At 44.1% G+C, this 143,266-nt stretch overlaps 6 protein-coding genes, 1 long non-coding RNA gene, 8 other non-coding genes and 1 pseudogene across 20 annotated transcripts; all 16 read left to right on the plus strand.

The window, feature by feature from the left end:
• Window positions 1-58,900: 58,900 nt before the first annotated feature.
• Window positions 58,901-61,693, plus strand: LOC123447417 (probable anion transporter 7). 4 transcript variants are annotated; one of them, XM_045124023.1, is made up of 2 exons: window positions 58,901-59,108; window positions 59,932-61,693. In XM_045124023.1, the coding sequence occupies exon 2, from the start codon at window positions 60,213-60,215 to the stop codon at window positions 61,521-61,523; it is 1,311 nt and encodes a 436-aa protein (XP_044979958.1). In that variant the 5' UTR covers window positions 58,901-59,108; window positions 59,932-60,212; the 3' UTR covers window positions 61,524-61,693. The 4 variants fall into 4 exon arrangements, with proteins under 4 accessions (XP_044979958.1, XP_044979974.1, XP_044979951.1 ...); XM_045124039.1 differs by having other exon boundaries at window positions 59,065-59,108; window positions 60,080-61,693; XM_045124016.1 differs by lacking the exon at window positions 58,901-59,108 and adding an exon at window positions 59,187-59,377.
• Window positions 61,694-68,240: 6,547 nt separating this feature from the next.
• On the plus strand, window positions 68,241-73,614 carry LOC123447445 (protein PAT1 homolog 1-like). The gene is made up of 5 exons (XM_045124050.1): window positions 68,241-68,500; window positions 68,752-68,918; window positions 70,051-70,107; window positions 70,780-70,849; window positions 71,087-73,614. Exons 1-5 carry the CDS (start codon window positions 68,449-68,451, stop codon window positions 73,171-73,173), a joined length of 2,433 nt encoding a protein of 810 aa, XP_044979985.1. The 5' UTR covers window positions 68,241-68,448; the 3' UTR covers window positions 73,174-73,614.
• Window positions 73,615-73,785: 171 nt separating this feature from the next.
• On the plus strand, window positions 73,786-76,687 carry LOC123401300 (lipoyl synthase 1, chloroplastic-like). Its single transcript, XM_045095078.1, has 8 exons — window positions 73,786-73,938; window positions 74,043-74,579; window positions 74,677-74,858; window positions 74,941-75,031; window positions 75,108-75,265; window positions 75,564-75,735; window positions 75,860-75,970; window positions 76,276-76,687. The coding sequence occupies exons 1-8, from the start codon at window positions 73,786-73,788 to the stop codon at window positions 76,360-76,362; spliced, it is 1,491 nt and encodes a 496-aa protein (XP_044951013.1). The 3' UTR covers window positions 76,363-76,687.
• A 1,486-nt stretch (window positions 76,688-78,173) lies between these two features.
• On the plus strand, window positions 78,174-83,375 carry LOC123447454. Of its 2 annotated transcripts, XM_045124061.1 has the most exons (7): window positions 78,660-80,168; window positions 80,236-80,932; window positions 81,012-81,124; window positions 81,223-81,528; window positions 81,609-81,681; window positions 81,781-82,366; window positions 83,161-83,375. In XM_045124061.1, the coding sequence occupies exons 1-2, from the start codon at window positions 79,824-79,826 to the stop codon at window positions 80,914-80,916; spliced, it is 1,026 nt and encodes a 341-aa protein (XP_044979996.1). In that variant the 5' UTR covers window positions 78,660-79,823; the 3' UTR covers window positions 80,917-80,932; window positions 81,012-81,124; window positions 81,223-81,528; window positions 81,609-81,681; window positions 81,781-82,366; window positions 83,161-83,375. The 2 variants fall into 2 exon arrangements, 1 of the variants encoding a protein (XP_044979996.1); XR_006631505.1 differs by lacking the exons at window positions 78,660-80,168; window positions 80,236-80,932; window positions 83,161-83,375 and adding exons at window positions 78,174-78,338; window positions 78,424-78,573.
• Window positions 83,376-86,020: 2,645 nt separating this feature from the next.
• LOC123447468 (thioredoxin-like protein YLS8) lies at window positions 86,021-87,269 on the plus strand. Its single transcript, XM_045124076.1, has 2 exons — window positions 86,021-86,240; window positions 86,746-87,269. The coding sequence occupies exons 1-2, from the start codon at window positions 86,121-86,123 to the stop codon at window positions 87,052-87,054; spliced, it is 429 nt and encodes a 142-aa protein (XP_044980011.1). The 5' UTR covers window positions 86,021-86,120; the 3' UTR covers window positions 87,055-87,269.
• A 71-nt stretch (window positions 87,270-87,340) lies between these two features.
• LOC123401311 (thioredoxin-like protein YLS8) lies at window positions 87,341-91,437 on the plus strand. Its single transcript, XM_045095088.1, has 2 exons — window positions 87,341-87,486; window positions 91,228-91,437. The coding sequence occupies exons 1-2, from the start codon at window positions 87,436-87,438 to the stop codon at window positions 91,435-91,437; spliced, it is 261 nt and encodes an 86-aa protein (XP_044951023.1). The 5' UTR covers window positions 87,341-87,435.
• Window positions 87,493-90,759, plus strand: LOC123447477. 2 transcript variants are annotated; one of them, XR_006631507.1, is made up of 2 exons: window positions 87,493-87,706; window positions 90,450-90,759. It is a non-coding gene; the product is annotated as an uncharacterized LOC123447477 (long non-coding RNA). The 2 variants fall into 2 exon arrangements; XR_006631508.1 differs by lacking the exon at window positions 87,493-87,706 and adding an exon at window positions 87,713-88,174.
• Window positions 88,043-88,137, plus strand: LOC123422986. The gene has a single exon (XR_006620852.1). It is a non-coding gene; the product is annotated as a small nucleolar RNA Z223 (small nucleolar RNA).
• On the plus strand, window positions 88,284-88,398 carry LOC123423330. Its single transcript, XR_006621029.1, has one exon. It is a non-coding gene; the product is annotated as a small nucleolar RNA Z278 (small nucleolar RNA).
• Window positions 88,798-88,890, plus strand: LOC123423972 (annotated as a pseudogene).
• On the plus strand, window positions 89,262-89,345 carry LOC123424028. The gene has a single exon (XR_006621519.1). It is a non-coding gene; the product is annotated as a small nucleolar RNA snoR8a (small nucleolar RNA).
• On the plus strand, window positions 89,591-89,687 carry LOC123423934. Its single transcript, XR_006621450.1, has one exon. It is a non-coding gene; the product is annotated as a small nucleolar RNA Z43 (small nucleolar RNA).
• On the plus strand, window positions 89,998-90,094 carry LOC123423457. The gene has a single exon (XR_006621086.1). It is a non-coding gene; the product is annotated as a small nucleolar RNA snR60/Z15/Z230/Z193/J17 (small nucleolar RNA).
• LOC123423912 lies at window positions 90,189-90,285 on the plus strand. The gene has a single exon (XR_006621429.1). It is a non-coding gene; the product is annotated as a small nucleolar RNA Z43 (small nucleolar RNA).
• A 932-nt stretch (window positions 91,438-92,369) lies between the features above and the next one.
• On the plus strand, window positions 92,370-92,463 carry TRNAM-CAU. The gene is made up of 2 exons: window positions 92,370-92,407; window positions 92,428-92,463. It is a non-coding gene; the product is annotated as a tRNA-Met (tRNA).
• Window positions 92,464-97,520: 5,057 nt separating this feature from the next.
• TRNAM-CAU lies at window positions 97,521-97,614 on the plus strand. The gene is made up of 2 exons: window positions 97,521-97,558; window positions 97,579-97,614. It is a non-coding gene; the product is annotated as a tRNA-Met (tRNA).
• Window positions 97,615-143,266: the final 45,652 nt, after the last annotated feature.

A 143,266-nucleotide genomic window follows, 5' to 3' on the forward strand; every position in this document is an offset into this window, starting at 1 on the left:
CAATAATAAATATAGTTATTATTATAATTCCTGTATCAAGATAATCGTTTATTATCCATGCTATAATTGTATTGAATGAAGACTCATTTACATGTGTGGATACATAGACAAAACACTGTCCCTAGCAAGCTTCTAGTTGGCTAGCCAGTTGATCAAAGATAGTCAGTGTCTTCTCATTATGAACAAGGTGTTGTTTCTTGATAACTGGATCACGTCATTAGGACAATCACGTGATGGACTAGACCCAAACAAATAGACGTAGCATGTTGATCGTGTCATTTTGTTGCTACTGTTTTCTGCGTGTCAAGTATTTGTTCCTATGACCATGAGATCATATAACTCACTAACACCGGAGGAATACTTTGTGTGTATCAAACGTCGCAACGTAACTGGGTGACTATAAAGATGCTCTACAGGTATCTCCGAAGGTGTTCGTTGAGTTAGTATGGATCAAGACTGGGATTTGTCACTCCGTGTGACGGAGAGGTATCTCGGGGCCCACTCGGTAATACAACATCACACACAAGCCTTGCAAGCAATGTAACTTAGTGTAAGTTGCGGGATCTTGTATTACGGAACGAGTAAAGAGACTTGCCGGTAAACGAGATTGAAATAGGTATGCGGATACTGACGATCGAATCTCGGGCAAGTAACATACCGAAGGACAAAGGGAATGACATACGGGATTATATGAATCCTTGGCACTGAGGTTCAAACGATAAGATCTTCGTAGAATATGTAGGATCCAATATGGGCATCCAGGTCCCGCTATTGGATATTGACCGAGGAGTCTCTCGGGCCATGTCTACATAGTTCTCGAACCCGCAGGGTCTGCACACTTAAGGTTCGACGTTGTTTTATGCGTATTTGAGTTATATGGTTGGTTACCGAATGTTGTTCGGAGTCCCGGATGAGATCACGGACGTCACGAGGGTTTCCGGAATGGTCTGGAACGAAGATTGATATATAGGATGACCTCATTTGATTACCGGAAGGTTTTCGGAGTTACCGGGAATGTACCGGGAATGACGAATGGGTTCCGGGAGTTCACCGGGGGGCAACCCACCCCGGGGAAGCCCATAGGCCTTGAGGGTGGCGCACCAGCCCTTAGTGGGCTAGTGGGACAGCTCAAAAAGGGCCCTATGCGCATTGGAAGAAAAATCAAAGAGAAAAGAAAAAAAAGGTGGAGGTGGGAAAGGAAAGAAGGACTCCACCCACCAAACCAAGTAGTACTCGGTTTGGGGGGGAGTCCTTCCCCCCTTTGGCTCGGCCGACCCCCTTAGGGCTCCTTGAGCCCCAAGGCAAGGTCCCCCCTCTCCCACCTATATATACGGAGATTTTAGGGCTGATTTGAGACGACTTTTCCACGGCAGCCCGACCACATACCTCCACGGTTTTTCCTCTAGATCGCGTTTCTACGGAGCTCGGGCGGAGCCCTACTGAGACGAGATCATCACCAACCTCCGGAGCACCATCACGCTGCCGGAGAACTCTTCTACCTCTCCGTCTCTCTTGCTGGATCAAGAAGGCCGAGATCATCGTCGAGCTGTACGTGTGCTGAACGCGGAGGTGCCGTCCGTTCGGCACTAGATCGTGGGACTGATCGCGGGATAGTTCGCGGGGCGGATCGAGGGACGTGAGGACGTTCCACTACATCAACCGCGTTCACTAACGCTTCTGCTGTACGGTCTACAAGGGTACGTAGATCACTCATCCCCTCTCGTAGATGGACATCACCATGATAGGTCTTCGTGCGCGTAGGAAAATTTTTGTTTCCCATGCGACGTTCCCCAACAGATGGCAACAACACGATGCGTGCCTTGCTGACCCTTTTGTCACTAGGAAAGGTCACCGCACGGTATGAACCCAAAACCAAGCACTTCTCCCATTGCAAGAATCATAGATCTAGTTGGGCAAACAAAACCCAAGACTCGGAGAGACTTACAAGGATACCAAATCATGCATATAAGAAATCAGCAAAGACTCAAATATAATTCATAGATAATCTGATCACAAATCCACAATTCATCGGATCTCGACAAACACACCGCCAAAGAGGATTACATCGGATAGATCTCCATGAAGATCATGGAGAACTTTGTATTGAAGATCCAAGAGAGAGAAGAAGCCATCTAGCTACTAACTACGGGCCCATAGGTCTGAAGGAGACTACTCATGAGTCATTGGAGAGGCAATGATGTTGATGTAGAAGCCCTCCAGCTCCAAAGTCCCCTCCGCAGGGCACCGAGAAGGGTCTCCAGATGAGATCTCACGGAAACGGAAGCTTGAGGCGGCGGAAAAGTGGTTTCGTGGACGCCCTTATTTTTTCTGGGATTTTAGGGAATATATAGGCCAAAGAGCTAGGGCGCGGGAGCTCCAGGGAGGCCACAAGCCTGGTAGTCGCGGGCCCCCCAGGCCGCGGCTATAGGGCTTGTGGGCCTCCTACCTTGGCCCTCAAGTCCCCTGATCTTCTTCTGTTATGGAAAAATTCATTTCGGGGATTTTATTCCGTTTGGACTCCGTTCCAAAATCAGATCTGAAAAGAGTCAAAAACACAGAAAAAACAGGAACTGGCACTTGGCACTGAATTAATAAGTTAGTCCCAAAAAAGATATAAAAGGTATATAAAACATCCAAAGTTGACAAGATAACAGCATGAAACCATCAAAAATTATAGATACGTTTGAGACGTATCAACAGGTGACAAAAGCTTCAACATGCGAGCTATTATAGCAAGGAGGCTAAATAAGAATGTTATTGAAGGGGACTTCTTTGGTGGGATCTATGCCACCCGCATAGCAAATTTCCTCAGAGTACCCATCCGCGAAGGAGATCCCCCGCTACATACAGCTTTCCTTGACTGCGCGCTATGACACGCTACCAGTTCCTTGAGAGGGATGATGAATCCCTCCTATACTGATTGATATTTAACCGGCAGCGTGTTTTCCATATTACCCTTCCTGCTCCTACTTTCTTTGACTTTCAGGTAAAACAAAGATATTACATAACCAGGGGAGAGGCAGAGGAGTATGAGAGGGAGGCAACGGCTGCTCGTCTCCATGAGGAACCTATTCAGGCAGTGGCTGCAGCGCTCCCGTATAACCCCGATTATGATTTTGGGTTTCGCCAGGACCGTCCTTGGGAGTAGACCAAGTTAGGCCAAAAGCCTAATCTTGGGGGAGTATGTGTTCTCACCGACTATACATTCTTGCTAGTTTATTTTGGGTTTCTCGTTTGCTAGTTTATTCTATTTTTCTCGTTTGCTAGTTTATCATCCATGCTAGTTTATTTTATTTTTCTCGTTTTCTTTTCGTGTGTCTGTCTAGTTTGAGAAAACCCAAAAAGATTTTCTTTTCTTCTTTTGCTTGTTGGAAGCTTTCCCGTGTAGATAGTTTTCTTTTTCTTTGGGTCAAGGTAGAAGATATTGGTTACAATGTTTAGTGGCTCTTGCATGCATACATGTTTAGCTTTCAAAGAGCCATATTACTTTGTCTTCTCCTTTGTGTCTGCCTGCAGATTCCAGCGTAGTCCAATGCACGAGCACGTTATTATTGTTCACATCGTTCGGTCGTGCAAGTGAAAGGCAATAATGACGATATATGATGAAGTGACTGAGCCTGGAAAAGCTGGTATGAACTCGATCTATTTTGTTTTTGTAAATATGACTAGCTCATCATGACATTCAGCTTTGTTGTGAGAGAAACATGTTTGCAATGACAACTTAGAGATCATAGTTGTTTATGCCAGCTTACTTAGCTAGGAGCTTATAATGGTTTGTCTTGGTTGCCCACATGAATGTTGAGATGACTATGATGTAGTATGATAGGACGGTGTCCTCCTTTGAATGTTTCAAGTGGCTTGACTTGGCGCATGTTCACGCATGTAGTTGAAACAAAATCAACATAGCCTTTATGATGTTCATGTTCATGGTGATTTATGTCCTACTCATGCTTGCACTCAATGTTAGTTAATCTCAATGCATTTTGATGGCTGTTGTCGCTCTCTAGTTGGTCGCTTCCCAGTCTTTTGCCAGCCTTCACTTGTACTAAGCGGGAATACTGCTTGTGCATCCACTTCCATAAACCCAAAGTTGTGCCATATGAGTCCACCATACCTACCTATGTGCGGTATCTACCTGCCGTTCCAAGTAAATTTGCATGTGCCACTCTCTAAACCTTCAAGAAATAACCTGTTTTGCATGCCCGAACCGCTCATGTGGTGACAGGGGGCTATTGGTATCTTCCATGCTAGGCGTGTTATCCTCGATATGTGTTTATTCACTATCATTCACGAGAAAGGGGCCGGTAATTGGAATTCCCAGTTCGATGCTCAAATCGAAAAGATAATTGCAAACAAAACTCCCGCAGGATTGATGTTGGTTTGGACGGTACCCGAGGATTCGGCTAGCCGTGGAGTGTGATTGATTGGTGGTGGGGGAGTCAAAACTTTACTTTTTTGTTTGGGAACCGCCTATAGCATGTGTAGCGTGGAAGATATTGAGAACTCTTAGTCATTGCGTTGACAATGACAGCATGTCACCCAAAATTATTATCTCTCTTTTAAAAGCTTGAGCTCTGGCACCTCTGCAAATCAATGCTTCCCTCTACGAAGGTCCTGTCTATTTATGTTCATGTTGAGTCATCCTCCTCTTAAAAAGCACCAATTAGAGAGCACCTCTGTCATTTTTATGCTTTGCTTTTAACTGTGTTGAGTGTGACTATGACTGGATCTTCATTGCCTTGAATTATAATGTTGAGTCAGCCCTTGGTCTTTTAAGGTGCTCTGCATTTATGTTTTGCGGTCTCAGAAAGAGCTAGCGAGATACCATCTATTCGTACTGCTTCATGTTGTTTTGATTGAAGTGTTGACATTTGAGGCTTAGTATTATTTGCTCGCTAGCTGATTATGCCATTGATATAAGTTTACCGTGAGACCTCGATGTCATTTGCTTTTGTGGTTTGCTTGTAATGTTGTTGAAATTCTGGTTATGAGTTAGACATGGTTGCAACAACAAGATTAAACAGAGTTCATCAAAGCTTTTCTTTTGTCTCTCTCAGTTTGTCAACTGAGTTGCTTGAGGACAAGCAAGGCTTTAAGCTTGGGGGAATTGATACGTCTCCGTCGTATCTACTTTTCCGAACTCTTTTGCCCTTGTTTTGGACTCTAATTTGCATGATTTGAATGGAACTAACCCGGACTGACGCTGTTTTCAGCAAAATTGCCATGGTGTTGTTTTTGTGCATAAATAAAAGTTCTCGGAACATCCTGAAAATTTACGGATATTTTTTCTAGAATAAAAGAAAAATACGTGCGCAAAGATCCACTGGAGGGGGCGTGCCAATGGGCCACAAGCCCACAGGCCGCGGCCACCCCCTATGGCCGCGCCATGCAGGATTGTGGGGCCCACGTGGCACCACCGCCCCCAATCTCAGCTCTATATCTTCCGTTTCGCCTGGGAAAAAATCAGAGAGAAGGTTTCATCGCGTTTTGCGATACGGAGGCGCCGCCACATCCTGTTCTTCATCTGGAGGGCAGATCTGGAGTCCGTTTCGGGCTCCGGAGAGGGGAAACCGTTGCCATCGTCATCATCAACCTTTCTCCATTGACAATTCCATGATGCTATTCATCATTCGTGAGTAATCTCATAGTAGCTTTCTGGACGGTGATGAGTTGGATGAGATCTATCATGTAATCGAGTTAGTTCTTGACGGGGATTGATCCCTAGTATCCACTACGTTCTAGATTGATGTTGCTACTACTTGGCAATGCTTAATGCTTGTCACTAGGGCCTGAGTGCCATGATTTCAGATCTGAACCTATTATGTTGTCGCCAATATATGTGTGTTTTAGATCCTATCTTGCAAGTTGTAGTCACCTACTATGTGTTTTGACCCGACAACCCCGGAGTGACAATAGTCGGAACCACTCTCGGAGATGACCATAGTATGAGGAGTTCATGTATTCACCGCGTGTTAATGCGTTGGTCCGGTTCTTTATTAAAAGGAGAACCTTAATATCCCGTAGTTTCCATTAGGACCCCGCTGCCACGGGAGGGATGGACAATAGATGTCATGCAAGTTCTTTTCCCTAAGCACGTATGACTACATACGGAATACATGCCCACATTAGATTGACGAACGGGAGCTAGCCACATATCTCTCCGTGTTATAGCTTTTACATGATGAATCACATCCGTCATACTCATCCTTCACCGATCCACTGCCTACGAGTCTTTTACTACTGGTTCTCGCTATGTTACTTTGCCTAGGCTTGTCCCTTGCTACAAAAGGGATTAGGCCACTTTGCTGGTGCTGTTGATACTGCTGTTACTTGTTAATTTGCTGCTGCTACTACTACTATTCCTTACTACTCCATTGTTACTTGTTGCAAGACTTTGTTGGCACCGTTGTCGAGGCTAGGTAAGCGGTACTAACATCCCGTCAACCAAGGCTTCTTTCTGGCACCGTTGTTATCGTACTACCTTGCTAGTGATACTTTGCTTGCACACACTAATCTTTCAGGTTTGGTTGAATTGACAACTCAACTGCTAATGCTTGAGAATATTCTTTCGCTTCCCCTTGAGTCGACTCAATAAATTTGGGTTCAATACACTACCCTCGAAAATTGCTGCGATCCCATACGCTTGTGGGACATCAACCTCCTCCTCACTAATATCTTCGTACAAAGCTTTAACTTCTATCCGAGGAAGAATCCTCCTATGGTTGAGTTCAAACTTTACGATATCCCCCAGTGCATGTCACTCCAGGATTTTTGCAATGTTTGCAAATTACCTTACGTTGGGGATATTCATGAACCTCGTCCACGGGACTTTGAAGCTTTCATCGACACTATTGTTGTAGGAGAGGAGAGAGGAGTGTCTTGCGCTAGAGCTGCTAGCATACATTTTCCCGTGCTTCGGTACTTCTCACTATTTGTGGGAAAATGTTTGATTGGCCGTGGGAAAGCTGGGTCACTTAGTTCCCCAGATCTTGCGGTCTTGCGCGAAGCCCTTTATAATGATAAAACTTATAGCTTGGGCGCTATAGTAGCTCAACGGTTGAACACGAACCGTTCTAAAGGCATTGTCTATGGAGGTATCTATGCTACTCGTCTTGCTAGACACTTTGAGATACCTATTAGACTGGAAGAGGAAGAAGAGATTCTTCTTCCCGAGCGATATCTAGATTACGATAGCATGCTTCGCCATGACTTTCTTGATAGAGATATAAATAGAAGGATGATTTATAACCTAGTGTTTAGTCAGGGTACTCGTGAGACCATTACTTTGCCTGCTCCTTCTTTGTTCAACCTTCATACAGGCAGGTACATTATTATGCCGTCGGACATCTACGCATATTGGGGCCTAGCCCAACCACAGGTGCCCGTGCCTGAGCCACCAGTCGAGTACCAGACGCCAGTTTATCAGTGGGAGCCAGAGGAGCTCACACAGCAGTGGCATCCTCAGTCCACTCCGGAGTACCCCGGACATGGTTATTTCCCTCCATGGGAGTAGACCAACTTAGGCCAAAAGCCTCAGCTTGGGGGAGTACGTGTTTCTCACCGACTTTACATTCTTGCTTATGCTTTCACTTTGTTCGTCGGTGTTCACACTTTGCCACTGTATCATCCATGCTAGTTTATTTCTTTTTCTCATTTTCTTTTCATGTGTCTGTCTAGTTTTAGAAAACCCAAAAAGATTTTCTTGTTCTTATTTTGCTTGTTGGGAGATGATACGTCCATTTTGCATCATGTTTTCATGTTGATACTTATCACTTCTTGGGTTGTTATTTCACTTCACGGTACAATACTTATGCCTTTTCTCTCTTATTTTGCAAGGTTTACATGAAGAGGGAGAATGCCGGCAGCTGGAATTCTGGCCTGAAAAAGGAGCAAAGTTGAGATACCTATTCTGTGCAACTCCAAACACCGTAAAAATCAACGAGGATTTTTTTTCCGGATTTATCAAAAATACTGGGCCGAAGAAGCGCCATAGGGGCGCCAACAGGTCACCACAAGCCTGCTTGGCGCGGCCATCCCCCCTGGTCGCGCCCAGGGGGCTTGTGGGAAGCCTGCTGGCCCACTGGCCCCCCTCTTCTGCTATATGAAGAGTTTCGTCCAGAAAAAAAATCAACAAGGAGCTTTTTCTTGGATTCGTCGCCGCCACGAGGCGGAACTTGAACAGAACCAATCTAGAGCTCCAGCAGAACGATTCTGCTGGGGAAACTTCCCTCTCGGAGGGGGAAATCGTCGCCATCATCATCACCAACACGCCTCTCATCGGAGGGGACTCGTCACCATCAACATCTTCATCAGCACCATCTCATCTCCAAACCCTAGTTCATCACTTGTAACCAATCTCCGTCTCGCGACTCCGATTGGTACTTGTAAGGTTGCTAGTAGTGTTGATTACTCTTTGTAGTTGATGCTAGTTGGATTACTTGGTGGAAGAGTTTATGTTCAGATCCTTGATGCTACTCATTACCTCTCTGGTCATGAATATGATTATGCTTTGTGAGTAGTTACTTTTGCTCCTCAGGACATGGGATAACTCATGCTAATAGTAGTCATGTGAATTTGGTATTCGTTTGGTATTTTGATATGTTGTATGTTGTTTTTCCTCTAGTGGTGTCATGTGAATGTCGACTACATAACACTTCACCATTATTTGGGCCTAGAGCAAGGCATTGGGAAGTAGTAAGTAGATGATGGGTTGCTAGAGTGACAGAAGCTTAAACCCTAGTTTATGCGTTACTTTGTAAGGGGCTGATTTGGATCCACTAATTAAATGCCATGGTTAGACTTTGTCTTAATTCTTCTTTCGTAGTTGCGGATGCTTGCGAGAGGGGTTAATCATAAGTGGGATGCTTTTTCAAGTAAGGGCAGTACCCAAGCACCGGTCCACCCACTTATCAAACTATCAAAGTAACGAACGCGGATTATATGAACATGATGAAAACTAGCATGACAGAAATTCCCGTGTGTCCTCGGGAGCGTTTTTCCTCCTATAAGACTTTGTCCAGGCTTGTCCCTTGCTACAAAAGGGATTGGGCCACCTTGCTGCACAGTTCCTACTTTTGTTACTTGTTGCTTTCTATGAATCATCTCACCACACAATCACTTGTTACTGACAATTTCAGTGCTTGCAGATTTTACCTTGCTGAAAACCACTTGTCAGATCCTTCTGCTCCTCGTTTGGTTTGACACTCTTACTTATCGAAAGGACTACGATTGATCCCCTATACTTGTGGGTCATCAATACTCTTTTCTGGCGCCGTTGTCGGGGAGTGAAGGGCCTTTGGTAAGTGGAACTTGGTAAGGAAACATTCATATAGTGTGCTGAAATTTGTTGTCACTTGTCACTATGGATACTAATCCTTTGAGGGGCTTGTTCGGTGTATCTTCAGCTCGAACGGAAGCACAAAGAGTTGCTCCTCAACCCGCTGCACCTAATGAAAATATTTTCTTTGAATTTCCTTCGGGTATGCTTGAGAAATTGTCGGCTAATCCTTTTCGAGGAGATGGAACATCACATCCAGACTTGCATCTGATCTATGTAGATGAAGTTTGTGGTTTATTTAAGCTTGTAGGTTTGCCCGAGGATGAGGTCAAGAAGAAGGTATTTCCTTTATCTTTGAAGGATAAGGCGTTGACATGGTATAGGCTATGTGATGATACTGGATCATGGGACTACAATCGGTTGAAATTGGAATTTCATCAAAAGTTTTATCCTATGCATTTAGTACAGTGTGATCGGAATTATATTTATAATTTTTGGCCTCGTGACAGTGAAAGCATCGCTCAAGCTTGGGGGAGGCTTAAATCAATGTTATATTCATGCCCCAATCATGAGCTCTCGAGAGAAATTATCATTCAGAACTTCTATGCTCGGCTTTCTCATGATGATCGCACCATGCTTGACACTTCTTGTATCGGTTCTTTTACGAAGAGAGATATTGACTTCAAATGGAATTTATTGGAGAGAATTAAACACAACTCTGAAGATTGGGAGCTTGAAGAAGGTAAGTGATACGTCCATTTTGCATCATGTTTTCACGTTGTTATTTATCGCTTCTTGGGCTGTTATTTCACTTCACGGTACAACACTTATGCCTTTTCTCTCTTATTTTGCAAGGTTCACATGAAGAGGGAGAATGTCGGCAACTGGAATTCTGGCCTGAAAGTGGAGCAAAGTTGAGATACCTATTCTGCGCAACTCCATACGCCGTAAAAATCAACGAGGATTTTTTCCCGGATTTATAAAAAAATACTTGGCCGAAGAAGTGCCAGAGGGGCGCGAGGGGGTGGCCACAAGCCTGCACGGTGCGGCCACCCCCAGGTCGCTCTATGAGGGCTTGTGGGCACCCTGTTGGCCCACTGGCCCCCCTCTTCTGCTATATGAAGGGTTTCTTCCAGGAAAAAAAATCAAGGAGGAGCTTTTTCGTGGATTCGCCGCCGCCACGAGGCGGAACTTGAGCTGAACCAATCTAGAGCTCCGGCAGGATGTCCTACCGGGAAACTTCCCTCCCGAAGGGGGAAATCAGCGCCATCGTCATCACCAACACTCCTCTCATCGGAGGAGACTCGTCACCATCAACATCTTCACCAGCGCCATCTCATCTCCAAACCCTAGTTCATCACTTGTAACCAACCTCCGTCTCGCGACTACGATTGGTACTTGTAAGGTTGCTAGTAGTGCTGATTACTCTTTGTAGTTGATGCTAGTTAGATTATTTGGTGGAAGAGTTTATGTTGAGATCCTTGATGCTACTCATTACCTCTCTGGTCATGAATATGATTATGCTTTGTAAGTAGTTAGTTTTGTTCCTGAGGACATGGGATAAGTCATGCTAATAGTAGTCATGTGAGTTTGGTATTCGTTCGGTAATTTGATGTGTTGTATGTTGTTTTTCTCTAGTGGTGTTATGTGAACGTCGACTACATAACACTTCACCATTATTTGGGCCTAGAGGAAGGCATTGGGAAGTAGTAAGTATATGATGGGTTGCTAGAGTGACAGAAGCTTAAACCCTAGTTTATGCGTTGCTTCGTAAGGGGCTGATTTGGATCCACTAGTTTAATGCTATGGTTAGACTTTGTCTTAATTCTTCTTTCGTAGTTGCGGATGCTTGCGAGAGGGGTTAATCATAAATGGGATGCTTGTCCAAGTAAGGGCAGTACCCAAGCGCCGGTCCACCCACATATCAAACTATCAAAGTAACGAACGCGAATCATATGAGCATGATGAAAACTAGCACGACAGAAATTCCCGTGTGTCCTCGGGAGCGTTTTTCCTCCTATAAGACTTTGTCCAGGCTTGCCCCTTGCTACAAAAGGGATTGGGCCTCTTTGTTGCACCATTGCTACTTTTGTTACTTGTTGCTTGCTACGAATCATCTCACCACACAATCACTTGTTACCGACTATTTCACTGCGTGCAGATTTTACCTTGCTGAAAACCACTTGTCACATCCTTCTGCTCCTCGTTGGGTTCAACACTCTTACTTATCGAAAGGACTACGATTGATACCCTATACTTGCGGGTCATCAAGACTCTTTTCTGGCGCCGTTGCCGAGGAGTGAAGCGCCTTTGGTAAGTGGAACTTGGTAAGGAAACATTCATATAGTGTGCTGAAATTTGTTGTCACTTGTCACTATGGATACTAATCCTTTGAGGGGCTTGTTCGGGGTATCTTCACCTCGAACGGAAGCACAAAGAGTTGCTCCTCAACCTTGTCATGCCCAAGATGCGACCCTATCCTCAATTTGGCACGAGGGCCTCGTCAGGGATAGAAGCGCATCTCGCCGTGTCCCAAGAATGGATATCGTCACAAGTACATGTACTGAAGAGAAGAGATATATATAGAGTTGGCTTACACTCGCAACAAGTTACATCAGAGTCACATCAGTACATTACATAATCATCAAGAGTAAGAGCAGGGTCCGACTACGGACGAAAACAAACGAGAAAAATAAAAACGACGTCCATCCTTGCTATCCCAGGCTGCCGGCCTGGAACCCATCCTAGATCGATGAAGAAGAAGAAGAAGAAGCAACTCCAAATGTACAACCAACGCGCTCGAGTCAAGTAACATTTACATGTACCTGCAACTGGTGTTGTAGTAATGGGTGATGTATGGTTAAGTGGTGAGGTTGCAGCAGGGGCTAAGCATATATTTGGTGGCTAAACTTACGAGTACAAGAAATAAGAGGGGGGAGATCTACGCATAACAGACGTGAACTACTGATGATCAAATGAATGATTCTGAACACCTACCTACGTCGGACATAACCCCACCGTGTCCTTGATCGGAGAAAGAACTCACGAAAGAGACAGTCACGGTTACGCACACAGTTGGCAAGTTTTAATTAAGTTAACTTCAAGTTATCTAGAACCAGTGTTAAACAAAGTTTCCACATTGCCACATAACCGCGAGCACGGCTTTCCGAAAGGATTTAACCCTGCAGGGGTGCTCCAACTAGTCCATCACAAATTACTACAAGCCGCATAGAAATCCTCAATCACGAAGCTCGGGATCTCGTCGGATTCCCTAGTGGAAAACCTCAACTCTGAGATTACCCAAAGCATCACCGGAATCCCGATGCACAAGATATCTCGTCAAAGGTAAAACTAATCCAGCAAGGCCGCACGACGTGTCGACGATCCCGATAGGAGTCGCGTACCTCGTTCTCAGGACACGACGGATGAGCGATGGTTACCACGCCAAACGCCGAGTTGCCCCGGGTAGCGTTAATAAGCTGCTCTGTTTTGGGCCAACACTCATGTGGAGCACTGGCCCGGGGGTTGATTAAATTATCCTCGGGGTCCGGAAAGTCCCTATGCAATTTTATTAGGTGATTAGGCAAATGTAGTACCAATGTTGGGCCTTGCGAGACCATCTTTAATCTAAAACGAATTATCAAGGGGGTCCCCATAACAACCCCGATCGTGTTAGGAGCGCTCAATTATGGAACATAACACCGGTAGCCGAAACTAAGGGGGCAAAGGTGGAACAAAACACCAGGCTAGAAAGGCCGAGCCTTCCACCTTTTACCAAGTATATAGGTGCATTAAATTAAATAGCATTTAATACGGTGATATAACAAGGAACCCATGTTATCACATGGAAGCAACTGCACCTGCAACTAGCAACGCTAACACAGGGTTAAGCAAGCGGTAACATAGCCAATCAGTGGTTTGCTAGGTTGAACAGGTTGAGGGTTTCATGGCATTGTTGAGAAGCTGATATTTAACATGTGGTAGGCAACGATACATAAGCGAGAGAAGCAATAAAACTAGCATGGCAATGATAGTAATGGTATCTGGGGAAATGGTCATCTTGCCTGAGATCCCGCTTGGAAGAAGAACGACTCCGTGAAGCAGACGAACCGATGTAGTCGAACGGGTCCTCACTTTCCGACACGCTTGCGGAACTCTATCGAGACAAAGGAAACCGGAAACAAGAATCAACACACGATATACACCACACGATGCAAGACACACATGATGCACGAACGGTCTAATGCAAGGCATGACAATCACAACAATCAAACACTACACATTAAGTGAAGCTTGGTATGCAACGGGTTGCATATCGACGAAACTCCACGTTTAATTATTTAGTTCACTTCCGTTCAGGTATACGGCTATATTAAATGTTGTTAAACATAGCACGAGGGTGAAGCACAAATTAATCTACCTAGCTAGGCATTTTAAATGAGACCGGAAACGACATATAGCATCTCCGAAATGACCCCACGTGTTAGATCTTAATTCTGTCCAGATTTGTCCTAATCATATTTTAGGTTTGTTAAACGGAAAATTAAAGTGGTTCACGTGATTCTACTCGTCGTTCTGGACCATTTGCATATATGGCTCATCTCCAATGGAGCTACGATTAATTAACCACGACCCAAACCGTTTGTAACACGATGACATGCAAACCGATGCAAACAGCTCACTAAACAGCTTTAAATATGCATGAGAGTTGGAAAATATTAATCTACGCCAAATTCTAGCCAAGTTACATAAATAGCTTGCTGCGATCCGACTCACGGATTAAAATTCACGGACGTTTCAAAACAATGCAAATTTCTGAAATATGCATGTGTTAGAAAATGCCCAAAATCTACACAAGGCGGAAAAAATAAAATAAAATAATATAAGGGCAGCTCTCGTCTCAAACTTGAGACCTCCTGCGTGATAACCAGCCGGGCTAGCCAACTCGGCTACTAGCGGAGTGTGATAAGCAGAGGTATAAAACTACATGGATAAAAGCTACCGCAAACTGACACAATATAAACAGAAAAGAGATGGCAAAATAAAAGTGGGGAGGCTGGGATTCGAACCCGAGTCCACTTGCTACAAAATTGGCTGCGCTAGGCTAGCGGCCTTCGCGTTGACAGAACTAGCACACAATCTAAACAGCATGTACTTACAGAACGGATCTAGAACAAAAGACTGAATTTTAGATCGGGATGGAGGTTCTTACAGAGGGGAAAACAACAGGCCGACGGCCATGGCTGTATTGTGAATGGTCGAGAGAGATGGGGGCCCTCCAGACCCGGTGCCTGGGGACGAGGAGAAGGTCGACGTCGAGCTACGAACGCGAACCAACAGCGACGGGGCGAGCAGCTGGACGCGTTGTTGGCTCTGCTCATTTCCCTGAAGAACAGAGACACCAGCAGGGGTGCTCCAGGGTGGGCGACGGGGCGACATGGATGGGGCAGGGAGGCGATCTCGAGTTGGATCCAGACAGCCTTGGCGTTGCGGTTCCATTCCCGATGGTGGAGGCGGCTGTTGTCGCGAGATCGACCGAGGGCGAGCTCCTTGGTACAGCGGTCATGGAGGTTTGCACAGAAGAAAAGAGAGAGAGAGATGAGAGTCACGGAGAGAACCAGAGAGAGGAATAGAAGGAAGAGAGCAGGGAGGCGGAGAAGGAAGGGTCTTGGGTCTGACCTGCGGAGCTCCGTCTGCCAGCAGCTTGCCGGAACGACGGCGGTCATGGAGGATGCGAGCACGAGGCAGTTGCCTCAATCCAGAAGGAATCGAGATCTGCGGGAGGAGGAGCTGCGGGACTGGGAGGCCCTGGAACGTTGGATCTCGGATCTGGCGGTCCAGATCGGGTGGGGGTTGACTCCAGGTTGGTGGGATGGAGCTGGCTGGTTGGAGGCTGCAGCTGGGATCCCAAGGGGCAGGAGCTGGCGGCGGGGCACGGAAATGGAGGAGTTGGTCTAGCTAGGGTCTAGGGTTTTGAGCAAAATGGGCTAATGGGGGACTATATATCAAGGGGGTTTGGATAAGGCTAATTCGGACCCTCCGATTTGATCGGGCGGTCGAGAAAATATAGGTTAGGGCATCTAATTATAAAACCAATGACGGTTTAGGGTATTACGGGGTTGATCCGGACCCAACGGTCACGACCGCCCGGCTCGGGTCCGGAGAAGTTTTGGGCTAGGCTGCGCGTAGGGTCGGTGCATTGTGCAGAGGGGCTAGGCGGGGATGAGAGGGAAAACGGGCAACCCAGCGACAGAGTTTAAAATATCAAAACGCCCGACAAATAACCAGACGACGGTGCCGCTACGAACGACCGTTCGGGTACCAGACGGACTCCGATCACGACGAAATTTGACAGACGGCCTACCTATATTAAAATAAGACCGCACGTCAAATCTCAACCCAATCAGAGAAAGTTTTACGCACACTTTCCAAAACAAGGATTTGACGAAGCCGTGGGCGTGTGCGTGTGTGAATGGGCTCAGATCGAACAACGACGAGAACCGGCAACTAACAACGGATGCAAGTTTTGAAAACGGGCGGCAACGGAGATGCCGATGCAATGCTGATGATGTGCATGATGCGATGATGATGCGACAAAAGAAAATACCCACACGACGAAAACGGAATAAAGGGGGAATCTTCTGGAACGTCGGCATCGGGCTGTCAAAACTCTCCTACACTACAAGAGGATCTCGCCCCGAGATCCAAGAATGAAAGGGGGAGAGGATGAGAAGAACAAGAGGTAAAAATTTAGTCGCTTCTTTGACAAACGAGTGAAACCAATGATCCTTGAAAGTTGCAAGGTGATGAGGAATGATATGAGAAAGAAGCGAGAATTCACGGAAAATTTCGGCAGCACTTCGATAGGAAAATAGGACAAAAAATTCGAAAAGATGGGAGAAATAGACAATATACATAACAAACAACTAAATAGAACAAAGGAACACCATGATCTTGATAGAACAACATAATAGACCCAAAAGAGCAACATCACAAGGCCTCCGGAACAAAAGAATAGGAACTAGCTCATACGGAAGAAGAGAATGAAGAGAGAATGACAACTACTAACTCAAATGAACTAGGCAAGCATCCTTGCGAGAAGAATTGAACGGAGTTGTTGGAAAGACAACAACGAAAAGAACAAGCCAGTAGTGGGCTTATGGAAACCTTTTCAAACTAATGAAGTGACAACCATCCACTAACAGAAACAAGGATTGATTGGGAGAAACAAGATATGGACAATCTCTTACACCAACAGGATACATTGAGAACTTGGATTAATGACAATCACCATGATAGCAACAATCCATAGGAAGAGCTTTGGTGAAATCCAATCAAGATAGCTCAATGAAGAAATCATGGGTGGAAATTATCTCATGATCATAGAATTGGTGGGTTTAATTATCTTATTCTTGAAAGGAAATCTCTTCGAGACTCCTACACTAACAACAATGCTATAATACCACCTCAATGGAGGAAGGAAGAACAAATGCACTGGAGATGCAAGAGAAAGAATACTTGAGGTATTCCAACAGAATCTTGAAGAACACTTTGAGAAAAAAGAACACATCCTTGAAGAACCAGCATGACAAGCCTCCGTATCAAAAGGATGATGTAAGATATGAAGGATGAAAGAATAAGATTGAAGCCTTGCAATGATTTAGATGAAGCTTCACAAAGAGATACTGGTAGACTTGGAACTCCGGGAAAATAAAGATAAGAACACTTGAGAAAAAGGAATTGATATCAAGAGCCACTCCGGAAGAAGAATTCAGATTACTATGATCAAGAATAAGAATTATGTTATGCTTATCCTTCATCAAATTTAATTGATGACAAGCAACGGATTAAGCATGCAACTTATTCTTCTGAAAAGATTGAGGAGAGATATGAGCACAAACTAGAAGAATTGTTGCAAGACACACCGATGAGAATTGAAATGAACGAGGCAACCATGAATGAATGGAGATACATGAGAATGAAGAGATCATGGTCCACCTGGAGAAAAAACTTAAACTAGACACTGGATAATCGAGAGACGAACGAAGAGACAACAATGGAGAAGAATTAGAGAACGAAAGCTGCAAGCTGAGAACGAAGAAGTCTTCTGAAATGATGGCCTTCGGAGGATCAAGAATGAAAAACAAATCAGAAAAGCACCGGATAGCAAGAAAGGGATTGCTCATGACTGACAACAATTAAGAAGATGGCACCAAGCTGAAATGATGAATATCCAAGAGAATGAACCAAGATTGAGAGAAACACTCCTTCGAATCTTCAACGGAGAAAATGACGAGAAGAACCTCACCAAGAATAATTGAGACACTCCGGAATAAAGAATATGCAAGGTTGAGCCAAATGAGAATTAATTCAACTAGATATTGAAGAAGTAATATGACTGATGGAATTCATACTTACGTGATAGTTGAAATAATTAGAGATCTCCGAGAAAAGATTAAAGAGCCAGGAAAGATCCTGGGAACGAACCTGTGGGTTATGGGCCCACTCAAAGACACCACCGTTAGAAAAGATTGCATAGAAGAGAGATATTGCACCGGTAGAAATGAAAACTTGATGAGGTGAGCACCTCAAAATAATTAAAGAATTGAAAACAAGAAACTCTGAGACATCTTCAATGCTCCGGATAGAACAGAGATAACTGAATAAACAAGATAGACTGATAAGAATCTCCAACATAGGAGAGAATTACAAGGATGAATGGACAAGATGAAACAGACAACTAAATTGAATTCACCAGAAAATAACAAGACTGAATAAGGATGAACATGAAGCTCCTGAGAATCTTCACAATGAATCACCGGGTAAGAGAGAAAAGAACAGACAGCGGAAGCACAATGAAAAGAAAACTCTGGGATGAAAATTGAATCACTTAGAAAAAGGGCGGGAGGGTGGGGAAAAACAAAGAGAATTTGGGACACATGAGATGAACCCCGGAATAAAATGAGAGGATTGAATCCACTTGGAGAGAACCACATTGGTTGGAAAAGAATTAACATGACGACTCCGGTTGACAAGAATTGATATGACAATTGATTGAGCAAAGAATTTGCATTCACATAAAAATCATGAGAACACCTCTTGGAAAGATCTGAAATCACCACTTGACATCGAAGCAACTTGAATTACCATATTCCAACAAAACAAAGGGTGAGGCTTATGAAACAAGCCAGAACAAACTCATGAGAAAGATTCCGTCCGATATTTTCGTGGACAGGATCGCACGGGCTCGATTTTACAGTAGCCATCAAGTGCAAGGTAGTGCACCCGACATACAAAGCGTCCCCAAGTCATAGCAAGCTACAAGTACTCTTTAAGACACAACGTGTACCGCTGTAAGTCGACCGTGAACAAACGAATCCACTAGACAACGAACCCCAACCTAACATCATGCATTTGTTGGAAGAATGTCCTATAAGTAGCTACTTGAATTCCCACCTATGAATTCCCGAAATATCTGGTCATGCAATCTGGTACACGGATACAAGGAGTAATAATCACACAACTCCTATACTAACACGTCACCTGTATCACATCTGTCAACACACAACCAGAATCTCGGACCTTCATCTACAACAGACCCTCGTGATCACAACGATACAAAGTATGGCAGTACTCCCGAACAATATGCACCAGAACTGGGGACATCGGGGTTATCTCGCCACTACTAGTATTGAAGCAATTACGAACATCCTTCGTTCTGGGATACTAAGAAATCTGAATGATAACGATGTGCTCGAGAATCCCGTGGAGCTCAACTCCCCTGAGACTTAGAGCAGATAGGAGGCACCAAGACAGAACTCCGTCACATCAGCATCATATAGATCTCAAAAATATCCGCGTGATCCTAAAAAAAATTTGAGTGAGAAAAGGAGTAGAATTAAATTATTACGTCAAGATTCCTCACCAGAGCATAGAAGAGGAGAAAAAAAGAATCCTACTCTCCGACATATAACTAGACTCAAAGTAGTTTTTCACTAGACTCGACTCGGCCAAGTTCGATCAATCAAGGGGGCTCCTAGGTCGGTACGGCTCTGATACCAACTTGTCACGCCCAAGATGCGACCCTATCCTCAATTTGGCACGAGGGCCTCGTCAGGGATAGAAGCGCATCTCGTCGTGTCGCAAGAATGGATATCGTCACAAGTACATGTACTGAAGAGAAGAGATATATATAGAGTTGGCTTACACTCGCCACAAGTTACATCAGAGTCACATCAGTACATTACATAATCATCAAGAGTAAGAGCAGGGTCCGACTACGGACGAAAACAAACGAGAAAAATAAGAACGACGTCCATCCTTGCTATCCCAGGCTGCCGGCCTGGAACCCATCCTAGATCGATGAAGAAGAAGAAGAAGAAGAAGAAGAAGCAACCCCAAATGTACAACCAACGCGCTCGCATCAAGTAACCTTTACCTGTACCTGCAACTGGTGTTGTAGTAATCTGTGAGCCACAGGGGACTCAGCAATCTCATTTCCAAAGGTATCAAGACTAGCAAAGCTTAATGGGTGAGGTATGGTTAAGTGGTGAGGTTGCAGCAGCGGCTAAGCATATATTTGGTGGCTAAACTTACGAGTACAAGAAATAAGAGGGGGAGATCTACGCATAACGGACGTGAACTACTGATGACCAAATGAATGATCCTGAACACCTACCTACGTCAGACATAACCCCACCGTGTACTCGATCGGAGAAAGAACTCACGAAAGAGACAGTCACGGTTACGCACATAGTTGGCAAGTTTTAATTAAGTTAACTTCAAGTTATCTAGAACCAGTGTTAAACAAAGTTTCCACGTTGCCACATAACCGCGGGCACGGCTTTCCGAAAAGATTTAACCCTGCAGGGGTGCTCCAACTAGTCCATCACAAATTACCACAAGCCGCATAGAAATCCTCAATCACGAAGCTCGCGATCTCGTCGGATTCCCTAGTGGAAAACCTCAACTCTGAGATTACCCAAAGCATCACCGGAATCCCGATGCACAAGATATCTCGTCAAAGGTAAAACTAATCCAGCAAGGCCGCACGACGTGTCGACGATCCCGATAGGAGTCGCGTACCTCGTTCTCAGGACACGACAGATGAGCGATGGTTACCACGCCAAACGCCGAGTTGCCCCGGGTAGCGTTAATAAGCTCTTCTGTTTTGGACCAACACTCATGTGGAGCACTGGCCCGGGGGTTGATTAAATTATCCTCGGGGTCCGGAAAGTCCCTATGCAATTTTATTAGGTGATTAGGCAAATGTAGTACCAATGTTGGGCCTTGCCAAACCAGCTTTAATCTAAAACAAATTATCAAGGGGGTCCCCATAACAACCCCGATCGTGTTAGGAGCGCTCAATTATGGAACATAACACCGGTAGCCGAAACTAAGGGGCAAAGGTGGAACAAAACACCAGGCTAGAAAGGCCGAGCCTTCCACCTTTTACCAAGTATATAGGTGCATTAAATTAAATAGCATTTAATAAGGTGATATAACAAGGAACCCATGTTATCACATGGAAGCAACTGCACCTGCAACTAGCAACGCTAACACAGGGTTAAGCAAGCGGTAACATAGCCAATCAGTGGTTTGCTAGGTTGAACAGGTTGAGGGTTTCATGGCATTGTTGAGAGGCTGATATTTAACATGTGGTAGGCAATGAGACATAAGCGAGAGAAGCGATAAAACTAGCATGGCAATGATAGTAATGGTATCTGGGGAAATGGTCATCTTGCCTGAGATCCCGCTTGGAAGAAGAGCGACTCCGTGAAGCAGACGAACCGATGTAGTCGAACGGGTCCTCACTTTCCGACATGCTTGCGGAACTCTATCGAGACGAAGGAAACCGGAAACAAGAATCAACACACGATACACACCACACGATGCAATACACACATGATGCATGAACGGTCTAATGCAAGGCATGACAATCACAACAATCAAACACTACACATTAAGTGAAGCTCGGTATGCAACGGGTTGCATATCGACGAAACTCCACGTTTAATTATTTAGTTCACTCCCGTTCAGGTACACGGCTATATTAAATGTTGTTAAACATAGCACGAGGGTGAAGCACAAATTAATCTACCTAGCTAGGCATTTTAAATGAGACCGGAAACGACATATGGCATCTCCGAAATGACCCCACGTGTTAAATCTTAATTCTGTCCAGATTTGTCCTAATCATATTTTAGGTTTGTTAAACGGAAAAACAAAGTGGTTCACGTGATTCTACTCGTCGTTCTGGACCATTTACATATATGGCTCATCTCCAACGAAGCTACGATTAATTAACCACGGCCTAAACCGTTTGTAACACGATGACACGCAAACCGATTCAAATAGCTCACTAAACAGCTTTAAATATGCATGAGAGTTGGAAAATATTAATCTACGCCAAATTCTAGCCAAGTTACATAAATGACTTGGTGCGATCCGACTCACGGATTAAAATCCACGGACGTTTCAAAACAATGCAATTTTCTGAAATATGCATGTGTTAGAAAATGCCCAAAATCTACACAAGGCGGAAAAAATAAAATAAAATAATATAAGGGCAGCTCTCGTCTCAAACTTGAGACCTCCTGCGTGATAACTAGCCGGGCTAGCCAACTCGGCTACTAGCGGAGTGTGATAAGCAGAGGTATAAAACTACATGGATAAAAGCTACCGCTAACTGTAACATTACAAACAGAAAAGAGATGGCAAAATAAAAGTGGGGAGGCTGGGAATCGAACCCCAGTCCACTTGCTACAAAATTGGTTGTGCTAGGCTAGCGGCCTTCGCGTTGACAGAACAAGCACACAATCCAAACAGCATGTACTTACAGAACGGATCTAGAACAAAAGACTGAATTTTAGATCGGGATGGAGGTTCTTACAAAGGGGAAAACAACAGGCCGATGGCCATGGCTGTATTGTGAACGGTCGAGAGAGATGGGGGCCCTCCAGACCCGGTGCGTGGGGACGAGGAGAAGGCCGATGTCGAGCTATGAACGCGAACCAACAGCGACGGGGCGAGCAGCTGGACGCGTTGTTGGCTCTGCTCATTTCCCTGAAGAACAGAGACATCAGCAGGGGTGCTCCAGGGTGGGCGACGGGGCGACATGGATGGGGCAGGGAGGCGACCTCGAGTCGGATCCAGACGGCCTTGGCGTTGCGGTTCCATTCCCGGTGGTGGAGGCGGCTGTTGTCGCGAGATCGACCGAGGGCGAGCTCCTTGGTACAGCGGTCATGGAGGTTTGCACAGAAGAAAAGAGAGAGAGAGATGAGAGTCACGGAGAGAACGAGAGAGAGGAATAGAAGGAAGAGAGCAGGGAGGTGGAGAAGGAAGGGTCTTGGGTCTGACCTGCGGAGCTCCGTCTACAGGTAGCTTGCCGGAACGACGGCGGTCATGGAGGATGCGAGCACGAGGCAGTTGCCTCGGTCCAGAAGGAATCGAGATCTACGGGAGGAGGAGCTGCGGGACTGGGAGGCCCTGGAACGTTGGATCTCGGATCTGGCGGTCCAGATCGGGTGGGGGTTGACTCCAGGTTGGTGGGATGGAGCTGGCTGGTTGGAGGCTGCAGCTGGGATCCCAAGGGGCAGGAGCTGGCGGCGGGGCACGGAAATGGAGGAGTTGGTCTAGCTAGGGTCTAGGGTTTTGAGCAAAATGGGCTAATGGTGGACTATATATCAAGGGGGGTTTGGATAAGGCTGATTCGGACCCTCCGATTTGATCGGGCGGTCGAGAAAATATAGGTTAGGGCATCTAATTATAAAACCGATGACGGTTTAGGGTATTACGGGGTTGATCCGGACCCAACGGTCACGACCGCCCGGCTCGGGTCCGGGGAAGTTTTGGGCTAGGCTGCGCGTAGGGTCGGTGCATTGTGCAGAGGGGCTAGGCGGGGATGAGAGGGAAAACGGGCAACCCGGCGACAGAGTTTAAAATATCAAAACGCCCGACAAATAACTAGACGATGGTGCCGCTACGAACGACCGTTCGGGTACCAGACGGACTCCGATCGCGACGAAATTTGACAGACGGCCTACCTATATTAAAATAAGACCGCACGTCAAATCTCAACCCAATCAGAGAAAGTATTAAGCACACTTTTAAAAACAAGGATTTGACGAAGCCGTGGGCGTGTGCGTGTGTGAATGGGCTCAGATCGAACAACGATGAGAACCGGCAACTAACAACGGATGCAAGTTTTGAAAACGGGCGGCAATGGAGATGCCGATGCAATGCTGATGATGCGCATGATGTGATGATGATGCGACAAAAGAAAATACCGACACGACGAAAACCGAATAAAGGGGGAATCTTCTGGAACGTCGGCATCGGGCTGTCACAAACCCGCTGCACCTATTGAAAATATTTGCTTTGAATTTCCTTCGGGTATGCTTGAGAAACTGCTGGCTAATCCTTTTACAGGAGATGGAACATCACATCCAGACTTGCATCTAATATATGTAGATGAAGTTTGTGGTTTATTTAAGCTTGCAGGTTTGCCCGAGGATGAGGTCAAGAAGAAGGTCTTTCCTTTATCTTTGAAGGATAACGCGATTACATGGTATAGGCTATTTGATTATACTCAATCATGGGACTACAATCGGTTGAAATTGGAATTTCATCAAAAGTTTTATCATATGCATTTAGTACATCGTGCTCGGAATTATATTTATAATTTTAGGCCTCGTGACAGAGAAAGCATCTCTCAAGCTTGGGCGAGGCTTAAATCAATGTTATATTCATGCCCCAATCATGAGCTCTCGAGAGAAATTATCATTCAGAACTTCTATGCTTGGCTTTCTCATGAAGATCGCACCATGCTTGACACTTCTTGTAACGGTTGTTTTATGAAGAGAGATATTGAATTCTTGTACCGGTTGTTTTATGAAGAGAGACATTGGAGAGAATTAAACGCAACTCTGAAGATTGGGAGCTTGAAGAAGGTAAGGAGTCAGGCATGAATTTCACGTTTGATTGCGTTAAATGCTTTGTTGAGACAAATACTTTCTGTGACTTTAGCGCTAAGTATGGACTTGACCCTGAGATAGTAGCTTCATTGTGTGAAGTCTTTGCTGCTCATATTGATCTCCCCAAAGAGAAGTGGTTTAAATATCATCCTCCTTTAGAAGTCAATGTAGTTAAACCCACTCCAGTTGAAGAGAAAGTCATTGCCTATAATGATCCTGTGGTTCCTAGTGCTTACATTGAGAAACCACCTTTCCCTGTTAGGATAAAGGATCATTCTAAAGCTTCAACTGTGATACGTAGAGGCTATATTAGAACACCTACACCCCCTGAGCAAATTAGAGTTGAACCTAGCATTGCTATTATCAAAGATCTTATGTCCGGCGATGTTGAGGGACATGATATTCACTTCTGTGAAGATGCTGCTAGAATTGCTAAACCTCACGTTAGATATAAACATAGGCCTGTTGTTGGCACGCCTGTGGTTTGTGTTAAGATACGAGATCATTGTTATCATGGTTTATGTGATGTGGGTGCTAGTGTTAGTGCAATACCTCAATCCTTATATGATGAAATCAAAGATGAGATTGCACCTGTTGAGATAGAGCCTATTGATGTCACTATTTAGCCTGCCAATAGGGATACTATCTGCCGTGTGGGAATTGTTAGGGATGTTGAAGTCTTGTGTAGTAAAACAAAGTATCCTGCTAATTTCCTCGTTCTTGCTATTGCACAAGATAGCTTTTGTCCCATCATATTTGGCAGACCTTTTCTCAATACCATCAATGCTCATATTGATTGTGAGAAGCAAACTGTCACTGTTGGCTTTGAAGGTGTGTCACATGAGTTCAATTTCTCCAAATTCGGTAGACAACCTCATGAAAAGGAGTTGCCTAGTAAGGATGAAACTATTGCCTTAGCTTCTATTGACGTGCCTCCTACTGATCCATTAGAGAAATACTTGCTTGAGCATGAAAATGATATGCATATGGATGAAAGGGATGAGATAGATAGAGTTGTCTTAGAACAATATCCTATTCTTAAGAATAACTTGCCTGTTGAACTGCTTGGGGATCCACCCCCCACCAAAGGGTGATCCTGTGTTCGAGCTTAAACAGTTGCCAGATACTCTTAAGTATGCTTATCTAGATGAAAAAGAGATATATCCTGTTATAATTAGTGCTAGACTCTCAGAGCATGAATAAAAGAAGTTACTAAAAACTCCGAGGAAGCACCGTGCTGCTATTGGATATACTCTTGATGATCTTAAGGGCATTAGTCCCACTCTATGCCAGCACAAGATTAAAACCGATCCTGATTTCAAACTAGTTGCTGATCATCAAAGGAGATTAAATCCTAAGATGAAAGAAGTAGTAAGAAAAGAAATACTAAAGCTCCTGGAAGCATGTATTATCTATCCTGTTGCTCATAATGATTGGGTGAGTCCGGTGCATAGCGTCCCTAAGAAGGGACGTGATACGTCTCAAACGTATCTATAATTTTTGATGGTTTCACGCTGTTATCTTGTCAACTTTGGATGTTTTGTTTACCTTTTATATCTTTTTTGGAAATAACTTATTAACTCAGTGCCAAGCGCCAGTTCCTATTTTTTCTGTGTTTTTGTCTCTTTTTAGATCTGATTTTGGAACGGAGTCCAAACGGAATAATTCTTTCGCGATGATTTTTTATGGAAAATATCAAAAATACCGGAAGAAAAAGATAGCGGAGGGGGGGCACGAGGGCGCCACAAGCCCTGTCGCCCCCCCCCCCCCCAGGTCGCGCCAATCAAGCTTGTGGGCCCCTTGGGGCCCACTTGATGCAACTCCACCGCCATATGGTCCTATAAATTCAGAAACCTCCAGAAAGAAACCTAGATCGGGAGTTCCGCCGCGCAAGTTCCTGTTTCCGCGAGATCTCATCTCGAGACCCTTCCCGATGCCCTGCCGGAGGGGACTTTGGAGTTGGAGGGCTTCTTCATCAACATCATCGCCCCTCCAATGACTCGTGAGTAGTTCACTTCAGGCCTACGGGTCCGTAGTTACTAGCTAGATGGCTTCTTCTCTCTCTTGGATCTTCAATACAAAGTTCTCCATGATCTTCATGGAGATCTATCCGATGTAATCCTCTTTGGCAGTGTGTTTGTCGAGATCCGATGAATTGTGGATTTGTGATCAGATTGTCTATGATATATATTTGAGTCTTTGCTGATTTCTAATTTGCATGATTTGATATCCTTGTAAGTCTCTCCGAGTCTTGGGTTTTGTTTGGCCAACTAGATCTATGATTCTTGCAATGGGAGAAGTCCTTGGTTTTGGGTTCTTATCGTGTGGTGACCTTTCCCAGTGATAGTAGGGGCAGTAAGGCACACATCGTGCAGTTGCACTCAAGGGTAACAAGGTGGGCTTTGTCGTAGATATGAGATTGTCCATCTACATCATGTCATCTTGCTTAAGGCGTTACTCTATTCTTTTGGACTTAATACACTAGATGCATGCTGGATAGCGGTCGACGTGTGGAGTAATAGTAGTAGATGCAGAAAGTATCGGTCTACTTGTTTTGGACGTGATGCCTATAGAAATAATCATTGTGATAGATATCGTCACAACTTTGCGCGGTTCTATCAATTGCTCGACAGTAATTCGTTCACCCACCGTCTACTTGCTTTCATGAGAGAAGCCACTAGTAAACACTACGGCCCCCGGGTCTATTCACACCCATCGTTTACATCTCCGCTTTTACTTTGCTTTGTTACTTTGTTGCTTTCAGTTCTCACTTGGCAAACAATCTATAAGGGATTGACAACCCCTTCATAGCGTTGGGAGCAAGCTCTTTGTGTTTGTGCAGGCACTTGTGATACTCCTTCACTGGATCGATACCTTGGTTCTCAAAACTGAGGGAAATACTTACCGCCGCTGTGCTACATCACCCTTTCCGCTTCAAGGGAACACCAACAAAAGGCTCCAAGGCCATGGGGAAATCCTTTGCATATTTTCCTAGGAAGTCCCTAAGGCGTAGCCGCTGCAGTAGGATTCCTAGCGCCGTACCAGGGAAGGTCTGTTGTCGCAGTAGCAGGAGGCATTACCGTTGTCCCTAATGATAATGATGAATTGATCCCACAGAGGATTATTACTAGCTATAGGATGGTGATCGATTTCAGGAAACTGAATAAAGCCACTAGGAAAGATCATTACCCTCTGCCTTTTATCGACCAAATGCTAGAAAGGCTGTCTAAACCCACACACTTCTGCTTTCTAGACGGTTATTCTGGTTTCTCCCAAATACCAGTTGCACAATCTGATCAAGAGAAAACCACTTTCACCTGCCCTTTCGGTCCCTTTGCTTATAGACGTATGCCTTTTGGCTTATGTAATGCACCTGCCACCTTTCAAAGATCTATGATGGCTATATTCTCTAACTTTTGTGAAAAGATTGTCGAGGTTTTCATGGATGACTTTTCCGTTTACGGGTCTTCCTTTGATGATCGCCTCAGCAACCTTGATCGAGTCTTACAGAGATGTAAAGACACCAATCTTGTCTTGAATTGGGAGAAGTGCCACTTTATGGTTAATGAAGGAATCGTCTTAGGACATAAAATTTAAGAAAGAGGTATTGAAGTCGATAAGTCTAAAGTTGATGCAATCAAGAAAATGACATACCCCACAGATATCAAAGGTATAAGAAGTTTCCTTGGTCATGCTAGTTTCTATAGAAGGTTCATTAAAGACTTATCTAAGATTTCTAGGCCTCTTACCAATCTCTTGCAAAAGGATATTCCTTTTGTTTTGAGGATGATTGTGAGGAAGCCTTCGAAATACTTAAGAGGGATTTGATAACTGCACCTATTGTTCAACCACCTGATTGGAACTTACCTTTTGAAATCATGTGTGATGCTAGTGATTATGCTGTTGGTGTTGTTCTAGGGCAAAGAGTTGATAAGAAGTTGAATGTTATTCACTACGCTAGTAAAACTCTAGACAGTGCCCACACAAACTATGCTACTACGGAGAAGGAATTTTTAGCAGTCGTATTTGCATGTGAAAAGTTCAGGTCTTACATACTTGATTCCAAAGTCACTATTCACACTGATCATGCTGCTATTAAGTACCTCATGGAGAAGAAGGACACTAAACCTAGACTTATCAGATGGGTTCTCTTGCTACAAGAGTTTGATTTGCACGTTGTCGACAGAAAGGGTGCTGATAACCCCGTAGCAGATAACTTGTCTAGGTGGGAGAACGTTCTTGATGACCCACAACCTGTTGATGATAGCTTTCCTGATGAGCAACTGAATGTCATCAATGCTTCACGTAGTGCACCGTGGTATGCTCATTATGCAAACTATATCGTTACGAAATACATACCACCTAGTTTCACGTACCAGCAAAAGAAGAAATTCTTCTTTGACTTGAGACACTACTTTTGGGATGATCCTCACCTTTATAAGGAAGGAGTAGATGGTGTTATTAGACGTTGTGTACCTGAACATGACCAGGGACAAATCCTACAGAAGTGTCGCTCCGAGGCCTACGGAGGACACCATGCGGGAGATAGAACTGCACACAAGGTATTACAATCAGGTTTCTATTGGCCCACTCTCTTCAAGGATGCACGTAAGTTTGTCTTGTCTTGTGACGAATGTCAAAGAATAGGTAATATTAGCAAACGTCAGGAAATGCCTATGAACTATTCACTTGTCATTGAACCATTTGATGTCTCGGGCTTTGATTATATGGGACCTTTTCCAAAATCCAATGGGTATACTCATATCCTAGTTGCTGTTGATTACGTCACTAAGTGGGTAGAAGCTATCCCCACTATGAGTGCTGATCACAACACCTCTATCAGGATGTTGAAAGAAGTTATCTTCCCTAGATTTGGAGTCCCTAGATATCTAATGACCGACTGTGGTTCACACTTCATTCATGGTGCTTTCCGTAAAACGCTTGCTAAGTACGATGTCAACCATAGAATTGCGTCTGCCTATCACCCCCAGTCCAGTGGTCAAGTAGAGCTAAGCAATAGAGAAATTAAACTAATTATGCAAAAGACTGTCAACAGGTCTAGAAAGAATTGGTCTAAGAAGCGCGATGATGCACTGTGGGCTTATAGAACTGCCTATAAGAATCCTATGGGCATGTCTCCGTACAAAATGGTGCACGGTAAAGCATGACATTTACCTCTTGAGCTAGAGCGTAGAGCCTATTGGGCAATCAAAGAGCTCAACTTTGATTTCAAACTTGCTGGTGAGAAGAGGTTATTTGACATTAGCTCGCTTGATGAATGGAGAACTCAAGCATATGAGAATGCCAAGTTGTTCAAAGAAAAGGTTAAGAGGTGGCATGATAAGAGGATACAAAAGCGTGAGTTCAATGTAGGTGATTATGTCTTGCTATATAACTCTCGTTTAAGATTCTTTGCAGGCAAGCTTCTATCTAAGTGGGAAGGTCCCTATGTTGTTGAGGAAGTATATCGTTCCGGTGCTATCAAGATCAATAACATGGAAGGTAGTTGTCCGAGAGTTGTAAATGGGCAGAGAATCAAGCATTATATCTCAGGTTCTCCCATAAATGTTGAAAGCAATATTATCAATACCATAACTCCGGAAGAATACCTTTAAGGGACATTTATCAGCCTGTTTCAGACTCCGAAAAGGAAGAGGTATGTGATTCGGTAAGAAAACGGAGTCCAAAATTTTTCCAATAGGAAATTTTCTCTGTTTTGGAATATTTGAAAAATACAAAAATTGGAAGTAGTCCGGAAAGTGCGCAAGGAGGTGACAAACCTGCACGGCGCGGGCCCACCCCTTGGCCGCTCCGTGAGGGCTTGTGGCCACTGATACGTCCATTTTGCATCATGCTTTCATGTTGATATTTATCGCTTTATGGACTGTTATTATACTTTGTGGTACCATAATTATGCCTTTTCTCTCTTATTTTGCAAGGTTTATTTGAAGAGTGAGATACCGGCAGCTGGAATTCTCGACTGGAATAGGAGCAAGTCTGATTCCTCTATTCTGCGCAACTCCAATTGCCCTAGAAATCAACGTGGATTTTTTGTGAATATATAAAAAATACTGGGCGAAAGAAGTGTCACAGGGGAGCAACCAGGGGCCCACAAGCCTGGTTGTCGCGGCCTACCCCCCTGGCCGCGGCAACAGGGCTTGTGGGCACCCTGGCAGCCCACTGGCCGCCCTCTTTTTCTATATGAAGGGTTTCGTCCGAGAAAAAATCAGGGTGGAGCTTTTTCGTGGATTCTCCGTCGCCACGAGGCGGAACTTGAGCAGATCCAATCTAGAGCTCCGGTAGGACGATCCTGCCGGGGAAACTTCCCTCCCAGAGGGGGAAATCATCGCCATCGTCATCACCAACACTCCTCTCGTCGGAGGGGACTCATCTCCATCAACATCTTCATCAGCACCATCTCCTCTCCAAACCCTAGTTCATCTCTTGTAACCAATCTGCGTCTCGCGACTCCGATTGGTACTTGTAAGGTTGCTAGTAGTGTTGATTACTCTTTGTAGTTGATGCTAGTTGGATTACTTGGTGGAAGAGTTTATGTTCAGATCCTTGATGCTACTCGTTACACCTCTGATCATGATTATGATTATGCTTTGTGAGTAGTTGCTTTTGTTCCTGAGGACATGGGATAAGTCATGCTGATAATAGTCATGTGAATTTGGTATTCGTTCGGTATTTTGATATGTTGTATGTTGTCTTTTCCTCTAGTGGTGTTCTGTGAACGTCGACTACATAACACTTCACCATATTTGGGCCTAGAGGAAGGCATTGGGAGTAGTAAGTAGATGATGGGTTGCTAGAGTGACAGAAGCTTAAACCCCTGTCTATGCGTTGCTTCGTAAGGGGCTGATTTGGATCCACTAGTTTAATGTTATGGTTAGACGTTGTCTTAATTCTTCTTTCGTAGTTGCGGATGCTTGCAAGAGGGGTTAATCATAAGTGGGATGCTTGTCCAAGTAAGGGCAGTGCCCAAGCACCGGTCCACCCACATATGAAACTATCAAAGTAATGAACGTGAATCATATGAGCATGATGAAACTAGCATGACAGAAATTCCCGTGTATCCTTGGGAGCGTTTTTCCTCTTATAAGACTTTGTTCAGGCTTGTCCCTTGCTACAAAAGGGATTGGGACACTTTACTCCACCGTTCCTACTACTTGTTACTTGTTACTTTTCGCTTGCTACGTTTCACCTCACTAAACCATCACTTGTTACCGCTACTTTCAGTGCTTGCAGTTATTACCTTGCTGAAAACCATTTATCAGAGCCTTCTGCTCCTCGTTGGGTTCGAAACTCTTACTTATCGAAAGGACTATGATTGATCCCCTATACTTGTGGGTCATCAAGACTCTTTTCTGGCGCCGTTGCTGGGGAGTGAATCGCCTTTGGTACGTGGAATTTGGTAAGGAAACATTTATATACTTTGCTGAAATTTATTGTCACTTGTCACTATGGAAACTGTTCCTTTGAGGAATTTGTTCGGGGTATCTTCACCACGAACAGAAGCACGAGGGGTCGCTCCTCAACCTAGGGTACCTACTGAAAATATATTTTATGAAATTCCTTCGGGTATGCTTGAGAAACTGCTGGCTAATCCTTTTACAGGAGATGGATCATCACATCCAGACTTGCATCTGATCTATGTAGATGAAGTTTGTGGTTTATTTAAGCTTGCAGGTTTGCCCGAGGATGAGGTAAAGAAGAAATTCTTTCCTTTATCTTTGAAGTATAAGGCGTTGACATGGTATAGGCTATGTGATGATACTGGATCATGGGACTACAATCGGTTGAAATTGGAATTTCATCAAAAGTTTTATCCTATGCATTTAGTACATCGTGATCGGAATTATATTTATAACTTTTGGCCTCGTGACAGGGAAAGCATAGCTCAAGCTTGGGGGAGGCTTAAATCAATGATATATTCATGCCCCAATCATGAGCTTTCGAGAGAAATTATCACTCAAAACTTTTATGCTCGGCTTTCTCATGAAGATCGTACCATGCTTGACATTTCTTGTACCGGTTCTTTTATGAAGAAGGATATTGATCACAAGTGGAATTTATTGGAAAGAATCAAACATAACTCTGAAGATTGGGAGCTTGAAGAAGGTAAGGTGTCACGTATGAATTTCTAGTTTGATTGCATTAAATCTTTTGTTGAAATAAGCACCTCTAGAGAATTTAGCGCTAAGTATGGACTTGACTCTGAGATAGTAGCTTCTCTATGTGAATCTTTTGCTGCTAATGTTGATCTTCCCAAAGAGAACTGGCTTAAGTATCATCCGCCTGTAGAAGTTAACATAGTTAAACCCAATCTAGTTGAAGAGAAAGTCATTGCCTTTAGTGATCCTATTGTTCCTTGTGCCTACACTGAGAAACCACCTGCTAGGAAAAAGGATTATTCTAAAGCTCCAACTATGATACGTAGGGGTTACATTAGACCGCTTGCACCCCCTGAGGAAATTAGAGTTCAACCTAGTGTTGCTATTATCAAAGTTCTCTTAGCCGAAGACATAGACGGGCATGTTATCAAATTCGGTGAGGACTCCGCTAGAATTGCTAAACCTCACGCAAAAGACAAATACGGACCTGTAGTTGGCCTACCCGTTGTTTCTGTCAAGATAGGAGATCATTGTTATCATGGTTTATGTGATATGGGTGCTAGTGTTAGTGCAATACCCCGGTCCCTATATGATGAAATCAAAGATGAGATTGCACCTGCTGAGTTAGAACCCATCGATGTCACTATTACGCTAGCTAATAGAGACACTATCTACCCTCTCGGAATTGTGAGAGACGTAGAAGTCCTGTGTGGTAAGACGAAGTATCCTACTGATTTCCTCGTCCTTGCTACTGCACAACATAGCTTTTGTCCCATCATATTTGGTAGACCCTTTCTCAACACTGTCAATGCTCATATTGATTGCATTAAACAGACTGTCACTGTTAGTTTCGAGGGTGTGTCTCATGAATTTAACTTCTCCAAGTTTGGAAGACAACCCCATGAAAAGGAGTCGTCTCGTAGGGATGAAATCATTTCTCTTGCCTCTATTGCCGTACCTCCTACTGATCCTTTAGAGAAATATCTGCTTGAGCATGAAAATGATATGCATATGGATGAAAGAGATGAGATAGATAAAATTATTTTAGAAAAATATCCTATTCTCAAGAATAATCTACCTGTTGAACTGCTTGGGGATCCTCCCTCACCAAAGGGTGATCCTGCGTTCGAGCTAAAACAGTTACCAGATACTCTTAAGTATGCCTATCTTGATGAGAAGGAGATATATCATGTTATTATTAGTGCTCACCTCTCGAATCACGAAGAGAAGAAGTTATTAAAAACTTTGAGGAAGCACCGTGCTGCTATTGGATATACTCTTGATGATCTAAAGGGTATTAGTCCCACTCTATGTCAGCACAAGATTAAAATCTATCCTGATTCTAAGCCAGTTGCTGATCATCAACGGAGATTAAATCCGAGGATGAAAGATGTTGTGAGAAAAGAAATATTAAAGCTTCTGGAGGCAGGAATCATTTATCCTGTTGCTCATAGTGATTGGGTAAGCCCAGTACATTGCGTACCTAAGAAGGGAGGTATCACCGTCGTTCCTAATGATTAGGATGAACTAATCCCACAGAGGATTATTACTGGCTATAGGATGGTGATAGACTTCCGCAAACTGAACAAGGCAACCAGGAAAGACCATTATACTTTGCCGTTTATCGACCAAATGCTAGAAAGGCTATCTAAACACACACACTTATGCTTTCTAGACGGTTATTCGGGTTTCTCGCAAATACCTCTTGCACAATCTGATCAGGAGAAAACCACTTTCACCTGCCCCTTTGGTACCTTAGCTTATAGACGTATGCCTTTTGGCTTATGCAATGCACCTTCCACCTTTCAAAGATGTATGATGGCAATATTCTCTGACTTTTGTGAAAAGATTGTTGAGGTTTTCATGGATGATTTCTCCGTTTACGGTTCTTCCTTTGTTGATTGCCTTAGCAACCTTGATCGAGTCTTACAGAGATGCAAAGATACCAACCTCGTCTTGAACTGGGAGAAGTGCCACTTCATGGTTAATGAAGGCATCGTCTTAGGACACAAAATCTCTGAGAAAGGCATTGAAGTTGATAAGGCTAAGGTTGATGCAATTGAGAAAATGCCTTGCCCCACATATATCAGAGGTATACGAAGTTTCCTAGGTCATGCTGGTTTCTATAGAAGGTTCATTAAAGACTTCTCCAAGATTTCTAGGCCTCTTACCAACCTCTTGCAGAAGGATGTTCTTTTTTTTTATGAGGATTGTGAGGAAGCTTTCGAAATACTTAAGAAGGCCTTGATAACCGCACCTATTGTTCAACCACCTGATTGGAACTTGCCCTTTGAAATCATGTGCGACGCTAGTGATTACGCTGTTGGTGCTGGTCTAGGACAAAGAGTTGACAAGAAGTTGAATGTTATTCACTACGCTAGTAAAACTCTAGACAGTGCCCAAAGAAACTATACCACTACGGAGAAGGAGTTTTTAGCAGTCGTGTTTGCATGTGAAAAGTTCATATTTTATATAGTTGACTCCAAAGTCACTATTCACTCTGATCATGCTACTATTAAGTACCTTATGGAGAAGAAGGATGCTAAGCCTAGGCTAATCAGATGGGTTCTCCTACTACAGGAATTTGATTTGCACGTTGTTGACCGAAAGGGTGCTGATAACCCTGTAGCAGATAACTTGTCTAGGCTAGAGAATGTCCTTGATGACCCACGACCGATTGATGACAGCTTTCCTGATGAGCAATTGAATGTCATCTGCACTTCACATAGTGCACCATGGTATGCTGATTATGCAAACTATATCGTAGCCAAATACATACCACCCAGTTTCACCTACCAGCAAAAGAAGAAATTCTTCTTTGATTTGAGACACTATTTTTGGGATGATCCTCACCTTTATAAGGAAGGAGTAGATGGTGTTATTAGACGTTGTGTGCCTGAACATGAACAGGGACAGATCCTGCAGAAGTGTCATTCCGAGGCTTACGGAGGACACCATGCTGGAGACAGAACTGCTCATCAGGTATTGCAATCAGGTTTCAATTGGCCCACTCTCTTCGAGGATGCCCGTAAGTTTGTCTTGTCTTGTGACGAATGCCAAAGAACAGGGAACATCAGTAAGCGTCAGGAAATGCCTATGAACTATTCACTTGTCATTGAACCATTCGATGTCTGGGGCTTTGATTATATGGGACCTTTCCCGAGTTCCAATGGGTATACTCACATCTTAGTTGATGTGGATTACGTCACTAAGTGGGTAGAAGCTATCCCCACTAGAAATGTTGATCACCACACCTCTATTAAGATTCTTAAAGAAGTCATTTTCCCAAGATTTGGAGTCCCTAGATATCTGATGACTGATGGCGGTTCACACTTCATTCATGGTGTTTTCCGCAAGATGCTCGCTAAGTTTGATGTCAACCATAGAGTTGCATCTCCTTATCATCCCCGGTCTAGTGGTCAAGTGGAGTTGAGTAATAGGGAGATCAAATTGATCTTTCAAAATACCGTCAATAGATCCCGAAAGAATTGGTCTAGCAAACTTGACGATGCACTATGGGCTTATAGTACTGCTTATAAGAATCCCATGGCATGTCGCCATATAAAATGGTTTACGGTAAGGCCTGTCATTTACCTCTTGAGCTAGAACACAAAGCTTATTGGGCAATCAAAGAGCTCAACTTCGATTTCAAACTTGCCGGTGAGAAGCGGTTGTTTGATATCAGCTCATTAGATGAATGGAGGGCCCATGCATATGAGAATGCCAAGTTGTTCAAGGAAAAGGTTAAGAGATGGCACGACAAAAGAATACAAAAACGAGAGTTCAATGTAGGTGATTATGTCCTGCTATACAATTATCGCTTAAGATTCTTCGCAGGCAAGCTTCTCTCTAAATGGGAAGGTCCCTACGTTGTCGAGGAAGTATATCATTCCGATGCCATCAAAATCAATAACACGGAAGGTAATTTTCCTAGAGTGGTAAATGGGCAAAGAATCAAGCATTATATCTCTGGTACTCCCATAAATGTTGAGACCAATATCATCAACATCATAACTCCAGAGGAGTACATAAGGGATGTTTATCAGCCTGTTTCAGACCCTGAAAACGAAGAGGTATGTGTTTCGGTAAGTAATTGGACTCCGAAACTTTTCCAATAGGAAATTTTCTCCATTTTGGAACTTTTGGAAAATTAGAAAAATAAAAGGCAGTCCGGAGAGCGCACGAGGCGGCCACAAGCTTGGTTGCCGCGGCCTCCCCCCTGGCCGCGGCAACAGGGCTTGCGGGCACCTTTGTGCCTCCCGGACTCTGTTTTCTTGCGGAGTACTCCTTCTGGTCCAGAAAAAATCATTATATATATGCCCGAGGGTTTTGATCTCCGTATCGCGCAGTTTTCCTCTTTTTTCGTTTCGAGCCAGTTTTCTGCCGCAGATCTAGGTCAAGATGTCTTCTCAGGATTCAGAGGGGGACGGCTATGCGGCTAATTACCTTGCTAACCCAAGGTCTATGGGGACTTGGAACCATATGGTTGGACCACTAGCGAGGAAGAGGACTATGATCCCAAGGGGAAGGAACAAACGAGTTCCGATGAAGAGGAGGCTCCTCTACCTCAACCTGAGCGCACTCATGTGGAGTTCAAGAAGTCAAGCCTCCCTGACCAAAGGAAGAAGCCTAAGACCTTGTTTATCCCTTCTCATTTCTTGCAGGAGAGTAAGCAGGAACTTTGCCATAGAGTATTGAAGCTTGAGGAGGAAAATGACGATCTGAGGGAGCAGAACTTTATGCTCAAGTGGAAATTAGACAAGCTCAAGACTGCTTCAACAACTCCACCACCTTCACCACCAAAGGAAGACAACTAAGCATTGGTATGGGCAACTCCCTTGGCTTATGCCAAGCTTGGGGGGTTGCCCTGGTATCGTATCACCTTTATATCTTTTGCTTTTACCTTTGTTTTAGTTCTTTCCTTTTCAGTTTTTATTTCTTCTCTTAGTGGAATAAGTCTTTAGTGTTTAGTTTGAGTCTTTTTCTTTGTGTCTCCCCCGATGTATTCGAGCTTGCGAGCTATATAATAAAGAGTATCTCAGTCAAGGCTTTGTTTTGTGCCGTGATCAAAAATACGAAAAGAATGATAGCATGAAAAATCATGAGATGATCTTATGGAAAGTGACAACTTCACATATAATAAGTATGATGATTGAAACTTGTTGAGAATAGACCAACATAGACCTCAGTCATTGTTGCAATTAATAAGAAGTAATAAGGAAAGAGAGGTTCACATATAAATACATCATCTTAGACACTTTCTATAATTGTGAGCACTCACCAAACTATTACATGCTTAGAAGTAGATGTTAGATAAGGAAGACAACATAATGGATTGTGTTTGCTTGGTTCCAAAGAATGTTATATGATTAGAGATCCCTTAGCATGTGACGATTACTTCCACCTCATATTAGCCAAAACTCCCGCACCAAGTAGAGATACTACTTGTGCATCCATAAACCTTCAACCCAGTTTTGCCATGAGTGTCCACCATACCTACCTATGGATTGAATAAGATCCCTCAAGTAAGTTGTCGTCGGTGCAAGCAATAAAAATTGCTCTCTAATATGTATGATCTATTAGTGTGTGGAAAATAAGCTTTATACGAACCTGTGATGAGGAAGACATAAAAGCGACAGACTGCATAATAAAGTTCTTTATCACAGGGGGCAATATAAAGTGACATTCCTCCGCACTAACAGGACACGCATCCAAACCTCAAAAGCGCATGACAACCTCTGCTTCCCTTTGCGAAGGGCCTATCTTGTACCTTTACTTTTTGCCCTTGTAAGAGTCATGGTGATCTTCACCAATTCCTTATTTAGCCTTTTTCTAGGTGAATGTCATATGCTTGGGAAAGATCTATATTCATATATCAACTTGGAGATGATTATTTATGCTTTATTATTGTTGACTTTACCCTTGAGGTAAATGGTTGGGAGGCAAAACTATAAGCCCCTATCTTTCTCTGTGTCCAACTGAAACTTTGATACCATGAGTACAACGTGAGTTGTAACAATTGTGGAAAACAAAAGATATGATTGAGTATGTGGATTTGCTTTACGAGCTCTTATTTGACTCTTTCTTATGTTATGATAAATTGCAATTGCTTCAATGACTTTAGATTGTTGTTGGCTACTTCTCGGTAAGGTTTTTGTTTCATACTTTGCTTTGTGAAGGAATTGTTACTTTCCCATAAGAATCTCTATGATGTATTGTTGTTCTATGTGTGATCATGATGCCCTCATGTCCGTATTATGTTTTATCGACACCTTCATCCCTAAACATGTGGACATGTTTTGGGTCTTGGTTTTCGCTTGAGGACAAGCGAGGTCTAAGCTTGGGGGAGTTGATACGTCCATTTTGCATCATTCTTTCATGTTTATATTTATCGCTTTATGGACACTTATTATACTTTGTGGTACCATACTTATGCCTTTTCTCTCTTATTTTGCAAGGTTTATTTGAAGAGGGAGAATACCGGCAGCTGGAATTCTGGACTGGAATAGGAGCAAGTCTGAGTCCTCTATTCTGCGCAACTCCAATTGCCCTGAAAATCAACGTGGTATTTTTGGAAATATATAAAAAATACTGGGTGAAAGAAGTGTCAGAGGGGAGCAACCAGAGGCCCACAAGCCTGGTTTCCGCGGCCTACCCCCCTGGCCGTGGCAACAGGGCTTGTGGGCACCCTAGAGGCCCACTGTCCCCCCTCTTTTGCTATATGAAGGGTTTCATCCGAGAAAAAATCAAGGTGGAGATTTTTAGTGGATTCTCCGCTGCCACGAGGCGGAACTTGAGCAGATCTAATCTAGAGCTCCGGTAGGACGATCCTGTCGGGGAAACTTCCCTCCCGGAGGGGGAAATCGTCGCCATCGTCATCACCAACACTCCTCTCGTCAGAGGGGAGTCATCTCCATCAACATCTTCATCAGCACCATCTCCTCTCCAAACTCTAGTTCATCTCTTGTAACCAATCTCCGTCTCGCGACTCCGATTGGTACTTGTAAGGTTGCTAGCAGTGTTGATTACTCTTTGTAGTTGATGCTAGTTGGATTACTTGGTGGAAGAGTTTATGTTCAGATCCTCGATGCTACTCATTACACCTCTGATCATGATTATGATTATTCTTTGTGAGTAGTTGCTTTTGTTCCTGAGGACATGGGATAAGTCATGCTGATAATAGTCATGTGAATTTGGTATTCGTTCGGTATTTTGATATGTTGTATGTTGTCTTTTCCTCTAGTGGTGTTAATGATATGGTTAGACGTTGTCTTAATTCTTCTTTCGTAGTTGTGGATGCTTGCGAGAGGGGTTAATCATAAGTGGGATGCTTGTCCAAGTAAGGGCAGTACCTAAGCGCCGGTCCACCCACATATCAAACTATCAAAGTAACGAACGCGAATCATATGAACATGATGAAACTAGCATGACAGAAATTTCCGTGTGTCCTCGGGAGCGTTTTTCCTCTTATAAGACTTTGTTTAGGCTTGTCCCTTGCTACAAAAGGGATTGGGCCACTTTGCTGCACCGTTGCTACTACTTGTTACTTGTTACTTTTCGCTTGCTACGTTTCACCTCACTACACCATCAGTTGTTACCGCTACTTTCAGTGCTTGCAATTATTACCTTGCTGAAAACCGTTTATCAGAGCCTTCTGCTCCTCGTTGGGTTCGACACTTTTACTTATCGAAAGGACTACGATGATCCCCTATACTTGTGGGTCATCAGCCACCTCGTGCACCTCCCGGACTCCGTGTTCGTGCGGGGTACTCCTTCTGGTCTGAAAAAAATCATTATATATACTTCCGTTTGGTCTGACCCCTGCATCACGCAGATTTCTTCTGTTTTTCGTTTCGAGCCTGTTTTCTGTCGCAGATCTAGGTCAAGATGTCTTCTCAGGATTCAGAAGGGGAGAGCTATGTGGCTGATTACCTTGCTAACCGCAAGGTCTGTGGGGACTTTGATCCTTATGGCTGGACCTCTGATGAGGAAGAAGATTATGATCCCAAGGGGAAGGAACAAACGAGTTCAGATAAAGAGGAGGCTCATCTACCTCAACCTGGATGCACGCATGTGGAGTTCAAGAAGTCGAGCCTCCGTGACTCAATGAAGAAGCCTAAGACCTTGTTTATCCCTTCTCGTTTGTTGCAGGAGAGTAAGCAGGAATTATGCAAAAGGGTGTTGAAGCTTGAAGAGGAAAATGATGATCTGAGGGAGCAGAATTTCATGCTCAAGTGGAAATTAAACAAGCTCAAGACCGCTTCAACAACTCCTCCACCATCACCACCAAAGTAAGACAACTAAACATGGGTATGGGCAATCCCCTTGGCTTGTGCCAAGCTTGGGGGAGTTGCCCCGGTATCGTATCACCATCACATCTTTTGCCTTTACCTTTGTTTTAGTTTTCCTTTTTCAGTTTTATCTTTTTCTAGTAGATTAAAAGTCTTAGTATTTTAGTATTGAGTTTTGCTTTGTGTCACCCCCTATGTATTCGAGCTCGTGAGCCATATAATAAAGAGTGTCTTAGTTGAAGGGCTTTGCCTCTTGCCATGATCAAAAGAGTGAGAATAGAACAAAAGCATGAAAGATCATGTAATGATCTTATGGGAAGTGATGGCTTCACATATAAAAAGAATGAGGATTGAAACTTCTTGAGGGTAGGCAAACGTAGACCTTGCTCATGGTTGCAATTAATAGGAAGTGATAAAGAAGGAGAGGTTCACATATAAATATATCATCTCTGACACCATCTATGATTGTGAACACTCACTAAACTATTGCATGCCTAGAAGTAGATGTTGGACAAGGAAGACAACATAATGAATTGTGTTTGCTTGGCTCCGAACAATGTTATATGATTTGAGATCCCTCAGCATGTGACGATTGCTTCCACCTCACACTAGCCAAACCTCCCGCACTAAGTAGAGACACTACTTGTGCATCCATAAACCTTCAACCCAGTTTTGCCATGAGTGTCCACCATACCTACCTATGGATTGAATAAGATCCCTCAAGTAAGTTGTCATCAGTGCAAGCAATAAAAATTGCTCTCTAATATGTATGATCTATTAGTGTGTGGAAAATAAGCTTTGTACGAACCTATGATGAGGAAGACATAAAAGCGACAGACTGCATAATAAAGTTCTTTATCACAGGAGGCAATATAAAGTGATGTTCTTCCGCACTAAGAGGACACACATCCAAACCTCAAAAGCGCATGACAACCTCTGCTTCCCTCTGCGAAGGGCCTATCTTGTACCTTTACTTTTTGCCCTTGAAAGAGTCATGGTGATCTTCACGAATTCCTTATCTTGCCTTTATCTTGGCTAACGTCACATGCTTGGGAAAGATCTATATTCATATGTCAACTTGGAGGTAAGTATTCATGAATTATTATTGTTGACATTACCCTTGAGGTAAGCAGTTGGGAGGCAAAACTATAAGCCCCTATCTTTCTCTGTGTCCAGGTAAAAGTTTGATCTCATTAGTACCACGAGAGTCGTAGCAATTGTAGAGAATGAAAGAATGATTGAGTATGTGGATTTTCTTTACAAGCTCTTATTTGAGTCTTTCTGATGTTGTGATAAATTGCAATTGCTTCAATGACTAAAGGCTATCGGTTGTTACTTCTCGTTAAGGTTCTTGATCCATGCTTTACTTTGTGAAGGAATTATCACTTTAGCATGAGAGATTATATGTTGGTATTGCTGTTCTGAGCATGATCATGATGCATGCATGTTCGTATCTTGTTTTGTCGACACCTCTCTCCCTAAACATGTGGACATATTTATTGAGCTAGGCTTTCGCTTGAGTACAAGCGAGGTCTAAGCTTGGGGGAGTTGATACGTCCATTTTGCATCATGTTTTCATGTTGTTATTTATCGCTTCTTGGGCTGTTGATTCACTTCACGCTACAATTTTTATACCTTTTCTCTCTTATTTTGCAAGGTTTACATGAAGAGGGAGAATGCCGGCAACTGGAATTCTGGCCTGAAAGTGGAGCAAAGTTGAGATACCTATTCTGCGCAACTCCGAACGCCGTAAAAATCAACGAGGATTTTTTTCCGGATTTATAAAAAATACTGGGCCGAAGAAGTGCCAGAGGGGCGCCAGGGGGTGGCCACAAGCATGCACGGCGCGGCCACCCCCCCCCCCCCCCCACGTCACGCCATGAGGGCTTGTGGGCACCCTGCTGACCCACTGGGCCCCCTCTTCTACTATATGAAGGGTTTCGTCCAGGAAAAAATCAAGGAGGAGCTTTTTCATGGATTCGTCGCCACCACGAGGCGAAACTTGAGCAGAACCAATCTAGAGCTCCGGCAGGACGATCCTGCCGGGGAAACTTCCCTCCCGGAGGGGCAAATCGTCGCCATCGTCATCACCAACACTCCTCTCATCGGAGGGGACTCGTCACCATTAACATCTTCACCAGCACCATCTCATCTCCAAACCCTAGTTCATCACTTGTAACCAATCTCCATCTCATGACTCCGATTGGTACTTGTAAGGTTGCTAGTAGTGTTGATTACTCTTTGTAGTTGATGCTAGTTGGATTATTTGGTGGAAGAGTTTATGTTCAGATCCTTGATGCTACTCATTACCTCTCTGGTCATGAATATGATTATGCTTTGTGAGTAGTTACTTTTGTTCCTGAGGACATGGGATAAGTCATGCTAATAGTAGTCATGTGAATTTGGTATTCGTTCGGTAATTTGATGTGTTGTATGTTGTTTTTCCTCTATCGGTGTTATGTGAACGTCGACTACATAACACTTCACCATTATTTGGGCCTAGAGGAAGGCATTGGGAAGTAGTAAGTAGATGATGGGTTGCTAGAGTGATAGAAGCTTAAACCCTAGTTTATGTGTTGCATCATAAGGGGCTGATTTGGATCCACTAGTTTAATGCTATGGTTAGACTTTGTCTTTATTCTTCTTTCGTAGTTGCGGATGCTTTCGAGAGGGGTTAATCATAAGTGGGATGCTTGTCCAAGTAAGGGCAGTACCCAAGGCCGGTCCACCCACATATCAAACTATCAAAGTAACGAACGTGAATCATATGAGCATGATGAAAACTAGCATGACAGAAATTCCCGTGTGTCCTCGAGAGCGTTTTTCCTCCGATAAGACTTTGTCCAGGCTTGTCCCTTGCTACAAAAGGGATTGGGCCACTTTGCTGCACCGTTGCTACTTTTTTTACTTGTTGCTTGCTACAAATCATCTCACCACACAATCACTTGTTACCAACAATTTCAGTGCTTGCAGATTTTACCTTGCTGAAAACCATTTGTGAGATCCTTCTGCTCCTCGTTGGGTTCGACACTCTTACTTATCGAAAGGACTATGATTGATCCCCTATACTTGTGGGTCATCAGTAAGGAGTCAGGTATGAATTTCACGTTTGATTGTGTTAAATCCTTTGTTGAGACAAATACTTTTTGTGACTTTAGCGCTAAGTATGGACTTGACTCTGAGATAGTAGCTTCACTGTGTGAATCCTTTGCTGCTCATATTGATCTCCCCAAAGAGAAGTGGTTTAAATATCATCCTCCTTTAGAAGTCAATGTAGTTAAACCCACTCCAGTTGAAGAGAAAGTCATTGCCTACAATGATCCTGTGGTTCCCAGTGCTTACATTGAGAAACCACCTTTCCCTGTTAGGATAAAGGATCATTCTAAAGCTTCAACTACGATACGTATAGGCTATATTAGAACACCTACACCCCTTGAGCAAATTAGAGTTGAACCTCGCATTGCTATTATCAAAGATCTTCTGTCCAACGATGTTGTGGGACATAATATTCACTTCTGTGAAGATGCTGCTAGAATTGCTAAACCTCACGTTAGAGACAAACATAGGATTGTTGTTGGCATGCTTGTGGTTTCTGTTAAGATAGGAGATCATTGTTATCATGGTTTATGTGACGTGGGTGCTAGTGTTAGTGCAATACCTCAATACTTATATGATGAAATCAAAGATGAGATTGCACCTGTTGAGATAGAACCTATTGATGTCACTATTCAGCTTCCAATAGAGATACTATGTGCCCTGTGGGAATTGTTAGGGATATTGAAGTCCTGTGTGGTAAAATGAAGTATCCTGCTGATTTCCTCGTTCTTGCTACCGCACAAGATAGCTTTTGTCCCATCATATTTGGTAGACCTTTTCTCAATACCGTCAATGCTCATATTGACTGTGAGAAGCAAATTGTCACTGTTGGCTTTGAAGGTGTGTCACATGAGTTCAATTTCTCCAAGTTTGGTAGACAACCTCATGAAAAAGAGTTGCCTAGTAAGGATGAAACCATTGCCTTAGCTTCTATTTTCGTGCCTCCTTCTGATCCATTAGAGCAATACTTGCTTGAGCATGAAAATGATATGCATATGGATGAAAGGGATGAGATAGATAGAGTTTTCTTAGAACAATATCCTATCCTTAAGAATAATCTGCCTGTTGAACTGCTTGGGGATCCTCCCCCACCAAAGGGTGATCCTGTGTTCGAGCTTAAACAGTTGCCTGATACTCTTAAGTATGCTTATCTTGATGAAAAAGAGATATATCATGTTATTATTAGTTCTAGCCTCTCAGAGCATGAAGAAAAGAAGTTACTAAAAACTCTGAGGAAGCACCGTGCTGCTATCGGATATACTCTTTATGATCTTAAGGGCATTAGTCCTACCCTATGCCAGCACAAGATTAAAACCGATCCTGATTTCAAACCAGTTGCTGATCATCAAAGGAGATTGAATCCTAAGATGAAGGAAGTAGTAAGAAAAGAAATACTAAAGCTCCTAGAAGCGGGTATTATCTATCATGTTGATCATAGCGATTGGGTGGGTCCGGTGCATTGCGTCCCTAAGAAGGGAGGCATTACCGTTTTCCCCAATGATAAGGATGAATTGATCCCACAGAGGATTATTACTGGTTATAGGATGGTGATCGATTTTAGGAAATTGAATAAGGCCACTAGGAAAGATCATTACCCTCTGCCTTTTATCGACCAAATGCTAGAAAGGCTGTCTAAACACACACACTTCTGCTTTCTAGACGGTTACTCTGGTTTCTCCCAAATACCAGTTGCACAATCTGATCAGGAGAAAACCACTTTCACCTGCCCTTTCGGGGCCTTTGCTTATAGACGTATGCCTTTTGGCTTATGTAATGCACCTGCCACCTTTCAAAGATCTATGATGGCTATATTCTATGACTTTTGTGAAAAGATTGTCGAGGTTTTCATGGATGACTTTTCCATTTACGGGTCTTCTTTTGATGATTGCCTCAGCAACCTTGATCGAGTCTTACAAAGATGTAAAGACACCAATCTTGTCTTGAATTGGGAGAAGTGCCACCTTATGGTTAATGAAGGCATCATCTTAGGACATAAAATTTCCGAAAGAGGTATTGAAGTCGATAAGGCTAAGGTTGATGCAATCGAGAAAATGCCATACCCCACAGATATCGAAGGTATAAGAAGTTTCCTTGGTCATGCTGGTTTCTATAGAAGGTTCATTAAAGACTTCTCTAAGATTTCTAGGCCTCTTACCAATCTCTTGCAAAAGGATATTCCTTTTGTTTTTGACGATGATTGTGAGGAAGCCTTCGAAATACTTAGGAGGGCTTTGATAACTGAACCTATTGTTCAACCACCTGATTGGAACTTACCTTTTGAAATCATGTGTGATGCTAGTGATTATGCTGTTGGTGTTGTTCTAGGGCAAAGAGTCGATAAAAAGTTGAATGTTATTCACTACGCTAGTAAAACTCTAGACAGTGCCCAGAGAAACTATGCTATTACGGAGAAGGAATTTTTAGCAGTCGTGTTTGCATGTGAAAAGTTCAGGTCTTACATAGTTGATTCCAAAGTCACTATTCACAGTGATCATGCTTCTATTAAGTACCTCATGGAGAAGAAGGACGCTAAACCTAGACTTATCAGATGGGTTCTCTTGCTACAAGAAATTGATCTGCACGTTGTTGACATGAAGGGTGCTGATAACCCAGACCGGTAGGAGATAACTTGTCTAGGTTGGAGAACGTCCTTGATGACCCACAACTTATTGATGATAGCTTTCCCGATGAGCAATTGAGTGTCATCAATGCTTCACATAGTGCCCCGTGGTATGCTGATTATGCAAACTATATCGTTGCCAAATACATACCACCTAGTTTCTCGTACCAGCAAAAGAAGAAATTTTTCTTTGACTTGAGACACTACTTTTGGGATGATCCTCACCTTTATAAGGAAGGAGTCGATGGTGTTATTAGACGTTGTGTACCTGAACATGAACAGGGACAGATCCTACAGAAGTGTCACTCCGAGGCCTACGGAGGACACCATGCGGAAGGTATTGCAATCAGGTTTCTATTGACCCACTCTCTTCAAGGATGCCCGTAAGTTTGTCATGTCTTGTGACGAAAGTCAAAGAATAGGTAATATTAGCAAACATCGGGAAATGCCTATGAACTATTAACTTGTCATTGAACCATTTGATGTCTGGGGCTTTGATTATATGGGACCTTTTCCAAAATCCAACGGGTATACTCATATCCTAGTTGATGTTGATTACGTCACTAAGTGGGTAGAAGTTATCCCCACTAGTAGTGCTGATCACAACACCTCTATCAGGATGCTGAAAGAAGTTATCTTCCCTAGATTTGGAATCCCTAGATATCTAATGACCAACGGTGGTTCACACTTCATTCATGGTGCTTTCCGTAAAACGCTTTTGCATGATGCTTTCCGTAAAACGCTTTTGCACCGAGGAGGCGACAAGCCTGTACGGTGATACATCTTCGTCGTATCTACTTTTCCGAACTCTTTTGCCCTTGTTTTGGACTCGAATTTGCATGATTTGAATGGAACTAACCCGGACTAACGTTGTTTTCACCAGGATTGCCATGGTGTTGTTTTTGTGCAGAAATGAAAGTTCTCGAAACGTCCTAAAAATTTACGGAGATTTTTTCTGGAATAAAAGAAAAATACGGAATTATTTTATATTGATTTATGTGTATTGGATATTGATTTATGTGTATTGGATATTGATTGTATCATAAGCTGCTTCTATACCGTACAAACAAACAAGATGCTGCCAATTTTTTAAATTACTTCAATCATATTCTTTCATTATTTCAATCATCAAAGATATTACCAAAACTATCTTGTAATTATTTTATATCTGTTCGACATCATACAACCCACCAAACAATATCTGTTGTATGTTGCATCTCTCATACAACCCAAGATGCAATATACCAAACAAAATCTGAGTTGAACCCAGCTCGTATCATGCACCCAACCAAACACACATCTCATTTTTATTTTGCATCAGGTCAACCAGGCCAGGACCACCCAAGCTCCTTCATGCAATGCATCCTGGATGCACCCAGGCAACCAAACACGCCCTTTGTGAAGAAGAAAAAAAATAATTTTACACAGGCCGTGCCTCCTTCATGCAATTTTTTACACACGCCCATTATCCTGGATGCATCCTGGATTACACGGAGATTTTTTACGGCGCAAAGATCCATCGGAGGGGGCGTGCCAGTGGGCCACAAGCCCACAAGCCGCAGCCACCCCCTATGGTCGCGCCGTGAGGGCTTGTGGGGCCCACGTGGCACCACCGCCCCCAATCTCAGCTCTATATCTTCCGTTTCGCCTGGATAAAATCAGAGAGAAGGCTTCATCGCGTTTTGCGATACGGAGGCGCCGCCACATCCTGTTCTTCATCTGGAGGGCAGATCTGGAGTCCGTTTCGGGCTCCGGAGAGGGGAAATCATCGCCATCGTCATCATCAACCTTTCTCCATCGACAATTCCATGATGCTCTTCATTGTTCGTGAGTAATCTCATCGTAGGCTTGTTGGACGGTGATGAGTTGGATGAGATCTATCATGTAATCGAGTTAGTTCTTGACGGGGCTTGATCCCTAGTATCCACTATGTTCTAGATTGATGTTGCTACTACTTGGCTATGCTTAATGCTTGTCACTAGGGCCCGAGTGCCATGATTTCAGATATGAACCTATTATGTTGTCGCCAATATATATGTGTTTTAGATCCTATCTTGCAAGTTGTAGTCACCTACTATGTGTTATGACCCGGCAACACCGGAGTGACAATAGCCGGAACCACTCCCAGAGATGACCATAGTATGAGGAGTTCATGTATTCACCACGTGTTAATGCATTGGTCCGGTTCTTTATTAAAAGAAGAACCTTAATATCCCGTAGTTTCCATTAGGACCCCGCTGCCACGGGGGGGTGGACAATAGATGTCATGCAAGTTCTTTTCCCTAAGCACGTATGACTACATACGGAATACATGCCTACATTAGATTGATGAACGGGAGCTAGCCACATATCTCTCTGTGTTATAGCTGTTACATGATGAATCACATCCTTCACACTCATCCATCACCGATTCACTACCTACGAGTCTTTTACTACTGGTCCTCGCTATGTTACTTTGCCTAGGCTTGTCCCTTGCTACAAGAGGGATTGGGCCACTTTGTTGCTGTCACTACTGTTGTTACTTTGCTGGTGTCACTACTGCTGCTACTGTTGCTACTACTGTTACTTGTTACTTTGCTGCTGCTGCTACTACTACTGTTCCTTGCTACTCTGTTGTTACTTGTTGCAAGACTTTGTTGGCGCCGTTGCCGAGACTGGGTAAGCAGTACTGACAATCCCGTCAACCAAGGCTTTTTCTGGCACCGTTGCTATCATACTACCTTGCTACTGATACTTTGCTTGCAGACACTAATCTTTCAGGTGTGGTTGAATTGACAACTCAACTTCTAATACTTGAGAATATTCTTTCGCTTCCCCTTGAGTCGAATCAATAAATTTGGGTTGAATACTCTACCCTCGAAAACTGTTGCGATCCCATACGCTTGTGGGACATCAAGGTTTTTTCTCGCGCCGTTGCCGGGGAAGCACAGCTATATTCTCTGAGTCACTTGGGATTGACGTCTGCTGATCACTATGAGGAATCCGAAAGATCCAAGAACTAAAATCCTACCTTCCACTACGAGGAGAGGTAAGGAACTGCCATCTAGCTCTGCACTTGATTCACCTTCAGTTTTTAGTAAGTTTGCGACTTCGCCTCCTGCTAGAAATCTTGATATGTCGCCTGTGCTTGATGATGCTACTCCTGCTATCCATGATGCTTATGATGCTGCTATGCTTGATACTATGCCTGATGATGCTATGCTAGATGCTATGCCTGATACTGCTTTGCCACTAGGTGCATTCCTTGATGCACAACTTGCTAGAGCTACTGCTAGATGTGATGATACTTCTGAAACTGCTGATACTATTGAAGTAGAACCTGCTACTATGCCTGAATTGCCTGATATGCGCTATGTTATGGAGGGAGAGATAGCTGAGGATTTTCTTGCGTGTAAGGATAGCTATGATGTTGAGAAACTTCTGCGCAAGTGGAAAGAAAATCTCTGAACGCTAGGATGAAATATGACCCGAAGTTTGCCACTTCGCCTATCTTTGTGACCGATAAGGATTATGAATTCTCTGTCGACCCTGAGTTAATCACTCTGGTCGAATCTGATCCTTTTCACGGTTATGAGTCTGAAACGGTTGTAGCCCATCTTACCAAACTACACGATATAGCCACCCTATTCACTAGTGAGGAAAAGATTCGCCACTACTATATGCTCAAGTTGTTTCCTTTCTCGCTAAAGGATGATGCTAAGACCTGGTTCACTTCTCTTGCTCCTGGTTGTGTGCGTAGCCCCCAGGATATGGTCTACTACTTCTCTGAAAAATATTTCCCTGTCCATAAGAAGCAAGCTGCCTTGCAGGAAATATAGAACTTTGCTCGAGCTGAAGAAGAGAGTCTCCCACAAGCTTGGGGAGGCTTATCCAGCTACTGAATGCTTTGCCTGATCACCCTCTTGAGAAGAATGAGATACTTGATATCTTCTATAATGGACTTACCGATGCTTCTAAAGACCACCTAGATAGTTGTGTCGGTAGTGTTTTTAGGGAACGAACCGTAGAACAAGCTGAGATTCTACTGAACAACATCTTGTGCAATGAGAAGCTTGGACTATTCCCGAACCACCTCCTAAGCCAACTCCGAAGAAAAGAGGTATTCTATTCCTCAGTCCTGAAGATATGCAAGAAGCCAAGAAATCTATGCGAGAGAAAGGCACTAAATCTGAAGATGTCAAAAATCTACCACCTATCGAAGAGATCCATGGTCTCGATAACCCGATACAGGTAGTAGAAGTAAATTCTCTGCATAGGTTTGATGAGAGTGATATTCCTTTTGATAAACCTGCTAGCTTATGCATGGATGAATTTGATAACTTCGTTGCCAAACAACAAAGTTTCAATGATTATGTTAGCAGACAATTGGAAAAGAATGCTCGTATGCTCAGTCATTTAAGTGCTTGTGTGGACAGAAACGTCAATGATCTTAAGCTCCTGAGTAAACATGCCTCTATGGTTACCACTCAGGTAGAACAAGTACTTAAAACTCAGAATGACTTGCTCAACGAGTTGAATGACAATTCTGTCAGAGTCGTTACTAGAGGCGGTAGAATGACTCAGGAACCTTTGTATCCTGAGGGTCATCCGAAGAGAGTAGAACAAGAATCTCAAGGAGTTACCACTGATGCACCTAGTCATCCTAGAAAGAAGAAGAAAGATGATAGGAACCTGCACGCTAGCAACCCTGTTGCTGCTACACCTGAGAGTCCAAACGATGCCTCTGTCTCTGATGCTGAGACACAATATGGTGATGAACATGAGCCTACTGATAATATCAATAATGATGTTCATGAAGATGCTCAGCCTAGCAATGAAAAGGATGTGGAGATTGAACCTGTTGATCTTGATAACCCACAGCCTAAGACTAAGAGATACGATAAGAATGACTTCACTGCTAGGAAGCACGATAAAGAAAGGGAACCATGGGTTCAGAAACCCATGCCCTTTCCTCCCAAACCATCCAAGAAAAAGGATGATGAGGATTTTGAGCGCTTCGTTGAAATGATCAGACATGTCTTTCTGCAGATGCGTTTGACAGATATGCTCAAAATGTCTCCGTATGCTAAGTACATGAAAGATATTGTGACTAATAAGAGGAGGATACCTGATCTTGAGATCTTCGCGATGCTTGCTAATTATACCTTCAAGGGTGGAACTCCGAAGAAACTAGGTGATCCCGGTGTGCCCACTATACCTTGCTCCATTAAAGGTAACTACGTGAGAACTGCGTTATGCGACCTTGGAGCCGGTGTTAGTGTTATGCCTCTCTCTCTCTTTATCGTAGACTTGAGCTGGATAAGTTGACACCAATTGAAATCTCTCTGCAAATGGCCGACAAATCAACTGCTTTCCCTATCGGCATTTGCGAGGATGTGCCTGTTGTGGTTGCTAACACCACTATCTTAACAGACTTTGTTATCTTGGATATTCCCGAGGATGATGCCGTGGATGTCATCCTCGGAAGACCCTTTTTAAACATTGCAGGGGCTGTTATAGATTGCAACAAAGGCAATGTCACTTTCCATGTCAACGGTAATGAGCATACAGTGCACTTTCCGAAGAAACAATATCGAGTACATTGCATCAATGCTATCGAAAAAGCTTCATCGATTCTTATTGGGAGCTTTGAATGCCCTATTCCTCGTGTCAAGATGAAGTATGATTTGCTTGTTGGGGAGATACATATCCCCATTGAGGTGACCTAGTGACTATTCGAAAATTCTCCGTTCTCTTTTTGCGATTCAAGATAGTTTTGTCAAAGAGGCTTAATCAGCCCCATTGACGGATTTCTTTCGATGACCATGAGATGGATGAATCGAGGAGTCAGAAACCTATGTTCCAAGCTTTCACTTTAGGTTGCTTAGAAGAAAAATGATAGGTTTAGATTAGTTTTCCCTGTTTTCTGTTTTATCGTCCGGTAGAAAAATTCCCCGAAAATAAAAGTTCTCCGAACGCTGTGAAAATCTAGTATGATTTTTTCTGGAATATTTGAAAAATACTGGGACAAAGAGTCTGTCTGGGGGCCACACCAGTGGGTCACAAGCCCTAGGGGCGCGGGCACCCCCCTAGCCGCGCCACCCAGGCTTGTGGGGCCCATAGGCACCCCCTCCACTCATTCTTGCTCCCATCTCCTTCTCCTACCTCCAGAAAAAATCATTTCGCAGCTCAAACCCGTGTTCTTGCTCCTCTTGCTGGGATTTTCGATCTCTTTGCTCAAATCGCCGTTCTCCGAACTGTTTTGGGGAAACTACTCCTTGGTAAGTGACTCCTCCATTGGTCCATATGAGTCCGCCATACCTACCTATTTGCGGTATCTACCTGTCGTTCCAAGTATATTTGCATGTGCCACTCTCTAAATCTTCAAGAAATAATCTGTTTTGCATGCCCGAACCGCTCATGTGGTGACAGGGGGCTATCAGTGTCTTTCATGCTAGGTGTGTTATCCTCGATGTGTGTTTATTCACTATCATTCACGAGAAAGGGGCCGATAATTGGAATTCCCAGTTCCATGCTCAAATCGAAAAGATAATTGCAAACAAAACTCCCCCTGGATTGATGTTGGTATGGACGGCACCCGAGTATTCGGCTAGTCGTGGAGTGTGATTGATTGGTTGTGGGGGAGTCAAAACTTTACTTTTCTGTTTGGGAACCGCCTATAGCATGTGTAGCGTGGAAGATCGTGAGAACTCTTAGTCATTGCATTGACAATGAAAGCATGTCACCCAAAATTATTATCTATGTTTTCAAAGCTTGAGCTCTGGCACCTCTGCAAATCAATGCTTCCCTCTGCGAAGGGCATGTCTATTTATTTTCCTGTTGAGTCATCCTCCTCTTATAAAAGCACCAATTAGAGAGCACCTCTGTCATTTTTATGCTTTGCTTTTAACTGTGTTGAGTATGACTGTGACTGGATCTTTCTTGCCATGAATTACAATGTTTAGTCAGCCCTTGGTCTTTGAAGGTGCTCTGCATTTATGCTTTACGGTCTCAGAAAGAGCTAGCGAGATACCATCTATTCGTGCTGCTTCATGATTTTTTTGATTGAAGTGTTGACGTTTGAGACTTACTATTATTTGCTCGCTAGTTGATTATGCCATTGATATGAGTTTACCGTGAGACCTGGATGTCATTTGCTTATGTTGTTTACTTGTGATCTTGCTGAAATTCTGGATATGAGTTAGACATAGTTGCAACAACAAGATCAAACGGAGTTCGTCAAAGTTTTTCTTTTGTCTCTTTCAGTTTGTCAACTGAATTGCTTGAGGACAAGCAAGGCTTTAATCTTGGGGGAGTTGATACGTCTCTGTCGTATCTACTTTTCCGAACTCTTTTGCCCTGGTTTTGGACTCTAATTTGCATGACTTGAATGGAACTAACCCGGACTGGCGCTGTTTTCAGCAGAATTGCCATGGCGTTGTTTTTGCACAGAAATAAAAGTTCTCGGAATGACCTCGAAATCTACGAGGAATTTTTCTGGAATATATAAAAAATACTGGCGCAAGAATCAACTGGAGGGACGGAGTCAGGAGCCCACAAGCCCACCAGGCCCGGCCCCCCCTGGCCAGGGCTGGCAGGCTTGTGAGCCCCTCAGGGCTCCGTCACCCCCAATTCCAGCTCTATATAACCTCTTTTGTCCGGAAAAAAATCAAGGAGAAGAGTTCATCGCGTTTTACGATACGGAGGCGCCGCCACCTCCTGTTCTTCCTGTGGAGGGCAGATCTGGAGTCCGTTTTGGGCTCCGGAGAGGGGAGATCGTCGCCAACGTCATCATCAAACTTCCTTCTTCGCCAATTCCATGACGCTCTTCACCGTTCGTGAGTAATCTATTCGTAGGCTTGCTGGACGGTGATGAGTTGGATGAGATCTATCATGTAATCGAGTTAGTTTTGACGGGGATTGATCCCTAGTATCCACTATGTTATGAGATTGATGTTGCTACTACTTTGCCATGATTAATGCTTGTCACTAGGACCCGAGTGCCATGATTTCAGATATGAACCTATTATGTTGTCGCCAATATATGTGTGTTTTAGATCCTATCTTGCAAGTTGTAGTCACCTACTGTGTGTTATGACCCAGCAACCCCGGAGTGACAATAGCCGGAACCACTCCCGGAGATGACTATAGTATGAGGAGTTCATGTATTCACCACGTGTTAATCTGTTGGTTCGGTTATTTATTGAAAGGAGAACCTTAATATCCCTTAGTTTCCATTAGGACCCCGCCGACACGGGAGGGATGGACAATAGATGTCATGCAAGTTCTTTTCCCTAAGAACGTATGACTACATACGGAATACATGCCTACATTAGATTGAAGAACTTGAGCTAATTACTTATCTCTCTGTGTTATAACTGTTACATGATGAATCACATCCGGCATAATCATCCATCACCGATCCAATGCCTACGAGTTTTTCCTACTGGTCCTTGCTACGTTACTTTGCTGCTACTACTGTCACTGCTGCTGCTGTTACTCTGTTGCTACTGCTGTTACTGGTTACTATTGCTACTGCTGCTATCATACTACCTTGCTACTGATACTTTGTTGCAGACATTAAATCTTTCAGGTGTGGTTGAATTGACAACTCAACTTCTAATACTTGAGAATATTCTTTCGCTTCCCCTTGAGTCGAATCTATAAATTTGGGTTGAATACTCTACCCTCGAAAACTGTTGCGACCCCCTATACTTGTGGGTTATCAGGGGATCGTTTGTAGCCTTTTTCAATAAGTGAGAGTGTCAAACACAATGAGGAGCTAAAGGTAGAATTAATATTCTCTCGGGTTCTATCGACCACCAATACACTCTATGCACGCTAATGCTTACTTTACCTAGAACAAGTATTTAACTATTTTGCTGGAAGAAAATTAGAAGTACTTAGTAGCTATAATAGATAGTTTTGCAAGGTAATAAAGAACACAAAAAATAAAAGTTAGGTACTATATTAGGTAAATTTTAATTTAGTCAATTGTTTAGTAGAAAGTTTTTTGTAACACAAGAGAAAGATTTGTCCCTACGCAATTGATAACTAGATCAGTAATCGTTATTGCAGTTTTATATGAGGGAGAGGCATATGCTAAGATACTTTCCGTACTTGGATAATATGAACTTATGATGGACCTCTAGCAAGAATGGGCAACTACTAAAAATCGTTAAGGTAAACCAAACCATAGCATTAAACATCAAGCCCTATTTACTCCCACACACAACAACCCCCTTATTCGGTTGTTAGCTTCTGTCACTCTAGCCACCCACTATAAACGAGTCATGAACATATTGCAACACCCTAAAGCAGGAATCCTCCTCGTGTGCGCGACATGGAAGGCACCACAGGACAACACCGAAATAAAACATGCAACTCAAACCAATCACGATCATTAATCAACCCATAGGACAAAATAAATCTACTCAAACATCATAGGATAGCCTCACATCACTGGATAATAATAAATAGCATTAAGCACCATGTTTAAGTAGATATTACAGCGGGCAAGAGAGGTTTTACACCGCTCCATAGAGGGGGAGAGAGTTGGTGGTGACGGCGATGGAGTTGTTGGTGCACATCGCCGTCATGATGGTTGCCCCGGCGGTGCTCCGACGCCACCGGGAGAGAGAGGGGCATCTTTCTTATTCCTTGGCCTCCTCATAGATGGGAGGAGAGTTTACCCTTTCGTCCATGGCCGCCATGGCTCCCGGAGGGCAGCAACCCCTACGAGATTGGATATCCCTCTCAGTTTCTCTCCTGTTTTCGCGATGGTTTTCTGGTCCTTCAACGTTTCTTAAATATCCGGAGATCCGTAACTCCGATCGGGCTGAAATTTTGAGGGGATTTTTATCGGAAAATTATCTTTCTTACGGCGAAAGTAGGGTCCAACCGACTTAAGGGGTGGCCAGAAGCTATCAGGGCGCTACCAGGCTTAGCTTGTGGGGCCCTCGGGCACCGTGTTGTGTTGATTTTTCTTCCCAAAATTCACATACATTCCAAAAAAACTTCGTAAATTTTTATCATGTTTGGACTTCGATTGATATGGATTTTCTGCAAAACAAAAATACACAAAACAGGAAGTGACATTGGGCACTCGCTAAGTAAGTTAGTCCCAAAAATAATATAAAATGTTGGTAAAAGTATATGAAAGTTATAGTATATTGGCATGCGACAATTAAAATTATAGATACGACGGCGACGGATCAACATCCCCAAGCTTAATTCATGCTCGTTCTCGAGTAGGTAAATGATAAAAAGATAATTTTTGATGTGGAATGCTATCTAGCATAATCTTGAACAAATGTCTAATCATGATAGGACTATTAAGATACAAGTGTTTCATGGCAATAGTCTATCATTTGACAAAAGAACCATACTCCAGTTTACTACCAAACAATCATGCCCTTTTAAAATAACAATGATAAAGAATGTTATCCCTACAAAATCATATATCCTGTCATGCTTGGTGTTTCTAGCATAAAGTATAAATCATGAGCACCTTGGTGTCAAACCAAGCAATTGGACCGTACTTCTTAACGCGCTTCAGCATTTTATACCTCGCTCAATACATGAGCATGAACCATGGACATAACCTATAGATGGAATAAAGTATGGTGGCAGGTTTCGATGGAGTAAAATTGGAGAAGAAAGTCTCGCATCAACTAGGCGGATCAACAGGCTATGGAGATGCCCATCAGTCGATATCAATGCAAGGAATTGGGATTGCCATGCAACGGATGCATTAGAGCTATAAGTGTATGAGAGCTCGGCTGAAGCTAAGTGGGTGTGCATCTAACTTGCTTGCTCATGAAGACCTCGAGCATTTGAGGAAGCCCGTCATCGGAATATACAAGCCAAGTTCTATAATAAAAAAATTCACTAGCATATGGAAGTGACAAAACATGAGACTCTCTATATGAAAAAGATGATGCCATGTTGAGGTACAAGTGTGGAAAAAGAGGTAGTATCTCTATCCAATCCTACAAGTACAACCCCTTTTACTTTGTGTTCTAGTTTTGTATATTTTTTGTCCTACTTTGTATCTAGTTAACCCACCCCCTCTATTATCGATTTGGTAGCAAGCGATATAATAGGCTATTTCCAAACTACGTTTTGAGTGCGAGCGTAGCTACGCAGACAATGTAGTTGCGGGGCTGATAGTGTCTTCCTAGTTGCTCCCCCTGTGTTTGATATACTCTACTTATCAAGCGAAAGTGCTACAATGGCCTTGTGCCCTTGGAGGACATCAGTCAGCGAATCCAGAATCTCCTACGCCTCCACTTCCATCTCCTGTCGATCGGGTAACCACGCACAAATCTCGTGCAAGTGCATCCTCTTGCGTGTATCTCTCCCCGCAAGCCGCCGCAGCCACATCTCCTCCAGCACCACCATCTCTCTGATTTGCCTCTTACTCTCTCCGGGTCTGTGATGAGGAAGAGACGAGGAGGCGGTGTGAAATGAGAGGCTTCCCGATTGAAGATGGGGATTGAATGTCTCCACTAATTCAAAAAATGCCATTTTGTGTCGCCCGAGGGAATCTCCACCATGCACCCATCGAAATTCTCGATGCTTGCAAAGTGGCACGCGAATTGAGCAGTGGTACACGGTACAAACTCATCTGTACTCGAGGAGTCCCGCCGCCGGGAGATCCAGGATGTACCACGCCGGCCATCGTTCAATTCCCCCCTTCCCCATCCGTGTCGTCATAGGTACCTCCTTGACGCCTTTAGAACAAGCTCGATGTCTACGGCCTCGCCGACGGCGTCGCCCTTATCGGCATGCCGGCTCCACACAAGCTTGAATATCGCGTGGATCAGATCAGGATGGAAGGTCTCGTCACGGTGCTTGTGCTTTGCGCGTCTCTTCATCGTCCATGGTGACTCCGATAATGTACTCATTTAGTTAAGTTGTTGCCCGAAACAACGCATAGACATTTAACTAGCGATTAAAGATATAATAAAAGATGTGATTAAAGATGCCCTAAACAAATCGCCCGAGCAAACATGCCCGCTTAAACCAAAACGCACATGCTTCTCGCACGCGAGCATGAAAAAAAACAGGGCGTCGATCAGACCTGGCCAAACGGGCCGGCACGGCCCATCCAGGCACGTTTATTAGTCGGGTCGTGTCGTGCCGGCTCATGGGCTACGCCTTCAGGCCCAGGCATGGCCCGATTATTAAACGGGCCGACGTGTTTGCCTGATTAGAACGCTGGAATGCATATTTTTAACCTTATGAACTTATTTTTGAGCTTATTGAACTATATTTTTGTATATATATATATTAAAAAAAAAAAACGGTCCGTGTCGTGCCGGCTCGCGTGTCCAGCCTCCAGACCTAGACACAGCCCGAGGCGTGCTTCATTGCGGGCCCGAACACGATTAACCCATGCCGGGCCGGGCTCGTGTCGTGCCCGACACGCGGGCTGTCGGGGCGGCCCATTTACCTGGCCCGGCGTCGATGAGCAGTTCGACCTCTCGCTCTCGATCTACTACCCTCCTTTTTCCCTGTTTCCATCCACTCCTCCACGCGGTCAAGTTAAACGAGACTCCAAACTAAACGCACACCCCACCACACCGCCCAACCCGAGCCCAGCAGCAGCAGCAGCAGCAGCAGCAGCAGGGCATCGCACTCACCGACGCAGCCCGCCTCCACCTCCGCCGCCTGCCCGCGACGGCAAGCGCGGGGCCGGGCTCCCCACGGCGGGCGGGCGCCGCCGCCACACAACTCCGGGATCTCGAGGTAGTTGCCCGCTTCCCGCCCCCCGACGCCTTTTCTCCTCTCGCTTTTCCTTTTCTTTTTTTTGAAAGGCTCTTTCTCCTCTCGCTTGTTTGCCGCCAAAGCCCAAACCTCGGCGCTCCGTCCCTGGATACGCCGGCGGGCGGCGGGGGAGTCTGGCCAGTGGCTTGGGGAATTCTGGTTAGGATTTGGGGTTCCAGCTGTCAGATCTCCGGGTGACCTGGTCTTGGTGCTGAATGCTGCGAGTTTTCGGTCAAGATCCCGCGAGTTAGGTGAGCAGTTCGGATCTTTGAGATGCGAAAAATCTGTGTCAAGGGTGGGATTTTTTTGGGGACTGAGATTTGCTCCTGTTTACTCAATCTGTACAATTGCGCAATGCGTGGGCATTATGTGCTTCATTGGGAAACCCGTGATCAGTTGTTAGTTCATTCATGCTTACGGTTATGCGTCCAAGCTTGGTTTCGTCGTGTCCGAGGAAAACACTTAGCACTATGGTAGGTAGAGTGATATGTGTTAGATCAATCTCAGTCCGTATGCAGTACATGTCTCGATGTGCTTGTTCAATCATCTAGACGAGCATGTTTTCCTTCGTAAATGGTTCTGAAATCCATGAGTATCTTGCAATGCTTTCTTTGTTTCTCTGTTAATGTAAAGGTTGTGACAGTCTAAACCATGTGTCCTGCAAATCACAGTTTTCATTTCAAGCATGGTTGATGATAGTGTAGGATTCCAAATCTTTTCTCACATTTTGATAACGGTAAACGTAATGTTCATGTCTCGATTCATCTAACTGGGCGATGTTGGTTTTTCCATCTCCATTGAGCAGGTAGCTTGAGTTAATGTGCAGTATATAGTGATTTGCATGTCTTAAATTGCTTGTGAGATCAGTAAACTGCTATGGGTATATGAAACACAGCTGAAGAAGCCCCATATTGTTTTGTATCGGTGAATGATCAGTATTTTGTCTGTTACAGATCTTAGTATCCCTAGAGATGGAAGGAACAAATACAGGTTTATGGTAAACCCTGGTAAATTTTCGTGGGAGGTCAACAAGTGGCAGCCTGATTAAGACTGCTACACCACTTTGTGGTTCATCTCTAATCAGTGATGAAGAGAATGAAGATCCCAAAGCGTTATGTCATAGTATTGCTGACATTCATCTGCACAAATGTTTGTTACATTGAGCGTGTGGGTTTCTCAATTGCGTACACCGTGGCAGCTGATGCAATCAACGTGAATCAAGCAAACAAGGGCCTGATACTCTCCATGTTCTATTATGGTTATGTTTTGTCGCAAATTCCTGGTGGATGGGCAGCTCAGAGATTGGGAGGGAGACGTGTTCTGCTGCTGTCATTCCTGTTGTGGTCTTTGATATGCGGTCTAATTCCACTAGACCCTAACAGAGTAGTCATTCTGGTCCTTTCTCGCCTTTTTGTTGGTGTAGCACAAGGTTTCATATTCCCTGCCATTCACACAGTTCTGGCACAATGGGTGCCACCACAGGAGCGCTCTCGCTCAGTGTCGTTAACAACCTCAGGGATGTACCTCGGGGCAGCTGGTGGCATGCTGTTTTTCCCAAGTCTAGTGAAGCACATGGGACCCCAATATGTATTCTTTGTCGAAGCAGTACTTGGAGTAGCATGGTCTGTAATATGGTTGAAGTTTTCCAGTGAGCCACCTCGCACAGACCTTCCAAAAGTGGCAATGCCAAAAGTAGCATCTCGAGAGAAGATCAAGGCACTAGCAGGAGGGGTTGTTGCACCTCGCACTGTAAAGATACCATGGCGAAAGATTATCTTCAGTCTACCTGTTTGGGCAATTGTTGTGAACAACTTCACCTTCCACTATGCCTTGTATGTTATCATGAATTGGCTGCCTACCTATTTTGAACTAGCCCTTAAGCTTAGCCTCCAGGATATGGGATCGTCAAAGATGCTTCCCTATTTCAACATGTTTATATTCTCCAACATTGGTGGAGTGGTTGCTGATCACTTGATTACAAAAAGGATCTTATCAGTTACCAAGACAAGAAAGCTCCTTAACACCATTGGGTTTGTTGTCGCGGCTGTTGCACTTATGGCCCTTCCTTCATTCGGGACGCCCTCAGGGACTGTGATATGTTCATCGGTATCTCTTGGATTTCTGGCTCTAGGAAGAGCAGGGTTTGCCGTGAATCACATGGATGTTGCTCCAAAATTTGCCGGCATAGTGATGGGGGTTTCAAATACTGCTGGGACATTGGCTGGGATAGTTGGTGTTGGCCTCACTGGAAACATTCTGGAGGCCGCAAAGGCTTCTAACATGGATTTAACAAGTTCTGAAACCTGGAAAACAGTGTTCTTTGTTCCAGCATACCTCTGTATTTTTAGTTCAGTCATTTTCTTGATCTTCTCTACTGGCGAGAAGATTTTTGAATAGAGGATGATTATTTTTGCCTGTTCTTTTCTTCTCATTTACGGTGAGGCGGGATAGCAAAATGGGAATACCACATGTATTTTGTTCATTATCTGTCAAATTTCAGAGCTCAGACTGCATTCGACACATATTAAGTAGTAGTATTATGTTAGGAAGAATGTCTCGTTTCGGAAGTAAATTGTGTTATCTGAAATGATCCTAGTAGTTTCAATATCCTGGGGTTTTGTAAAGCGTCTAGTTTGGTTTTGTCGGATGACTTGTGTGTGTATAAACCACCTTGAATCGCAACGCTCGCTCTTGGGTATTGGAACAGAACGATGGAGTTTTTGTTGAGACTGCGATGGAGAAGTAGAGCATTACGTATGAGTATACATCTTGGAGTTACCAGAAATGCTCCAGAACAATGGAGTTTTTGTTGAGACTGATGAATTACAGTGTAAGGTTCTGTTGACGAAAGGTTTAGATGGAGCCTACGTGCATGACTTATGCAGTTTGTGACAGGTGGTCACGCTGTTGTGGTTGTCAATGGTATGATTAGTAATTATTTCGCTAATGGTAGAGGCTTGCGGCAAGGGATCCCATTTTCCCCAATTCTCTTTAACTTTGTTGCTGACGCGTTGTCATGCATTTTGTCCCGGGCTGCCTCGGCGGGCCATATTTCCCCTGTCATCTCGCACTTAATCCCGGATGGAGTTTCGCACATCCAATATGCCGACGATACCCTCATCATGGTTGAGCTTAATGACTTGTGTTTAGCTAACCTGAAGTTTATTATGCTCTGTTTCGAGGCTCTCTCGAGCTTGAAAATCAATTTCTCTAAGAGCGAGGTTCTTGTGACTCGGGTGAGCGACCACGAGGCTTTGAGAGTCGCTCAACTGCTTAACTGCCAACTTGAGTCATTCATGTTTAAGTGTCTTGATCTTCCTATCGCTCCTTTTAAACTATGCGCCAAAGATTTCGCTGCTCTTGTTGCTAAGGTGGGCAATCGGGTCATGCCCTGGCGTGGCAGGTATAACTCTGATGGTGGCACGGTGTGCCTCACCAATGCCGGCCTTACGTCTCTTCCCATGTTTACTATGGGCTTCTATCGTCTCATGAAGGGGACGCACGCGGGTTTCAACAAGCATAGGGGTGCTTTTTATTGGAATTCCGCTGACAATCGTCGCAGATATCGGCTCGTTAAGTGGCAACATATCTGTCGTCCCAAGTCTTTTGGTGGATTTGGCATTTTGAATACATCCATCATGAACAAGTGTCTCATTATCGAATGGTGATGGAAGATGTTTACTTCGGGTCTTGGTTCTCTCTGGTTTCCCCCGTTGAAAAGCAAGTTCTTCCTTAATTACATATCGGTTTTTGCCCCATCCTCGGGTGGCTCTTAGTTCCGGCGTGACCTTGTTAAAGTGTGTGACGATTCCAGGGCTCAAGTCAAGTATGTGGTGGGGAATGGTTCTTCCATTCGGTTTTGGCTAGACTAGTGGTGTGGCGATTCGATTTCAGCTGTTGCCCTCCCTACTTTATTGGAGAGATTTACGAAGCTATAATAATCATGTAAATAAGAATCATATAATAATTTAAAGAAGACTCAAATCTTTTATCATGAATAATCTCAATATAAACTCATAATTCATCAGATCCCAATAAATGCACCGCACAAAGTGATTACATCGAATAGATCATCGCGAAGATACGATGAACTTTGTATTGAAGAACATACACAAGGAGAGAAGACATATAGATACTAGCTATGGAGTCGTAGGTTTGTGGTAGACTACTCACACATCACCATGGAAGCAACAAGGTTGATGTAGAGGCCCTCCGTGATCGATCCCCCTCTGGCAGAGCACGAGATTAGGGCTCTATATGGGCACACGACGGAACAAAGACTTGCGGGTGCGGAAAAAGTGGTTCGGGAGCTCCCCTGGGGTTTTTAGAATATATGAGGATTTATAAGCCAGAGAATGAGGTCGGGAGACGAGGGGGTGGCCCACAAGCTAAGAGGCACGACCACCCCTAGACGCGCCTTGTTGGCTTGTGGGGCCCTCGTGTGTCCCGCTACCTTCTCCCGAAGCTTTAAGGTCTTTTTTGGTCCAGAAAAAATCATCAAAAAGTTTCATGGTATTTGGACTCTATTTGGTACTGTGAACCTGAGAAGACAAAAACATGCAGAAAACAACAACTGACACTTGATACTAGGTTAATAGATTAGTGCTAAAAAATAATATGAATCAACAAATAAATGCCCAAAAAGTATCCTATAATGATAATATTATAGCATGAAACAATAAAAAAATATAGATACGCTGGAGACGTATCGGAGACATTGTCATCTTCAATGCTCCTAGGGCCCCCTACACTATGAAGGTCAATAAGGGACAAAACATAACCCTGATTGGAGGAGATGAATGAGATCGTTTCATCGCCCCCATGCATCTCGATGGGGATGAATTGATCAACTTCTCCTTCAGAAGACGAACTCCAAGGCTGGTTGTTATCTATCTCAACTCGGAGGAAGAAGATGAGGACCCACTTGATGAAGCACTCTATGCCCAAAGAATGACGAGGCTAAGCGAGGATGAAACAGACAAGCTATGGGAAAAACTTCCGCCACGTGATGCCTATGTCGGGATGCCATTTGTGACCCGGCTGACACAGACGATGGTTAACCGTCATGCCTTGGTATGTTACTTATTAGTGTATCAATTTGATGATTTAGTGTGTAGAATTTGATGATATGCTTAGTGTACTAATGTGCTTACAATATAGTAATGTGATATGCTTATAGTATAGTAATGTGATATGTTTTAGTAATGTGATATATTGATTATATTTAGTAATGTGATGGTATGCTTAATGTAGAATTTGATAATATGCTTAGTGTGTAGAATTTATGATATGCTTAGTATAGTAATGTGATATGCTTAGTATATTAATGTGATGATATGATTATAATGTAGTAATGTGACATGATCATCATTTTTTTTTGAGAAATTACCTAAGAGGCTATGTGTGAGCTGCGACGTCGAGCCGGATGAAACATGCGTTGTTGGTCTACGCCTTACCACGAGGGACTCCATCACCACTTGTGCTTACGTAGTGGACACGGATGATCACACTATCTTCAATGCGTCTGGATGGAGCAACTTCCTTGTTGGCAAGAATCTTTGAGTTGGACAGACCATCTTAGTCACTATTAGGGACATCCCACACCATGATTCGAGGATGATGATCGTCATCGACCTCCTTTAAAAGCATGTTAGTTTGCTCGTGTGTGTGAAGATTGTCGTTTACTAAATTATTACCTAGCTCTATTCTGTTTGTGAAATTGTCACTTATTATTATCTGGAAAAAAATGTTATATTAGTCTAGTTCTAGTGCCTAAAATCAAATGCTAAATTATTGTTATGTGGTGGGATTTTCTTTGGCTGCACGAAACGTTTCTGACGTGCAATGTACATTGCATGTTGCTAGGTGAATAACTATAGTGGTGTCGTTGTCCACGTGACACGTCATGAACACGTAGAATACCGCTGACATGGGACCCAACGTCATCATTATTTTTAACAATAACGTCATATTGGTGGCTCGGGCTACCATGATAGCAAAGCCTTTTTTGCTACATTATAGATAGGCTTTTCTGCATTAGTGTGAACCTCGCCTTGGGCCACGCTGGCAGCAGCCTCCACGGTGTCCGCCCCATCCTGCCCCCTCACGACCTCGTCACCTCATGCAAGTGCTCGATTTCTACATGAGGTCCTCTTAATTTTTTGGGGCGAGTTCATACACACTTCTTTTAGTTGCTATACATTGCAACATTGTGAATTGTGTTGGTGATGGATGTGATGAAATATGGTTGAAATTTGTACTTGTTTTCATTGTTGAAGGGATCAATGTGGTTGAATATTTTGAATTGTTTTGCGTTTGTATATATTTCTTTTTGCAGGGAATGTCTAAAGTTGTCAAATATTTTGGCGAAACGTTGATTCTCAATATGTACCATTGGATCACCGCTGGCGTTGCCGTCCGGCTTCACCAGACCGCTTCTCAATGACGGCAACCGCAATGCTTCGTGCCGTCCCTCGTCGGAGGCCGTCACGCGTGTTACTGATTGGTGGGCCCTAGACCATTGTTCAATTATGTTTAACGAACAAGTACAATGAAAACAGATGTAGGGGAAGAAGTTTTCAAGAACTGACAACAGTAATCTTCAGACAACTTCTCCTGAATTATATGATCATCCCGTAAAACTATTTTTGTGGAAAGTTTTTTAAGGAAGCCGTTGGAGTTACTCTTAAAGCGTTGCTTCTGCAGTTTTCTAGTTTATTTTTCTAGCGCTGGGGGGTGAGTTAGCAATTTCCTTGAGTTTTACACAACCAAACAATATCAAATCCCCTAATTTCTGCAAAGTTAATCCAAGGTTGCCGCCTTCCAAATGGGCCCTTACTCGCAGATATGATTCTTTGTCGAAACCATTTTTTTCTGGTGTGGCGCGATCTGTATTCATAGGCGGCACTTACGCGCAGTGGAATATATTTCTTTTTTATTAGAGTATCGTCAAGAAATGTCGGCTTAGAGATGATTTCTTTGCAGAAATAACATCAAAGGTGCACGGTGTTTATGGAATAACGGAATTTCATCCATCCAACATCACCATGATGCTTGGTGCCCCATGTGACAATGCTCTAAGATTCGCTTTGGGAATATATGCCTAGCAGAACCTTTTCTACAACCATAATACGCACCCATCTCTTCTTCAAGGGGCTGAGAGCAACTTCAACAAAGCGACCCAAACCATTCGTGGGCGTTTGTTTAGATCGGCTCGGGCAAAAGTGAAGATCCAATGCGTCGATTCAAATCCAAAACGCGTTCGTTTCGTGTTCATGTGGATCCATTTTCGGTCCAAAATTGCGTCTGAAATGCATTGGCGTGGACGCGATACACGCCTTCTCATGTCCGCGTTCGTCCACATGTGGCGACTGGTCAAAGCCGACATCGTCTTTATTAACGACGACCGCCCACCGTGAGGCCACGTGTCAGCGATCAACATACGTCCTTTTTTAATCTGAGCGTGCGTGGAGGGGGGGGGGGGGGGGGAGGCGGCCTCATCCTCTTCCAGAAGTCGCCCCGTCCCATCTAGCCACCCCTGCTCCCTCGCCGGCGGCAAACCCTAGCCACCGCCACCATGGGGTCCTTGTCCGCGCGTCGTCGTCTTTCCGTCCGCCTCGCCAGCAGGTCAGCTGCCAGTGCACCAGAAGAGGGGGCACTGGGAGCACCACGTCCCCTCCCCTACCCTGATATCACGCTGCCGCACGACCGCCACTTGGATCTGGAGAGGATCCCAGTGCCAGCGGTCCGTGGCCGGTTGAGGCGCATGCGGAGGAGGCGAGGCGTCGGCGGGAGCAGCTGACACCACAACAGCGGCGCAACCCCGTCTACGATGCAGACTCCCCCGACTGGTATGCATGGTTTGCGTACGAGCACAAGTAGCGGCGCAGGCGTACCGTCCATGACGTGGTGGCTGAACCGTCATCGCTCCTCATCATGCGCGAAGAGGACTATAAGGCGGAGGCGGCGTACCAGAACGTGTTGGCGTCCGTCCTGCGTGCGAGTGAGGAGGAGGTGCGCGTGAAGGAGGAGGAGGAGGAGGAAGCCGCCTACGAGAAGCAGCTGACGGAGGCAACTGCACTCTCCACTGCTGGCGACGCAGTCGTGCCGCCGCTCGCCCCGCCGTCCCCCGCTGCCCCCGCCCCCTCAGTTTGTGGATGTACGCGTGGAACGAGGTCGTGCGCGAGTGGGTCAGCGCGTCACCCGCCTGGTTGGGTGCGACGCCTGAGCAGGAGGCGGCCTACCTGGAACAGTGGTGGCAGCGATGGGTGAGGAAGGAGGCGAAGAGGCCCGACAGATCGAGCTGTTGGAGCACGAGGTTGAAGCCGAGGAGGAGGAGTGTCGCGCTTCCCAACAAGCGTCGGTGCAATCATCGACGGACGACGTCGGCGCCACCTGGTAGACGACCTTCCACTGGGCTGGCTCGTCGACCTCACCGACCTCGACGAGGAGGAGGAGGAGGATGATGCCTAGGGCAATTCGCCTCCTCATTTTTAGTTCATTAAAATTTATATTTTAAATGTAATGTGGACTATCGCCGGCCTTGACTTAAATTCTTAATTGATTGTTTATGTTTTTTAAAATGTTTTTCTCGCGCAGCTTAAAAATGAACGTTGGCCGCGTTGGACGCAAGCACCGATCTAATTACAAAAGCGGATACGGATGTTGGCCAGACCGACCCAAATGAATGAAATGCAAACAAAAACGCCATTGGTGTTGCTCTCACAATGACATTAGCCCGGTGGGCCATCCCGCCCCACGAGTTGTTGTTAATCATAATGAACAACAGAAAGGCACCATTAGCGTGACAGACGATCATGGGATGGAATGGAAGCGTGCCAAAGCAAAGGCCAAAAAAGAGCTTTTATTTCAAGACATGGCACAGCGAAAAGGAGGCCCATTCGTAAAAGGGGCGGCTAGAGTAGCACACACGCCAAGCCAAAGCCTCCTCCTCGGCACAGTGATCACACTCCATTAATTTCTTTTCCTCTGGTGTCATCCAGCAACCAACCCCCTCCCCTTGTCCACACCAGCACGCCACGCGACAGCAAAAGATAAAATAAACAAGCAAAGTTTATTTATTTATATTGCTGGAACTATCATTTTCGGTCTGTATTTTTTATTTTCAGTATTGCCGAGTCCAAGGGAGGGAGAAAGGACGGGAAGGGAAGTAAGCGTGTACTGAGGAGGGCAGGCAGCTCTCCTCTCGCAGCTCCCCCAGATCCAAAACCCAAGCCCAAGCCCAAGCCAAGCGCGTCGTCGCGTGGCCACCCCCGGAATCCAAACCCTAGCCCCGCCCCGCCCCGCCCGCCCGCTCCCGGCGATGAGGGGCCTCAGGGCGGACGTCGCATCCTCCTCGTCGGCTTCCACCGCAGGTGATTGCGCTTCCTTCCGCCGCTGCCTCTGGAGTGACGTCCTTCCGGTCGGCTGCGGTTTGAGTTTGATCCGCTCGGCCCCGCCTGCCCGGGCGAGCGGCCTCGTCGTCGAATCCGCGCCGCGCAAGGCCGCGTGTCCGCGTGCCGCCGCCGAATTTCGCGTCCCTCGCGTGCGGTCTGCGCGGGCGGATGTTCTCCTTCTGGAGTGGAGATTTATGTTTTTTTTTCCTTCTTCCTTCCTTCCTGTGCAGAGAGCTCGCGCTTCGACTCGGGTCAGTATTCCTTCTTCGGCAAGGCGCCGCTGGAGGGGCTGGAGCTCGGCGGCAGCCTGGTGGATGATGCCCCCCTGGACGGCGGCGGCGGAGGCTTCGGTGGCCACGATGACGGGGCTTACCAGCTGTCTCCTGTGGGGGAAGAGGTGCGGCTCTCACCGACTGACTTTCTACCCGGCTTCCCTGCTGTTGCTATCCTATCGTTTCCGTGCTGCGCTGCTGCGTGCTTCCTACAAAGTTCTGGTTCTGCGTGGGTGCTTGCTACTGTTCGAAAGCTCTGAAATTATGCGCATTCCATGTTTCACACAGCCCTGTCTGTGTTTGTTGGTGCTTGCTAGTAGTTGCTACTGTTCGAAAGCTGTGAAATTATGCGCATTGCATGATTCACACAGTCCTCACTCTGTTTGTTGGTGCTTGCCACTGTTGGATGATGAGTCATGACTCATGAGTGAGTGTTCTGTTCTGCACTAGGATGGTAGCTCGTCCTTTTTTGACGTACACACGGTGGTACATTCGAGTTTTGCCTTTGGTTCCTGTTCTTGTTTTTGTTTTTGTTTGCAAGGAGGGATCACAACCTCTATAGTTTTAGAGGCGGATGCATCTGATTTAATATGATAAGAATATACTCCCTCCGTTAAAGCAATATTCTAAAACGTCTTATATTATTTTAGAGTGGCAGTAGTAGTAAATTGCGTTCCTAAGTGTTATACCCCCACCCCCATCCCCCAATGTGCCTAAGAAAATCATTTTTTCTGTTCTTCTAACTGTTTAGGACTTGATTGAACAAATTTGTATTTTTCTAGAAAATGGAAGATACATTGTTAACCATGTGTTCTTTTATAAAAATAACCAGTACCGAGAAATGTAAATTGGGCTATTCTCAGAAGGAAAAGATGCGTCTACGGATTCAATAAAGTTCCTTCTGTTAGCTGCCTCCCCGTTGCTTAGTTTCAGCTTCCACTGCTCTGTAGCTGAAATGTGTTTCACTGTGGCCAATAAGTTATTTTCGCAACTAGTATAATGATATAGGAGTGACCTATCAAACCTTCGATATTACATTCCGAAATAGCTCAATTTCCACCACTTTAATACATTGAGTGTTGCCAATTTGTTTCATAAGTCATTCCGATTTCCTTATTCTGCAAGTTGTTTTCATGCCTACTTCGTAACTATGGTCACTTCTCTTTCAGTGTTGCTTTCTTTTGACTCCTGTAGACTGTAGTCATGTTTCCTATATTTTTCATGATGAAAATTTGTCTTGTTCTTATATCCTTGCAGATTGATTGCATGAGTAACTTGTCTGAAATTGATGATCTTGCAAGCACATTCGCAAAGGTTAGCAACCTATATATTAGCTCGATTACTTAAGTTAGTGGTCTTATATTTCATGAATTCATATGTTTCAGACCTATGGTTATAATATACTCCCTCTGTACCTAAATAATTGTAGTTGGGGAGAACTAGTCTCCCCAACTACAATTATTTAGGTACAGAGGGAGTACTTAATTGTCTATGGTTTGAAACGATTTAGTATGTCCAGGATGACCCTTTATGCTCTTGAAGGCTTATTACTTCATGCTCAATGCAGTTCTTTTCCCACACCATTTCATGGGTCTTTCTAATATAATATAGTCAACATATTGTGAAAAAGATAATCTATTGTTTCAAATTATGCAATCATGAAATTGACTTCTAGTTCTCCCCAACTACAAGTATTTAGGTACACAGGGAGGTTATACTAGGTGGTCCTCCTTTTTCCAGTTTTAGCCATTCATATATAAGTGGATTGGTCATGCAAGTTCAAAATATGGCATGAATCTTGGGATTGCATTCTTACATATCTAAATGGCAAAGTTGAAATGTACTAACATTTTAAAAATCAATGGAGTAGTTATAGTACTTTGTCAAATTCATTGAGCCTTGTGAGTTAAAACTGAGTATTAGGTCCTGTTTTTCCCTTTCTATTTATCATGGAGTGCTTACTGAAAAAAAAGGTCTTGTCTTCAGTTGAACCGAAGTATCAGCGGAACAGGGAATCCTGGCGTTATTGGTGATAGACGATCAATTTCTAGGGAAAGTAAGTTGCATTCAGCCCCTAGTTACTCCTGAAGCTTGATATTGGAAAAGTTTCTTTATGTTACATGCAGTCTAAACATATATATACTTGACATTTCGCCGGCAACCTTATTTAGGCATGTTTAATATGAAAGATGATAATCAAACCTTAAATATTTTCCATATAAATGTCTAGATTTTCATTTCTTTATTCCTAAAAACTGCCTGTGTTCCTGAGCTAATTATTTTGTTTCTTTAGGTTCTTTGACTACCACCGACTGGGTTCAGGAAGCAGAGTTCTCGAATTGGGTAGATCATGATATACTGGGCAGCGATGAATTTCAGGACAGCAAACAATTGTGTCTACAGTCACAGTATTTGCCTCAGTTACAAGAGTCAAAACCCTTGAGCCGAACATCATCCTATCCCCTGGAGCCACTACAACACCGTGCCAGTGAACCTATTCTGGGACATAGATCCCCTTCATTTACATCCTATCCTCCACCAGGTGGTGGTGGTGGATTATCTTATCCTGCACAAGGTCTTACACGGCACTCGAGCATTCCATCACCTGGTGCTGGTTACCAAATGGGTTCTCCAAGTTCGTCGCTTTCTGGTTCTCCATATAACATGACTGGTCTACCTCATGGACTGCGATTGGGGCGAAGCATGTCTTACACTGCTGCAGATCTGTACGCGAACAGCTTCCTGCAAAATGAATGGCCAAATCAAGCTGGTTCGCATGCTTTTGAGCATCTAAATCTACAGCCCAGTTTATTGCAGCAACAACTATCTTTTCCGAGTAGTTCAATGTCTTCGTTGCTATATTCTCAGCAGCAACAGCAGCAGCAGCAGAGGTTGTCGCTAGTTCAGCCTCCTCATCACAATTACCTGAACATGCAGCCTCACTTGTATCACCATCATTCCCCAGAGATAATAGGCAGGTTTGATCATATTCCTAGTGTGCCTTCACCAAGGGACAAGAGATCAAGGTCAGGAAGAGGTAAACACAGTTTGCGCTTTTCTCAACAACAATCTGATTCAGTTGGCCAGAATGTTGACACTGGAGGAACAAAATTCAGATCAAAGTATATGTCATCCGAAGAGATTAATACTATTTTAAGAATGCAGCACTCTGGTAGTCACAGCAATGATCCTTACGTCGATGACTACTACCACCAAGCTTGTATAGCCAAAAGATCTGCCAACTCTCAGCAGAAGATGAATTTCTCCCCTGCGTCAATAAAAGACTCCCACTCAAAGTCTAGGTCTGGTGGTGATCAGCATTCATACCTAAAGGTTGATTCTCTTGGAAGAGTGTCATTCTCTTCCATACGTAGGCCTCGCCCTCTTCTTGAAGTTGATATTCTTTCATCTGGTGATGGTCACAAGTCATCTACGAGGCCACTGGAGAAAGAGCCAATGTTGGCAGCCAGAATTACCGTTGAGGATGGTATATGTCTTCTTCTAGATGTAAATGATATTGACCGCGTGTTACAGTCTAGCCAGGCACAGGACAGCAGCTTCCAGCTGAGGCGAAGGCGACAGGTCCTCCTTGAAGGTTTAGCTACATCACTTGAGCTTGTTGACCCTTTTGGCCCCAACAAACCTGGCAATTCATCAGGATTGGCTCCGACAGATGACCTTATTTTTCTCCGCATTGTTTCTCTCCCTAAAGGACGCAAACTTTTGGCACGGTATCTCCGACTTCTTGCACCCGGAAGTGAGCTGACCCGCATAGTTTGCATGGCTATCTTTCGGCATCTTAGGAGCTTGTTTGGGGGTTTGCCGTCAGATTCTGGTGCTGCAGAAACAACAGTTAGTCTTGCCAAGACCGTGTCATCTTGCGTGCATCACATGGAGCTCAGCGCCCTCAGCGCCTGCCTTGCGGCTGTTGTCTGCTCACCGCAACAGCCACCTCTGCGCCCTCTTGGCAGCTCTGCTGGCGACGGGGCTTCAGTAATCATCAAATCAGTACTGGATAGAGCAACTGAGCTACTGGCAGATCCCCATTCTGCAGCCAGCTACAGCAGGTCAACCCGTTCTCTTTGGCAGGCATCGTTCGATGCTTTCTTTGGACTTCTGACGAAATACTGCGACAGCAAGTATGGGAGTATTCTGCAGAGGTTCACCATGCAGGGATCCGACTCAATGGGCGGACCTGAAGCCTCGAAGGCCGTCAGCAGGGAGATGCCCGCCGAGCTGCTGCGTGCAAGCCTTCCACACACCAGCGAAGAACAACGCCAGATGCTTCTTGACTTTGCCCGGAAGTCTATGCCTGTGATCGGCTACAACCACTCGGGCGCGAGCGGCGGGCGTCCTGCTTCCGAACCTGTTCCCGGTTAAACTATGCGCCGCTTGTCTTTCAGGCAGTGATTAGGTGCCTCGCAGGATGTGTGCGAGCCTGGAGAAGTTCCATTGGCTCGGATCAAGTTTGACAGTGCCTAGGATGGAGATTATTAATTTTCTAGAACAAGCATTCTCCTTCGTGCGGGTGTATAATACCCCCGCCTGATGGTTATATATCCATGACAGATTGTCCGTGTATGTACCCTGTTGTAACTTGTGCAGTGATGGAGGAGATGGAAACCTAGTTTTAACCCTTATTTTCTCCGGTGAAAAACAAGGTTGTGGGTCGGATAGCAGTGGCCGTGCGAGTAGAGTTTCTACACTGTCTTGTGTTTGCTTCTTCTTGTGTGAGTGGTGGCAGTGTTGAAGCTCAGTTTGCTCCATCTACATGCATTGTGAGATTGATATGCATACATGCGTGAGATCCTTTGTTTGTGAGCTTCATGTGATTCGTGTCTTCTTCTCTCGTTGCCTACTGCTGTAGCATTCGTCAGGTTTCGTGTTATATTCTTTTGCGGTTGGCGCTGCAAAATCGGGCTTTTTGTTACTGGAAATTTGTGTATGCAGGTAATTTGGCACACCGCTATCATGTGCAGGCAAGAAAAGCAAATGACTGAAGATCGTATGAGCTTTGACAACAACAACGGCAGACTGCTGCTACTCACAGGTGAAAGCCTCGGCCGGCGACGGTCAGCTCCCCCGGATCTCGACGCGGAGCCGCCGTCGCCTTCTCCCCGCCTCCGACGCCGCGCGTCCAACACGGCACGGCGTTGGCCCCATCGCACCCACCACACACACACACACATAAGGTCAAGAGTCAAAGCTAGCTGCAACTGCAAGCCGGTGTCAGTTAAAAACACGGCGAGGCTTCGGAGCGACCACCGTCTCCCCGCGAGATACCCATCCTGCCCTCCGTGTCACCCCGTGCACTCCGCCTCCCTCCCAGGCGCCAGATCTCAGGGGCGAATCCGTCACACCCGAAACCCCTCTCCCCCCGCCGCTTCGGAACCATCGCCCCGCGCCGCGCTTACCACACAGCGGCACAGCGATGGCGCCCTAGGGTTCAATTCAACCGGCCTCGATCCCTCCGCGCGCCAACAATGCAGAGCTCGCTCGCCCGGCCTCCGCCCCCGCCTCCCCCGCCGCGGGCCCGGGGCTTCCTCGCTCGGCCCAGCCCGGCGCCGGCGGTGAGATGCCACGGCGGGTCGGCGGCGTCGTCGTCGTCGGCGTCGGGATGGGCCCCGCCGACGCCGTTCACGGGGAGGGACCCGGAGGCGAGGAAGCCGGCGTGGCTGCGGCAGCGGGCCGCGCAGGGGGACAAGTACGCCAGGCTCAGGGAGTCGCTCGGCGAGCTCAAGCTCAACACCGTCTGCGTCGAGGCCCAGTGCCCCAACATCGGAGAGGTACTTAGAATCGATCCGTCTTCTTGCCACGGAGCCGCCGTGCTCGTGGCTCGGGCCAACGTTTTCAGCGATTCGGTGATGATTTTGCATGCTGCAGTGCTGGAACGGGGGCGGCGGCGCCGGCGGGGAAGGGGACGGCATCGCCACCGCGACCATCATGCTCCTCGGCGACACCTGCACCCGGGGCTGTCGGTTCTGCGCCGTCAAGACCAGCAACAAGCCTGCGCCGCCGGACGCCCTCGAGCCTCTGAAAACAGCCGTCGCTGTTGCGAGTTGGGGGTACGGTCACTGACATGTATCGGCATGCTAAGAAGAAGATGGTAGTAGTACAAATTATCTGATAAACGGTGTTTCTTTGCAGAGTGGACTATGTTGTGCTGACAAGCGTCGACAGGGATGACATCCCTGATGGTGGAAGCGGCCATTTCGCCGAAACAGTAAGGGCTCTCAAGGTTTGTCCCTGACGCCTTAGCTTGCTGATTCAGTCGGTGAATCTACCATGTGATAGTTTTGGGGGCTTCTGTTCAGGAGTTGAAGCCTACAATACTGGTGGAGTGTCTGACCTCAGATTTTCGAGGCGACCTCGAGGCAGTCGCGTCTTTGGCAAACTCTGGCCTAGATGTGTATGCGCACAACATCGAAACTGTGAGGAGTATGCAGAGGATAGTTAGAGATCCCCGAGCAGGGTAATGCGCTTCTCTCACTTACTTTTTACTGTATGTTGCTCAGTCTATTGTGCTCCACATCATTTCGTGCATACTAACTAGGAGAGTCCTCTAAAGCACTATATCGTCAATACCCTCATCTGAGTTCATCAAACTCATTTACAGTACTCTAATGATTGGTAACATGACATCTGTAACTTCAAAACCTGCATCTTCACTGATAATTCTAGAAGCAATCACAGAAGGGAGATCACTAATGTCATCATATTAGCATCTGCGGTGTAACTGCTGCCTTATTTCCAGTCTGTTATCTCTACAGATATGAGCAGAGCTTAGCGGTTCTGAAACAAGCAAAGGCTTGCAAAGAGGGCATGGTGACCAAGTCCTCGATCATGCTTGGTCTAGGTGAGACAGACGAGGAGATAAAGCAAACCATGGCTGACTTGAGGGCCATCGACGTTGACATTCTGACCTTGGGACAATATTTACAGGTGTGATGTTTAGCCCAGTTATTTCAGGAGAATGTTTCTCGAACTTACAGTGTAATGTTTATAATTTATACTACCCTGCTGCCCTTGTGAATGCTGTAACACTGAAATCTTCTTGATTATACAGCCAACAGAAAAACATTTGAGGGTCAGAGAATACGTGACTCCTGAGAAGTTTGATTTTTGGAAGGAGTATGGGGAATCTTTAGGATTTGTGTATGTTGCTAGTGGACCTCTGGTAAGCATTACATATAGCTGATTATGCTTTTAGACAATAATATATAATGTTTGAGACAAGGAATGCCAATGCTTATTTTAAAAGACAATTTTTACCATTGCCCACTCATCAAGACGGGGAAACCGTTGTTGTTTTGCACTGTCAATAAAACATGCCTCTGCTATTCAGCTTGTAAAACCACACAAGAGAAAAGGCTAGCACTCCCTGTCGTGTTAGTTACTGGTGGTAGAATTGTATGCAGTTTTGTCGTTGCTGCTATTAGCGAATTACAGGAACTCACTTTCGTATTTGTTGGACGTTTTCAGGTCCGGTCCTCGTACCGCGCGGGGGAGATATTTGTCCAAAATTTTGTCCGACAGAAAAAAGCCCAGCTTGTGTCCGCTGCATCGTAATCTGATCTGATGGTCTCCGGCCGATTCTATCCCATGTCAGAGTTTTCTACACACAGGAAGAGTTAATTTTGTTTGTGGCCTGCAGAACGGAGCGCAGTGCAACGTTGACCATTCTTCAAAGTTCCTATGCTCCATTGGCGCTCGTCGGTTTTACGATTGCTTACATCTTGCATTCAGTCATAACGTAATTTCTCTTGTCACTCTGGCGTGTTCCGTTTTTACCTGTTCGTATCAGTTGTTTAGACAGATAGCTGTATGCCTGTATGTGATGCTTGGTCTATGATTTGCAGTGCTATATATAGTGGTGTCCTGATTGTTTCTGAAACACAAGGTGTATCTTGTCATGGGTTCTAGAGTTAAGAGTTGTCACTTCGTGTAGTGTCTAAACTGGAACATTTGTATACTGGTGTGTGCCAGCTCTCTGCAAACCGAGTACTTCTTACAAGTACTGTATGGCCAGACCATATACGGCGTTGGTTACGGTGAGGAGAAACCTGTGCGGGTTCAAAGAGGACTGAACTCATGCTATGCGCTTAAACCCCAACCATGAGTCCGAGTGAACCTGAACTTATGCTATATGCTATACGGTTCTCAGGCTAGGGGGTAGGGTTTCTATTATATCCTTGCAAGTCTAAGCAAGTTAAAGACAGATCTAGTAACACAGTGATCCAGATCATGGAAGGAAATCCTACATGTAGAGAAATTGAGCAGGCCTTTTACAAGTACCTGTGTTGTGGCTGGAGATGTGCTGCTCGTCCCATTGGAGCTGATATGTATGTCATGAGGTTTCCTAGTCCTAGGGAAGTAGAGAAAATATGTTTTCGTGAACATAGGAACCTTAAATCTTGTGGGGGCTGCTGTGGAAGTGCCACAATGGTCTGCTGATGTGGGCGCCAAAGGAATCCTGAATGTGGCATGGGTGAATGTGATTAACATTCCTACTGATGAGAGGAGTGAAAGAAATGTGGCCTATGTGGGTGCTTTCATGGGTGTTGCTCTGGAAATTGACGTGCCTGTTGGAAGTTGAAAATAAGAGAGATAATGAGAATTGTTAATCTTAATTGATGAGAGTGTTGTTATGTATACGATGCCAAGGGGCGGTTCTCTATAGGCGTCCACACATGAAGATGGGATCAACCGCCGCCGACAGTTCCTGTAAAGCAAGGATTAACCTATAATTAATTCTACCCCCCCCCCCCCCCCCTCGCCTCCTAATCACGGCTTGTACTTCGTGGGCATCTTCATCTTGATAGAAACTCCTCCAAAAATCCGGTGGAAAAAATATGAGGAGAAAGTGTTTGATATGTTGCTAAAATTTATTCAAACCCGGTGGAAAAATAAGGAAAAAATGATGCAACATATATTGATTATTGTCTCTTTTAACTCAATATGAGAAACTCATAGAATTTAGACGACAATAAATATGTTGTATATACTTTCCTAAAAAACCCGATGGGGCAAACAAAAAGTATGATATATGATCTCATGTTGATATTACCCCGTTAAAAACCTTTATGAGGCCCCATCAAAAAGTATGACATATGATCTCATGTTGATATTACCCCGTTAAAAACCTTTATGAGAACCTGTATAGTAAACTCATGAGGCTTCGTTCGGTTAGGCCTCCCCCGTCAGGATCGACGCCGAAACCCGGTCAAACCCCGTGGTTTTGCCCCGACCGGGATTAAATACCTGTGAACCAGTTAACTGTTTTTGGTTAAACCCGACCGGGGTTACATCCCGTCCAAGACCGTCGGGTTTCAGCAAGGAATCAACCCCCACCTCTCCTCCCGTGGAATCAACCCCCGCCTCTCCTTTCAAAAAACAGAAGACGCCTTTCCTCTCGCGAACCCTAGGCGACAACGACGGCGGCGAAGGTGCCGGTCGCGGGGACGGAGGGCACGGCATCAGCGGGAACAAAGAAACGCCAGCCTTCCGCGAGCGTTCTCCCTTCCTCCTCCATGAAGCTACCAGAGGTACGTACTCCGCCTCGCCTGCGTTTCTCGGCCAGGTCCGTGCCTAAATCAACCGGAGCTGCCGCCGGCTGCCTTTGTGTGCCAGATCCGTGCAGAGGAGAGCTCCCTTTGGATCCAGAAGGGGAGAGGACGAGACCAGGAGGAGGGGAGGAGACGGGTGCAACGAGGAGGTGAGAGCAGGAGCTCGACCTGGGAGGAGCTCGACCTGACCTGCAAGGCCAACGCCCACACGAAGGTAAAAATGTCACCTTGTTGTCCCTTAGTAACATCCACTCAGGCAAAGAACACAGACAGAGATTACCAGCTCGCTTTTATGCTACTATAGAAACCCGTAGATTCTTGCCAGTTTTGAGTGACCTTGCAGCAAGCATACTTGTTGTGCAGTTCAGTTCAGTTAGTCCACTCAGTGCACAGAAAAGAAAAGCAGGTACATCACCCTCCTCACTTGTTGGGCGTTGTTTTTAGCTGAAAAGCCTCCCCAAGTCGCCATTTGTAGCTGAGATTACCAGCTCGCTACACATAGTTTAACTGCAGTCATATGGACGTGCTCTGGTATATTGCATATATGAACTTGTCTGTTGTTTGTTTTGCACAAGCAGATGTACTTAAACTAGAGCACGAGTACGCGTGGAAGTGTTAACTCGCTGTACTATCTTTCATTCAGAATGTACCGTATTATGTAATGGCCCTATGTTGTTTGTTCCTAATGTACTAAAAGACTAGTATCAGGATGCCAAACGCTGTGTGCTTTTGCTAACCTGTTTCAGTTAATTAGGAGTTAACATCTGAAACTTTTGCCAATCTGTTTCAGTTAATTAGGAGTTCAGACTTGGTAATGGTCTGAAGGCTCTGAACTGCTGTAGGATTATAGAGATTAATCAGTACAGGTTGCTGAATCAAATCAGTAGGTGGTCAACAGGCACAACGTTGCGACTGTTGGATTTATGGCTGGATACTAAAATCCACTCTGAACCTTGCTTCATATGGAAACTATTGGTTTCCGTTCTACTCTGCTTTCATTCAGATAACAGTTCTTCAATTTAATAGTACTATATGCCGGTAGTTAACTAGTGGATGACTTTGGAATTTGAAAACCAAAATCAGTTCAGTCTGCCTAGTTCAGCTTCACACACAAGATAATAATTTCTGCTTTTGAGCCTACTGTACGTACTTGTTTCGAGTAACCCCTAAACAAGATTCAGGTTCTGTTCCACAGCACATTAAATTGTTTTCAGGTTTCGTACATCATCTTTCTTTTTTATCTTCTTATCTGTTGTAGTAGTGATAACTAGTGGTCTTTTTTTTTCTTTAGTCATAAAATGGATTCAGATATGAGGGATTGCATTAGGAAGAGGGAGGAGGAGGATGGCGAAATGATGCTATTTGTTTTCCCTGCACTATATTTGATGGAGACTAGTGGAGTTGCTAGTAGGGAGCCGAGGATTCGGCGTCATACGTCGTTGCTAACAGGCGAGATGTTTGTTAATGAGTTACTCGAAGGAACACATCAAAAACTGCCTGGTAGCATTTAGGATGGAACCTCATATTTTCAGATCATTGGTTGGTTATCTTCGACGCGAGAATTTGGTGACTGACACTAGAATTAAAGTCGAAGAGAAACTAGCATCGTTTCTATGGATGTTATCCCACAATTCTTCATTTGAAGATCTTCAAGTTCATTTTGGTCACAGCGGGGATACTTTCCATTGGCACATGAAGAATTTCTTCAACATCATCCCTACTCTATCTAAGCATTTCTTGAAGCCTCCAAATCCTGATCAAGTACATCCAAAGATTCAATCCAACACGAGATTCTTTCCATATTTTCAGGTTTTTGCTTCGTCAACTTCCATCCACATCGGGGCCATTGATGCTAACTTGTACTATTTTGTTGTAGAACTGCATCGAAGCCATTGATGGGACACATGTTCCCATAACAATTTCAGGAGAAAAGGCTGCACCGTTCAGAAATAGGAAAGGGACCCTCAACCATAATGTTATGGTCGTGTGCGACTTCGACTTAAACTTCACCTTCATTTCTTGTGGTTTGGAGGGATCCGCGACTGATGCTAGAGTTCTTCGCTCAGCACTTAACAATGGGTTTCAAGTACCTCCGGGCAAGTTTTATCTGGTTGATGGCGGTTATGCTAACACTCCTTACTTATTGGCACCGTACCGTGGTGTTCGGTACCATCTCAAGGAGTTTGCACGCGGTCGCCGTCGACCCCAAAATCATAGGGAGCTCTTTAATCATCGGCATGCCGTGTTACGAAATCATATCGAACGTGCATTGGGAGTCTTGAAGAAGCGGTTCCCAATTCTGAAAGTGGGTACGCATCATCGAATAGAGAATCAAGTCAAGCTTTCAGCAGCAGCGGCAATCTTACATAACATCATTCGATCTCACCAAGGAGATGAGCATTGGTTAGATAATCAACCAAACAACATATCTCCCATGAATTTTGTGGATCTTCTTGATGGCGACAATCCTCAAAATCATCAAGTCAACCATGAAGGCAATAACCTTAGGGATGCAATTGCTCATCAGATGTGGGCATATTATCAGCGGCAACCTTAGGGAACAATAAAGCTTTGTAATAATTTATCACTTTGAAACTTGTTTTACTTTCATCTCATGTTATAAATAGTCACTTGGATACTTGTTTTGTCCAGAAATCATTATGATGTCTGCTCGAGTATCACCAAGGTTGAACCTCCTGAAAGAAGTTGCCGAAAGTTGCCCCCTACAGGGAGTGTGGAAAAGAGGAGGAGAGGGTCTCCAAAAGGTAATAAACTAGCTCTTGTACAATCTTAAATATTTCTCTAGCTATGTGAAAATAGTTAAGATAGAAAAAGGTACATTAACATGATACGTGGAATGCAGAAGATAGAGCACAATGGAATGCAAGCCTTGAGAAAGATCTCATGGACTTGCTTCATGAGCATGCTACACCTGAACACAAGGGTCAAAATGGATGGAGCTCTGAAGCATGGAATAAGATAGTGAAGAAATTCCACCAGAATAATCCATATGCTAGGTACGAGAAGAAGAAGATCCAAGAAAAAGGAGAAAGAGTTGAAAAGAGATTATAGGATGATTAAAGAGATAAGGAAGCAAAGCGGTGTTTCATGGGATGACCAGCAGTGCAAGATTCCAGCAGATCCACCACTTTGGAAAAACATTATCATAGTAAAATGTCATTGTTATTCCCTAAACATTTCATTGTTTTGTTGCATGCTCTAATCTCATTGTTTTTGTCAACTATGCAGTCACACCCTAAAGCTGGAAAGTTCAAGACAAAAGGTTTCCCTCTTTTTGACGCTTTGGGAGAATTGCATGATGGTCAGTTATCAACTTCATTCATATACTCATGTCATTGTTTTATGTTTGTTCAGTCTTTTATTTTGAAATCTTATATTCGATTGCCACTTTAACTTGTAGGCCAAACTGCTTAAGGGACATACAACTTCACATCTATCGAGTCATCACAGTACTCAACCCAAGCACAACTCGAGAATCTGGGAGGAGCTGGTGAGTATGTTCGCGAGAATCATGGAGAAACATCATACCATGGTGATAATATTGGAGGAGAACCATCAGCCAATGGTGAGAATCTTGGAGAAGAAAGGGTGCAGATTGATGAAGATGTTGAGGAGGTGTTTGTGCAAGAAAATATTGTTGTGGAGCCCCATCAAACGCAACCAAGTTTGGCTACATCACCCTCAAGAAATGGACAAGAAAAAGAACCAAAGAGGCGGAGGGGGGCAAATAGCGATGTGGCTGCAATGATGGAGAAGTACTTGGAAATAAGGGCGAATCAGGTGGAAGATGAGAGGAACAAGTCAAGGGTTGTGGACGAGTACTCTATCAAAAATTGCATTGATCTGCTGAAAACAATGGATATCACACCCGAGGAAGAAGTCAAGGCTTTCCGAGTGTTCAAGTTCCCCGAGAATCGAGAGATTTTCATGAGTGCCAGACCGGAGACCGCTCTTATGTGGCTGAGAGCAGAAATGGAATAACTCAGGTACTCACATGAAGCTCCCTTGTTTTTTTTATCAATTGTTGTTTACCCTGCTCATTGCTACTGTAATATAACAATTGCAAAATGTGTTGTTCTAGCCTGAAATAAAATAAGTAAATAATACATGACAAATATTTCAAATATGATAGTCTTATTTTTTAAGAAAAAGGATATTGGGATGGGTGAGGAAGGAGATCAGTAGATAGATTGGGGATTTTTAAGAGAGTGGGGCTGCTCTTCATGGTTGATTTATTATAGATATTGGATCAGTGCTTGGGGCTGGTGTGCTGGTTGATTGAAATGCATGTATGCAGTTCCAACCCACTGTGGTTGTGGTGCTGCTGTTATTCTTCAATATTTGAGATTATTAGTTCATGATTATTCCTTGGTTGTTGATTGCTAGAAGTAAGACATCTCATATTTATTTCTTTGTTCATTTATATTAGTTCATGATTATTTCTTCAGTATTTCTTTGCTCACACTGAAACATATTAGTTCTTTGTTCATGTATATTAGTTCATGATTATTTCTTGATTGTTGATTGCCAGAAGTAAGACATCTCATATTTATTTCTTTGTTCATGTATATTAGTTCATGATTATTTCTTCGGTATTTCTTTAGTATTTCTTTGCTCACATTGAAACATATTAGTTCTTTGTTCATGTATATTAGTTCATGATTATTTCTTGATTGTTGATTGCCAGAAGTAAGACATCTCATATTTATTTCTTTGTTCATGTATACTGCTCAGATATTAGTTCTTTGATATGGACTAACTGCCTTTATTGCCAATGCAGTGCATCAATCGCTATGGAAGCGGCATCGACGAGATAAATTATGTAACATTTGTAGTATATCTTCAACGATTTTGGAGAGATTGTAAGCCATTTTCTAAAAGTTGATGGACTCTAGCTTAGAATAACTGAGAATTTTTAGAAATATTTTGCTGTCTATTTGAGATAAATTTGTATGACATATACTCCAGCTTCGTTTGGGTGACCGGTTGTCTTTCAGTATACCGCTCACATATTCGTTTGGGTGACTGGTTGTCTCTTAGTACGGATTAGAAGGGGAGCAACCGAACACGTACTATGCACACAGGGATTTCTATGGATGGGGAATGGTGGGGGTGGGTGACATGATGGGGATCACCCAATCCCTGGGAGGGTAGAATCCACACTTGGATTCTACCTTGGGTAACCGAACGAAGCCTGAAGGGGAAAAGAGTATATGATGCATTGAACATGAACAATTCATGAAGATACTCTCCCTGACTCTTACAAATTTTAAAATCGTCACATACCAATTTCATGAGCATATTTCTAGAATGTAAAAGTTGATAGAGACTTCATGAACAAATCAGTCACATGATTTGACATGCAAGATATGCAATATAATGATATTGCTTATCGTGTAACCTGTTTACATTCGGGTAACCCAAGAAACATTATCTTTGAAAAAATGGTTGATGAATATAGCCACGAGGTGGCTACCACACCTAGTAGGAACATTAAGCTTGTCTATGATCTTACACAGCGGGGATCTGATCAATGTATACAATGGTATTGGTGTTTAGATTTCTCCGAAACTGAAAAATCAGGACAAGATGTTTGATGCCTTTGGAGATTTTAATAGATATTTTTGAGTCCCAACAAATTGCTTTTGGTGGATCCAACGACATTATGAAACATTGAGTCCCAATATCTCATTTCCATCGTCTCTTGGTCTAAAGATGAAGAGGGAGTTACGATGACGCAAAGGGGATCAGTCGTGCTGGACCCGGAGGGGGTCATGGGTAGGCGGCGGCGCTCGATGAAGAGGAGGGATCTCGGGGTGGTAACGGAGCTCGACTAGGGGAGGAATAGATGTAACGATAAATCCTGCGTAAGGCCTTGTTTGATATTAGTGTATTTTAGGGATCCTGCGTAAGGCCTTGTTTGGTACTAGTGCATTTTAGGGAGCTGGACTAGCTGGTACTAGTGTATTTTAGGGAGCTGGACTAGCTGGACTAGAGGAGGGATCCCGCGTAAGGCCTTTTTCGGTATTAGTTTATTCTAGGGATTTGGTGGGAATTATTTGAGTCATACCTTTAAATCCCCACATATCCCAAAACATCGTTTGGTTCTAGTGTATTTGACATATTTCATCCTTGTATTTTTCTTACAAATTCCCAAACTCTAATGCATTTTCTTAATATCCAATACACTATATCTACTAGTGATTTGAAGGGATAAGGTGGAGGTTGGGATTTTCATTCAATTCCTGCATGGATCATCCCCACCAATCCCCTCAAAATCCTAGTATCAAATAAGGTCTTATGCGGGGAAGAAATCTACAAACACCTACCTACGGGAAACAACTAATTATGTGCTCGAACATGTAGATTAAGCAATTACCTAGTTTTGGTTTAGGTAATTTTTCTTTACCTAAGGAATTAGAGCATCTACAGCCGGATCCATTAAACCCTTCTTAAACGCTCGGGCAGGTCGCCAGGTCACTGCTCGGTCACAAAAAATCGATTCAGACGGGCCTCTCAATCCGGCCTCAAACATTCGGGCTGTCTGGCACCCCTCATTTTCCAGTCCAAATATGGGGCGGATATGGGAGAGCCCGGGCGCGTCCGTCACGTCGGACCGACGGCTTGGCCCCATGCGGACTCACCGGGAAACCGGACAGTCCGACGAGCGCCTCGACCGTCGGCGCGGTGTGAACGCCTCATGGTGCCGCTTCGGCTCCTCGCCCAAGGTCGGGGCCGACTATTTAAGCCGTCCGACGCCCCCAACCCTAGCACATCCGCTTCCTCCTTCTCTCCGCCGCCACCCGAGCCCGTCCGCCTCATTTCACAGTTCCCTCTCCGTCAGGATGGTCCGACTGCTCATCATCACCTACGCATCGCTCTGGGTCTCCCTTTGAACTCGCCGGAGACGAAGGAGGAGGAGGAGGAGGACGGTGAGTAGGGGCAGCAGCAGGAGGAGGAGCAGTCGGAGGCCCGTGGAGGAGGCTCAAGGCAGAGGCGGAGTTCGTCGTTGCCCAATCGGAGGAGATGGTAGAGCAACAGGCCATCCTAGATTCCACCCGGGATGAGGTCGAGGTGGAGGCCAACCGCCGGCTCATCCCATAGAGGCAAGCGGAAGCCGACACCCTCTTCGACGAGCTGGACGCGGAGATTGAGGCGGAGGAGGCCGCAACGGAGCAGCCGGAGGGATGGAGCTCCAGCAGGCAGCCATTTATCCGTCGAAGGGCACAAAAATCGTCGACATTTCCGAAGAGGAGTAGATAGGTTGTACGTAGTACATAGGTTTCATTTCTTACATACGTAGTACGTAGTGCATCCTGCCTGCCATCTTGACGGGATTAATCACGGGTCCGGAGGTCGCAGCGCAGCACAGGTCAAGGTACGCCGCCGGAGCCCGGAAGCCAAATCTGTTCTGGTTCGGGTTTGCCCCAAACCGACTTCAGCACGTGTTGGAGAGACCAGCTATTCCCTACTTGTATGGGGTGACCTTTGCAAACTCCGCGGGTGTTCAGGTTTCATCCCGTCCCTAGATGTTGCATCTAACGGTGGAGCGCCCAGTCCTTCGGAGGCTCGGACACTTTCCCGAGACCGACCGAGACGCACCCTCTGCTCACAAAAGATAAATAAATATCGACGCACGCGCACCGGTCGTCCGCGGTCCGCTCACACATATCTCCTCTTCCTCGCGATCCAGCAGGACTCGGGCGGCGCCGGCGGCGACGGATCTCGGCGAGATCGGAGATGTCTTACCTGCTCCCGCACCTTCACTCGGGCTGGGCGGTGGACCAGGCCATCCTCGCCGAGGAGGAGCGGCTGGTCATGATCCGGTTCGGCCACGACTGGGACGAGACGTGCATGCAGGTACGCTACCCACCCCCAACCAAACCCTAGTTCACCGGATTCGTATCAGAAATTCGGCCTGGGTTCCTTGAAATCGGGCGAGGGTTCGCCGTAGAGATGGCGCACGTAGACCGTGCTAGGTTTAGGTTTCATAGCCTCCGGGGATAGTTGGTCAATTTGGAGTAGGGTACAAGTGGAGGGGGATCTTTGGATGTCTCCTATTGTTGAATAAAAATCTTCTATGTGTGCCGACAGCTGGTTGCTTGACGAGGTTGAAGGAGAAGTAGAAGTAGCCATTATAGTCGGAGGGAATTAGGGAAGGGGCGCTTTTCTTCTTTTATCCACGGCCAACTGGCTCATTACCTTGTGCGAAGGGTTGAATTTCTTTTCGGTTTTATATTATATTGATTGATTGCAGGCTTGCGGTCTAGCTTCGTATTATCCTTTTGTTCTACATCAGTCTAGCATTGTTGTATCTTGTTCGACTTCATTGCGAGTTTCTGACTGTCCACCTGTTCATGTTCAGATGGACGAGGTGCTGTCAGGGGTGGCTGAGACGATAAAGAACTTTGCGGTGATCTACCTTGTCGACATCACCGAGGTCCCCGACTTCAACACCATGTACGAGCTGTACGACCCGTCGACGGTCATGTTCTTCTTCCGCAACAAGCACATCATGATTGATCTCGGGACAGGAAACAACAACAAGATCAACTGGGCAATGAAAGACAAGCAAGAGTTTGTTGACATCGTGGAGACTGTCTACAGGGGAGCTCGTAAGGGCCGTGGTCTGGTGATTGCTCCCAAGGATTACTCCACCAAATACCGTTACTGAGGTATCTGTGCCTGGCTATATGGCCTACTGTGAAATGCCTGTTCTCATAAACCTATAACTCAGGCTGTGACCCTTTATGTAATGTTTCTCAACTTTGAAAGTGCCGTGCAACTTGTATTTGTATCTTGAATATCGACGTGTCATAAACCTGTAACCCTTTGAAACATGACCTACTGTCTATTGGTATGACTGGGAAAACAGACCTTTGGTTTGAACTATGTGTGTGAATTGCTGAACTTGAATTGTCATGTTGGTGGAATGTTACTGCTATTCGAGTATCCCCCTATGTTGCTGAAGCAGGTTCATTTTCAGGAGTTGTGGGTACAAGTTATCTGATAAACGGTGTTTCTTTGCAGAGTCGACTATGTTGTTCTAACAAGCATGGATAGAGATGACATACCTGATGGTGCAAGTTTCCATTTTGCTGAGACAGTAAGAGCTCTAAATTTTTGTCCCTGACGCCTTAGTGTGGTAATTGAGTTGGTGATGAATCTACCATGTGAAAGTGTTGGGGCTTCTTTTCAGGAGTTGGAGCCTACGATATTGGTGGAGTGTCTAACTTCCGTTTTTCGAGGCAACTTGGAGGCAGTTGCAACCTTTTCAAACTCTGGTCTAGATGTGTATGCACAATAGTTAGAGATCCCTGAGCAGGGTAATTGCTTCGTTGATTATTTTTTGCAGTCTATTAGGGAATCTAAATGCTATATCATCTAAAAAGGAAAACCCATTCCTGTTAAAAGGGCTTTATGTTTTTCAACACAAGTGAGAACCGAATATGGGTAATTAGTAACCTATATCACTCATACTTTTTTTTAAACCTTATGTTTGACTGATTGCATGGTCAAAGAACATCTAAGGGACTGAGTTGTCATTATATTTTAGATCTTTGCTGCCAATAGTTTACATATTCTGTGTTTGTTTTGATCTGCTTCTCATAACGGTATTCTTGCCTGTAAAGTGTAAACTAATCTGTGTGTTTTTTGTCTTGATATGGCGGTGATGGTAAACACTTTCAGCAAACATGCCAGTTCTGCTTCTGAGAATTCATGACTGAAAAATCTGTTATATTGATCTGAGCCACTGCAATTGATAAAAGCTGTGTGCCTGTGTCATCCCAGTGGTAATACCCGGAAAATCATGATAAATGTAGCTGTTAAACCTTTGTATCTTCCATGTGTTTGTGATCTAAATTAGGAGCTTGTAATTTGTTCTGAAACATTGTCTGAAATACCAATGATGCTAAGCCCAACGTTTAGAGGCGCATATGGCTCCAGGATCCTGTTTACAGGATGAACCTGCCTGGAGGCGCTGTATCCACATGACATCCATGGGCAAGTCTGAGGTTCTTGATGATCACATGAAAGTTATCTTGCTGTTTTCAAGTTGGCTTCTGTTTTTCTAACTGATAAAACTAACTATTTGTTTAACATCTTTGTTGAGATTAAGTACCCTCTCACAAGGATCTCTGATTTGTGGAAGAGGCTGGATTCACCACCTTACCTCCGAGTAATGGATTTTGTTTTTTACTCCCTCCGTCCCATAATATAAGAGCGTTTTTGACACTACACTAGTATAAAAAACGCTCTTATGTTGTGGGACGGAGGGAGTAGCTTCTGCTGTTGAAATATTGGAATTCTTCTTTGCAAACGAGTCTGAATTGTTTCTTGCTTTCTTATTCTTTTCTTGATGTTCTTTCGAAAACTAGGTTTTTCAAGTTGTTTGCTGTTTCTGGTAGGAGCATTATTGCTGCAAATGAGACGAGTTTTATAGGTAATTTGCGCCTGAGCTGTTTCTCTGATGTCACACCCTTTTCACCTTGGAGATCTTATGCATCTTTGATAAAGTTCGCTTATGTTGGGTTCTTCCTTTGTGTTTCTTTTATTTCTGATGTCTAGATGGATATTCGGTTATACTTGTCCCCAAATTCCAGTTTAACCTCTGCGCTTCTATTGTTTGTGATGCTTTTTTTATCTAGTTTGGTGGTGCGGTGATTATAAAACATTCCTCGTTCTTATTCGCCCTGAGATTGTTTTGTGCTTGGATTCCTAACTAAATGTTTATCAGAATTCTGTTGAACTTCAGATTTGTCATCTTTGGAGCTAATATTTAACTGACCCGAGTTATGTTATCCTGGCCCAAAGACTACAATGTCGTGTTCACAATTGGTGCTTGTTTATCTGAATTTATTCTTGGTGCTGGTGGTTGCAATTGTGCAGGGATTATAAAACATTCCTCGTGCTGATGGCATATCCTTGGAATGACTCCTATACGCCCATAGAATCTAAGAACCAATAAATCATTTGACGTCCAATTTGCTATTCTGATTTCATCTTATTTCTTGGTTGTTCCCATTCCACTGATTCGCTGGGAGCATTTTTGTTGTATTCATAACTCTTAACAGCAATTAATCTCCATGATGATTCATATGTCTAAAAGGAATGGCGCAGGTTGATTTTGGTGTAAACATGCATTTCCTCCCCTCCCAGCAGATCTCACTCTTTTCTGTCCCATTCTGTGATTTCTCATTTGGTTTTGAGGACGGTGACGATTGATATCTGTCCTTGGTCGTTGTAACTGGCATCTTCTTTTCTTTCCAACAATTCTGTTATATATCACCAGCATATTCCGATTCCTTAGTCTTTTTGTTTGTCTGTGCCGAGGGTTAAACTAAACTATAGAAAGCATATGTCTGAATTCTCTTCATGTGGAATGTTCTAATATTCTCTATGAGGCCAATCTTTTTCATTTGTTTATCTGCAGTTTTATTTGCTGTGTTTTGTTGTTGTGTGATGCCGATGATGATTAGTGTGAACCTTTCTCAGTGAAATCACTAATGATTACATTCAGCTACTGTCTTCCTTCACATGCATCATGATTCCTGGAATTCTTCTTTTTTTTCTTCTGTTAATTCGTTTTGGTTTGCCTGTTGATTTAGTGGTTTGCCCAGGTTGAATGAGGATTACAAGTGCATAGTTCATATGATCAAATCGTGATTACTTGAAAAAAAAAATAGTCTTTTCGCTCCTATCTGATGACTTTTCATCCTCACCCTTTTCAGGAGAATCAAACAATAGTTTTTTTCTTTTTGCATTTACACCTACGTTAATATGGTTTAGATGTATGGATTCCTTAGAGGACGGTGAAGTTTGATATTTTGGTCTTGTTCGTCGGAACGGGCATTTATTTGCCTTGCCGACCATCCTGCTATATCACCACCCATATGTTGATGCTGATATAGACTTTTCATGCTGATTTGTGTGGGAACCGTGACAAATCTCACGAGTTATTATCGGTTCACCCTCATGTTTTTTTTTGAGGTAGTAACCTCTGGTAAGGATTAGTTGCAGTATGCGTTATACAGACATCTGAGCTGGTCTTTTGGAATCTCGGTGCAGCACAGGTACTTGGCCGATTAGAATCATGGGAACAGATGGTCTTAGAACTTGGCAGTTGTGCTGCTCCCAGGTACTATCCATGCAAGCACCTTTTTATTGTCATAGGTTCATAGCCTGAGAGGATAGTTGGCTAGTTTGGATCTGTAGAATAAGTGGAGGAATTCCGGATGTCTCCTTATTTTTGAAATAAAGTTTCTAACTTATACTGAGCTAATACTCACATTCTGTATTTTCCTGACTCTGAGATATTTGGAGTAGTTGAAGCTGGTTCGTTGGTTAAGTTGAAGTAGAACTAGCCATTGCATAATGATATCATGCACCTCGCCACATAATTCTGAGGAAATCGAATGATTTGTGTTTTTTTTTTTCATTCAGCAACTTCTTTCGTTGGGTTGTGCAAAACAATCTTTCTCTGAGGTCCTTTTATAAATGTTATTGATTGCAGTTTGATCTAAATCAATCCTTCTGTTTATCAGGCTTTTTGGTTTTAAATCAATCAAGTAAGTCTGGATATCAGTGGTTATGTTGCATGTGGTTTGCTATTGCTGCTCATGGATAATTCCTTGTGCTACCCTTCTGGGGGAAACCTCTTCTGATGTGTGCTTTTTTTTCATGACTAACTTTTATTGCTTTGTGCAAAGGATTACATATCTTAGCTGTTTTATGTTATTGATTGCAGTAATTGTTTTTACTAGGCTTTGGTTCTACACCAATCTAGCATGGTTGTATGTTGTTGACCTCATTAGGAGCTTCTGACTATCTACCTGTTCATGTTTAGATGGATGAGGTGCTGTCAGGGGTGGCTGATACCATAAAGAACTTTGCGGTGATCTACCTTGTTGACACCACGGAGGTTTCCGACTTCAACACCATGTACGAGCTGTACGACCCGTCGAAGGTGATGTTCTTCTTCCGCAACAAGCACATCAATAAGGGGCGTGGTCTGGTGATTGTTCCCAAGGATTACTCCACCAAATACCGTTACTGAGGTATCTGTGCCTGGCCATTCATGCGCAGTGTGCGGTCTTTTCTGTTCTGTGAAATGCCAGTACTGACGCTGTGACCCTTGATGTAAATATCTGTCAACTTTGAAAGTGTCGCGTAACTATGTATTTGTATCTTGAGAGGTAAAGTTCATATTCATCGAATTGCTGGACAGAGATTGGTAAAATTTTAATGCTCTCCTTGTATCTACCCATGTTGTGGCTGAGCCGCTGAAGCAGGTTCATATTCATCGAATTGGTGGACAGAGATTGGTAAAATTTTAATGCTCTCCTTGTATCTACCCATGTTGTGGCTGAGCCGCTGAAGCAGGTTCATATTCAGTGAATGAAAATCCCAGGCATTGAACATTTTCTTTCTTTTTTTGGATGGTGGGTGATGAACTCCCAGAGTCTCACTCGTGGTTTATAAATTCCCACTATTCTTGTGTGTTTATTATGCCATACCACTATTCTTGTGTGTTTATTATGCCATACTTGTTTATACGTAAAGTCCCTCCTGATTCAGCTTAGTTGGTCCACCGTAGTGATGTGATGTTATATGACTGCAGACCAAGTCCTCGACCGATTTAATCATTTGAACAAGTTCCACCTGATTCAGGTAATCAGGTGTTCAAAAGTTGTATGTCACTGGTGGTATATATATAGATAATGAAGAAAGAAGAATCAGTGATCTGTATGGTCAGGAGATAATTTTTGTGATGTGTGTGTTTTTTCTTTCGAGGGAATTCGGTTGTGTGGTTTGTACTTGTACGGATCGTTGTGTCAAAAATCTCATCCGGTTGTTCATCAGGAAACTTAACTAGATGTGAACCGGCAAGATACAAAACATCCCTTGAATTTTTGCAACATATCCGTTATTTGCAATGGTCTTTGTTGCTAATAGAAGGATGTTTGTTTCGCTTGCAGAACACCAATTGGGGTGGTGGCGCAGTTGGCTAGCGCGTAGGTCTCATAGCTTATACAATATGCGAGTGATCCTGAGGTCGAGAGTTCGAGCCTCTCTCACCCCACAAAACCAATGACCTTGTGATGATGAACCGCTCTCTGACAACTTGGGTCGTCAGATTTCCACCTGATCCTTCAGGTGTGACTCGAGCAACACTGAACATGGTCACAACTTTTTCATTTTTTTTCACCCAAGCTACTACACTTGGTGTTAATCATCTCGTCTCGTCTTGTTTCTGACATGTAGTTGGTTTACTGACTCTGAACTTGGCTGGGGGAGTTCTAATGATGAAACTATAAATCACTCAGATGACTTGAGCAAGGCCTCGTTTTTTTTCACAACAATATTTGAACCATGTGATGCGCTTTTTTTTTCTAGATGATGCGAAACACGACTTATATTGATGGGTTCGCAACGAAATCACTTTATGTTGCCATCAATTTTGTCTCGAATAATAGGTAAACCCACACTAATAATTTGTGAAAGCTATATCTCGGAAAATATGCATTTTAATTGTCCAAGAAATCGGCAAATTCTAAATGATAAAAATAATGAGATGTGTTCTTGTAACAGCTATGCTTCATCCCAGCATTAAACGCATCCGTGATTTGATATGGTCTTCGTTGCTTAAGAAGGACCTCTGTTTCGTTGGTAAAACACCAAATGGGGTGGTAGCGCGTATGTCTCATAGCTGATATGATATGCGAGCGATCCTGAGGTTGAGAGTTCGAACCTCTCTCTCACCCCACAAAAAACGACCAGTGTAGTGATGAAAAAGCTCTGTGACAACTTGGGTCGTCACATATGCATCTGAATTGAATTATCGGGTGAACTGAGCATGTCTGAACCTTGGTCTTATTTTTCCAGTTTTTTATATTCTGCCTAGTACAATAATCTCCTCCACTGTTACAGCCCTTAAGCACGTCTTGATGTTCAGGCTCAAAAAAAGGTTGGATTTTCACGTGATACATTGCCTAGTACATCTTGATCGTGCTAGAGAAGCCTTCCTTTTCATTTTCTTTCAGGGGCTTGTCATTCTTCTCATTTTCAGCACTGGATGCTGTTTAGGCTAAGGATAACTTGCTGCCTTGGTGTTTGGTTTAGTACATCCTTGGGAGATTATCAACTTGAATTGTATGCCTTTCGTGATTACCCTATCATATGTGAATTTTTGGTTTTGAAACAACCAAATGAAAGTACTAATAAATAACTAGTATAACTAGCTAATTATTTGAGATCACAGATTTATCCGCTTTGATATGTGTGGTTAAGCTGTAAACTTGGCTGCAGTGCTCATTGGTAGTTCTCTTGGCAGCTTGCCTATTTTTTAATAAAAGTGCTACAATATGGTGTTTCAGAACTTACTATTGTAGTATCTGCATTTCTTGTCCCACAGAGTATTAAATTGCCCTCTTGGTTTGGTTTGCTTCTCAAGGTTCGAATTTTTTACTAACATTTCTGCAATATTTGTCAAATTAAGATTACTAATTCTGTGTATCTTGCCCGATTAGTGTTATCATGGTTTGATTTCTCCTTCAGAAAAATCATCATGCCTTTGTTTGTTTACATCTCCTGCTGGTTTGTGCTTAGATAATCCCTTTAGAGCATCTCCAATAGATGGTCCAAATGTAAAAATTACTAACTTTTGGACCGTCTGAGCAAAAAACGATGCTCCAACAGACGGTCCATATACAAAAAAAATTGGACCGCAGCCTCCTCGTGATGTAAAATTCAACACCTCGCGGTGCAAATTTACATCACGAGGTACATCTGGTCCAAAACCAGCCACCGCCCGCGAACGCCCAACCGCCACTTCCTTTTCATTCCCGCCCGCACCCGTCCGCCCGGCCGAAGACCAGCCAGCCGGAATCCGCCGCCGCGACCGCCGAAAACCACGTCGTCGACGCCGCCACCACCCCAAATCCCCGCAGCCGCCCGGACGCCGCCGAATCGGAGGCAGCCGACGCGGGATTCGGCGCCTCCGACGGTCCGGCTGTCGCGGTAGGCCTCCGCCCGGCTGTCGAAGTACTGTTCGCCGCCTGCCGAGCTCCTCTTGGCCGGCTTCAAAGCTCTTTTCTTATCACCGCCGCTGTCCGGAGGAGCCGACCGCAGCCGTCTACAGCCGTCAGCCGCAACCGGCGGCCATCTTCTTCCACCGCGCGCACTAGGTGTTCGACGAAATTCCCCAAGGTAATGAAATGACGAAACTTGATGATTTAACTTGGGATTGGATAGTATGTTTGATGGTGGTTGTGTGCAATGTAGATGAGCTCGGTTGACTCCTCTTTCGTGGATGATTCATCCTCGGACGAGGAATTTGATTTGCATGTAATAATTTGATATTGTGGACATGAATTTTTTTATGTTGTTTGGTTTTATGCAATATGTGCGGCTGTAAAGTGGCTGGACAACGGCTGAACAACAGACGCGCGACTGCCGGCCGTTTTTGGACCATCTATTGGAGTTGATCTTTTGGACCATGAGAATTTGGACCATCTGTTGGAGTTGACCTTTTTTCGAAGCTCCAAAACGCATTTTTTGACGGTCCAAATTTTTCATCTTCGGTTTTGGACCGCTAAATTTTGGACCATCTGTTGAAGATGCTCTTAGCTGTGTAAGTTTTGCACAGTCATAAGTTCTTTCGAATGTCAAAATCTCGAGACCTTCGCTTCTGTAGTTTCAGTAAACTGAACTTCTCTAAAATATAGCTTATGTAGTTTTGCACAGTCTTTCGAATGCCAAAATCTGGAGACCTTCGCTTCTGTAGTTTCAGTAAACTGAACTTCTCTACAAACACTTATTCATTTTAAACCCTAAATTCATAGAGGTTCGACGAATCAAATCCTCAAGCTCAAATTCCTGTCGTTTGCACCGTAAACTATATGATCCCGGTTTAAATTGGACCCCGAGACATAAAAATGATCATGTGAGAAATGTCAATCGGGATTCGGCTGGCTGATGGGCTAGGGAGCGCGTTGGGTCGGTCCATTTTATTTTTTTGGTTAGACTGCTAAAAAAAGGCTGCCGCATGGTTTAAAAAAATAAAAAAACAAAAAAATTGAACACAAAAAATTTATAAAAGCAAAAAAAAGTTAATAAAAAAGTTATAAAAATAATATGTGGCATTTCAAAATACATTTAAATATTATAAAAATAGTATGTGGCATTTCAAAATATATTTAAGTATTATAAAAATAATACATGGCATTTAATATATATATTATAAAAATAGTACGTGGCATTTCAAGATATATTTCAATATTATAAAAATAGTACATGTCATTTCAAAATATATTTAAATATTATAAAATAATAAGTGGCTTTTAAAAAATATTTAAATATTATAAAAATAGTACGTGCCATTTTGAAATATATTTAAATATTATAAAAATAGTACGTGACATTTCAAAATATATTTAAATATTATAAAAATAATACATGGCATTTCAACATATATTTAAATATTATAAAATAGTACGCGGCATTTCGAAATATATTTAAATACTGTAATAATAGTACGTGGCATTTTAAAATATATTTAAATATTATAACAATACTACGTGGCATTTGAAAATATATTTAAATATTTTAAAAATAGTACGTGTCGTTTAAAAATATATTTAAATATTATAAAAATTGTATGCGTCATTTATAATATATTTAAATATTATAAAAATAGTACGCGTCATTTATAATATAATTATATATCATAAAAATAACACGTGGCATTTAAAAATATATTTAAATATTATAAAAGTATTACGTGGTATTTTAAAATATATTTAAATATTATAAAAATAGTACGTGGCATTTTCAAATATATTTAAATTTTTATAAAAAATGTATGTGCCATTTCAAAATATATTTAAATATTATAAAAATAGTACGTGTCATTTCAAAATATATTTAAATATGATAAAAATAGTACGTGCCATTTCAAAATAGTACGTGACATTTCTAAATCCATGATTATTTCTTCGAAATTCATGATTTTTTTTCTTCACTTTTTTTATTTCCGTAAAAATTGTGAAGTCTGAGAGCGAGATGGGCTTGACTGGGCTGGCTCAGTCATTTTCGCAGGTGCCCCTCGCAGCGCAGCCCAATCCAGATCAAATGAACAATCCCTATTGCCAAACGAATTCTAGGTTTTTTTTAGACCGGGATTGCATAGTTTAGGGTGCAATCGACAGGGATTTTGAGTTGGAGGTTTATTTTGCCGAACCTCTGTAAATTCAGGATTTAATATGGATTTTTTCCCACAAAAATTGTAGGTGACCTACCACTCATGTATGTGCGTAATCTCACCTGAAATATGTCCAGTGCACTGTTGGAGCTAGTGTGCATACGTGTGATACGGTGTGAGAGGCTAGAAGCTACCAAAGTGGCATGACCATGCGGTGACCATGCCGGCAGCCGGCTAAAACCGTGCTCTGCCCTCAGCACACGCCACCGCGCCAGGCCACCCTCATGCACCTCCACGGCGCCACTAGCGGATTTTCCCGCACTTTTTCTTTCTTCTCGCCGCCACCTGTCCTCAGTCCTCACCGCCAACCGATGACCTAAGATATCTTCATCATGCTTTCATAGTCTGGGAATTTCGGTTTTGGAGGGATGGGAGTGCTTTCAGATCCTCCGTCCTCGACGATGACAGTGGATCACGCTCTGAATTCTGAACGCCACCACCACCTTCTTCTCATCTTCTGCCTCACAAGATATCATGTACGCATGGGTGAATGCTGAGTTGCCGACCATGTTATGAATTACTACTACTAGATGAAAACTGCTGGAGCGGCAGTCGTTGTGGGTTTGCGCTTTGCTTCTGTTGTCAACTAAAGCTGTTACAAGCCTGGGGTCTTAGCTGAATGAGAATTGGCAGTATACAGTTGCATCCCTTGAATTTTCTACATGGAGCGTTAATTACACATGCAGCCACATACAAGCTGGTAGTAAAAGTGCCTTTCAAAATAGAGTTGGCAGTAAATTGAGGAACAAAAATATAGGCCTCAAAACTATCTGTCAGCTTACATGATCGAAAAACATGAACCGTAAGGAGCAGTCTATGATTTGCAATGGTCTTCGTTATATAATAAGGACGTTCGTTACGCTTCACAAACACCAATTGGGGTGGTGGCGCAGTTGGCTAGCGCGTAGGTCTCATAGCTTATACAATATGCGAGTGATCCTGAGGTCGAGAGTTCGAGCCTCTCTCACCCCACACATAAAAAAAATACCATGGTAGTGATGAAAAGCTCTATGACAACTTGGGTCGTCACATATCCACCTGGTTCATCAGGTGAACTGAGCATGTCTGAACCTTGGTCTTCTTTTTTCTTTTCTCTTATTCTGCCTAGTACAGCCTTAAGCACTGATGTTCATTTGTTTGCATCTCCTGCTGGTTTGTGCTTACATAATCCCTTTAGCTTCGTAAGTTTTGCACAATCATACTCACATATCCACCTGGTTCATCAGGTGAACTGAGCATGTCTGAACCTTGGTCTTCTTTTTTCTTTTCTCTTATTCTGCCTAGTACAGCCTTAAGCACTGATGTTCATTTGTTTGCATCTCCTGCTGGTTTGTGCTTACATAATCCCTTTAGCTTCGTAAGTTTTGCACAATCATACTCACATATCCACCTGGTTCATCAGGTGAACTGAGCATGTCTGAACCTTGGTCTTCTTTTTTCTTTTCTTTTATTCTGCCTAGTACAGCCTTAAGCACTGATGTTCATTTGTTTGCATCTCCTGCTGGTTTGTGCTTACATAATCCCTTTAGCTTCGTAAGTTTTGCACAATCATACTCACCTCACCTTGCCCAGGCGCTATTATGTTTTTCGGATTGCTACTGTTACCCACAGATCCTTTTTCTGTTTGTGTTTCTTTAGATGCGTAGTTTCTTTTGAATTTAATTTGCATAGTTGTACCTTCTTACTCTCCAAGTATGATTGGTATTTGTGCCCTTTTTACAGAGAGCATAAAAGTAAAAAGCATGTTGTTCCTGAATGCACTTAGTTATGTTTTAGACAGTTCATTTTCTTACCTGCCATTTAGCCTCTAAAAAAAAATCAAACATATCTTTATTCAGAACTGCGTGTATCCCATGTTCCCAACTCCAATGTACATGTTCTAGACTGTACAGATCAGCTTTCATGATGTTTTATTTTTCATCGACAGGCCCTGGAAATGAGTTCTTTGGTTGCTGCTGTGTACCTGGGTGCTCTGTTCCGTTTGCTTTATGTCTTGATCCACTTTCAATTATTTCCTTTTTATGTTGTTGTGAGAGTATCGGTGCTGCAGAATTATTCAAATTTGGTCAATTCTATTGTTTTATGTTGCAGTGTATCTTCTATAGTTCTTGACAAGTAGCGAGTGTGAATTTGTCACAACCCTAGAATAATGTTTGTAAATAGTTGCATTTAGAAGCATCCATGCATCATGTTTAAATTTCAATTAAATTTAAAATGGGGACGATCAAACCCTAGCAGATAACTTATTTAGCTAGATTCAAATTCAAATATTTTCAATAAACTCAAAATGCTCTTAACAAATGTTCATTAGTTATGGAAGAAGGTGAAAACCTCTACCAAAAGTGCTGCACATTTTTCAAGCACATATTTGGTCTTTGAATTAAGTCACTAATGTATTTTAATTGGGGTTATAAATTCATATAAATTAGTTATAGCTCCAGTAATTATGAAAATTTTGTGTGGCACTAGTTTAATCTATATAGTACACATGATAAATTTCAGAAGCAACAAAAATGGTTTGGTTTAAAAACAAAAAAAAACAGATTTGAATAATAGAAAGCACAAACAAAAATAAATAGAAAACGCACATAGAGAGAGAAAGCTTACCTGGCCCAGCAGCCGGCCCAGCCCACCAGGGGCAGTAGTGTCTTCCTCCTCCCACGAGGAGGAGAAGCACCTGCGTGCCCATAGCGGACTTGCGCTGCCTTTATGTCTCGTTAAAATCAGCAATTAAAGGGTATTCCTTGTAAAAGTCAGTCCTACATTTTCAGGTTACGACAAGTAACGTTGTGCATATATGTCATTTGTTGTAACCAGAGAGTTAACTTTTCTAAATTCGTTTATTTAAAATGTTTTATCTTTTAAATCATGCTTCCAAATCTAGATTCCATGTTAGATTCCTCCTGTCGAGATCTTCAAAACAAAATCCCATGTTTTCTTTTCCGTTTCCACGAGGCACCGCCGTGCTTCTCACGGAAGCAAATCTGTGTCTCTAGCGGAAGACCCTAGCACCGCGTGCCATGGCCGGCTCCTTTCAAAACAAGGGCAAGGCCCCCGTCTACCCCCGCACGATCTCCCCGCCTGCGTCTTCCCACCGACCTCGTCAGCGTGTTAGCGTCCCGGTGCACTAAGCGCGGTGGCACTGGGAGCACCGTATCCCGCTGCCATACCCCGATGTCACCCTCCCGCACCACTGGCATCTGGATCCGAAGAGGATCCGGTGCCGGCCGTGCCGCGGTTGCATGCGGAGGAGGTGAGCCGCCGTCGGCGTCTGCTGACGCCGGAGCAGTGCCTCAACCCTGCCTACGCGGCCGATTCTCCCCACCGGGAGTTCTGGTTCACGGTCGAGCACGAGGAGCAGCGTCGGCGTGACGTGCACGATGTGTAGCCAGGAGGCCCTCCGCCGCCCTCGCCTGCCGTTAGCGAGGAGGACCAGGAGGCCGAGTGTGACAGCCCGAGAACGACGTTCCAGAAGATTCCCCCCTTTATTCCGTTTTCGTCGTGTGTTTAGTTTTTATTCGTTGCATCGTCATGTAGTTGCATCATCGCATCATGCATGACATCATGTCATCTGTGTTTTATCGGTGTTGTTTGTGGCTTCGTGTTGTTGGGTGTTAGTGTTTCGTGAGTAGCGTCGTTTGTTGGCGCGATGAGAGAGGGAGCGTGAGAGCCACCGTTAAACCCCGTTGCACCGCCGACCTAAACCTTCTCCCCTCTTCTCCCCTCCTAAGTTGTTTTGTGGTTTTGCTAAAGATTTCTAACTTAACCCCTCTTCCAAAATATTCGTCTTCTTTTAAAAATTTTCCTTTTTTCAACTGCGGGGCAACCCTTAGGGTTTTGTTTTATTTCTCCGCTTGTTTTATTTTAAAACCCTCCCGTTTTATTTTCTCTTTTAAAAGGCTTTTATTTATCCTTTAAATAAAGAGTTTCCTTTTAATTCTTTTAAAAGGGTTTTGTTTTTTTAATTCTTTTAAAAGGAGTTTGATTTTAATCTTTTGTAAAAGGGGTTGATTTTATTCTTTAATAGGAAAAGGGTTTCGATTTTTAATTCGTTTTAAAAAGGTGTCATTTTATTTCTTTTGAAAATGCCCAAAACTATTTTTTATAGTGGGGTACGTTTTTTTTAAAGTAGTTAAAAGACATTTTTTTTCTTTATTTTAGTTTTTCTGTTAAAACCTTTTCTTGTGAGTTTATATTTTTTTTACCGTTCTTTTTTAAAAAAAAAGGAAAAAAAAGAAAAATTGGGTTTTGTAAAAAAAAAAAAACATCTGGGGGAGGGCCGAGGCCAAGGCCCAGGCCTCCCCTCGCCAGCCTGCCCTAGCGTGCCCAGCGCCTCGCCTCCTCGTCCCTCCCTCGCCACCTCCTTCCCTCGTTCTCCCTACGCCTCCTCCCGCATGCGCGCGATGCCGTCAGCCCTGCGCCAGCAGCCCCGAGCCTCCCGCCGGTCGCCGCCAAGCCCCTCCTGCCGCCTCCTCCTCCTCCCGAGCGCGCCGCCGACCTGCAGGAGGTCCGCCGCCTGCGCTCGCCGTCGCCCCCGAGTTCCCCGCCTCCGGCAGCCGCCTGCGCTCGCCCTTGCCCTGCAGCGCCGCACCTCGGACCCGCCTGCCCGCGCCGCCGCCTGGCCGTTGCCGGCTTGCCCTGCCCGATCTGGCCACGTCGCAGGTGTGCTGCGCCTCCCCGAGCGCCGTGCCTCGCTGCCTCCTCGTCGCCAGCACCTTCGGACCCGCCTGCCGCCATCCTCCTGTGGCTAGCGCCGTTTTGCCGTTGCTGCCCGTCAGCTTGCGTGCGCCGTTGTGCGCCGATGCTAGTAGCTGCCTGCTGCTGCTGTGTTTGCCTGCTGCCGTTACCTGTCGTTGTTGCGTGCTTGTGCTGCGTAGCCTGCTGCCGCCGGTGCTGCTTGCTATCGCGTGCCTGTGCTTGCTGTTAGCCGCTCCCTGTCGCCATGTTGTGACGTAGCGTGTTGCTGGCCGTTGCCCTGCCGATGCTACTGGATGCGCTTGCCATTTTGCTAGATGCATGTCGTATCTGCTGGTTGTAGCTAGCTGCTGATGCTAGCGTTGCTAGGTAGGATGCTGCTGCTAGCTTGCTCTTGCTGCCGTTAGCTTGCCTGTAGTTGCTGTTGCCGTGCTTGCGCCGCTGCCGTGTGATCGCTGTTGTAGCTGGCTTTGCTGCTGCTAGTTTGCATTGCTGCTAGTGGTAGGTTGTGGCATGCTAGTGCTAGTACCGCTTTGCCGTTGTAGTTGCTGTCGTGTCGCGTGCCGTCGCTGCGTGCATGATCACCGCCTTCGTGGGTCCTCGACAAGTTCGCCGCGAGTACCACGACGCCCCGACGACCCCGGACATCCACGGATTCGTGAACGACTACCGACGTCGAAGACCGTCTGCCGACGCCGAGAGTACGACTACCGTCGACGAGACCGTGCGCCACTACTTCAACCGCCGGCGCGTGAACGACTACTTCCATGACGACCACGACGTCCGCTTCGACCGAACCCCTCCGACTCGCACGCGTCGAAGGTATACCGATGGGACATGTCGTGTACCGTGTGCTAGTGATGTACGGATGTATGTGTTGTACAAGTTGAATGCATGTATGCACCGTTTGTTTGCACCGTTTATTTGCCGTGCACGTCGTCTTTCTTTTTCGTCGAGCCCTCGACACATGGGAACCCGAGATACGGGATCACCCCACCTTTATTTACCGTTCCCGCACGCGTTCGTATACGTTGGCACCGGTTTCTCCTCGAGTTATCGGGACCGGAACGTTGCCGTGGCATCGTTTCCGACTCGCCGCCTTGTTTTCCTCTCGCTCGCCATGGCGACACCATGCTTATTTCCCTCCTAGTCGTGATGTGTTGAACTCGCATGCATAATGCATCCATGGCATATGTTTTTGTGTTGCTTGTTCTTGTGCCGTAGCCCCGTTCAAAGTCCGACGTGCTGTCGACTAGGTTGTCATGTAGGTTCATCGCTCACCCCTTGCCATGTTAACAACATTTAATATTGCCGTGATAAGTAACGGGAGTTAATTAAATATTTAAACGTGGAGTTTCGTCGATATGCAACCCGTTGCATATCGAGCTTCATTTAATGTGTAGTGTATGTGTGAGGTGTTTTGCCGTGCCATCCCGTGCATCGATGACCTGTTCATGCATCATATTAAGGTTTGCATCATGTCTTGCTTTGTGGTGGTGGATACTTGTGTTGATGTTGTTTCCGGTTTCCTCCGTCTCGATAGAGTTCCGCAAGCGTGTCGGAATGTGAGGACCGTTCGACTACGTCGGTTCGCTGACTTCACCGAGTTGTTCTTCTTCCAAGCGGGATCTCAGGCAAGATGATCATTTCCCCAGATATCATTACTATCATTGCCATGCTAGTTTTGTCGCTGCTATCGATTATGTCTCGTTGCCTACCACCTGTTAAATATCAGCCTCTCAACAATGCCATGATTACCCTCAACCTGTTCGACCTAGCAAACCACTGATTGGCTATGTTACTGCTTGCTTAACCCTGTTGTTAGCGTTGCTAGTTGCAGGTGCAGTTGCTACCATGTGAAAACATGGGTACCTTGTTATATCACCATATTAATGCTATTTAATTTAATGCACCTATATACTTGGTAAAAGGTGGAAGGCTCGGCCTTTCTAGCCTGGTGTTTTGTTCCACCTTTGCCCCCTTTAGTTACCGGCTACCGGTGTTATGTTCCATAATTGAGCGCTCCTAACACGATCGGGGTTGTTATGGGACCCCCTTGATAATTCGTTTTAGATTAAAGCTGTTCTGGCAAGGCCCAACTTTGATACTACATTTGCCTAATCACTAATAAACTGCATAGGGAGTAATTAACCCGAGGAAATTTAATCAACCCCCGGGCCAGTGCTCCTCATGAGTGTTGGTCCAAACTAGAGCCGTTTGCGGGGCCAACCCGGGGCAACTCGGGAGATTTCTATCAGGCCACCGTACGCTGTGCTTATCCGTCATGTCCTGAGAACGAGGTACGCGACTCCTATCGGGATCGTCGACGCGTCGGGCGGCCTTGCTGGATTAGTTTTACCTTTGACGAAATATCTTGTGCATCGGGATTCCGGTGATGCTTTGAGTAATCTCAGAATTGAGGTTTTCCACTAGGGAATCCGACGAGATCGCGAGCTTCGTGATTGAGGATTTCTATGCGGCTTGTGGTAATTTGTGATGGACTAGTTGGAGCACCCCTGCAGGGTTAAATCTTTTCGGAAAGCCGTGCCCGCGGTTATGTGGCAACGTGGATACTTTGTTTAACACTGGTTATAGATAACTTGAAGTTAACTTAATTAAAACATGCCAACTGTGTGCGTAACCGTGACTGTCTCTTTCGTGAGTTCCTTCTCCGATCGAGGACACGGTGGGGTTATGTCCGACGTAGGTAGGTGTTCAGGATCATTCATTTGATCACCAGTAGTTCACGTCCGTTATGCGTAGATCTTCCCCCCTCTTATTTTTCTTGTACTCGCAAGTTAGCTACCAAACATATGCTTAGCCGCTGCTGCAACCCCACCACTTAACCATGCCTCACCTAACAAGCTTTGCTAGTCTTGATACCTTTGGAAATGAGATTGCTGAGTCCCCTGTGGCTCACAGATTACTACAACACCAGTTGCAGGTACAGGTAGAGGTTACTCGACGTGAGCGCGTTGATTGTTCATTTGAAGTTGCTTCTTCTTCTTCTTCTTCTTCTTCATCGATCTAGGATGGGTTCCAGGCCGGCAGCCTGGGATAGCAAGGATGGACGTCGTTCTTCTTTTGTCGTTTGTTTTCGTCCGTAGTCGGACCCTGCTCTTACTCTTGATGATTATGTAATGTACTGATGTGACTCTGATGTAGCTTGTGGCGAGTGTAAGCCAACTCTTTATATATCTCTTCTTTTCAATACATGTACTTGTAACGATATCCATTCTTGCGACACGACGAGATGCGCTTCTATCCCCGACGAGGCCTTCGTGCCAAATTGAGGATGAGGTCGCATCTTGGGCGTGACACTGAGGCCGCCTACCACGTAGTGATGGCAGCTGTTCTTCATGAGAGCGAGGAGGAAGAGAGGCACAAGGCCGACGAGGAGGAGGCGATGTACCAGGAGCGGCTCGCGGAGGCCATCGCGCTGTCCGTCGCCGGCGACTGCGTCGTGCCACCTCCGCCGAAGACCGAGCCCACGGAGCCACAGCGGGAGGTTTACCAGTGGACCGACTGCCTCCCCGAGTGGGTGAGCGCGCCGTCCATCTGGTTGGGCGCGACACCGAAGCAGGAGGAAGCCTTCCTCCTACACTCAAAGTCCCAGCACATGCGAGCGGAGCGCGTCGAAGGCCGTCGGCAGATGGAGCTGGAGAAGGAGGTGGAGGAGGAACGACGGGAGATGGAGGAGGATGAGCGCGTCCGTGCTGCGCTGCCACGGCCACCAGCACAGCCCGCGCCGGCGGGACAAACGACGGAGGCACAGGCAGTTGCGCCGTGGAACACGACGTTCTCCTAGGCCGGCCCTGCGCCTACGCTGGTTGACCTCATCGGTCCCGCCGCCGCTACCGTCGCCTAGGGTTGCCTTCTAGTTTAGTTTTTTAATGTTTAATTAATGTAATAGGGACGCTGGACTCTCGTCAGCCTTCATGACCGGCTTTTAATGTTTAATTAATTAATGTTTATTATTTTTGGAAATGCTTAATTTTTTTTCACACGCCGACAAAAATGGGTCGGACCAGCGTTGGACGCATGCGTCGATCCAAAAGCCGAAGGGGACCTGCTTTAGCTTGGACCATTAATTCTGTTATACCATGTGTGGAAGCTCATCCTTTGTTTTCTGAACATGAAGGCACCTGCTGCTGCTTGTAAATCAGAAGCTACCTTTGAAAGTAAACAAAACTCAGCAGCCATATTGCAGCAGCGTGCAAACGTCCTGAGCTCACCGATCGTCCACTACCTCGCCGCCGTCTCCATCCACGGCAACGGCATGCATGCGCCAAATCGTTTCCTGGTCTCTCTTTTCTCTGCTTTATCTGAAGGAGCACTTGCAGCAGTCAGTCAGTTATGCCAAGTGGAACCGGAGAGACCCAAACCCAAGTTGGTCGTTGTGTTGCTTCCTCCAGTAGCCTGGTTGGTTGTGGTTGGATGCGCTTGGCAGCCGGTAGGAATCGTTGTGTGATGTCATGATGATCTAGTGATCTACTACTACATATAGGGTGGACTGCCTCTGCCTGCATTACATACCCACACAAACACTTGGCACTCCTACAGCTACAGTCACCTGCTGAAACTCTCCCAAAAGAGAGCACAGCACACATCTATCAGCAATGGCGAAGATCAGCACCACCGCCGTCGTCCTCGCCGCCAGACCGTCACGGGCTGCAGAGCTGCCTCAGCTCAGGGTTGCCAGGGCCGCCAGACCGTCACGGGCTGCAGAGCTGCCTCAGCTCAGGGTTGCCAGGGCCGCCAGGCTGAGGTGCAGCTACTCCAAAGACCTCAAGAAGAAGGCCTCTCCGGATCTGGCTCCGGTGGTAGCCAACGGAGAGCCGCCGCTCGCTCCGGCAAACGCCATGTCGGCCGCAGCGGCCCTGGCGTTGGTGGAGGTGGACGAGCGGATGTCGGCTGAGCGCACCTGGCTGAGCGACAACCTGCTGGGGTGGGTCCTGCTGGGTGCCGTCGGCCTCGTCCTTTCCTTCCACAGCGTCTACTCATACATCGTCGACGACGGCGAACAGTCCGGCGGTGGCGGCATCGCGCTCTGAACACCACCACAATCTTCTCCCCCTGCCTTGCTGCTCCGTGAAAGCATCACAAGCTATAAACCGAAGTTAATGACTATGCTATGTATGACACTGTTAGATTGTTGCAGTCGTTCTGTGTATGATTTTATAACTCGGATCTCTGATTAATTTAAGTTGTGTTAAACTTCATCACTTCATCAGGTTGGTTAGAGAGCTTAACTGAACCGGAATTGGCAATGAATAAACATCCCTTGAGATTACTCCAAGGAACATGATTTCAGGTGAACCCAACAGGAAGTCCGGTGGGATCTTACTTGGGGTTAAGTGCGAGATGCTTGAAGTGTGGAAGGTGTCGCTGGGGACTTTGCTGTCAAGTTTAGTATGCGCTCCAATGAGGATGGGTTTTAGTGGGCGTTTGTGGCCGTTTACGGAGCCATCCAGCCTGAGCTCAAGATGGACTTCTTGGCTGACATGGCCAAGGTTTATGGAGACGAACGGTTACCGGTTTTATCATAAGGAGAGATAAACAAATAATGATAACATTGATGGCAGATGATCATTCATGTTTAACACTATCATTGAAAGTTTAGACTTGCGCAAGAATGGATTTCCGGGCAGAAAGTTTACTTGGGCAAACACGCTATCCAACCCAGCTTTTGAGAAGTTGGATCGGGTTCTCACTAGGGTGGAACGGGAACGAAAATTCCCTCCGGTGACTGTCCAAGCATTGCTAAGGGTTATCTCCGATCATACGCTACTACTTGTTGACTCTTGAGAAGCAACACACGTGGGCAACAAGAACATTTTCTCTTACAAATTAGGCTGGTTTGAGTGAGAAGGCTTTATGCCTCATAGCTAGAGAATGGGCTAGGGGGAGATCGAATGTGGATAAATGGCAAAATAAGGTTATGCACTTGAGGCAGTTCCTAAAGGGTTGGGCAAAGAACAAAAGCGGAATTTATAAAGGTGGAAAAAGAAAGGCTTCTTAACGTTAGAAACGAATTAGATGTAAAAGTTGAATCCTCATTGGTAGATGCAAATGATAAGGCATCTAAAACGGAGGCTGAGCAAAAGCTCAAACAACTTCTCACAGCGGAGGAGTAGTTGGAGTGGGCACTAAGAGCTAAAGTGCGGTAGGTAGTAGAAGGGGACGACAACACACAATTCTTCCATTTGATTGCTAATGGAAAGCACGAAAAGAAAAAAATATTCCAACTTGAGCAAGATGAGGGTACAATTGTAGGACATGAGAACCTAAAATTGTACTTTTTTTAATATTATAAACAGATGTTCAGGGCTCCCGATGATAACTTTTTGTCCATGAATGAGCAAATGGTCAGAGATATCCCTCAACTCGGAACAGACGAGAATGATATTCTCTCCTCACCTTTCACGGAGAAATAGGTGTTCGAGGCCATTGCACAAATGAAGAATAATAAGGCACTAGACCCAGATGGGTTTCCGACTGAGTTCTATAAGAGATGCTGTCATATCATTAAAGATGATTTACTTCCGATGTTCCATGATTTGTTCAATGGTCACTTGTAGCTTTTCCACCTGAACTTTGGGACTATCACATTGTTTCCAAAGAAGGAGGGGGGTGGTGCGCATTGAATAATTCCATCCTATCTGCCTGCTTAATATGAGTTTCAAGATATTCACTAAGGTTGGGACGAATAGATTGACACGGATTGCACATGTTGTAGTGTAACCAAGTCAGACGGCTTTCATGCCGGGCAGAAATATACTGGAGGGTGTGGTTGTCCTTCATGAAACCTTACACGAAATTCACTCGAAGAAACTATATGGGGTTATCTTCAAGGTGGATTTTGAGAAAGCGTATGGCAAAGTCAAATGACCATTCCTACAATAAGCGCTATGTATGAAGGGTTTTGATGACTTATGGAGGAAGCACGTTGAATCCTTTGTACAAAAAGGTAGCATTGGAATTAAGGTTAATGATCTCGAAGAAACTATATGGGGTTATCTTCAAGGTGGATTTTGAGAAAGCGTATGGCAAAGTCAAATGACCATTCCTACAACAAGCGCTATGTATGAAGGGTTTTGACGACTTATGGAGGAAGCACGTTGAATCCTTTGTACAGAAAGGTAGCATTGGAATTAAGGTTAATGATGACATTGGCTTTATTTCCAAACGCACAAAGGTCTACGACAGGGAGACCCAATGTCCCTTATCCTATTTAATATAGTTGCAGATATGTTGGCAATTATGATAGGTAGGGCTAAAGAGGAAGGCCTGGTAGGAGGATTAGTACCACATCTAGTGGATGGTGGAGTGTCCATACCATAATACGCATATGATACTATTCTATTCATGGAACATGATATAACAAAGGCTAGAAATATGCAACTGATACTTTGCTTGTTCGAACAATTGTCCGTCTTGAAAATTAATTTTCATAAAAGCAAATTATTGTGCTTTAGGAGAGCCAAAGAAGATCAAGATACATATAAACAACTGTTCGGATGTGAACTAGGTAGCCTAACGTCTAGTTATCTAGGCATACCATTTCACCATCGGAAGTTATCAAACAAGGAGTGGAAGTGTATTGAGGATCGTTTCGAGAAAAAACTAAGCTGCTGGAAGGGCAAACTTATGTCCTATAAAGGACGGCTAATACTGATTAATTCAGTACTCACGAGCATGCCCATGTTCCTTCCGTCCTTCTTTAAGATATCTGTAGGGGTACGCAAAAGGATGGACTTTTATACGTCCCGCTTCTTCTGGTAGAGAGATGAGGTTAAGAGAAAGTATAGACTTTCTGAATGGGATATTATTTGTAGGCCGAAAGACCAAGGGGGGATTGGGGATTGAGAATGTAGAGGTGAAGAACAGATGTGTGCTCAGTAAGTGGTTGCTTAGACTATCTATGAAGGCTGAAGGCATGTGGGTACAAATTTTACATTTTACAAAATAAGTACCTACAAGCTAAGACCTTGGCGCATGTCACCGTGAGACCCAACGATTCAACTTTTTGGAAAGGCTTGATGAGAACGAAAACAACTTTCTTCCATAGGTCTAAGTTTATCATTGAAAATGGTGAGTCGACAAGATTCTCGAAGGATACGTGGTTGGGAGAGACACCGCTAGCCACACAATATCCTTCTCTCTATAATATTGTACATCGTAATGAGGCTTACGTTGCCACAGTATTACAATATGCTTCTCTAAATATACAATTTTGTAGGGCTCTAGTGGGTGATCGATGGGTGGCTTGGCTTCATAGTCAGAAGGTTGATGGATGTTCATATATCGGATGAATCTGATAGACTTCATTGGAAGTTATCTACAAATGGCATCTTTTCGGTGAAATCAATGTATTTGAACCTTATTGACTTTGGACTGGTTCCCAAGTCCATTCATGTTTGTAAGATCAAAGTGCCCTTAAGAATCAAAGTCTTCATGTGGTTCATTCACAAGGAGGTGATTCTCACTAAGGATAATTTGGCAAAACTTAATTGGAAGGGCAACACAAGATGCAACTTCTGTGATCATCATGAGACCATCGAACACCTCTTTCTAGACTGTCCGTTAGCATTTTTTTGTGAAGATCCATTCATATAACCTTTAATATCACACCTCGATATAGTATTCACATGTTATTTGGGACGTGGCTAAATGGAGTAAAGATATATACTGCGAGACATATTCGGGTAGGAGTATGTGCTTTACTATGGGCTATATGAAATTGCAGAAATGACATGTTTTTTAACAAACAAAATCATATAATTTTTTTGCAGGTATTACACAGAGGAACTTATTTGATCCATACGTGATCGTTACTCACTTGTGCGGAAACCAGGGAGACTTTGGTTACTTGATCTATCCGATGGGAGATGGTAGCTCGGGATATCTACAATCAGTTTGAATGACGATTCACTAGTAGGATAAGTGGTTAGACATCTAGTCCTATTTTCCGTCGGTTGTGGCATTTTTTTTCATTTTAAGATTATTTCGCAGCTTCTTTAGAAGATTGTATTTGGACCATAGACTTTTTTATGGTTTTATTTAATAAAAAGGTCGTATGCATCTCTGAGATGCAGAGGCCCGGAGGTATTCCTTTTTTTTAAAAGGTGAGTGGTGGTGTCATAGCTAAATGCGAGTGGTGGTGACAACTTTAGGTCGTCACATCTACACCTGATTCCTCAGGTGAAGTGAGCATGTCTGAACCTGGTCGCCACCTTTTTTTAATTACCACGAATCTGACGAACCAAGAGACACGATTCAAAGTGTCTTGAATCTTCAGTTGCCTGAGTAACTATGTTGGTCTTGAATCTTGATATCTTGTAAACCGGTAGTCCTTTCGGTGTAAACCTGTAAGAATATGTTGTGTGATGGCGAATAACGCTGATTGTTAGTTCGAATTGTGTGTGAATCAAGGGCCTTGTTCAGTTTCAAACTTCTCGATACCACGTATCAATCAACAATAGTGAGTAATATCTCGTCTGCTTGAGCAGCTCCTATTATTCGTAGACAATTTTCTATGCACCATACCCTACTAGAACCATACAAAATTGTTCAAGGCGGTGCGTATGGGGTTGGAGCAGGTGGCTACGAAGGTTTTTATCCAATATGGATGTCAGCATAATCTTTGAATCGGTCCATCACACCTTTTGATATAGGCATAGTGTCGGTCTATATGCCTTCACTGTTGCTGATTTGTCTTTTTTCCTTTCTTATTCTCAGACCTTTGGAGTTTGGCTATATGCATCCTAGTTATGCAGAGGTCGGGTGTTAATCATAATGCTATATATCCGTTTGATGCTATATTTTAAGATAATAAATACACCCTTTATCGAAAAAAGAACCATACAAAACTATCAATGATCTGTATTTTAGAGAAAAGACAACGACCGAACCCCTAAAGGAGGCTTGAACCTAGCCTGACTTTGAATTAACAAAGCCGTCAACCAGTCAGGATTATATCGATCAACCACTTACAAGCAATAAGAAAAGGAAGAAGTCAAGACACTGAGACAGAACAACCTCAGGCGACTAATACAAGGTGCAAACCCAGACAGTGCACAAACCTAAGATTACACAAGCAACTACCAAGATAAAACTGAAGAATAGAGCTTGATCCATCGAGGTCTTCGTCCACCAAAGCAGCCAACATGTCCGCTGTTGGAAATATGCCCTAGAGGCAATAATAAATTATTTATTATTCTATTTCCTTGTTCATGATAATCGTTTATTATTCATGCTAGAACTGTATTGATTGGAAACTCAAATACATGTGCGGGTACATAGACAACACACTGTCCCTAGTGAGCCTTTAAGGACTAGCTCGTTGATCAAAGATGGTCATGATTTCCTGGTGAAAAGACCTCGATGACGCCTAGAGGGGGGGGGGGTGAATAGGCTATTTAAAAACTTCTTCGGATTTGGCTTAAACCTAATGCGGAAATAAACTAAGAGGATACTTGTCAAGCACAAATCCTAAATGCACTAGGCACTGCAACGTGTATCAACAACACGATCTACCAAGATGGACACAATACAGTTACTAACAAGCACAAGTAAGTTACACAAACTTACTTGAGCTATATCACACGACAAGTAGGAGAACGACACAAGATACTAGATCACACTATAGCACACGATATATCAAAAGCTGCAAGTGTGAACATGTGGATATAGAAGGTATGCTTGAATGGTTAATCTTGTACAAGAAATATCCAACACAATATAATGAGCACAAACAATATGCAATGTATGTATGCTCAAGTAACACAAGTAAACCACAAGTAAGGAGTTAGGGTTAAGGATAACCAAGGTCACTGAGACGAAGATGTATCCCGATGTTCACTTTCTTGGAGGGAAGCTAGTCACCGTTAGAGAGGTGGATGTTACCACGAAGGCACACCAACGCCACGAAGGCTCACCCTATTCTCCCTTTAAGATAACACCACGAAGGCGTTTCTCAACCACTAGTGGTAAGCCTTTGAGGTGGCTTCCAAACCCTCACAAACTTTTCCGGGGGGTAATCACACGGATTGATTCCTCTCCGAAGAACTCCTACCGCCTAGGAGTCTCCAACCTCCACGAGTAACAAGATCACGGGGAATGCTCAAAACTTGCTCAAATCTCAAATAGCTTGGTTTGAGAGGAGGAGAGGGAGACGATCTATCTTTTGATTGGAACAACTCTCAAAGGGGCTCACAAATGCTCTTGGGATCTAAGATTTGGTGTGAGCAAATGTGTGTGAGGTAGAAATGTGTTCTTATGAGGATAAGGCTGTGTTGGACGCCCTCTCACGAAGTGGGAGAGGGGTATTTATAGTGGGGAGAGAAAAACAGCCGTTGGGGACACTTTAAGTCACACAGGGTCCGGACGTCCGGCAGTTCTCGGAAGTCCGGGCGTTCGCAAGGGGTCGGTCGTCTGACAAGGGTCGGTCGTCCGAGGGCTGTAGCTATGACTGGAAACACTGTGAATTGAATAGCGACCGGACGTCCGGAGAAGGCCGGAAATCCGAGTTATTCGACTCAACTCCTTCTGGTGGGAGGTTCCGGATTTCCGAAAGGGGACGGACGTCTGGCCCTTGGACGTCCGGAGGGAGCCGGAAATCCGAGTTATAGAGCTCATGTTCTTCTGGTGCAGGGCTCCGGATTTCCGAAGCTGGTCGGATGTCCGGAGGGAGCCGGAATTCCGAGTTATATGACTCAAATACTTTTGGTGGAGGGCTCCAAATTTCCGAAGCCTGCCGGTCGTCCGGCCCTCGGACGTCCGGAGGGAGCCGGAAGTCCGAGGTAATAGACCTGTTTTGAGATAGGAACAGAGTAGAGAATATGTGGTCTGAGCAGAACAGTGGAGATGTAGTTTGAGCAAGTTCATCGCAAAACCTGTGATTCCCTCTTAATAGTGCGGGATCCCTAAAGACTCAAGAATTGTAAAAGGGGTACTGATGATCCATACTTGAGTGTATACTTTTATTTGCTGATCATCACTCCGCACCACTAACGTCAAAGGGACTGATACCTTTGAGTTAGCCCTTTCACTTGAGCTTGATGTTGTTGTTCCTTCTTAGCCCAAGTTGAAAGCAAGACATGATGCAGTCTTCAAGTAGCTATCCCATACACAATGTGGAAAGCCTAGCTTATGTATTCATCTTCATTTGTCCACCATGTGAACATCCACAAGAATCAAGCATGTAGTGCTCAGGAATGCTTATCTTGATCTTGTCCTTGTTAGCACATGAGCTTGTCCTTATTAACACATGATCATTAACAATAGTTTCAATGATATATTCGTGCTGATCCACTTGAACTTGCACACCACAATCTTGATGACGATCACCACTTGACGTCATCCTTCATGAGTTGTATGAGATCTTCCTTTTGACGCAAGTCCATGGAAGCACACCTAACCCCCACATAGGAGTCTCACAAAGACCATGGGTTAGTACACAAACACGTAATGGACAATGCTTACCATACCATGGGATCACTTGATCCCTCTCGGTACATCTTATACGTTTTGTGTGTTGATCATCTTGATTTACTCTTTTTCTGAGATCTTGATCAACCTAGTGTCTCTATGACCATTCTTTGGATAATACCTTGAATACCATCTTGGTCATCATATAAACTCCTTGAACCCAACAGATGGACTTCAAGAAGTGTCTATGGACAAATCCTATAAATATAACTTAAGGCAACCATTAGTCCATAGGAATTGTAATCAATTACCAAAACCACATATGGAGATATATGCTCTAACACCTGGCCATAGACATGAGTTGTCATTTGATAATGGGATCAAATCATTAGGATAATGATGTGATGGACAAGACCCAAACTATGAACGTAGCATATGATCGTGTTAATAGGTTAGTCCCAAAAAGATATAAAATAGCATATTCATGCATATAAAGCATCCAAAGTTGACAAGATAATAGCATGGAACCATAAAAAATTATAGATACGTTGGAGACATATCACTCACCGATGCCAAGCTCCCAAGACGAAGCCCTCAACAAGAAATACGACACCAAGGTGCCGCCATCGTCCGATCACAGATAAAGGTTTCCCTCAGAGAGGCCGTACTAGCCAGATCCGTGCAAGAGGGATGGGAGAACGAAGCAACGATGCCTCTAATAAGGTCAACGACGGACACAACCGCCGCCATCGCTGGTCAAGTCACAAGGCCAAGACATGGTTTTCACCCAGCTCCACAACACCTCAACCGCGCATCATCCCGTGTTGGCATCGGCAAGCTCACCAAACATCACCACCATCGAAGCTGTCCATCGACGAAGAATCATCAGGATCCGTCACAGCCAGCCGCACCATGCGGAGACCACCGATAGTCAGAGACCAGATTTACATGACACGCCGCCATAGCGCATTTCCTCGTAACCATGGGCCTCCGATCCGCGCATCCCAGGGGCGTCCATGCGATGCCAGACCACGTAGATACACACTGGTCACGCCCCTCGTGGCCTAAGCCGCTGCTCAAGCACCAAGTAGACTGCTCAAGTCCCTCCACCTACAGTCCTCCAGCACGCCGGGCTGCCGCGCTGATGGAGCAACATCAACCCTCCCTCGCGCCGCCACACGACCCCACGACAGCACCTCCTCTCCACCGGACCTCCGAAGCCATTGCCCGAGCGCCGTACAGGCCGCTGGAGCCCCTCTACCAAGCGCCCCACAGGAGCAGCAACACGACGACGGGCTCAGCCCTCCCATCGGAGATCCACACTGCACGAACCTCCTCTACGCGCCAGCTGAGCCACCATGCGAGGCCTCGCTTGAGCCGAAGCTCCCCACACCCCACTCACTAGCATAGATCCACCGCGGCCGCCCCTCACACATCGTCTTGGAGCCATGCTCCCACGCAGCCGCGCGCCAGATCCGTCGCGCCAGTGCCGCGCCAGATCCGTCGACGCCCCTGTGCTTCTCGCTAGCCACCCGCACCACCACCGCAACGTTGGATCCACCAAGCCCCACTGCGCCCCCGTGCCACCAGGCCGTCGTGAGGCTGGCGCCTCCACGCCGCGACCTGAGAACTCCGCAAGGCCGAGCTGCCCCGCGCCGATCGCCTAGCGAAATTGAGGAGAGCCCCGTCGCCACCTGCGCCGCGCGGGCTTTGCCGGCGATGCTCTCCGGTGGCGGCGAGGTGGGAGGGGGGAGTAGGTGGCCGACAGCGGCGACCTAGTGTGCGCCCGGGACGCTCGCGGGGAGCGTCACGGGGCCGAGCGTGCTACACTCGTTATTCTCTAGTGGGTATGCTCCAAACTTGAAATCTAAGTCAAATGACCTAGTTCCAAACTATCAACACCACACTTGCATCAACTTCCTTTCTGTTCATAACTTCGTACTAGCAAAAGGGCCCGTGCGTTGCAACGGGAGAAAAAAAAATACCACACGCTTTTAATCTTTTTATAATCATTTTGATTTATTAAAATAATAAGCTAACTAACTAATGTAGTCAGTCCTATCCTATTTTGTTGAGAAATCAACCCGTCCATTGTTAATTCCACCATGATGAGAAATTGAGCGGGACAAGCAAAGCAAAACAAAGAGGCTACGTGAATTGATCAATGGACTGTTATCTTATTTCACTCATGGGGTAGAGGATGTGGGATCAGATGACAAACTGAAGGTGGTGTTCCATTCTCTGTCTCTACAACAATACAATCTTACATTCAATACATTCATTCATCAGCAAACAGATCCCCACAAACAAAATTTCTTGCCGGTGCTTGGCACACGGTTGGAGGCATGGGGAGGGGATCTCACCAGATGATGAGTTCCTGCCGGAGGAGGGGATACGATGGTTAGTCGCCTCTATCTGGCCATAAGGAGTCGCCGTTGCCGCGCCATAACCTTGGAGTTCCTCGTGTGAGCCATGGAGGCCTGCCTCCACCTGCAAGTACTTCGCCCCGCCGCCGTTCTGCATCAAGCAGACACATCATCCCCAGTCACTGTAGTTGTCGCGTTGATTTGATCCAGAAGCTATGCTCGAGCGTCGAAACGGGGGAGCAAGCGGGAAGAGGTACGACCACGGAGGCGGGTGGGTTGAGATCGACAACAGTGGTGGTTGAGGTCGGCCGCGGCGGCGAGTAGTGTGGCAGCGGCCTGGGCACAGCCAGGGTGGACCAGGGTCGACGCGATGCGGTCGAGCGCCGCAACGGGGGCAGTGAGCGGGGAGAGGTACGGCCGCAGAGGCGGGTGGGTTGAGATCGGCAGCGGTGGCGGTTGAGGTCGGCCACGGCGGCGAGTGGTGTGGCGACGGCCTGGGCACATGCCAGGGTGGACCAGGGTCGACGCGATGCGCTCGAGCGCCGCAATGGGGGCAGTGAGCGGGGAGAGGTACGGCCGCGGAGGAGGGTGGGTTGAGATCGGCAGCGGTGGCGGTTGAGGTCGGCCGCAGTGGCGAGTGGTGTGGCGGCGGCCTGTGCACAGGCCAGGGTGGCCCAGGGTCGACGGGAGGAGGCGATGCGTACGGGTATAATTTTTGCACCGAATCGTTTTTTCCTTTTGCGTTGCAGGTAAATGATGGAGCGCGGGTTGAATAACAAAAATTATAGTTTTTTTATTATAAAAATACCGTGGTGGGTTTTTCGACGGAATCAATAGCCGCTTTATTATTAGGTATAGATTGTGTGTGTGTGTGCACTCACGTGTGTATCCTTATGTATCTGGGTGTGTTCAGGGCCGGCCCACATGGCGGGGCAATGGGGCGACCGCCCTGGGCCCGTGGGAGGTAGGGGCCCCGACCCAGGTATTAGTACAATCCATCATGTAGGTAGATCGATCTCCTCCAGTTCGGCTCCTCTCCAGTCTCCTCGCCTCCTCCTCCAATTTCTCCAATCCGAGAGAAAAACGCCGCCGCTCTCGTGCACTTCCTCGAGGCAGAGAAAAGCGCCGTTGTTCCTGTGCATCCTTTAATGAAGATCAACGATACTATTCCCTTCCCCAATAATCTCTCTTTCCGTCCTCAATGTTCCCCATCAAGTAGACATTGGAGCCTTGGAGGAATCACCGCATCATACTCCCTCCTCCCCCTAATCAATTAGTACTCTTTTGATTCACTGTTAAATAGCCCGGCTCCCCGGCTCTGGTTTCTCCTCGCAGCGCTCCTTTGAACTCTTCTGTTTGCCCATATTCAGGAGCAACCAGCGCAGATACATCTTCACGCTCCTGTGTTTGCCTGTTCTTCAAAGTCTTCAAAGCTACATTGGTAGGATCCAGGGATGAGAAGGGGGAACGGGGAATGAGTGTGCATCCTTGCAGATCTGGGAAGCTACATCAACAATTCCACGGCAGTTCAAGCCATATGCCCATATTCAGGTGCTGTCGTTATCTGTATTGAATGTTTTTCTGCATTTGTTTGGTGACATGTCTTCTAAAAAAAGTTTTCCTGTTTTGCAGGTGAGATGGTCTTTTTGTGCCACTTAGAAGAGCGGTCTTTTGTAGAACTATAATGTTTTCATACAACGATGATGTAGTTCTGTTGACCATTATGAATAAATAATTTGTGGCTTGTGTTTTTTTTAAACATCAATCTATGCTATGTACTGATTTACTTTTGAAATATAATATATTTTTAAAAAAAAATTGTCTACAAGGACCCAATTTTGTTGTCTCGCCCGAGGGCCTCCAATGTGTACGGACCGGCCCTGGGTGTGTTGGTGTACGGAGTGTGTATGCGAGGAGCGTCATATTGGAGAGGTGGTATGCATAGGTGTAATTCATCTTTGATGTGTTGAGAGACGATTATCTTCAAAATTGTTGTTGTGCAGGATATAACATAAGCGTAGACATGCAAATTTTATGCAATCTGTGTAAATTATATATTTGTTGTCTGAAAGTTACAATATTATATGTTTTTTCTCGCTTCATTATTCCTTAGAATAAACTTATGTTTTTGTTTATGACATTTTAGTTTGTACATTTGTTTATGCTTTGACTTTGTCTTTCAATCCCTTTTTAGGATAATACAAATGCACACTTTATTATTAGTTAGAATGTATTTTGTTGGGTTTTTTGAGTTCATATTTTTGTCTTGTTTAGTATTTGTCAGGTGCCTCAATTTTGCCGGTCCAGTAATTATTTTCCTGTTCTTTCTGCGTGTTTGCTTCTGGATTTTACTCGACTTTTTTTTCCTTCGGCATCACCTTATGGATATTGGGTGTATGTAAGTGTATGCATGCAATTACCATACAATATGTATGTAAGTTATATTAGTATCAGAGTGCGGAAATTTCAGTATCATATGTTTATTCTTGCATATCATAACAAGTGGTGGAAAACGGGCCTTTGGCCGGGACCCTTTAGTCCCGGCCTGCCTCTAGGCCGGGACTAAAGGCCCGGCCACGTCGCCCCAATTCTCAATGCCTCCCTCGAGGCTTTAGTCCCGTCCCGTAAGGAGCCTTTAGTCCCGGTTCGTGTTCCAAACCGGGACTAAAGGGCTACGCGGTGGGCAGCCCGCATGTGCGCCACCTTTAGCCCGGTTTGTGTCTCAAACCGGGACTAAAGTCCTCTGCCTATATATAGCACAACCCCCCTCTCCCCTCTTCCTTGCATTTTTCTTGGATGGAGGATTGTAGGTGTGTGCTAGCTCTCCACTTTTTTTGATGCACTAGAGGTGTTTGTTGAAATGTGTGTTAGAGACACAACTACGATATGAGATGCTTGTGCCACGCTTAAACCTCTTCCTCTTTATTCTACTTATTCTAAAAGGTTAGCAACTATATTTCCTCGTTTAGACCGTGCGGTACTAATTTTTAGGATCGTGATTGTATTTGATATACTGTCGTATAACGCAGATGAGCCATCCATGGATGTACGGTGATCGACGCACAACCGCTTACAGAGAAGGCGTGCATTCTTTTTGAGATGTAGCCGATGGGAACAAGCATGGTGGTGGCTATATGTTTTGTCCATGTGTTGAATGTCGGAATGAGAAGGATTACACTTCCTTAAGAGTCATTCAGAGCCACCTGCTTTGGTCCGGTTTTATGTCGGGCTATAATGTTTGGACCAAGCACGGAGAAAGAGGGGTTATGATGGAAGACGACGATGAAGAAGAAGAGAACGATGATGACAACTACCGATCTATGTTCCCTGAGTATGCTGATACCGCAATGGAAGACAATGAAGAAAAAGATCAGGATGAAGAACGGGAACCAGATGAGCCCGCTGATGATCTTGGCCGGGTCGTTTCTGATGCACGGCGAGGTTGCGACACAGAAAAGGAGAGGTTGCAGTTCGAGCAGATGTTACAGGACCACAACAAATTGTTGTACCCAACTTGTGAAGATGGCCAGAAGAAGCTGGGTAGCACACTGGAATTGCTGAAGTGGAAGGCAGAGACCGGTGTGACTGACTCGTCATTCGAAAAGTTGCTGGTACTAATGAAGAAGATGCTTCCAAGAAAGAACGAATTGCCCGCCAGCATGTACGAAGCAAAGAAGCTTGTCTGCCCTCTAGGATTAGACGTGCAGAAGATACATGCATGCCCTAACGACTGCATCCTCTACCGCGGTGAAAAGTATGAGAATATGGATAAATGCCCGGTATGCACTGCATTGCAGTATAAGATCAGAAAAGATGACCCTGGTGATATTGAGGGCGAGCCACCCAGGAAGAGGGTTCCTGCCAAGGTGATGCGGTATGCTCCTATAATACCACAGTTGAAACGTCTGTTCAGAAATAAAGATCATGCGAAGTTGTTGCGATGGCACATGGAAGATCGTATGAAAGACGATAAGTTGAGGCACACCGCTGATGGTCGGCAGTGGAGAAAAATCGAGAGAGAGTTCCCGAGATTTGCAACTGACGCAAGGAACTTATGGTTAGGTCTGAGTACAGATGGCATGAATCCTTTTGGGGAGCAGAGTTGCAGCCACAACACCTGGCCCGTTACTCTATGTATCTACAACCTTCCTCCTTGGTTGTGCATGAAGCGGAAGTTCATTATGATGCCAGTGCTTATCCAAGGTCCAAAGCAACCCGACAACGATATTGGTGTGTACCTAAGGCCATTAGTTGATGAACTTTTACAGCTGTGGGCCGAACCAGGTGTACGTGTGTGGGACGAGCACAAACAAGAGGAATTTGACCTTCGAGCATTGCTTTTCGTAACCATCAATGATTGGCCTGCTCTTAGTAACATTTCAGGACAGTCAAACAAGGATACAATGCATGCACGCATTGTTTGGATCAGACAGAAAGTATATATCTGGACAAATGTAGGAAGAATGTGTACCCGTACAATCGTCGTTTTCTTCCACCCAAGCATCCCTTAAAGAAAAAAGGCAAGCATTTCAATGGCAAGGCAGAACCCCGGGGGAAGCCTGTCATCTGTACTGGTGCTGAAGTATTTGATATGGTCAAAGATTTAAAAGTAATCTTTGGAAAGGGTCCTGGCAGCCAACCTGTTCCTAACGGCCCTCATAAGCGCGTACCCATGTGGAAGAAGAAATCTATATTTTGGGAGCTATCCTACTAGGAAGTCCATGAGGTCCGCTCGGCAATCGACATGATGCACCTGACGAAGAATCTCTGCGTGAATATTCTAGGCTTCCTGGGCTTGTATGGGAAGTCAAAAGATACACCGGAAGCACGGGAGGACCAGGAACTACATAAAGGAAGAGATGGCATGCATCCAGGGCAGTTTCAAGGGCGTGCCAGCTACACTCTTACTAAGGAAGAGAAGGAAATCTTCTTTGAAGTCCTTTTCAGTATCAATGTCCCGAATGGCTTCTCGTCGAATATAAAGGGAATCGTAAATATGAAAGACAAAAAATTCCAAAACCTAAAGTCTCATGACTGCCACGTGCTTATGACACAATTGCTTCCGGTTGCATTGAGGGGAATTCTACCGGAAAATGTTCGCCTGGCAATTGTGAAGGTATGTGCATTCCTCAATGCAATTTCTCAGAAGGTTATCGATCGAGAAAGTCTATCAGGGTTACAGATTGATGTGGTCCAATGTCTGGTCAGCTTTGAGTTGTTGTTCCCGCCATCCTTCTTCAATATAATGACACACCTCATAGTTCACCTAGTCGAAGAGATTAGAATTCTTGGTCCTGTGTTTCTACACAATATGTTCCCCTTCGAGAGGTTCATGGGAGTCTTAAAGAAATATGTTCGTAACCGTGCTAGGCCAGAAGGAAGCATCTCCAAGGGCTATGGAACAGAGGAGGTCATTGAGTTTTGTGTGGACTTTCTTCCTGACCTTAAGCCGATTGGTGTTCCTGAATCTCGGTATGAGGGTAGGCTGACAGGAAAAGGCACACTAGGAAGGAAAGCAAAAGTATGTATGGACGGGCATTCTTTCTCTCAAGCACACTACATAGTTCTACACAATTCCACCGTGGTGGCTCCGTATATCGTGAGACACAAGAATATTCTACGCTCCGAAAACCCGGGGAAGGCTGACTCTTGGATTAAAGGGAACACGAGAAGACTTTCGGCAGTTGGTTGCAGACACATCTCATGAATGACGACACCATTGGAGATCAGCTGTACTGTTTGGCCAGACCACCATCTTCGACTATATGTACTTTCCAAGGGTATGAGATAAATGGGAATACATTTTACACGGTTGCCCAAGATAAAAAGAGCACCAACCAAAATAGTGGTGTCCGCTTTGATGCAATAGACGAGAATGGGCACTGTTTGGAAACATATTACGGGTACATAGAGGAGATATGGGAACTTGACTATGGACCTACTTTTAAGATCCCTTTGTTTCGGTGCAAATGGGTGAAGCTGACAGGAGGCGGGGTAGTTGTAGACCAAAAGTACGACATGACAACAGTGGATCTCAACAATCTTACGTACATGGACGAACCATTTGTTCTAGCCAATGATGTCGCTCAGGTTTTCTATGTGAAGGACATGTCTACAAAAACGAGAAAAAGAAATCAGCAAAAGAAGATATCGTCCGATGAGCCAAAACGCCACATAGTTCTTTCAGGGAAAAGAAACATCGTGGGAGTAGATGACAAGACAGACATGTCAGAAGATTATAATAAGTTTCATGAAATTCCGCCCTTCAAAGTGAAAGCTGACCCAAGCATCCTACTGAATGATGAAGATTCTCCATGGCTACGACTCAAAAGAAAACATAAATAATAGATAGGAATATTGGTGCAATAATGTAATAATGTCGTAGCCCTCTCAACTTTTTAACACATGCTATGTTGGTGAAATGATGATAGCATGCGAACTTTCAACATTTTCAGAGTTCATTTGTAGTGCTTTTCAATTTCAGGGTCAACTAGCTCAAAAAAAAAAGTAAATGCACGAAGAATACCAAATGAAGTCAGAAATTGTTGAAATTTTGTGATGTGCCTTTGAATGGTGCATTTTAAACACACAAAAAGTATGGAGTTCAAATAAGTTCAAAAAATGAAATCCCTTTGTAAGAGATGAGTTCTCGTTCAAAACCGTGATACTTCGAGAGAGATTGTCCGTTTTGTACACGAAGTGCATCCAGTTTTTGTCGTAGCCCTCTCAACTTTTTAACACATGCTATGTGGGTGAAATGATGATAGCATGCCAACTTTCAACATTTTCAGAGTTCATTTGTAGTGCTTTTCAATTTCAGGGTCAACTAGCTCAAAAAAAAGTTAATAGTTTGGATAGTCAAAATAATTACTTTTGAAAATAGAAAATAGTTTTGCATTATTTATTCAATTTCAAACACTTTTCATTATCATAGTTTTGTCAAATTCTCAAATATGCAAAAAGAATTTTAATAAACAAAGTTTTTAATTGAAAATAACAAAATAGTTAATAGTTTGGATAGTCAAAATAATTACTTTTAAAAATAGAAAATAGTTTTGAATTATTTATTCAATTTCAAACTCTTTTCATTATCATAGTTTTGTCAAATTCTCAAATATGCAAAAAGAATTTTAATAAACATATTTTTTAATTGAAAATAGAAAAAAATTGAAAATATATGAGAATTTGTAAAGAAACTTAAACCTAAATTCAAAGTGATCTCACTTTGAATTCAGGTTTAAGTTTCTCCACAATTTCAAATATAGTTTCAATTTTTTAATTTACAGTCAGTTTAGGCCCGTAAGCCTGCTTTAGAGAGGAGCTTGATGGAGTAGCTGCGACGGGGCTTATAAACAAGTGTTAGTCCCCCTCGCTGGGCAAGGTGGGACTAAACTTATCGTGCATCCGAGGAGGGGCTTTAGTCCCGGGTGGAGCCACGACCCGGGACTAAAGCCCCTCGCCTGCCGCCTGCGGAGGAGGGGCTTTAGTCCTGGTGCGTGGCTCCAACTGGGACTAAAGACCCCCTTTAGTCCCGGTTGGAGCTCCGCACCGGGACTAAAGGCCCCTGCTTCCCGCCTTCTGGTCTGCCCGAAAAGAGGCCTTTAGTCCCGGGCCGTGGCTCCACCCGGGACTAAAGGGGGTCTTTAGTCTCGGTTCGAGCCACGAACCGGGACTAAAGATCCACCTATATAAGCGTGAGTTAGAAAAATTCCAACCCAAATCGTTCGTTTCTCTTCTTCTTCCTCTCGTTCTCATGCCCGGCGCGGCACACCGACGACCTCGACGACGCCGTCAGGCTGCCCGCCGTCCTCCTCGCCGCCGCCGTCCTCCTCACCGCGCGTCGCCCTCCTCGCCGCGCGCCGCCGTCCTCCTCGCCGCGCGCCGTCAACACCTCCGGCCGGTAAGCTCCCCGCCCCCTCCTCCCCAACACTCTGGCCAGTAGAAGAAAAGAAGAAAAAGGAGAAGAAAAGAAGAAAAAGGAGAAGAAAAGAAGAAGAAGGAGAAGAAAAGAAGAAAAAGGGAAGAAAGGAAGAAAAAGGAGAAGAAAGGAAAAAAAGGAGAAGAAAGGAAGAAAAAGGAGAAAAATGGAAGAAAAAGGAGAAGAAAAGAAGAAAAAGGGAAGGAGATGAAAAGAAGAAAAATGAGAAGAAAAGAAGAAAAAGGAGAAGAAAAGAAGAAAAAGGAGAAGAAAGGAAGAAAAAGGAGAAGAAAAGAAGAAAAAGGGAAGAAAAGAAGAAAAAGAAAAAAGATTTTTTTTTGTCATTTAATTCCTATTGTTATTAGGTTTGTGCTAGATTATTAGGGTTAGTAATATTTAGAATTAGGTTAGGGTTACAAGAAGAAGAAATATGAACAAAAATAAGAAAATAAGATTAGGAAAAAGGAAAATAAGAAGAGGAGGAGAAGAAAAGAAGAAAAAGGAGAATAAGAAGAGGAGGAGAGGAGAAGAAGAGGAAAAATAGAAGAAGAGGAGAAGTAGAAGAAGAGAAAAAATTAGAAGAGGAGGAGAGGAGAAGTAGAAGAAGAGAAGAGGAGAAGTAGTAGAAGAAGAGGAGAAGTAGAAGTAGAAGAAGAAGTAGAAGAAGAGGAGAAATAGAAGAAGAGGAAAAATTAGTTTAGGGTTACAAGAAGAAGAAATATATTTTTTGTCATTTAATTTTGCTATTGTATAGTGTATATGCTTAAGTGTTAATAGTGTTTCTTAGATTATTGCTTAATTTTGCTATTGTATATTCTTAAGTGTTAATAGTTTAATTTTGCTATTGTATATGCTTAAGTGTTAATAGTTTATTTTTAGCAAGAAAATTAATAGAACTAGTTTATTTTTTAGTTCATTTTACGATGCATATCCCGCATCCTCGTCGTCGACTCGGCGGAGGACACCTGCTTGATCAGAGGGGCCATGTCCGGGACTGGGCTTCGCCCGGCTAGTATTGGGAGGTGCTACCTTCCGGGGGGCGTAGGTTGGTGAGGAGCCAGCCCGTCGTTGACCCGATCCTTGTTTGGTGGCGGTCGCGTGGGCCAGTGACGGTGCCGAGGCTTCCGGACATCGCGGAGGTGGTACGTCACCGTGTCAGCGAGGAGGATGAGCACGTCCGTCACTACATGGTTGCGTTGGAGGGCAGGTTCGAGCATACCTGGCAGGTTCTTCGGGGATCTCACTGGAGCTATGATCCTGTGATGGTTCCTTCTCTTTGGGTGTCCACCGCCTGCGACGATACCCGTCGGACGCTACGGTTCTAGATGTATCAGTGATGCTATATGTATGATAGTATTCGAGGAGTATTAGTGATAATATTCGACGATGTACGGACAAAAGAGATGATGTATTTGCTTATAAATGAATGCATGCTAATTTGACTACTACTTTATTTTACGATTTGGTTTTGTTTATTGAATGCTCAAATTGGAAAAGTACTCCTACTTTGAATACTATGCAGAAATCTAGGAGCCCCGGGTGGAGCCACGACCCGGGACTAAAGTTGTTTTGGAACGGAGTTCCTGATAGAATAATGTGACATATAGAAGGGTAGATGAGATCAGGAAAAATAGGATCATTTTCTACACATCTAGAATGTCGCCATTTTGTTAAATCCTTAAAGGTTAAGAGAATCCGTTAGACATATTTTAGAGTTTAGGTTCTAGCCAAGACCCGGGACTAAAGGTCCTCCTATATAAAACGACACTTCGAAGTTTCCAACCCCTCTTATATAGTTTGTTAGTTTATTAGTTAATCAAATGTCCGTTTTTTGTAACTATGGATCCACATATCAGGAACCTCGAAGAGGAAGAACTTCTCGAAGATATAATCAAAGACGGCCCCGACGTTGAACCAGCTGAATCTCTGTCGTCATATCTAAACCCCTCCGGATATGGAATGGAGGTCGACCGACACGAAGATGAAGCCGATGGGGCAGGAGATAGGTCCAATGACGGAGAAGGTGATAGCTCCACTGATGGAGAAGCCGGTGAAGAAATAATAAAGTCCGGCGAGGTATACATATGAAGTTCGACAATCACTTGTAATATGTGAAAAATATTGGAGATAACTCTATATTGTATACATATACATTCATTTGACGAATGTTTCTCCCTCTTAGGCCTCCACATCGAGCAAAGCTACGAAACGAGGCCCGACTAGAAAGTTGGATGCACGGACGCATTACACCTTTGAGGTGATATTTCCTACGGGCGAACCCAAGCTTCCTAAGAATGCTGCTGACACATTCAAGAAGCAATGCGGAGTTCTCGTTAGGGATCACGTCCCGATCAGCGTTCGGGAGTGGAACAAGCGCAAAGGGGCAGCCGATAGTGACTATGTCACCAAAAGGTACAAAGATAATCTTTGGAATGATCTCATGTCACATTTCAACCTGCCAGAATGTGAGAATGAAGACGCCGTAGACAAACTGAGGGCCAAAGTCAAGCGGTGGACTCTAAAGAAGATGGCCGAACTGTTCCGTAGCTGGAAGAAGAAGCTATGGAAAAACTATCTGAAGACAAAGAAAGTGCCAGTATTCGAGGGGTATCTAGCCAAGCAGGCGAATCACTGGAAGGCATTTCAAGAGTACAAGGAGTCAGAAGATGCCCAGGCATTATTAGAAAAGAACAAGATAAATGCCGACAAGAAGAAATATCACCACAAGCTGGGGCCAGGGGGCTATGAGACTGCCATCCCAAAGTGGGATAAGAAAGAACAAGATCTGCTAGCTATAGGCATCGTCCTGAACCACTCTGTGATGAGTGGGAATTGAGAGCAAGAAATTGGTTCCTTGCGCATGGTGGTTCGTACGACGAAGAAACAGGGGACCTCATTTGCAGTGATGGTGTTAGGATACCCAGAGAGAATTGGAAAAGGATAGTGGAAGAAATTAAGGAGGGAAAAAGAAAGTTCACTGCAGATAGAGAGAAAGATTTGCTCACACTGGTCCTCGGCAATGACGAACATGGAGGACGAACGCGAGGCTTCGGTCCTTGTTACCCGTGATGGCTTGGGTTTGCCAGAGACCAAGACACTTACAGAAGCCGAGAGAGAGCAAAGAAGCGGTAGCAGGATGAGGAGAATGACAAGTTCAACCAGTTGCTTGCCAGGATTAACGAGCAACAGAAGCAGATTGATGAGCTTAGAGGAGTAGCGCCCAGGAAGATCCTGCATTTGATATTACTGGCGCCCCATCTAAGCGGAAAAGCAGCGTGGCTGAATCTGAGGCCCCGCCCGACGATGCACGAAGAATGATAGAGGACGGTCCCGGCTACCCCGTGGATGGAATCAAGGAGTCAACATCATGTGAACTCCATCAGAAATTCAAGAACATATCCATGAAGGTGGCCGTCGGACAAGCTTTACCTTCTGGCCCTGATGCACGCTGGCATGGCCGTGAGATTCCAGCTGGCTTTGCTAAAGTCGGGGTGGATGAAATCATGGCGGGGTTTCATGATATGGAGCTCGACATAGCTGGACCCAAAGATGAGAGGACACTCGGAGAAGTACTGGGTGGAGTCATCCTATGGGACAAGAACTACATCAAGCTTCGAGGCTCGGCCCCAAGGACAACACCGCCTCCGAGTCGTCGCAGGTCACCTACACCTCCATTACCTTCAAGCCCTCCACATGACGTTGGCCAGCACAACACGAGTCCATCTCGATCACCTCCGCCGGACTTGGGTCGTCCGTCTCCGCCGCCGCCCGCTCCGGATACTAAGCGGAAGCGTGCCAGTAAGAACGCTCTGCCGACGATTTCTAAGCGACGGAGCCCCCTAAAGCGCTAACGGTCGCCCCTCCCAAAGGTACCTCATGCTAATCTTCCTATCAGACCTTATGATCGTACCCCCGAGGAAAACGCCAGGATAGCAAAGGAACATCATGATGCGCAGATGAAAAAGAAGGAACCCGAGCCCCACCCGGAATACACCAAGAAGCAAATAGCATTTGCAAAATACTTCATGACCCTTCCATCACAGTATGACTTACACCATAAGCCTGATGACTATACACGCACATTGCAGAAGGAAGTGAAAAAGAGCAGATCACATGCAAGTGCAAGTGGGAGCAAATCAAGTTCAACTACAAGCAAGAAAAATCAGACGTTCCTCAGCTTGGACAACATGCCAAACAGTCGATCCCACCCCTCAGGGTGTTAACCGAGAATGTCCCCCCTCCGGTGCAGGGGCAAGATTTGGAATTAGCAAAGAAGTGGGCGGCTGAATGGGGTATCCCGGTTGAAGACATTCTGGCTTCCCAAGACGACAGGTTACCCAAGGCTGTGGTAGCCCCTAAGCCACAGTTTGTCATGGGAGCGCCTTTGGTCAGCAAAGATGATCTCCCAACAAATATGCGTTACTTGCATACATGGTACTTAAGTGAATCAAAGAATGGGAGAACGATGATCGTGGTGAGTGTCCCACGGGAGTACTACGGCCGCCCCGAAGAAATCCATATTGACTTTGATGAACTCTTCCAGATGTACAATTGCGACGCCCTCGACAAATCGCTTATGAGTTGCTATTGTTTGTAAGTTTTTCAATTCGTTGTCTACATATAACTTGTTTAGTTATTTCAATTCATTGTCTATATATAACTTGTACTCTATTATGCAGAATGAAGATTCTGGATTGTAAAAGTAGGAACATCCTAAATATTGGGTTTATTGACCCAGATAAAATACATATAGCGACGCTAACTGATAAACCCAAGGAGACGGAGGAAAACCTTCTAAGGTTTCTAACATATCAAATTTCTATGACCACATACTGTTTCCATACAACTTCAGGTGAGGGTCTTTACTCTGTTGTGTCCATTCACTTATAAGTGTAATTGATAAGTTACTGACACACACACACATATATATACATATGTGCAGCTTCCATTGGATTCTGTTGGACATTCAAATTGATAAGGGAAGAGTTGATGCCTTCGACCCATTATCGAGACCCTTGGAACAGTTCCAAAGCCTGCAGGACATGCTCCAAGGGTAATTTCAATCATTCTTGCGCTCTATCGGTCTCTTTCGATGATTTTCTGATATATCAATTAATGAAAAAAACTTAGCAAATCATTATCCTTGTCGGGCAGGGTTTGGAAGCGGTTCAAGTGCGTGACTCCCGGTATCGAGCCTGAGAAGCTGACCTTTAGAGCGGCTCAGGTAAGTAGTAGTATGATATACTTCTATTTTCAATACATTTATGATGCTAGATTATTATTTTGATTATATATATTCTATTCTCGTAAAGTGCGACCAACAGCCACGGGGGACGCATCTATGCGGATACTATGTTTGCGAGACCATTCACACGTTTACCTCTGAGCACAAGGATCACAGATTCGACGTAAGCAATGAACATTCACACCTCTATTTTTACCCGTCATTCTTTGTTATCATGATTGATATTCATATTCATCTCCTCTTCTTATATAGTACACGGCCATGAGGACGAAGGTCCTACCAGAGCAACGCGCGATTGCTGTTGCAGAGGAGCTTGCGACCTTTCTGAGGACGGAAGCTATAGATGACAAAGGACGATTTAGTGTAGCTAGGGGCCATTACTGATGTTCGTCCATGTAATCGAATAGACGGACTCTAGTCCCGATAATTCAGATCTTCATATAATTGTATATATATGCTCGCTTGTAAGATAAGTTAATCTTATATATATATGCATAATTATTTCTATTTAGAATTATATGAAAACTAATTCCCGAACATCAAACGAGGCATCACGTTAATCTCCCGAACACCTAAACCCTAAAACCCTAAAACCCAAAAATAATTTCATTAAAAAAAACCTCCAAAAATAAACAAAATCTGAAACTCTTTAGTCCCGGTCCATATAACGAACCGGGACTAAAGGGCCTGCCCCTGAGGGCGCTACGAGGCGCCCACGTGGAGCACCTTTAGTCCCGGCTTGAAACATGGCTGTGACTAAAGGTTAGGCCTTTAGTCCCGCCCCTTTAGTCCCGGTTGGTGAACCGGGACTAAAGCCCCTTACGGGCCGGGGCTAAAGGCCCCGTCCCCACTAGTGGTGCAACTTGTGTGCAAATGTTGCTTTAAGTTTTTGTCATTTTCTTTCTTCTTTGAGGCTTATCATGACAGTTGCTCTACCACAATACTAGTGTCACGATGGGTTCCCAGCATAGTAGGCCTCGTACCTGAGTCTGAGTCCGAGTCTCCATCACCCTCCAACAGACATGTCCTTTCTAATGATGAACCACTCAACAAATCTAAATCTTAAATATAAAAAATTCCCAATATACAAAGGCAACCTATTGTTGTACACGACATGAACAAAATATTTTTTAGTGCATCGCCAATTAGTATCGTGTACATATGAACTGTTTCATGTCGTGCCAAATCTGTAGCCCTTGTCATGCCAAACAAATGAAAAGTTACTCCCTTCGTTTTTAAATATAAGTTTTTTTTAAAGATTCCGTTAAAAAACTATATATATATATATATATATATATAAACATATTTTAGAGTATAGATTCACTTTACTCTGTGTGTAATTTATAGTGATATCTTTAAAAAGACATATATTTAGGAACAAAGGGAGTAGATCTCTTGTTACTGTTTATGCGATCCTATGATATTGTTATAGACATGTGTTCTGTTGGCTTTCCTTTGGTAAACACTAAGAAAAGTCTCTAGTCCTTGGTGTGTATCATGTGTCCAGTACTCCAGTCCTTTGATGGTGTTCCTTTTTTTTTTTGCCAAACTTTGATGTTGTTATGTTGCCTTTCCTTCGAGAAACACAATTTGGATGTCACGATGCCAAAGGAATCTGTGGTGTCAAAGGTGTCAAGTGCCACCACATTGGGTGGACCCCATGCATGGTGATATTCTATCACTTTAGTTATTTGGTTAATAGTTTACGTATACATGGTCAACATTTTTCTATATGAACTTAATATTTCTTGAATGCATGATTAACATTTTTCAAAAAAATATGTAAGGTATATATTTTTAATATATATGTTTATAATTTTCAAAAGTGTAAACAAAAGTATAAAAGAGAAATAAAAACTGAAAACAAAATGGTGAAAAAAAGATGATGTGCCCTTCAGCGCACCTGGACCAGCCCATCTAAAGGTGCCATGACGTGAGGGTTTTCCTATCTCGCTTTAGAGAAATCTTAGTCAGCGCTGCACACGTCGAAATCATTAGTTAGCGATTACATCTTTTAACGATTACTCCCACCTTTTTACATTGCGACAAGTGGCGTACTATATGCGTGTCACTTGTCACAATCTGGAAGTTTTTTCTTTTTTCATAGATCCATATTTTCAAAACGTTTTATCTCTTAAACCGTGCGTTCAAATCTCGAACTGTTTTCATCGTTGGGTTTCTCATTTCGATATCTTCAAAACTAGATCCCATGTTGATAGATTTTGATAAACTTTTTTCTTTACAAAAAAACCGAACAAAAAAACCGGTGTTTTTTTCCTTTTCCGAGATGCACGGTCATGCCTCTCGCGGCAGCAAAACCGTGCCTCTCGCGGAAGTAAAACCACACCTCTCGCGGAAAAGAACGAAAACAGAAAACACGTTTTCCCCTTTCCAAGTGGCACGACCGTGCCTCTCGCGGAAGCAAAACCGTGCCTCTCGCGGAAAAAAAAGAGAGTTGAAACGCGTTTTTTTCCTTTCCGAGAGGTACAGCCGTGCCTCTCGCGATAGCAAAACCGTGCCTCTCGCGGAAGCAAAACTGTGCCTCTCGCGGCAAAAAGAAAGTGCAGAAAACGTGTTTCCCCCCTTTCCGAGAGGCACGGCCATGCCCCTCGCGATAGCAAAACCATGCCTCTTGCGGAAGCAAAACCATGCCTCTCGTGAAAAAAAGAGAGCACACGTTTTTTCTCTTTCCGAGAGGCACGGCCGTGCAAAAAAACCCGGAAAAACCACTCTAAAAAGCGAAAAAACGTGAAAAAAATAAAAAAGGCAAAATACGAAGTGAACACTCAGAGCGCAATACGTGGCGATGGTTAAGAACGTGCCAAGTGACGGCGCACAGAAGCGATCTTTGAGAGGCTCCCGAAGGAGCGGTCGCTAACTAGTTGCTCCCTGCAGGCGCAAGTTAACGATCCGACGCCTGTACCGTTGCTGGCATGGGCTGGCCCACTAGCACGATCGCAGGCACCCCATTTTCTTTTTTCTGTTGATCCAGTAGAAAAAACCGCCCAGATTTTCTATTTGTTATGAACATAAAAACATGAAGTCAAAAAAGGTTTATAGATTTAATAAACAAGTTTATCCATTTGAAAAAAATTGTATCATTAAAAACGGTTCACTAATTTTGAAAATAATTCATCAATTTCAAAAATATATATTTAAATTTAAAGATATTTAATTTAAACAGAAAAAGGTTCATCCAATTTGGAAAAAGTTCGTCAAAATTGTAAAAAGTTCACTAAATTTTTAAATAGTTCATAGAAATTTTCATGTATTTTAGAAAAAAAATCATGAACTGAAAAAACTTCATAAATATTTATAAAAGTTCATCAATTTTGAAATAAATCGTCCATTTCAAAAAGATGTTCATCAATTTTCAAAAAAGTTCATCGGTATTCAGAAACGTTCATAGAATTTTAATATTTTAGAAAAGGTTCATCGATTTTCAGAGAAACAATCATCAATTTAGAAACGCTTGTCAAAATTAACAAAAATGATGGATATTGAAAATTTTTATAGATTTTTTCTAAAAAAAATTCATCACCCGGTGTCCAGATGGTCTAGCCCTTTTAAGAACGCTGCACGCGCCGGTTAATAAAATGAACCTTAACTGACGCGGACAGCGCCAAATAAGAAATGCCCTTGCTTTAAGCGTATTGCTCAAAAAAAAACATCTTGCTTTAACCAAGACATAAAGGCGCCCAGTTGTGTGATTCTAAAAAAGAAGCTAGTTATGTACTGAGCGCCAGCCCATAATCGAAATGCATGGACCTGGCTCCGAAGCAAATCACACATCAAAAGCGTATATTTACCCCTCAAAAAATATCAAAAGTGTATATTTATCCCTCAATAGAAGGAAAAGGGTATATTTGAAAAAGGCAGGAATTGACTACAGTTTTGTACTGATTCAAAATTTAAAATATTAATAGTTTTCAAATGAATGTTCAAAATTGCTCCCTTTTAACTATAATGTTTAAAAACGTTCATAAATTTATTCATACTTTTAATGATATTTCAAATTGTTTTGAAATTTTTTAACTTCATTTTTTCAAAAAATTGAGAGATTAAAAATGGTCAGGAATTTGAATATAATAAAAGTTCATGAATTTGATTTTCTAAATGATTTTGAAAAAATCATGAAAATTGGAAGGAGTTCGTGGATTTGAAAAGATTCAAGGATTTGAATTTTTATTTGAAGTTTTTTGAAAAAATTGATGAATTTTAATAAAAGGAAAAGATAATGAAATAATAAGGAGAAAGAGAAAAAAACTAAAACAGCCAAAAAAAACACGATAAACCCGTGATCTCCTAGTATAGTGGGATACAAACAAAATAAAGAAGAAAAGAAGAAAAAAAGATGTATGTATTTGCTTCAGTTGAGTTGTTTGATTGGCTACCGTGGTGTACATTTAACAAGGAGGTTGTGGGTTCGAATCATATCAAAGGGTATGGAGGGATCTCCTCCATTGATGTGTTTTGTGGGGTTGTACCGAAGCAGAATTGTGCCAGAAAACCAAAACATGGCAACACATTTACAGAATGATAGTATCGAAACAAAAGACAAATGGCCATCAATAAGTTTGGCAACACTACGGACCAGAAGATCCAAAGTGATTGACAAGAGGGAGGGGAAACTAGTAAGCGCACAAGCCCCACAATCTATGACGCGTGCATGGATGAACATTGAGTTAGTGATTATGGTTGTGCGAAAGATTGTGAGGTTTTCATGGATTATGATTGTGCAAACAGGTATGAAGCAAGTACGAATGAGTAGTGAAGGTAAACTGAAGCGGCTGTTGCATATGACGGTGTTAAATTGTTGGAGTCGTTATGCATGGAAAAAATTTAGTTGTACTGCAAGAATCATAATGAAGCATCCATATTTTGTATGGTCATGTCGTTAACAAGGACCATTCACAAGTCACATGACTCATGAGTACTCGAGTAGTATACTTGGCAACCATGTCTCGGTCCTTAGTTCATGAGTTTACTTAGAAAAATTGAACCAAATATATACGTACATATTCATTCACGAATGACTTAGCACAAACTTGACATGTGCAAGACAAGATAGTTGCCAAGCCAAGCTTGAAAAATGTCACTCGTGAGCGTCCAACGGAAGAGCATCTAGCCTCTTGGGGTGAGAGATCTTTGTCTACCTCCCTCCTTGATGGAGCTTTCGTGCTTGGGTCAGATATCTTATAGTCTTTGTGTGCCTCTGCCACGGGTCAGCAAGTACATGTCCGTGACCACCGGCGTATTCATTAGGGAGCTTAACCGAATGGGAATTGGCAAGATACGGTCATCTATTCGGGTTTATCCTTGCAGCGCTAAACACAAATGAACGCCATATATAAAGAGTTGGGGAACAAGAGCCATCCATGATTTGCATGGTTGTGTCACTAACAAGGATGATTGTTTCTCATGTAAATTAACAAGTGGGGTGATGGCGCAGTTGGCTAGCGCGTAGGTCTCATAGATGAAATAGAAGTGAGTGATCCCGAGGTCTAGATTTCGATGCTCTCTCACCCCATAATAAAAAAGACCATTGTAGTGATGAAAAAGCTATGTGACAACTTAGGTCGTCATATATCAACCTGAATTATGAGGCGAACTGAGCATGTGTGAACATGGTCGCCCTTTTCTTCCCTTCGTCTTTTGCATCACCACGAATGTAATGATCCAAACTATCAATAAGCAAGACTGAACCTCATATATGCTTGTTTGCAATAGATCTTTGGATCATTTGCATCAATATTGTTGAATCCGCTATATGCTTGTCAGCTGCAAGTTTGAAATGATCAACTAGCAAGTTGCTCGAGTACTAGTTGTGCACAAGAAATGGTCGTAGTTCCAGTGGAGCTCTACAATTTTACGGGGCTACCTGTTCCGGTGCGCAATCAACAAAATGCCACATCGCATGATATGAAGCATGTGGTGTTGGATTGCAAATTTGGTTTAAGAGAAAGGAGTCTGCAAAAGGCTATTGTTTGTAACTGGATGAATTTCTTATTAACTGTATAGTTTTCTTAATGTGAATCATGTCACCAGTTTGAAGCAAGTTATGGTTGGTAATTTCTCACAAAATTAAAGCTGCTACAAGTTTGGTTGTATAATTGACAATGAATATAAGAGGTTCGCCATCTTTGGAACACATCCATCTCACATTTTTGCCAGAACCGCGATGTATCCTGTAATAAAACTGCCAAAAACACATGAAGAGGTGTGGAGTTGTGAATTTGGAGCACAGAGGGATGAAGAAACCACACTAATTATTACTACTAATGATCTACTAGAACAAGACAAAGCTGCAAGAGCCACATGTAAGCTCCAAGAGCAGATAAAGTCCAAGCTAGCTACACAAGTTAGCTACAAAACTTGCACAAGAAAGCAAATCTCAATGGATGATTTTATCGCCACGATTAACCGTGTGCGGCCTCCCCTGTTGCTTTGCTTTCTCATGAATATAGGAGTAGTGATGGATATTGTACTTTTCCAACAAGTGACACAATCGATGCTTTGATAAGAGAACAAAAAACTACAAACACATTTGTGTAAGCATGTTGAGTATAAGGGCATGTTCGGTAAAACTCAGCTCGTTTTACGGTCGACTAATCGGATGCAGCTGAGACGAATGCCCTCACTCAGCGGAGCTCAAATTGAGAAGTCAACAATCCTCTGCTGTAAAATGGAGGAGTTACGGAAGCTGTCCTTTTCTAGGCCTACAAAAACAAAGAAGTAAGAGTTGAGTAATACTACCCACCAGTGCCACAGATAAGTGACAAATCATGGTTTGACCTCATAACATATTTATTCCGATCTCTCCTCGCCCACCCTAGTGTTGGAAATATGCCCTAGAGGCAATAATAAAATGGTTATTATCATATTTCCTTGTTCATGATAATCGTCTATTGTTCATGCTATAATTGTATTAACAGGAAACAGTAATACATGTGTGAATAAATAGATCACAAAGTGTCCCTAGCAAGCCTCTAGTTGGCTAGCTCGTTAGTCAATAGATGATCATGGTTTCCTGATCATGGGCATTAGATGTCATTGATAATGGGATCACATCATTAGGTGAATGATGTGATGGACAAGACCCAATCCTAAGCATAGCACTAGATCGTATTGTTCGTATGCTAAAGCTTTTCTAATGTCAATTATCTTTTCCTTCGACTGTGAGATTGTGCAACTCCCGGATACTGTAGGAGTGCTTTGGGTGTATCAAATGTCACAACGTAAATGGGTGACTATAAAGGTGCACTACGGGTACCTCCGAAAGTGTCTGTTGGGTTGGTACGAATCGAGATCGGGATTTGTCACTCCGTGTGACGGAGAGGTATCTCTGGGCCCACTCGGTAGAACATCATCATGAGCTCAATGTGACTAAGGAGTTAGTCACACGATGACGTGCTACAGAACGAGTAAAGAGACTTACCGGTAACGAGATTGAACAAGGTATTGGTATACCGACGATCGAATCTCGGGCAAGTTCTATACCGACAAACAAAGGGAATTGTATACGGGATTGATTGAATCCTTGACATCGTGGTTCATCCGATGAGATCATCATGGAGCAAGTGGGAGCCACCATGGGTATCCAGACCCCGCTGATGGTTATTGGCCAGAGAGGTGTCTCGGTCATGTCTGCCTGTCTCCCGAACCCGTAGGGTCTACACACTTAAGGTTCGGTGACGCTAGGGTTATAGGGAATTGTTATAGGAGGTTACCGAAAGTTGTTCGTGTTAGAGAATATATCTCCATATGTGGTTTTGGTAATTGATGACAACTCCTATGGACTAATGGTTGTTTTAAGTTATATTTATAGGACTTGTCCATAGACACTTCTTGAAGTCCATCTGTTGGGTTCAAGGAGTTTATATGATGACCAAGATGTTATTCAAGGTATTATCCAAAGAATGGTCATAGAAACACTAGGTTGATCAAGATCTCAGACAAAGAGTAAATCAAGATGTTCAACACACAAAGCGTACAAGATGTACCGAGAGGGATCAAGTGATCCCATGGTATGGTAAGCATTGTCCATTACGTGTTTGTGTACTAACCCATGGTCTTTGTGAGACTCCCATGTGGGGGTTAGGTGTGCTTCCATTGGGCTTGCGTCAAAAGGAAGATCTCATACAACCCATGAAGGATGACGTCAAGTGGTGATCGTCATCAAGATTGTGGTGTGCAAGTTCAAGCGGATCAACACGAATATATCATTGAAACTATTGTCAATGATCATGTGCTGACAAGGACAACCTCATGTGCTAACAAGGACAAGACCAAGATAAGCATTCCTGAGCAGTACATGCTTGATTCTTGTGGATGTTCACATGGTGGACAGGACAAGATCAAGATAAGCATTCTTGAGAACCTCATGCTTGATTCTTGTGGATGTTCACATGGTGGACAAATGAAGATGAATACATAAGCTAGGCTTTCCGCATTGTGTATGGGAAAGCTACTTGAAGACTTCATCATGTCTTGCTTTCAACTTGAGCCAAGAAGGAACAACAACATCAAGCTCAGGTGAAAGGGCTAACTCAAAGGTATCAGTTCCTTTGACGTTAGTGGTGTGGAGTAATGATCAGTGAATAAAAGTATACACTCAAGTATGGATCATCAATACTCTTTTATGATTCTTGAGTCCTTAGGGATCCCGCACTATTAAGAGGGGATCACAGGTTTTGGGATGAACTTGCTCAAACTACATCTTCACTTTCTGTTCAGACCACATCTCCACTGCTCTGCTGTTATGTGAAAACAGAACGAGTGCCTCGGACATCCGGCCTCCTCCGGACGTCCGAGGGCCGGACGACCGACAGCTTCGGAAATCCGGAATCCTATACCAGAGTTATCAGAGCCATATAACTCGGACTTCCGGTTCTCTCCGGACGTCCGAGGCCCGGATAGCCAACCAGCTTCGGAATTCCGGAACTATGCACCAGAGAAACTTGGGCCATATAACTCGGACTTCCGGCTCCCTCCGGACGTCCGAGGGCCGGTCAAGGCTCGGACGACCGACAGGCTTCGGAAATCCGGTGCCCTGCACCAGAAGAACATGAGCTCTATAACTCGGATTTCCGGCTCCCTCCGGACGTCCGAGCGCCGGACGTCCGACACCCGTCGGAAATCCAGAACCTACCACCTGTAGAAGTTGAGCTGTATAACTTGGATTTCCGGTCCTCTCCGGACGTCCGGTGGCTGATAAATTCAACATAGGTTCAATCGTATCTACAGGCCTCGGACGACCGACCCCTGTCGGACGTCCGGTAGCTGTTCAATTCAAAATAGTTTCAATCGTATCTACATGCCTCTACGACCGACCCCTGTCGGACGTCCGACCCCTCGCGGACGCCCGGACTTCCGACAACTGTCGGACGTCCGGACCCTGTGTGACTTAAAGTGTCCCCAACGGCTCTTTTTCTCTCCCCACTATAAATACCCCCCTCCCACTTCGTGAGAGGGTTGCTAAACACAGCCTTATCCTCATAAGAACACATTTCCACCTCACACACATTTGCTCACTCCAAATCTTAGATCCCAAGAGCATTTGTGAGCCCCTTTGAGAGTTGTTCCAATCAAAAGATAGATCGCCTCCCTCTCCTTCTCTCAACCCAAGCTATTTGTGATTTGAGCAAGTTTTGAGCATTCCCCGTGATCTTGTTACTCTTGGAGGTTGGAGACTCCTAGGCGGTAGGAGTTCTTCGGAGAGGAATCAATTCGTGTGATTTCCCCCGGAAAAGTTTGTGAGGGTTTGGAAGCCACCTCAAAGGCTTACCACTAGTGGTTGAGAAACGCCTTCGTGGTGTTATCTCAAAGGGAGAATAGGTTGAGCCTTCGTGGCGTTGGTGTGCCTTCGTGGTAACATCCACCTCTCTAACGGTGACTAGCTTCCCTCCAAGGAAGTGAACATCGGGATACATCTTCGTCTCAGTGACCTTGGTTATCCTTAACCCTAACTCCTTACTTGTGGTTTACTTGTGTTATTTGAGCATACATACATTGCATATTGGTTGTGCTCATTATATTGTGTTGGCTATTTATTGTACAAGATTAATCATTCAAGCATACCCTCTATATCCACACGTTCATACTTGCAGCCCTTGATATTTTGTGTTGATATAGTGTGATCTAGTATCTTGCGTTGTTCACCTACTTGTCGAGTGATATAGCTCAAGTAAGTTTGTGTAACTTACTTGTGCTTGTTAGTAACTGTATTGTGTCCATCTTGGTAGATCGTGTTGTTGATACACGTTGCAGTGCCTAGTGCATTTAGGATTTGTGCTTAACAAGTACCCTCTTAGTTTATTTCCGCATTAGGTTCAAGCCAAATCCGAAGAAGTTTTTAAATAGCCTATTCACCCCCCTCTAGGCGTCATCGAGGTCTTTTCAATTGGTATCAGAGCTAGGTCTCTCTTTAATTAGGTTTCACGACCTAGAGAGTATCGATGTCGACTACTGGATTAGTGCACAATGGCATCTTTGACTTTGATGGCGCAAATTATACCCTATGGAGAATTCGTATGCTTCATCACTTTCGGGCCATGGGCCCAAATACTTTACGAATTGTTCTTGTAGGGATTGCCGACAAAAAGGATGATGCATCTTCATCTACTAATGAAATGTATCTTGATTGTGAGGCCTTTCTTGCCATTCATTGAACCATAAGTCCTGAAGTGTTTAAGTCTATCTCGACTTGCAAGTCAGCTCATGAAGTTTGGACTAAACTTGAAGATATATATGGTGGGTCCAATCTTGATGAAGACGGTATTATGATGGAGTTGGTGCATGAACTCTTCACTCTTTTCGATCTTAAAGACTCCACCACTACTTCCATATCCGATTGCTTGCACACCTCAGCATCTTCAATCTCACAAGGTAATGACATGGTGAGTGAAGAAATATATGTTGATGAAAATGTCATAGCCTCTATGGACACGAGCATATCTAGCACCACACATAGTGTAAATTATTGTGTTGATAGGTCATGCATTTCACCTAAAGATTCCTTGACAAATGTCTGTGGTGATATGCCTGCTTCCTCGTGTCCTCTTGATCAAAATATCTTGTTTCTCCCTAGTTGCTCTATGTCTAATCATTTAGGGGATATCAAGAAATATGAAGTACTTTTCACTAATGAAGAATCTGATTCACCAAAAGAATCATCATCAACTCCTCCAGTTCACATGTGCCTCATGGCAAGAGGTAATAATGAGGTATCATCTTCCCTGTGCAATAACGATGATATTTGCGATGAGGATGATGATGATGACTTGACTGAAAATATCTATGTGATCAGTAAAATTCTTCATAAAGCTAAAAATAACGCTCTTCAAAGATTTCAAGATGTTCTTGCTTACTTTGAAAATTGTAATGATTGACGTAATCATGAACAAGCTAAAAGTGAACAACTTGAACATGAACTTGAGAAGAGTCATCAAGCATGTAGAGACTTAAGATCTTCAAAAGGAGAGATTGAAGTTGCTCATGATAAACTTAAAAAGGATTTTGAGGTCCTTCTCCTTGAATGCAATAATGTCAAGGGAGAGCTCATCAAAACCTCTAAGATCTATGAGGAGCTTCAATCTACTCATGAGAAGTCTCTATTTGCTACTTACTCCTCTCATATTGTTGATGATACTTGTACATCTAACCCCATCTCTTTTGAAGTATCAACATTGAAGGAGAATGTTGAGCTACGTGCTCAACTTGACTTACTAACTAGCAATTATGGGAAGTTGGAAGAAAACCATGTAATGCTCACAAGCTCTCATGCCGATATTCTAACATCCCATAATGTGCAAAAGTTAGCTCATGAGACTATCATCACCAAGGTAGCATCAAGTGAGCCTCATGTGGACAATGGCACTACTTCTAGTCAAAGTACTACATTTCCATGTGCTAGTCCTCGTAATTCGTCTACTCACAATGTTGCTACCTCGTGTGATGAATTACTTTCCTTGCCTTGTTGCTCTAACATTGAAGCTTACACTTCCTCTAGTACTTGCATTGATACTAACCGTGCAGAGGAAATCGAAGAGCTCAAGGCCCAAGTCACTTCTTTGAAGAAAGACTTGGAACAGTGTCATGAAGGGATGTCCACACTCAACAACGTCCTGTGTGAGCAAACATCTCCGAATGACAAAAATAATGTTGGAGTAAACTCAAACAAGAACAAGAGGGCCCTAGAACAAGTCAAGAATTTGGCCAAAATCATTTGCTTCAAGTGCAAAGTTAAAGGGCACCATGTTAGATCTTGCCCTCTGAAGACGAAGTCTCAAAGTCACAAGCAACAAGGGAAGCGGCCACAAACTCAATCACATATTCAACTACAAGTTGAAGGAAGGCCTCTTCCCAATAATACCCAAACCAACACTCCCCAAGGTGAGAAATCAACTGGGAAGAAAACAAAGGGTAGATGTTGCTACTTATGTCGTGAGAAGGGTCACATCGCTTCGTCTTGCACGAGAGGTAACTTATCCAACTCAATCACTATTGATGATACCTATTCCCTTGGGAAGGTTAAGGTTGGCAATGTGTTTGCCAAGTTTGTTGGTACTCAAAATGGTGTGAGGAAAAGAACCATTTGGGTTGCCAAGCCTATTGTGATTAACCTCTTAGGACCCAACGTAGTTGGGGACCAACAAGCTCAAACTTGATCAATAGGTGACTATGGAGGACATTAGAGACTTGGATACATAATGAAGAATTAAGGGGTCTTCATCATTCATATTATCTCAAGCCAAGTCATTTGGATTATCGAGTTTCTATCTTATATCCAATGTGCCTCCGTACGGTAACTTATACTTAAACTGTTTACATTGTTAGGTGCTTGCCCCTTTGCATGTTGTGGTTTTGTACCTTGCATGCGTTTGTATATGTTGTGCCTCCGACTTGCTTATCTTGAGTAATCAAGTATGTGTATGTTGGTTTGCACATCATGTACATGTGAGTCTTGTATTGAGCCTATTTGCATCTTGTCTGTATTTTTGTTGGCTCTTGTGAGAGATTAATGGATTATCCCATTGTGGGGGAGTGATGTGCTTTGCACACCTCACAATCCTATAAATGTGTATACATGGGGAATACCACTTAGTTTTGATGCTTCAAGATTATCTAGTGTCTATGTGGTATGTCTTACTCATGAGAAATTCAAATTCTATATGGTCCATTAAGTATCTCTTATTGGTTTTAATTTGCCACTTGTTAATGTTATTGGTTTATCACATTATGGGGGAGTAATATGCTATGTGCATATTACAAACCTAGAAAATGTGTACATTTGACGTATTGCCACTTAGCGTTGATATTGTAAACTATCTTGTTCCTAGGTGGCATGTTAGCTCTACAAGTGTCATTTGCTTGCGTTTTATGGGTAAAGATGATCTTGGATATATTTGTGATCTACCAATGAGTATCATTTCAAAAATACTTCTTGTCCTTGACAATTGGTATTCCCATCATATGATTGGAATTGATAATCATCTTTACATTGGACTTTGTGTTTCGTTTGTCTTTCTTGCCTCTTATGAATCTATTTTTAACATGTCTAGTGTGGTTATAGATATAGAGAAAGTGATGATCCCATCGTGTGCCTTTTGTATTCAAATGCAAATTCTATATAATGCACGTCCCTTGGGGGAGCTATCCTATTCCCTTTAAAACACTGTCTTTATTCACCCATCATAAAATCATTTGATCCCCATCAAGTGTGTGTTGATGGGAGGCAAGTCTTGCTCTTTATGATGCTTGGTGCCATCATGAAAATTTGTAGAGGGCTTTGTTTGTTGGAACCTAGCTCTCTCTTAGAAACTAGATACCTCTGTTTGTTTTCCTTCAACTGGTTTCTTGTTGCCTTCTATTTGACATGTGTCAATGGATATCTCATTCCTTGATGTATCTTTTAATTGATATCTTTCAAGTGATAGTTCTTTTGTTTTAGGATCTTATTGTCACTTG

This window comes from Hordeum vulgare, chromosome 1H (assembly GCF_904849725.1).
Source record: "Hordeum vulgare subsp. vulgare chromosome 1H, MorexV3_pseudomolecules_assembly, whole genome shotgun sequence".
NCBI classification, from domain to species: domain Eukaryota; kingdom Viridiplantae; phylum Streptophyta; class Magnoliopsida; order Poales; family Poaceae; genus Hordeum; species Hordeum vulgare.

Coding starts and splice junctions, on each gene's coding strand:
- LOC123401311 (XM_045095088.1), top strand. CDS start 87,436: ATGGATAGAGATGACATACCTGATGGTGCAAGTTTCCATTTTGCTGAG. Junction 87,487..91,227: donor GTTTCCATTTTGCTGAGACA/GTAAGAGCTCTA, acceptor GTTCATGTTTAG/ATGGATGAGGTGCTGTCAGG.
- LOC123447417 (XM_045124023.1), top strand. CDS start 60,213: ATGAAGAGAATGAAGATCCCAAAGCGTTATGTCATAGTATTGCTGACA.
- LOC123447445 (XM_045124050.1), top strand. CDS start 68,449: ATGAGGGGCCTCAGGGCGGACGTCGCATCCTCCTCGTCGGCTTCCACC. Junction 70,108..70,779: donor TTGCAAGCACATTCGCAAAG/GTTAGCAACCTA, acceptor TCTTGTCTTCAG/TTGAACCGAAGTATCAGCGG. Junction 70,850..71,086: donor ACGATCAATTTCTAGGGAAA/GTAAGTTGCATT, acceptor TTGTTTCTTTAG/GTTCTTTGACTACCACCGAC.
- LOC123401300 (XM_045095078.1), top strand. CDS start 73,786: ATGACTGAAGATCGTATGAGCTTTGACAACAACAACGGCAGACTGCTG. Junction 74,580..74,676: donor AGTGCCCCAACATCGGAGAG/GTACTTAGAATC, acceptor TGCATGCTGCAG/TGCTGGAACGGGGGCGGCGG. Junction 75,971..76,275: donor ATGTTGCTAGTGGACCTCTG/GTAAGCATTACA, acceptor GGACGTTTTCAG/GTCCGGTCCTCGTACCGCGC.
- LOC123447468 (XM_045124076.1), top strand. CDS start 86,121: ATGTCTTACCTGCTCCCGCACCTTCACTCGGGCTGGGCGGTGGACCAG. Junction 86,241..86,745: donor GGGACGAGACGTGCATGCAG/GTACGCTACCCA, acceptor GTTCATGTTCAG/ATGGACGAGGTGCTGTCAGG.
- LOC123447454 (XM_045124061.1), top strand. CDS start 79,824: ATGAGTTACTCGAAGGAACACATCAAAAACTGCCTGGTAGCATTTAGG. Junction 80,169..80,235: donor GATTCTTTCCATATTTTCAG/GTTTTTGCTTCG, acceptor ATTTTGTTGTAG/AACTGCATCGAAGCCATTGA.